Consider the following 121,313-nt stretch of genomic DNA (forward strand, 5'->3'; position numbering starts at 1 on the left):
GTCTAAGATGTTGGAGGTGGTACATAGATGGCATCCATTTTCATGGACTTAACTGCATTCACCTTGCAAACTACTGTATGGTTGTTTACCTTTTCCTACAATACTTTTAGACCACTGGGCTCTGGTCCCTGTTTTTAGCTGAACTGCTCCTTTTCCCTTTTCAGCCTGTGTTTAACATGCTGATCTGATCACTTATTTGTTCTGCCCTTCTTTTTTTTAAAAAAGTGCAACACTTTTCATATTAAAAATGCTCCTAAAAGACTGATACAATGACCAGCAGATCAGCACCATGCAAATCTATATTCTGTTGGGGGGGAGGGGGAGATAAACGGGTTCTTCTGAGCTCTCACTAGGGGAAGAGATTGCGTGTGTGCAGGCCCAGGCAGGCAGGCAGTGGTGGGCAGCCAGGTACACTTGTCTCAGGGCCCGGATGCCAGGGAACTGCTGGACTTAATGCTGTCATGCCAAGAACTCCCCATGCCTTCCTATCACTAATGCCTGGTGGCAGTGCTTCTCCCTTTAACAAGAGTTCTTATCAGGGCTGGGCAGTTGGATCAGGGAGACTCTATTTTAAGTTTCCCCAATGTCTCTTAGTGCAACTCCAGGCCACTGGTGGAAATTCTAACGGCTGCTTTCAGAACACTGCTGCTACCCACCTCTGTCACTCACTAAAACAGAGTGGTAGGCAACAATGTTAAAAAAAGACACATCGGAGGGCACCTTGCCAGCACCCCCTCTCAAATCTTGAACCAGACTTATTACTGTGATGCAAATAAAATGCACTGAACGAAGATGAGGTGGGAAAAATAACAAAAAGGGGCAGACACGCTTTAAATGGAGAGCCAGCAGTAGGATGACAAGAACATTATGATAACTAGTTATTTGTAGCCTCTCATAACTTCTGAAAGCTTTCCTTCCCATCTTGTCCCTGTTTTTATACACACACACACACACACACACACATTCCGTTTCTCTCTCTCTCTCAGCAGCTTCTGATAATGCTGCTTCTTTCTGGAAATGCTTCTTGTAATCCTGGTTTCTGACTGCTCATATATTTCTTTGCAAAAACTGCACATCAGACACAAGCTGGGATGAATGTATGGAAATTAGCTAGTCAAGGGAAATCTTGGCAAGGGCATTAACAAATCTGAAGTGGGGGTGGGACATCAAGGAGGGTGAAAGCTTGTCTCCAGGAGCTTGCTGAATATATATACAGTATGCAAATGAATCATTAATTAGAATGAGGTAACCAGGCAAGAGGGGGTGATTCAGCTTGTTAAATGTGGTGGTGTAATTTTTTGTGATGATGACAACATTCAGAATTACCTGTTTCAGAATACCAGTGCATCTTCCTTGCAATGCTTAGCTGTATGATGAACCAAGCTCTCCTTCCCCAAAAGTTGCTATCTAGCTCAAAATGGAAGATAAGTTTCAGTGCATGCTTGATCAGTATTCACAAGGACATGTGCAAAAGTGTTTTTTGACATTAAAGTCCATACTGCTGCTGAAATGTAGTTCATGGTAATCAATTAGCACTGACCAGGTTGCTCAGCCAAGCAACTTTTCTCTGGTTGATGTCCTTGGTTGTTTATTGCAAACGTAGTATTTGACTGTTGTCCCACCCTGACTCATCCAGGCCTAAAAACCTGCCATTCCCAGGTGTGTTTGGTTGAATTTCTCTAGGCTGGCTGAAGTTGGGAACAGCCATTCCCAGGGGGCAACAGAATAAGGTGCATGCCCATGACACCATTAATATGCATGTGCCAATCTTATGAAGAAGTAAAATACTCTTGGAGAAGAGCCAGGTTTCCCCAAACACTTACCAAGAAAGCTTGTAATTCCTAAACAGATTCAGAAATGAGAGGAGGGCAACTCACCATTTCTTTTTATTTTAAAGTGCCCTTGTTTATTTACAGCTCCATAATGCTGATCCATTTTGTGCTCTGAACCTTCCATTAATACAGTGGTTTTCAACCAGTGTGCCGTGGCACCCTGGAGTGCCTTGAATAATGGTCAGGGGTGCAGTGAGCAACACTGGTCTTGACACTGTCCTTCTCTCCTTTCCTCCTCCTCTGATGCCTTCTCACATCTCCCAAAGGCTTGTACACCTGTTAGTTGCAGCAGCAGTCGAATGGTGCCTCTGGGGCTGGTACCTGTATGGGACAGCTGCTTGCCATGAGCTGAGGTGGCCTCAGAATAAGCAAGCAAGCAGGTGATGGAACCCAGCCAGCCAGTCCGCCAAACCTTGCTGTTGGGAATGGACAGACAAATCCCAGGCCCCTGTGGGGCAGTGTGAGGAGGCACCTCGGGGGGGGCAGGTCAGAGACCAAGGGTGGCAGCAGCAGCTGCCTGGAGGACTCCCAAGGAGAGGGGAAAGGAGAGGAGGCTGAGGAAACACTCCACAAGGGAGGGCATTCAAAAAAGTGTGAGAGGCTGCTAGCTCTGCAAGCAAGGGATCCTAAGCCCCACAGGGGTGCCATAGAAAGAGAGAAAGGTCAAGGGAGCCTTGGGCTCAAAAAGGTTGAAAACCTCTGCATTAATATGCAGAGACAGAGGTGTGGAAGGAGGAAGGAGCTAATTTGGGGAGTGTGTATTTGAACAGATGCTTGAATAAAGGAAATGTAATCTCTTCCTCTTAGAGCTGTCAACTTTGTTTAGCTGGCTCTGCTCTTCTCCCTGCTGCTGTTAGCCTAACACTCAGAGCTGCTGGATCAAAGCAGAAATCCTGGCTTCTTTGCAAATAAAGGCTGTGATGATCCTACGCATTCACTAAAATTTACTGTTCAGAGAGAAATGGAACAATAGCTGACACCCAGCGGCATTTATTCTGCCTCTCAGGAGTGTTTGCTCTTGGCCTTCGCTTATGCTCTGCTTGTACATTTGATAATACTAAATCGAAAATTCTTTCTAGTAGCACCTTAGAGACCAACTGAGTTTGTTCCTGGTATGAGCTTTCGTGTGCATGCACACTTCTTCAGATACCAGGTACCCCTTCTTCAGATACCAGGTATTCTTCAGGTATCTGAAGAAGTGTGCATGCACACGAAAGCTCATACCAGGAACAAACTCAGTTGGTCTCTAAGGTGCTACTAGAAAGAATTTTCGATTTTGTTTTGACTATGGCAGACCAACACGGCTACCCACCTGTAATTTGATAATACTGTAAAGCAAATATTACAAGTCTCCAGTACTCTCTTCTCCAAATGATATTAAGGCTGCAATCTCACACCCACCTACGGGGGGGGGGGAGGGGATCCTATTGAACTCAGTGTTGCTTACTTCTAGGTAGATATAGAATTGTAAAATCATAGCATTGTAGAGTTGGAAGGGACCCCTGTTTATATTAAACTCACATTGTTTAAATAAAAGCCAACATAGTATTTTATTGTACGGTGTAGCATTTTAATCCAACTACTTATAAAAACTGGAACTGGCAAAACCTATCTTTAAACAACTGTTCTTCATTCCCACTCATGCAAGAGCAAGTGCTTCTTTATCCAAGCTGAAGATTTGCATCATCTACATATTTGCACAAACTTACAAAATCTAAAAAGCTCCAGAGAAAAAGGAGGGATATACCGGTGTATGTATGTATGTATATGTATGTGTGTGTGTGTGTGTGTGTGTGTATATATATATATATATATATATATATATATAGCAACAAACTTTTAAACTTTTTGACTTTTCCCCTTCATTTCTTTTGTTCTACTCATATGAAAATCTAATTAAGGGGAACACACCCAAACCTACTGCCCTGGTATGCATGCCTACTCTTGATTCATTGGGACTTACTCTCAGGTAACTGTGTCTATGATTGCAAGGATTTCTCATCGGAGTGAAAGTCCTCATCGGGAATTGACCTGTTCCCTATTAGCAGAGGTGTCGCCGCTATGGGAAGAAATCCTGCGGGCTGGCTCAAATTATGCCCTGATCTTTGAACCATTAATTGCACGCGTGTTTTCAAGTATATGCACTTCCACGAACACTGACGGAGCCTCCCACTGATCCAACCCCTCTCATTGGACATCGGCAGTTCCTCTCCTATCACAGCGCCAAGTATTTAACACGATCGAGCAGTGCGCTGTAAATCTCCTTAGATCCCTTGCTCGATCCCGCCTACAAACCAACCGGGATTTATTAATCTTCTCGACACCTTGCGCGGTGCGGGGAGAGAGAGCGGGTGGGAAGAAGAAAAGGAGAAAACTGGGATCCAAACAAAACGCAACTAGAGGGCAAGAAACCTCTGGATCGCTTTGCACCTTGCGTCAGGAGAGCCGGATCCTTGGGGGTTTTACGGAGGCCGAGCTGGGAGCGGGAGCGGAAGGCAGGGCTGCCATCCCTTCCCTTCTGGGGAACGGTAGGAAGGATTTCTTAGGATCTTCCCCTGCCGCTGCAGCGAGCGCCGCGCGAGTTCCCGCCTCCTGCCTTCGCTCATTCATTCCCGCCGCCAGCAGCTGCTGCTCCATTATGAGCGGCTCCTTCCTGGTTCCTCGTTGCCAGACGCGCGACTTGGACGGCGAGCCTGAGGCGGCAGGAGCCGGGAAGAGGAGGCGGCAGCAGGAGAAGCCCGGGGAGAAGCCCTCCTTTCCTGCGCCCGGCGCCTCTCGGGGCTCCTACGCCGCTTAAAGAAGGAAACACAAACAACCAGGGACGGGTAAGGACGGGTCGCCGCGAGGGGCTGCTGCTGGGCTCAAAGTTTCCGCCGCGGTCTGGGCGCTTTGGGTCTTCTTCTTTTTTTCTTTTCCCAACCTCAAACACCTCCCTCCCCTCACGGTCTGCCGTCGAGCTTATGCAATGGAGCCAGTCTTGTCCCAGGAGAAAATGGAAGCGCCTTCGGGGTTTGTCGCGCTTTTGGCGCGCCAGCAAAGGTTCGGCGCGTCTGGTTCGAGCCCAACCAGGGATGGTTTGTGGGCAGGATTCCTGCATTGCAGAGGGCTGGACTAGATGACCCTCTGGGGTCCTTTGCAACTCTACGATGCTTTGATTCTAAGCCCCGGACAGGAAGGGCTGGCTTGTTTTGCTCGTTTCCAGGGGGAACTCTCCTAAGTAATGGTTTGTGGGGAGGGGGGAATCTGTCTGTCGGGATGGGGGGGGAGTGGGAGGTATCGAACTTGCTTTTTCTTCTCAAAAGCGTGGGAGTTTGGTACAGGAGCAAATTGGGTGAGGGGCTGTCCCCGCTTTTGCTTCAAGCACATCCTGGTGCTGTTTGATACCTGCTCTTGAACGTCTCCTTTGACCAAGTTGTGCGCACGTGTGAGTGTTGGTGATTCGTGATAGGAAGTGGACAAGAGTTTGGGGTGTGTGTATGTGTATTCTAGCTAGTGGAGGTATTATAACTGCAGGTGTAAATATCAACAAGTGCCTCCCCTCCCCAGCCAGCAGGTGGGCAATTCAGGACAGCAGTCTTGTACACACTTACTCCTGAGTAAGTCCCGTTGAACTTGGAAGCGCCACAGAATCTGCCTTAACATGCAGGGAAGCTGCTGCCGCTCAGTGTAGACAATACTGAACTAGATGGACCAGTGGTCTGAGTCAGTATAAGGCAGCTTCCCATGTTCCTTCTGAGACATGCTTTGGATTGTGCCATCAGTAGCCCTCTTCCAATCCACTGCCCCTGTTCCTGTTCCTGCTTCTGGAGTTTAATAATAATAAAAAGCTTTACAATATATACTCGTAATGCTCCTGTGATAATTTGGCATGTTTCTGTGAGTCTTGTAGCTCTATTTCTGTAATAGGCATGTTCCATGTTCCTATTTATTTATTTATTTTATTTGCAAATGAGGAGTGTTGCTCAGTGTGGTTAGGTAGTCTTAAAGCACAGGTTCCCAAACTGTGGGCCACCCAAACTTCTTTGAGGTGGTTATGGTTTCTGCATTAAATATCCAGTATAGAGGTGATGATAGCTTTTTCCCTTGCAAGATCATCAACAAGGATTACCAAGTTGGGGCAATTAGGCCCTAAGGCAGGATGCTCTTGTGCTGCATTTCCCATCTTCTATATTCAGTCAATCCTATCCTAAACCCTGCTGGGACAGGCTGCTGGTTGTGGGGAGATACTGGCAATGCTGCAGCTAAGGGTAAGGGTCAAAACTTTGGCTGTTTCACAGCCCTCAATGGTTCATGCTTTTTAAAAGTATGTTCCGCACCCAATCTTTGACATCTCAGTCTTGTATATTTCACACCTGGTTGCACTGATGAGGTGGTCTTCCAGGTGACTTTCATGTGTGTCAGACAAAATGATGTATTTTTAAAGGTTGGTGGAGGTGTCATTTCTTGGAGGTGGGGCAGAGCTGTTGCAAACAAGCACTGATAAACCTGCTACTGGCACAGCCTCCCTTAGCCTAGAAGGCAAGTAGGTAGCTGATATGAAGACGTAATTATTTTGACATGCTGAGTTGCCAGCTGAACAGTGTGTGCATCTGGAGGGAAGAAGAGCTATTGCCATAAATACTAACAGGATGAGCTAAGCTGGTCCCCCAGTAGCTTAGGAACGAAAGCTTTGGTTTGTTCACAATACTCTCTAAAGCTGTGCATATAATTAGGAGAGATGCTGGTTGTGCATCACCTTCTGCTCTGGAAACTCTTAAACCTTATCCCAGACTGGAAGCTAGTTCTATTAATGAGTTGCAAAAAAGGGGGGGGGGAAGAGGCAGTTCATGATTGCTTAAGTGTTCCACTTCCTTCTTACTATACCATATTTCTCCTGTTCTGTTCCAAGATCTGGTGCCGAAATGGCCTAAGCTAATCATTGTATGAACTACCGGTAATAGTGAACCCCAAAAGAAGCACAGTGAGAACTGAGTGTGCTTGGTGGCCATGGAATGCTCATTGACTTTTTTTGGGGGGGGTGTTTGGAAACATGGGGGGAGGGCGGAATGGAATATCTTTTGAGAGGGCGTTGTTGGAACCCTGAACATTCCATGTGGCTACATTTTGTCGCAGGCCCCTTGTATGTGTGGATTATTTCTGCGGCCAATCAGAATGCGTTCTTCTTTAGGTAATTCATGAATTGCAAAAATATGAAATGGCAGGTTGAAACACAAATCCACCCTGATGGGTGCACACACAGAGAGATTAGTCTGCTTCTGCACACAGGCCTTCCTTGCTGTGTCTGGCAAATACATGCTCAGAAACTCCTTTCGAAAACAGCTCGGGAAGGTAAGAATTGTTTGCTCAGCAATGTATTGATCATAATTAGTGTCCCCCCCCATGAAAGTTGCAGTGATATCATAATTAACTACTGTACTAGATGTTTTATCAGTTGCAAGTCACGTATGTCTTCAGTTCTATGCACAGCAAAGGCAGCAAAAGTACATACAGTACTGTAACCTTCAGTGGTTTGTTGAATTACAGCAATAAAACAACACAGTGGATTTGCTCAAGCTCACTGGGTGCAACGTCCTTGGGCGGATCCCCGTAGGGCATAATGTAGCTCACTTTCCCCCTTTCCCCCCACTTATGGGCACTCAGTGCAGCCGACTATTTCAGGAAAGGAGGCTTCTAGCTCAAGTTCCATGACTGAGTGGGAGGAGGAAGAGCAGGAGGAGGAGGAGGGCTGGATGGGGATCTGGGAAGTGTGCAACACTTTTCCTCCATAAAACACAAGTCTAGAGTGAGACACTAGGGTGATGTCTGCTGTTTCCAGGAACTCTTCCCATTGTGAGACTTTTTTGGGTGAGCTGAGTTTGTTTGAATGCTGAGTGAGAACCCGAGACTGAGAGGAAGGGTGTGTTAGAAGGGAAATGAATTTACAGTATGTTGATTTGTATATTAGTAACTTTGTATAAATGTACCATTTTTATATGTAACTATGTATTTTCATACTGTTCTGTTTAAGTTTTCTGTTGTTGCTTCAGTTTTTTTGTACTCCGCTTAGAGATATTTTTATTATGTTAAGCGGTATGGAAATTCAATAATCAAAGGCCTGGCACAGTGCCTGTGTGCACACTGAAAAGGGTAGTGGGGAGGATGTAGGGCTGTTATTCACTGTAAGGAGCCTTTGCACCCGCAGCATGTAATCTTCAAAAACTGGATCCTGTTCATGGACAGTAATAAAGAGAGTGATTCATACTCTTCAAAAATAGATTTTATTGCGGCAATTCAAAACTGTTGTGGCTTACCCAGTGGGATTATTGAGTTGTAATCTCCAAAGTACAACAAGCTTGTCTTTCTCTTCTGGTTTACTGTATATACTTGAGTATAAGCCTAGTTTTTCAGCACATTTTTTGTGCTGAAAAAGCTGCCCTCGGCTTATACTTGAGTGAGGCGGACGGTGGGGTCAGCGAGAAAGAAGCCCCTTCTCTCCGCTCGTGCCGCCACCCGCTCTCCCCAGTTAACCATTCCTTAAGGAGCGTACAAGAACGGTGGTTCTTTACTCTCCCCAGGCAGCTTGTTCCATTCCTGAACTGCTCGCATAAATGCAAACTTGGCAAAGGAGGAAGAGGAAGGAGCAGCCCAAAGGGCTGCTTTCGGGCTGCTCGTTCCTCTTCCTCCTCCACAGCGGCAAAGGTGAACCGGCTTATACTCAAGTCAATAAGCTTTCCCAGGTTTTTGTAGGAAAATTAGGTGCCTCGGTTTATATTCGGGTCGGCTTATACTCGGGTATATACGGTAATAAATATCTCCACGTGGTGACTACGTTTGGCATTATTTTTTTACTGCCATGTGACCAGGCAGCAATTCAGGGGGTGCAGCTTCTCTTGCATTGAGTTACAGCAATGGGGAAATGTTTCTTTTGAATTTTTACTTGAAGTGCAGATATATGTACTTTTAAAAGGAGCTCCTGATACATCAGTGACAGAGGTTTGTCCTGACTTATTTAGGACTTGCTCACTTAACCCTGAAAAGGTTAAAACATTTATTAATTTGCCTGTCTTTGGGCACCAAGTGAAAACTTTTCTCTATAACCAAGCTTTTGGCTGATTAAACAATATATGGCCTTTTAAGTGTGTTTGTGGGGTAACTGGTTTGTTTGGTTTTTTTGTTACGTACTTTGTGTTCTCATTTTGTTTTTTTTATGTTGTAAACCACCCTGATATCATCAGATGAAGGGCAGTATACAAATTAAAAAAACTAAACCTGGGTTGTGTTTGTTACTTACTTACTTACTTACTTACTTACTTTTACTAATCTGTTGTTGTTATATTGTGTTTTTGTGTGGTACACAGTCTTGTTATTTTTTATGTAAGTGTGGTTTATAAATATTTAAATTAAAATGTCTAATATTTTGAGGAGAGGGTAGTTATTGGCTACCAAAAATGCAGAGGTTGCATAGTCTCCAGGGAGTTGCCACGAAACTCATTTTCTATGCGCTTTCTTCCAGTTTGCCTTGCAACCTGTGTGAACTGCTGTTCATTGTTCAATATGACAAAATTTTAAAGACTGAAAAGCACCAGAACCTTTCAAGTTCTTTTTCAGGCATTAGCTTCAGGGTACTAATAAGACTGAATATTTTCCTACCTGGCATACATTTGCACTTTGGTTTTCCTTTACTGGTTGGTTATCAGGTACAACATTTTTGCCTAAGAGCAAGTGCATATGATGTTAGAAATAATACCTAGCTTGTACAGTAAATAGTATCATGTTTATAAAACTCTTAATATATGTGGAACACAAAACAGTGGTTTAAAGAAAGGAACTTGCAAAGATAGTTACTGGTGTTCAGCTAAGTTCATTAATTTCAGTGGGTCTACTTTGAGTAAAACTTTGTTGACTATCACCCAATATCTTTTCAGGGGTTTGATTGATTATCCTTAATGTGGCAGGATGCATCCATGTCTGGTTATGTAATGGCATTCTCCTAAATGATTAGCTGTCATCTTAGAAACCTAGCAAAGTAGGTAATTTAAACCGATGTCAGGCAGCTTGCATACTTGGCAACTTATGGTTTGGAGGATTTTTCAATTCTATGTTGAACGTAACCTCCTTGCAATTTAAACCAATTACGGAAGGATTGAATTACCACCACGCGGGTTATAAACACATGGGCTATGTTTAGCTGGACCTGAAAGGCTAGGCAAGGTAATACTGTGATGGTGTCCTCCCTGCACCCTCATGATCCATCTGAATTCTTAAAACTATCATGAACAAGTTCACCTTCCTCTTTTCCTGGACATCAAAAACATTGGCTTTTTACCCTCCATAAGATGATCTGCTTAGCCCAGCACTACCCATTCCCTCAGTTTGTGCTACAGCAGAGTGTGTACTTGGAAACCACAAATCCTAAACCTAGGATGCCAGCCAATTGTTCTAGGGACTTAGGTAAAAGGTAAAGGACCCCTGACAGTTAAGTCCAGTCGCGAACGACTCTGGGGTTGCGGTGCTCATCTTGCTTTACTGGCCGAGGGAGCTGATGTTTGTCCACAGTCAGTTTTTTTCTGGGTCATGTGGCCAGCATGACTAAGCCACTTCTTGCAAAACCAGAGCAGTGCATGGAAATGCCGTTTACCTTCCCGCCGGAGTGGTACCTATTTATCTTGTGCTTTGACATGCTTTCGAACTGCTAGGTTGGCAGGAGCTGGGACCGAGCAACAGGAGCTCACCCTGCCGTGGGGATTCTAACCGCTGACCTTCCAGTCGGCAAGCCCTAGGCTCAGTGGTTTAGGCCACAGCGCCACCTGCTGTGACTTACTGACCCCCAAAGAGCCAGGCCACTAAGAAAGAGAAGTCTCTGCTTGATGCCTCACCAAAGACAACCTTAAACCTGTTGTTAACCTGCTTGATTGTCATAGCTCTCAAACAAGAAGTATTGAGACTTTTAGGACCATGAGGAAACTCGAACAAAACTTCTTCAGATCTTTCTAAGCAGCCTCAGAATCCCCAGAGTTCTTTGCATAACATCCATCACACTCCAGAATGACTCAGGTTTTCTTTTTATGTAGCAGTAACTTACAGAAACTCAAGGTTCAGAATTCCCACTTTACTTTTTCACTATAGCAGTGCATCCCCTTGTTCTTGTTCTCACCAGAACTGGCTGTTCATTGTGTACCTCTGAATACTAGGGAAACTCCTAACTAGAAAACTTTATTTCAAGCTACAGATAGAGAAATTTAAAATCGATCCCAGTGCCTTCTCTTGGAGTTCCTATTACAGTGATTGCCAAGCATTTCTAGGCACAAGTTTGGGCTTTCCAGGTCCAAGTGCTTTTTATTTTTATCTTTTTGCCCCACCATTTCCCCCACAAAAACCCGCTCTTTACTGCTGAATCAGAGCAAAGAGCAGTCCATGGAAAACCTGAATTGCCATTTGCTCTGATTCAGCATTAAAGATTAGACTTTCCTGCGGAAAATGTCAGGGGAAAAAAGAAGAAGAAGAAGAAGAAGAAGAAGTACTCAGATGCAGATTTGGACAGTGCGGACGTATGCCTAGAAAGCATGGCATTGGCACAAAAGATAAATGTGAATGGTGCAGGATTGTTTTTCATGCTTTATTAAATGCTCAAAGCCATTGCACTCAGGTAGTTCACTTCCATGTGATAATCTCATAAAATAATGCTTTTACATGTAGTGTACTTTAGACTCATTAGCCATTACCTTTTGAACTTCCACTCTTCTAATTTCCCTGTTTACCTCATGGTATCCATTTACCTCATGGTAATTCTCCAGAGCTTTTAATTCTGAAAGCTGTTACCTCTTATGACAGCACCCTGCCTCCTCTCACTTCTCACCATTCTCACTTCTGTGCCATTTGTAAATTTCCTCTTTTTGTCCTACCTGGGAAATGGAAAAAGAGAGAAGCATTTGTTCAACCTTAAGAGAGATTCCTGCATCCTATGACTCTGAAACTTTGCTCTGTGATCACAGCCCATCAGCCAGGTTACAGTCCATGTGACTGCGGTTTGTAGCCAAGCGGATTAGAATTAGCTTTAGAGAGTGGGTTTTATAAGGCACTGAATCAAAAGCTTAACTGAAAATACAATACAGTAACCACTTGCTCAGTTCATAATAATTTGATTATCTTGGGGAAATGTGTCAGTTTTGTCTGGGTGGATCGGTCATCCAAAAAACCATTTTGCTTATCTTGAGTGGTTTTGAAATTTCCTAGATATTTTGTGATTTTTCTTCCCTTGTGTTAAAGGCAAAGGGTTGGCATATCAAGATGGCCTAGGATGCTTTTGTGCCTTTTCCTTTTAAAAAAAATAATTCCTAAATATGTTCCAGTTACAGGTAGGTAGCCGTGTTGGTGTGCCATAGTCAAAACAAAATAAAAAAATCAAAAAAATCCTTCCGGTAGCACCTTAGAGACCAACTACGTTTGTTCTTGGTATCAGCTTTTGTGTGCATGCACACTTCTTCAGATACACTGAAACAGAAGTCACCAGACCCTCATATATATTGAGAGAGTGAAGAGGGGTATTACTCAGAAGGGTGGTGGGAATGGGTGATTGGCTGATGGGTGTGGAAAATCTGTTGATGACTGTTAACGACTACAATTAGTCCTAAAGGAAAAAGCAAGGGGTGAGATGGCTAAATATAGCTTTGTCATGTATAATGCGATAAGAATCCAATGTCTTTGTTCAGACCACGTCTCTCCGTGGTTTTGAGTTTGGTAATGAGTTGCAATTCAGCAACTTCTCTTTCCAGTCTATTTCTGAAATTCTGAAATTCCTTTGTATTAAGACAGCTACTTTGAGATCTTGTATAGAATGTCCTGGGAGATTGAAGTGTTCTCCTACTGGTTTCTCTGTCTTGTGATTCCTGATATCTGATTTATGTCCATTTATCCTTTGGCATAGGGTTTGGCCTGTTTGTCCAATATAGAGAGCTGAAGGGCACTGTTGGCATTTGATGGCATACACAATGTTAGAATATGAGCAATTAAACAGTCCTGAGATGGTATGTTTGATGTTGTTGGGGCCAGTAATGGTGTTGTCTGGGTTTATGTGGCAGCAAAGTTGGCATCTGGGTTTATTGCAGGCTCTGGTACCAGTGTCCATGTTTAGTCCTGTAATTGTTGTATTATTGTGGGTGAGGAGTTGTTTAAGATTGGGTGGCTGTCTGTAGGTGATGAAAGGTCTTCCTTTCTTTTCTCATTTTGTCATAATTCACTGACATCCCACTCCCAGTCTCTCTCCCAGTTCTTCTCTTCTCTAGACAAACCAGACATGCTGGTGGTGGTTGTCTTCTTCCCAAGAGGAAGCAGAAGTTGAATTTGTGGCCTGCTGATTTATACAAATGAAAGTACACATCAATATGCTGAATTGTGCAGACATTTGGTCCCTAATGTATTTTTGATACATCCATTAGGAATGGCTCTCTGATACTATTAATTGGCTGCCCCACCTCATCTGCCAAAGGAGAGCCTTACAAATACCAGTAATAAGACCAATCTTGCCCTCACGCTCATACATACAATCTAGAAGACATGATACGAATGGAAAAGTAATTGGTAGGGAGGAAGAAAAGCAAATGGGCTTGGACACTCAAACACTTTGTCATGTCCACTGGCTTCCAGTCCATTTCTGGGTCCAACTCAAGGTGCTTGTTTTAACCTTTAAAAACCCTAAGAGGCTGAGGGCTATTTTAGTTGAGGATAATTTCCTTCCACATAGTCCTGCCTGTGAGCCTCCTCGGTGCCTGACCTGGATGATGGTAGAACTGGTGTTAACCAATTTGGCCAGAAGAGCAAAAGTCATGAAGCTAGCCCAAGTTTTCCAATCTTTCACATGGATTAACTTGGAGAAGAAACAATAATATCCTTAAGTGGCTAGTTAGCAAATGCCTGAGAAATGAGAGCCTACCAAGTACCAGTCATGGTTCATTAGTTAATTGTTGCTATCTCCACTAAAGTGCTTTCCAGTGTTCAAGCCTATAAAACTAAAGCTTTGCACTCTTGAATTTTGCAGGCATAAGCATTGTGAACTTCAAATAATGTTATAAGCTCTTAAATTGTTAACAGTGTTCACTACTTGGCTCCAGTTTTCAAACTTTTCTTTATGCTTCATGGGACTGGAAACTTTGAGGAAAACTTAGAGTTTCAGTGTCCCAATGAGTGAACGTTTCTTCTTCTTATTGTTATTGAAATAGTTTGGATTCAACCTATTTTCTTTTAAATTAGAAAACGGGAAAGGGCAGGAATTTTTAATAATTGGGTTGTATCCAGTCAGAGTAGACCTACTGAAACGAAGACTTTCTCACTTAGGTCCAAATGGGTTTACTTTCAGTAGGATACAACCCATTGTCCTTTCTCCCTTGCTCCTTCTTACCCCGAGTCCTTGAAAATAAGAACTGCAAGTAGAGACTGTAATCAATGCAGTTCTTTCACGTACATCTAGAGACTTGGGCAGAACTTCGATGATTTTCTTCAACCACATTTTAGGCTATATCATGGACTCTGAAATTCCACCCCCTGCTATAGGGGCTGACTGGTGGCAGTGACCACTGCTGTTTTAAAAAAGGTCAAAATAACTTGCTGAGCATGTGGCATTGACAACACAATACTATTCTTGTTTACTTGGGAGTTCCACTGTGCTCAGTGCTTTAGAATTGGAGCTTCAGAGAACAAAACTTTTGAATAAACGTTAAGTGTCCCTCTGTGTTCAGTGCATTCACACACTTTCCAGGAGTAAGCCTCTTTGAACAAGTTTGTATACGTACAATTATCTAGAATAACACCATTAAACACAACTTTACTGTTGGGTAAACAGCCAGTCTTGCAGTTGTCTGGATTGGAGCCTTATTTCAGATTTGGAATTTAGTTCATATAGGTGGAAGAATTATAGGCAAATTTACCAGATTAGCGGCTCTGTGGTGGACTGTACAAAATATGAAACTGGCTTCCCAAATCTTTTCTGATACCATCTGTTCCTTTTGCATATTATCAATTATTTTGATCTTTGGAACTCATGTGTTGAAACCCTAGTTAATGAAAAGTGTTGACTTTTCTTTGTTTTGTGTGTGTCTCTTACCCTACTCCCCTTGTGTGATAAATGCAGAAATTACTTGAGACTCATGAGCTGAACAATCTAATTTAGCACAGTGGGCTATCATGAGTCATAATTAGGAAGATCACAGCCAATTTCAACGCATGTTAGGCACACTTTATTGCCACCAGCTGAAACTTTTCCCATTAAAATGTACCGGTACATGACTACCTAAAAGAGAGGTTTGTTCTCTGTGTGCTTCATAGTGGGTTTTCCTTTTATATTTGTACAGCAGCACTTGCCTTAAGTGGTATTTCTTCATAGTCAGGAATCAATTACTTCCGTGTAATTACTTCCGTGTTTCAAAGTACACTCCCACCAGTTGTGTCCCCTCCAAGATGGGAGAACAGAGAGTTCCAGCTTTACTATCAATGTTCAGAACTAATGAATCAGCCTCTTAAGCCATGAGCTAGCTTAGAAATAATTAGTTTTAAAATAATAAGTTTGGGCTTATCTGCCTTTTGGTTCCTTAGCGGAAATTATATTCTCGTCTTTATAATAATCAGGGTTGTGTTGTTGTTTTTAACTACCGGTAACTTAAAAAATAACAGAAAAGATGTGATTATCAAGGTTCTGGCCTAACTTGTCGCACCCAGTTCAGCAATAAAGCAAACTAGCATTGTTTGTATTTGTTGTAACCAGCGTGCTGCGGCTTTTGCAATCATATTGTCAAAAGTCCGTTCCTCATATTTGTCAGATTGTCAAAGAAAATTCTTCAAGAATACATAAAGGATTTTTGCCCTGTCTTTGCTTGCTTCTGTGCAGGCACAGTCAAAAATTTGCCCTTTGATTCAGAGATAGCCAGGACAAGCCTGATTGGCTTTGAGTAATATAATAGGTAAAGGTAAAAGGTAAAGGTACCCCTGACCGTTAAGTCCAGTCGCGGACAACTCTGGGGTTGCGGCGCTCATCACGCTTAATGGTATTTTATCTGTATATTCTGAGGAGACCTTTCTTTTCTGAGATAAGTGTTTCTTTAAAATATCAGCTAGCTGTTTTTGTGCCCTGAGAAGAGCAAATATAAAAAATTCAGCAGCAGCATTCTTGTCCTTTTTTGCTCTTAACACACAGTCTTTTAAATAGCTTTTCTGGAGTGGGAGAGTTCAGTAAAAGCTCATGCTAATGAAGTCTCCAGAGGAGATGGGAGTTCTTTGCTAATCTGCTATTAGGATTTATTTAAGGCTGCCTGGAGAAGGAGAAGGGGATGACAGAGGATGAGATGGTTGGACAGTGTTCTCAAAGTGACTGGCATGAGTTTGGCCAAACTGCGGGAGGCAATGGAGGATAGGGGTGCCTGGCGTGCTCTGGTCCATGGGGTCACGAAGAGTCGGACACGACTGAACGACGACAACAACAAAGGCTGCCTGAAAGATGGATTGTGTCTCTTGCTGATCTGGCCACACTTATGTAAACTGGTGGAATCTTGTTCCCTAAAGTTACAGGAAGCAGCCTGGTGCTTTTGTGTGTATGTTATGTATTCAATGGTCGGTGTTTGCCTGAGCTGGAGTCTGGATTCTGAGCCCCTGTGTTCTGATTCCAATCATGATATCCAATCACAGAACAATTCAGGATTTGGGCCTCTGCCATTGGCCTTTAAACTCTGAGTTATGATTCGCAGCTTGGAAGTCTAGACAGCCAATCACGTTGGGAGTGGGAGTGGCTCAGGCCTTCAGAAATGTATATAAGCAGTTGCTTTGCTCCTGTAGTCTACTTCTGTTAGTTCAATAAAGGTCCATGCTGCTATCATTGTGTCTTGCCTTCTGGGAACCCAACTACACTTCAGTGTACTCTGGGAAAGGTACAAAAACCCACATCTTAGAACACATGTTATATTTATATTTCTGTCTAATTAGTTAAGAAACTTCCCACCCTTAAGCTTGGAGTATGAAAGGTCAAAAAGATTTGGAGGCAGAAATGGGTGGGTATGGGTATGTGTATACATAACTTGAACAAATAGTGATTTCTCTCTGTAAGGTTCGTGTGAAGGTGCCTCACGAGTAACGGAGCAGGAGCCCAAACAGTCTTTTGCAGTTTTATTATGCAAACTATTTACAGTGCAGAGCTACAAAAAGCATGTCTGTCTCAGTCTCTGGCAGAATCTGGGAGTGGCCCCTTCTGGCTTCTCCCCCAGCATAAGAACTTCAGCACCCCAAGTCTCCTCCTACCCTCCTTGCGTTTCATCCCTCTGCGCAACTGGGGCACCGGAAATGGCATGCCTCCCTCCTGACCATCCGGGTGAGGTGTGCACAGGGTCTCAGCATCATCCCCAAACCCTCTCCCTGCCAGGTTCCCTGTTTGTGGCTCCTGGCTAGAAGAGGCGCTGGGGCTCTCAGTGGTATCCCTAAGCCCTCTCCCCGCCAGGCTGGTTCCTTCCCTCTCCTCCCCACTGGAGGTGTGGCGGCTTTCCCCACTGGAAAAGGTGCTGCTGCTCAATTGGCGTCGGGGCTCTCTATGCTAACGGACCCTCTGTTCCCCTCAGCGGGCCAGGTGGCAGTTCCCTGACATCTCTCTACCTTGCCCTGGTAAAATGTTGTAAATGATTATAATTATTTCGAAGAAACCTAGAACATTTCTGATCTACTCATTTCATTCTTTGTGATCCTGCTACAACAAGGTATATGAACAGCACACTAAGGAATATTTGTGACAGATTGTTTTGACTGTGAACAGATGACCTCTTTTATTCTCTCTCTTTTTAAAAATCTACATTAACATCTAATCCGGAAATAATGACTCATCCAAGTTTGATTTTCACTATAAATTAATGGCTTTCTGGATCCTAGCAATAAAAGGTATGAGAAATCACTCTGCATATGAAACATTTAGAGACTGGGCCATGTTAGGATCACCAGAAGAGCACTGGGCTATGGTGCCAAGAATCATGACATAGTGGTATTATATTTTCTGCACTAAGATTAGCCATTTGAACTAAGGTATATACCGGTAGTAAAAGAGAGTTCTGAAAAGTAGTGGAATGGGTGGGGGAGAAGTGCAACTGATTCATACTTCCTCTACCCCCTTTTTCATATCCAAAGTAGCTATGAAACTTCCTGACCAGAATAGAATATGTGGGGTGTGGGGTATACTCTATAAATAGTTGAAATGGAGAAATATTTTGCTCCTACCACATCATTATCTGTATTAGTAAAATGAGGTGTCCATATGCAGGTACTTCAGAATCCTAAATGAAATACAGTATAGAATTTACAGCTTTTGGTGGAAGGTATCCTACATTCCCGCAAACTACAAAAACCAATAACACACTTGTAGAAAAATCTTGTGCACAAGAACTTTCTTTGAATGTTGGGTGATTCTTGCTACTTGAGGAACAGGGATACCCAAAGGGAGTGAGCAGCCTCTAGGTCAATACAATACAATACAAAGTTAGATTGCTCTCTGCTTGAAGATACTTGGGTGCCTCATTCAGTGTCACTGTTGACACAGGTGGAATCTAAACACACGTAAAAAATGCTGTGAAAATGCTTTTTTAAGAAAACATTTTGAAAAAAAGCATTGAATTTTGCATAGCTCACTTTCGCCATCTAGTGTCACATTTGAATATTGCACTTTACAACACATTTAAAACGTTTTATTTGCAGCTGTGTAGATGAGTCCACAGGCTTAGCTTAGTTGCTCTTGGGTCAGACCCAATAAAAAGAGGCAAAAATAATAGCCAAGAGAACTTCAGCTCCATAACTCCCTTTAGTTCTGGACATGATCCACCCAAAGTGAAGCACGCTTAAACCCATTTCATTTTAATGAGAGAGATAAATGGGTATTAAACTCTTTCCATTGAAATGGGTGGGACTTAAATGACGGGTTGAACAGATTGCACTACATTTTTCCCCACACCATTTCCATATCTTACCATTTTCCTTCCTCCTTTCTACTACCATCTAAAACTACAAGTCAGTGTTCTCTTTGAAACTCATCCTGTGCTGCTTTTCCTTTCACTTTCTTCATCCTTTTTTCATCATAGTTGTCTTTAGCAGAAGGGCTTATGTAGGCTGATAGATTTAGGAATCTAGCGAGAGCATCCATCTTTCTTAAAACACAGTAGGTGTGGCAAGACAACTGTGAGCTTGATGATAAATCTGTCCATTATGTATCTAGATGGATGGTTGTTTGTGAAGCCTTTACTATTAAGTACTTTAATGAGGAGTTTTATACAGCAAGCGGGCAAGAGAATCACCTTTAGCCATATACTTGAGTGACTGACACTTCATGTATAAGTCATTTTTCTTTACCATTATGTATAAAAGTCAAGCATCCTTACATACTAGGCTACAGCACCATGGAGCCCACTTAAGGTGAGACATAATAGGCACTTGAACAAAAACATTTCCCTTGGAGAGGAGGCTCAATGTCTGCTTTCAAAAGCCATTGTGGTAAGCGGGAAGACCGTCAACAACAATAAGGAGGGCAAGAACTTTTTATGGGGATCTAATAAATAAATCCCCCTTTTCCTCTTTCTGCCCCACAGCCTGTGCCATCAAACCCCCCCCCCCCATTTATTTTGCCTCTTGTTGGCTAGATTGCAAATAGTTTTATCTTTAAAAAAAATATTAGTACACAACATTAGGTGCTTATAAATAATGTAAAACATTTTTTTTGGTCAAAGTGAAGACATTAACTGGGTCAACCCTTGTGTTTCTTAAGCTTGATTCACTAAAATAACAGCAAGAGAGGATATCTGACACCTATCTTAACCAAGCACTGCTCCCTTGGGAAAGACACGCTTGTGAAATAGAAATTGCTGCATTCAGCACATTTATAAAGATTTGGCCCTACGTCAGGGATTTGAGCCCACCCAGGAGAATCCAGACCAGTTTTGTGTGTGTTTGTTTTTTGTAGGTATATTCTGGAACATGTCAGTGATGCAGTAATAGTGCATTTGTGGTGGATGTATACTAGACCATCCAGACATAATTTTGCAATTTTTAATTGGATTTTATATGCCATTTGATTGTAGCAAGACCTCTAAGTGGTTTACAAGAAATATTAAACGTGTCAATAAAAACAGTTTAAAACATCTGAAAATAATCAAAGTGAATGAGGTAAAACACATCAACCTCAGGCTTGCCTAAACAAAAATGGTTTAAACAGGCACCGGAAAGAGTACTGATGTCAATTGGCTAAGTATCTTAAAGATGGATTTCTTGCAACTTCATCAGTTCTGTGATGCTTCCCAAAAGTTGTTGCGTTATTGCTGTCTGGTGGAGGGGCACTCTTGTGCTACAGTGGAATAAAAAGAATATATGAAGGGCTCTTCAGTTTCCAGTGGGGGGGGGGCAACATTGGAGAAGCCAGAATGGACCAGGTGAGTCTTATTAATTTGTTATTTTTAACCTTTGATCTTCAGTGGCAGGAACTTGGGAAACAATAATGCTTGCATATACAGAGGATTGCCCCACTCTGCCAGTGTTAACTGCTGTTTGACAGGCTCTCTGCTTATTTACAGTGGCTCTTGTGTCCCGGGAAGGACAAGGTCGGCTGCCATCTTTAAGAGGAGTGCTTGTGTTAGAGGTGGTGATACACCACAACATTTTGTTGCAGGTCCGGGTTGTACCACGTTATTGCTGAACAGTGACAAACCAAAGGTGATGTGAAACACAATTTGGGAAACGCAGAAGACAATCATGAAACAGAGAGCCAGTAAGGCATAGTTTTAAAAATCAAATATATTAATGAGTTGATGTGCGTGGATGGGTTTACTTTGGATGAGCAGCATCCCACCCACTCAACAATTTCCTGGATGAAAGCCTTGTGATTCAGATGAATTAGGCACTCTCACTACTAACTGTTTGCAAATTGAAGCTGTAGAGGCAAGGCTACAAGAAAAAAAAGAGTTTTTTTATCATAGCGAGCAAAGCCATTCATTAAATGGTAACTAAGGTAATCACTTATAGATCTGATCTGCAAGCAGAACAATTAAACAAGCAAATAAAATATGTTACCACTACTTGCCCCCCCTCCCAAAGATTGACTTAACAAAGTCAGGGATATTCCAATTAAGTGCCATATTTATAATTACATAATTAACCTTTTAATTGACATTCTTGAATCTACCTTTATGTGACTTTTTGAATTCCCTCTTTGTTTTTTGATAGTGTTTTAAACAGAAATGCATGTTTAAAATGCGACTTTTAACCTTTTCAGGAGGAAAACAGGGAAGGAAGCTGAGCGAATGCTTCATTTTGTGGTTAAGCATCAGTTTTGTGGAAAGTAGTGCAGATGCACTGTGTTCAAATATCCATATGAGGGGGGGGGGAAACCTCATTCTGTTGTTGGATGCTACTTTTCTGTGGTCTAGGTCTCCTTTGCTTCCTTTGCAGTGCAGAGGCTTTTTAATAAAGTTGCATTTAGGAAGGTTTTCTGAAGGTAACTTTGCATTGTACTGTGGCGTCTTTGGGTAAGGAAAAGGGTTTGACAACAGGCTGCTTATATAATAGAAAAGACGTAAAGCAAAAGGTCATGCTTGATGGGGGCTCCGGAAGCTTCCTGTGATGGACATCTTGTAGACTTGATTTGTCAGGACCTCACTACAATTGCTGTTGTGCTCAAATCCTACAAATACAGCTTGTAAGCTGGGGGCTAGTGTGACATTTTAACACTGTTTGTTCTATCTTTTTCAACCCAACCCATCAAGGGTTAACGCAGGCTCCAGGTTGAACTGACGGAACATTCCATGAGGGGCAGCACGGCTGGATGGTTAGAGAGAGAATGGGCAGCCGTTTTGTCAGTTGAGAGGGTGCTTGGGAGCGGGAGTGTGGGGTGGTTCAAAAGAAGGTCTGTGAGACTAGGTTTATGTTAGTTATTGGTAAGGTTATCTATTATATGATTAACAAAGATATTACCACTGAAACTAAGCTTGTACACAAGAAACCTTAATGCAACCATTACGATATTAAGCAGTTAAATTTCCATCTTTAAAGTGCCAACCAGAAAGTCGTCTGTGTTATTTTCCAGCAAAGGTACATGAAACTCATTTGTGTGGACACTCATTAAAAAAAACAAAATTTCCTTCCAGAGTGGAATGGTCAGGGTGCACTGAGAGGGCGAATTAGGCAGACAGACCCAGGGTGTCACAAAGTTACCTCAGGGAAGAGGCGAGCTTTTACAGTATGGGATTTCTAGTGGCTGAACCCCGTATACTGTGGACACAAGGGATATTCTCATATATAGCCTAGAGTTGAAAAGGGTACCTGGCCACGTTGGTGCTGGAAAGGGACTCTCTTTTATTTAAAAAATTAAAAAAAACCATGAGTGCTAGAGGGTTTACAGAAAGGCTAAAGGGATAAGTGGGAGGTTGGATTCACTTCAGAAATCCCTGTTAGTTCTTTTAATAATTGAGAGGACGAAGAAGTTATAAGACGAAAGGAAGGGTGATGGACATCTTGTACACTTGATTTGTCAGGACCTCACTACATTTGCTGTTGTGCTCAAATTCTACAAATACAGCTTGTAAGCTGGGGGCTAGTATGACAGTTTGTCGGGGTAGGAATGAAAAAGTTTTGTTGTCTCATGGAAATTATTGGAAGTATGCTGTGTATGCACTTAAAGGTTGGGGTTGTTGTGCAGATTGAAATGTCTGGGTACTCTGGGGAAGAACCAGTGTACTAACATCTGAATATCCATATAGGTTTATGCAATAATGGGTAGGGACCCTCCAAATGTTGCTGGACTGCAACCCCCATCAGCTCCAGCCAACTTGTCCAATGGTCAGGGATGATGGGAGTTGTAGTCCATCAGCATCTGGAAGGCCACAGGTTCCCCACTGCTGCTGTAAGCAATAAATCATGGCTTGGCATCGACAGCATACACTAGTGTACTCCTTATTTGATCACCCCCACTTCGCTCCACTCTGCCTGGAGCCAAGAAAAAGTGAGCCAAGAATAAACCATGGTTTCCTCATAACTTGAGAGAAACAAAGAGACCAGGCGGGGAGACAAACAAACCAGTTCCAGGCAGTGTTTGAAATTACTCAGGCACATTTTGCTACTGGCGTGGGTCCAGTTGCAACTACATAGAGGTTTCTGGGCACTGGGTTGGCGGCCACAGTTTAAAAACCTCTGCCATAGTCCATAATTAATACAAATCTCCATTTCCACTGTGTGTGTTTCTCTTTCTTGCACACTGGGACAAGTGAATTGTTGTAAGAGCAAGCTGCAGTCAAGCAATGTAGTTGAGATCATAGAATTGCAGCATTGGAAGGGATTCCGAGGGTCATCTAGTCCACCTGGCAAATAGGTGTTCTATTGTGTGTGGACCTGCACATGGTGTTAACAATTGTGTGGGTTGTTTGCATCTTCTATTTTACTTGCTAATCTTCTAACATACTAATATACTTGTTGATCTCCATGAGTCTGGGAGGAGGGGTAGCTCCAACACGAAATATGCGCGCGCACACACACACACACACATGTACATATTTCTGAGTATACTGTGACCCCCCATACAGACTATTCCACGAGCCATGTAGTGACTCCAGTGCACATGCACTTCCTCTTCCCCGCTTCATTCCACGTTTTTGTGTAATATGGATAAATGTATGCCAACACATGAGTAGCTCACAGAAGCTATTTGATATCTGACAGAATGTGGCGTATTCAATAAGCTGCCTTCTGTGTTGCATTATACTATGTATTCATAGTGTCAACCTTCTGAAATTCTTTCCAAGCCTTGCTATTGAGTCATTTGCCTCTGTCCCACATTTCTCTATCAAGACTGATTCTTTGTGTCATTCTTCAGCGCACACCCCAAAAATATATATACTGTATTCACATTTAATTTCCCTAAGTAACAATGGAATGACTATGCATGTTTGTAGGCTTATTTAGAGATTATGTAGATTCATGCTGAATAATGCCATAAACTTGGATATTGGTATTATCACTACCTGTTATCCTATTCAAGTGCTGACGTGGACGATTTGTACTAATGTTTGCACAGTTGATCTGAAATGGTGGTAGAGCCATTACACGCCTTATTTGCAATCCAAGCTCAATACAGTGGCAGCAATGTTCTCGTCACTCATATGAATTAGCCGTTTGGCTAATGCAGGTGTTACTTGAACAAGCTTGTTCTTGGGAATTCATGTGATTCTCTACCCGCATTCTGAAATGGCACCATTCCAAAAAGGATTGTTATCATGTTCCTTTTTGTCTTAATGAGATTGGGGGGGGGGGGCTGTGATCTAGCAGGTCTCTGTGCAGAGCTCAGTTTACTTAATTATTCCCAAAGAGGTATTATGCTGCTGACAGAAGAGTATTCTTCAAAGAAATGCCAAATGTATAAACAAGCCTGTTTTTTTTTGGGGGGGGGGGTCCATTGCAGCAGAAAGAATTGGGAAATTCAGCAAAATGATACCTTGTAGGGGGTACCACCACCAGTAGCAGCAGCCTGGAAATAGCTTTTCAGGAGGGAGAAGGGGGGGGAATGACATATATACATGTACATGCACATATACATGTACATGTGTACACACACACACACACACACACACACACACATTCATATTCTGCCCTACAAGGGCTGTTCTGTGTTTTCTACTCTTGAAGATGATTCAGAAACTTCAGCTGGTCCAAAAATCCAGTAGCCAGGTTACTGACTGGGATTCCATTTAGATCTCACATAGCCCCCATTTTAGAACAGCTGCACTGGTTCCCAGTTTGGTTCCAGACCCAATTCAAGGTGGTCACATTAGTGTTTGAAGACCTAAATGACTAAGGCCCCAAATACCTAAAAGACTACCTGCTACCCTGCAGACCTCTTTGGATGTTAAGATCAGTGGAGATCTCTTGGTTTCACCACCCTCAGAAGCTCATGGAACAGCAACTTGAGGGCATTTTCTGTGGCAACCCCTAAGTTGTAGAACTCCCTTCCCACAGAGGTGCATCTCGTACCTCTTTACCTTGGCTGTTGATAGCAGCAATGTATCTTTTTAGGACCCCCCCCCACCCTGCTTATTTCTGTGACCATAAGTTGTTTTAAACTGAGGAAGACAGGGGCTCTGAGCGTGTGTGGACTTGCTTCTTGAGACGTCGCTGCCTGACGCGACGCCATGTCCGAGGAGAAGCCCAAGGAAGGAGTAAAAACGGAGAATGACCATATCAATTTAAAAGTAGCTGGCCAATATGGATCAGTGGTCCAATTTAAAATAAAACTGCACACACCACTAAGTAAACTAATGAAGGCCTATTGTGAGAGACAGGGTTTGTCAATGAGACAGATTAGATTTAGATTTGATGGACAACCAATTAATGAAACAGACACACCTGAACAGCTGGAAATGGAAGATGAGGATACTATTGATGTGTTTCAACAGCAGACGGGTGGCATGTGCTAAATATCCTGTCCTTTTAGGAAGAAGAATGTATAATTTCAACTCACTTTATCATCTGTTCTTGGATTTGCTATTACGTAAATAGTAAACAAATGAACATGCTAATCATACAGGAATCTCCTCATGTTCTGAAGACATTTTTTAAATATTTTTTTCTTAAAAGAAACTTTATTGAAATTAAAATATACAAATCCATAAAACAAGTTAAGAAAAACATACATACTAATCAAAACAAGCAAATCTTACTCCCATAACCCCTCCCCCCTCTGACTCCCCTCCAGCAACATTTCTTCTTCTGTCATAAATCCTTTTCTCAATATGCATTCTGTATTATCATTCTTTATAATACATTTTCTTATCCTCTTAATCTCTTTATTTTCCCTTTATTAATCTCCATATCCCTTAATCTAGACATGCAAGCACATCGTCCCTTGAGTAATATTTGGCCATATATTCCTCATAACATCTCCATTCATTTTTAAATTTTTGCTTTGATGTATTCCTTATTACTGCTGTTAATTTTGCCATTAATAGATACTCATTCAATTTACAGATCCATTCCTCTTTCGATGGTGCCTTTTCATCCTTCCACTTAGCTGCTATAACTACCCTGGCTGCTGTACTAGCATATAAAAATACTTTTTCCTTCCCTTTTGGTATGTTTTCATCTATTAAACCTAACAAATTTGCCTCAGGCTTTTTCATTATTGACTTTTTCATCATTTTTTTCATTTCCTCATGAACCGCTAGCCAGAAAGATTTAATTTTCTCACACTACCACCACATATGCATCATAGTTCCTATTTCCTTATTACATTTGCAACACATGTTGCTTTTTGATTTATTTTACTTATTTGAAAATTTAATTTTGACTGGGCCCATTTTTATGATGCAGTAATTTTCCACAGATGCAGCTTCAACTTGCACACACAGTATATCAGGGACAGGAAAAGAATGTTTCCTGTCCCTGATATACTGTGTGTGCAAGTTGAAGCTGCATCTGTGGAAAATTACTGCATCATAAAAATGGGCCCAGTCAAAATTAAATTTTCAAATAAGTAAAATACCGGTTGTTGTCTGCTGTCACCTTGTTTTTATAAATTGGTGGCCTAAATACAAGCCTACTGTAAAAGAAGGATACTTAGTCCTGGCTTTCGTTGTTTCTGTTTTACTGCTTAATTATGTAATGTAAATATTGAAATATTTTTCCTTGCAATAGTAAGTTTCTCCTCAAAACAGGTGGGTTGAGAAGGAAAGGATTTTACCATTAAACATATGTATTACTTTAAAACTGTTAATGGCATATGCAGAAAGGACAGTACTTTCAGATACATGCTTAGTGACAGTTTAAGGCAGGGGTCTGCAACCTTTAAGACACAAAGAGCCACTTGGACCCGTTTCCAAAGGAAAAAAAAACCTGGGAGCCGCAAAACCATTGCGACATTTAAAACAAATATAACGCTGCATATATTGTTTCTTACCTTAATGCAATAATAATAAATAACGTATAGGAGCCAATGCAAAGTATAATTAGTAAAAACAACAAGAATAAGTTCTTACTTTTTTGCATTGACTCAGGGGCATACCCAGGATCAAAACTGGGGGGGGGGGGAGCCATGGTCGTTCAGGTTGTGACATTTCAGCACGGAAAGGCGAATGAAACCAAAATTTTAGGGAAATTATATATAATTATAGCAGTGCTTTATTACTGTAGTTATTACAACTATTTGCTTGGTTTTTTTAAATTTTTATTCTAGTTACATGTCTTATACCAGGGGTGGCCAACTCCCAAGAAACTGTGATCTACTTTCAGCAGTGATCTACCCCCGTTTTTGGGGGTTCAGCTCAAAGTTGTTTTGGAGGGGTGTGGTGGGTGGGAGAGAGGGCTTCCCCCTCTAAGATAGGTTGGCAAGCGAACTAATAAAGAAAGAAAAAGGGGGGTGGGAATGGAAAAGTGGGGTGGAAAAATATAAATTGGGGGTGGGGTGGGGAGAATATCTATTAAAAATATGTAGTAGTTTAAAAAATAAAAATAAAGGGGGGAAATCTTTTTCTTCTTTTTCCTTTTTTTGAAAACAAAAACAAAAGGGGAAGAGAAAAGAAAAAGGGGGGATAGAGGGAGAAAAGGGTAATAATAAAAATTCAAATAGAGTGGCTGCAGCAGCTGTGGGAGGTGTTTGTTTGTTTTTCGTTTGTTTGTTTGTTTTAAAAATGGGATTTCTCCCCTTGGATTAAAAAAGGAGGGGAGGAAGAAAAAGAGAGGGGGGTGGGAGAGCAAGGCAAAAAGCCAAAAAGCAAAAAACAGGTTTGGGGGGGGGGGAATCGCACCAGGCACTGCAGCGCACCGGCCTTGGGGCTCTGGGTCCCCGAGCCGCCCTTGGGGCCGTCGTTGAGCATGTACACCGCCCGCAGCGAGCGCTGGCGAAGCACCAGTTGGCGGAGGTTTCAGGAGCAGCCCGGACGTTTTCACCGCCGCCGCCCCAAAGCAGCTCTACTTCATCCTGTCGGCGACCATCACCGCCCTCCCGTCACGGCGACGCCTGGCCCGCCTGCTCCACCCTCCGCGCGGCCGCTTTGAAAAGGATTCCGCCCGACAGGGGCTGCTCAGAACAGGGGCTGCTCCAATCGCCGCCGCCACCTCCCGCTGCCTTTATTATCCCGACACTTTTCTCTCTCTCTCTCTCTCTCTCTCTCTCGATAACTCGCAAAGCCCAGCTCCTTCTTCTCCCCGCCCTAACACCACCCTCATTGGCACGTTCCCCTCAAACAGGAACAGGCATCCCGGCGGCTCATTGGCCGGACGAAGCGTCGCTCTCCCGTGCCCGCCTCCCGCCTTCATCCTCAGTGGCTACCTCGGCGGTAAGGCCCCGGCTCCGAGCCTATGCGCCAAGGCGGGCGATCTGTCCTGCCAATCGGCACGCCGAGGTGGTAAAAGCTCAGCCCTCCCCACATGCTTATTGGTGTGAAGAAGTCGCTTCCTCTCTCTGGGAGTGGTCAAGGTGGACATCAATCTTGGGTCTGTCCTCGGGAACCCCGAGAGGGCTGAGAAAGACCGCCCAGCTGTTCAACGTTGATGCGGATTATTCATGGTTTTTTTTGGCCCTTTTTTTGCCGATAACCATTTAATTATTCCCCTTCATGGATCACTGCCTTGTCGTGGCGAAGGGGCTTGAATTACTCAGGCAAGCTATGGACAGGTCAAGATGGACAGGTCATAGCGGAGAGTTTGGACCAAACGTGATCCACCTGGAGAAGGAACTGGCAAGCCGCTCCAGTATCCCTGCCAAGAAAACTCCATGGACAAAGACAACAGGCATATAAAAGATATGACGCTGGAAGATGAGCCCCTCAGGTCGGAAGGCGTCCAACTTGCTACTGGGCAAGAGCGGAGGACAAGTACAAGTAGATCCAGAGCTGATGAAGCGGCTGGGCCAAAGCCGAAAGGACGCTCAGTTGCGGATATGACTGGAAGCGAAAGGAAAGTCCAATGCTGTAAAGAAAAGTATTGCATAGGAACCTGGAATGTAAGAACCATGAACCTTGGTAAGCTGGATGTGGTAAAAAATGAGATGGCAAGAATAAACATTGACATCCTAGGCATCAGTGAACTAAAATGGACAGGAATGGGCGAATTCAGTTCGGATGACTATCATATCTACTACTGTGGGCAGGAATCCCGTAAAAGAAATGGAGTGGCCCTCATAGTCAACAAAAGAGTGGCGAAAGCTGTACTGGGATGCAACTTCAAAAATGATAGAATGATCTCGATACGAATCCAAGGCAGTCCTTTTAACATCACAGTAATCCAAGTTTATGCACCAACTACCAGTGCTGAAGAAACCGAAATTGATCAATTCTATGAAGACTTACAACACCTTATAGAAATGACACCAAAGAAGGATGTTCTTCTCATTATAGGGGATTGGAATGCTAAAGTAGGGAGTCAAGAGATAAAAGGAACAACTGGCAAGTTTGGCCTTGGAGATCAAAATGAAGCAGGGCAAAGGCTAATAGAGTTCTGTCAAGAGAACAAGCTGGTCATCACAAACACTCTTTTCCAACAACACAAGAGACGACTCTACACATGGACATCACCAGATGGGCAACATCGAAATCAGATTGATTATATTCTCTGCAGCCAAAGATGGAGAAGCTCTATACACTCAGCAAAAACAAGACCTGGAGCTGACTGTGGCTCAGATCATCAGCTTCTTATAGCAAAATTCCAGCTTAAACTGAAGAAAGTAGGAAAAACCACTGGGCCAGTAAGATACAATCTAAATCAAATTCCTTATGAATACACAGTTGAAGTGAAGAACAGGTTCAAGGATTTAGATTTGGTGGATAGAGTACCTGAAGAACTGTGGATGGAGGCTCGTAACATTATACAGGAGACAGCAACGAAAACCATCCCAATGAAAAAGAAATGCAAGAAAGCAAAGTGGCTGACCAATGAGGCCTTGCAAATAGCGGGGGAGAGAAGACAAGCAAAATGCGAAGGAGATCGTGAAAGATACAGGAAATTGAATGCAGATTTCCAAAGAATAGCAAGGAGAGACAAGAGGGCCTTTCTAAACGAGCAATGCAAAGAAATAGAGGAAAATAACAGAATGGGAAAAACCAGAGATTTATTCAAGAAAATTGGAGATATGAAAGGAACATTTCGTACAAAGATTACCACAATTAAGGACAAAAGTGGAAAGGACCTAACAGATGCAGAAGACATCAAGAAGAGGTGGCAAGAATACACAGAGGAATTATACCAGAAAGATATGGAGGTCTCATACACCCCAGGAAATGTGGTTGCTGACCTTGAGCCAGACATCCTGGAGAGTGAAGTTAAATGAGCCTTAGAAAGCCTTGCTAACAACAAGGCCAGTGGAAGTGATGATATTCCAGCTGAACTATTTAAAATTTTAAAAGAGGATGCTGTTAAGGTGCTGCACTCAATATGCCAGCAAGTTTGGAAAACTCAGCAGTGGCCAGAGGATTGGAGAAGATCAGTCTACATCCCAATCCCAAAGAAGGGCAGTGCCAAAGAATGCTCCAACTACCGCACAATTGCACTCATTTCACACGCTAGCAAGGTTATGCTTAAAATTCTACAAGGCAGGCTTAAGCAGTATGTGGACCGAGAACTCCCAGAAGTGCAAGCTGGATTTCGAAGGGGCAGAGGAACCAGAGACCAAATTGCAAACATGCGCTGGATTATGGAGAAAGCCAGAGAGTTCCAGAAAAACATCTACTTCTGCTTCATTGATTATGCAAAAGCATTTGACTGTGTCGACCACAGCAAACTATGGCAAGTTCTTAAAGAAATGGGAGTGCCGGATCACCTCATTTGCCTCCTGAGAAATCTCTATGTGGGACAAGAAGCTACAGTTAGAACTGGATATGGAACAACTGATTGGTTCAAAATTGGGAAAGGAGTACGACAAGGCTGTATATTGTCTCCCTGCTTATTTAACTTATATGCAGAATTCATCATGCGAAAGGCTGGACTGGATGAATCCCCAACCGGAATTAAGATTGCCGGAAAAAATATCAACAACCTCAGATATGCTGATGATACTACCTTGATGGCAGAAAGTGAGGAAGAATTGAAGAACCTTTTAATGAGGGTGAAAGAAGAGAGCGCAAAATATGGTCTGAAGCTCAACATCAAAAAAACTAAGATCATGGCCACTGGTCCCATCACCTCCTGGCAAATAGAAGGGGAAGAAATGGAGGCAGTGAGAGATTTCACTTTCTTGGGTTCCATGATCACTGCAGATGGTGACAGCAGTCACGAAATCAGAAGACGCCTGCTTCTTGGGAGAAAAGCAATGACAAACCTAGACAGCATCTTAAAAAGCAAAGACATCACCTTGCCGACAAAAGTCCGTATAGTTAAAGCTATGGTTTTCCCAGTAGTAATGTACGGAAGTGAGAGCTGGACCATAAAGAAGGCTGATCGCCGTAGAATTGATGCTTTTGAATTATGGTGCTGGAGGAGACTCTTGAGAGTCCCGTGGACTGCAAGAAGATCAAACCTATCCATTCTCAAAGAAATCAGCCCTGAGTACTCACTAGAAGGACAGATCCTGAAGTTGAGGCTCCAGTACTTTGGCCACCTCATGAGAAGAGAAGAATCCCTAGAAAAGACCCTGATGTTGGGAAAGATGGAGGGCACAAGGAGAAGGGGACGACAGAGGATGAGATGGTTGGACAGTGTTCTTGAAGCTACTAACATGAGTTTGGCCAAACTGCGAGAGGCAGTGAAGGATAGGCGTGCCTGGTGTACTCTGGTCCATGGGGTCACGAAGAGTCGGACACGACTGAACGACTGAACAACAACATTTAATTATTATTGAAAGGGCATTGAAAGGGGGCATGCCGGAGCCGCGGGAGACCTGTCAGAGAGCCGCATGCGGCTCCGGAGCCGCAGGTTGCTGACCCCCGGTTTAAGGTAATGCAAATGTACATGTGCTTTTTCATAATAAAATAGCATAGAATAAAACAATTTTTTTAAAGTAAAGGAATGTCTCTGAGTTTGTCAGCAGCTGTAGCATTTGCATAGGTTAACTTTCACACCTACTATCACATGTCCAAAGTTGAGAATCAGTGTCTTTGATAAAATGTTTAAAGAATGGACCAGAACCAGAATCCTCTTAGGAAGCTATGGTGTTCAACTAATTTTAATGGAATTTGTTTAGGAGAAATTCTGAACAGATTGTTCCCAGCGAGAACCACTCCTTATTGATGTATTAGGCAATAAATAAAGTTGTGTACCTTTTTCTGTCATCTCTCTTGAAAGCTGAACTTTTCACAATTTCCTTAGCCGCTACTTTGAAATCTATAGGTTGGGATATAAAGGACCATGTGCCATGTTCTAGGATTTCTGCAGTCTCTTCCTGCTATAACTCCTCATGTCACCTCCTATAGGAATACTGTGCAATACTGGAGGGCTGCAGGAGAGAAATGTGTCGGGTACCTGTTCCCCATGTACATGCAGAGTCTCCTGCTTGTGCATGGGGCTCTTTGGATAACCACCATCAATTCATAGATATTTTAGTTATAATGAGTAAATTAGGTGTAGCTTTTAAAAATATGGTATCAATATATTTGGGGTCAAGTGTGCAGGAAAATCTCAGTGTAACGATACATTCTTAAAGAGGCTTGCTGTGTCCTACGTCCTCAAATATTTTGAGCTTCAAAATAATGTTTGTAGTGACATCTGGCTTGATAAAATTTAATTTGCAGAGATCCAAAAATATAAGATTGTTCTGTTGACTTTTCAGGAGGCTGTTCATTGCTCCTTGAGAATGTCACTTCCTTCTTTTAATCTCTACCCATCATGTGTTAGATTATCGGCTTGCAATAAATCCTGTTGGAGAAAAGTCTTTTCTGTTTCAGCTATATGTTGTCTAAGGGGGATATTTTAAAATCTGTCATTGTTTATTTACAAATTTTTACATTTATTGTCCTTTACTACTGTACACAGTAAATATAGTTTGTTACTCTGAAAAAAAAAGTTGTTTTAAACTGATTTTCACATTGTGTTTTAATGGTCATAAGGTACCTTGCAATGGATAATAATAGTAATAGTAATAATAATAGTAATAATAATAATAATTAATGGTAACAAAGATGGGAGATGTGGTCCAGAACATCAGGACAGTCACTGTTTCCCCCTCTCCTGCTTTAAAGACTTTGGGATGCAAGCATGCCTGAAGGAGCGAAGTGCTCTAAATTCAACTGCCCCAGATTGGTGTTATTAAACATATCACACTTTAGTTTTTGGAGTGCATCAATAATACATTATACAGAAAGTAAACAGACTGCTAGGCAGGGCCTCTCTCGGCTTATTTGATGTAGAGCAAAGTATTGTCATCTCTCTTGATCTATTTCTTATCCTTCCTAATGAGCAAGCTGACATTACAAGCTCATAAATATCTCTCTCCCAGAGCACACGTTTCTTTTTGTTGGCTGATTCTCTGAGAAAGCAGTACCTTCTTCTTTGCCACCTAGTTACACTTTTTTCTTTGCTTTCTTTCTTGTGTATTGCATGTATATAATACCATCTAGTATTAGAGTTCACACTCACTAGTTAAAGCAATGTGGGTATATTTGTATTGTTCCTTGCAATATCTAACTTGATGGACAAACCAAGCACTATATTGCCAGATTTTAATTTCTCTACACCCTGGATGCCAGGCATTCTGTCTCTTACTAAATTTGCATAGGGCCTGGAAAAGATTATTGCTTGATAGGCTTTCTCCTGTTGGTAGGTAGCATGTTTCTAGGCAGAGCTTTTTTCTGGGGGGGATGCAGGGGTACATATACCCCTAAACACTTTGTGAATCTTTGTACTTTTGTCCATTTACTGTATTTATTTTCCCCGATTTGAACTATAAAATGGTGATTTTCTTGAGTAAAAATGAGAGTACCCCTAAACATTTTTTTTAAGAAAAAAGCACTGTTTCTAGGTAATAAGAAGTTATTTCACCAGGACAACTGTTTCTAAAAAGCAGCTCTCAAAGGATAGCATATTTCTCACCCATAATTCGATTTATAATTTTAATATCAATTTCAGTAGAAATATACTTTGAAAAAAGACCTACAGATAAATGTAAATTATTCCATCACATGTGTTAAATAATGTGACCAGCAGAACTGATTCTTACTATAATAAATGTCACAATTAGTATATTTTAAAATGCAGCACACATTAGTTGATTCAAATTCACCCCCTCTACTTAATACAGTAACAGTGCAATCCTACATAGGTCTTCTCAGAAATAAGTCTCATTGAACTCAATGGAGCTTTACCCCCCCCCCCCCCGGCAGGATTCCAGTCAAAGTTAATTTCAGTGAACCAGTTATTGGCTAGGACTTGTTTAACAACTGCAGGGCAATAAATATTCTGCCATTTTTCCCCCTGTGCTATCAGTAGATTAAACGAGCTCAACTTTGTCCTTTGATTTCTTGCAAATGACTCCATATTACAATTACACAGCAGTTCTGTCCACCAGCTCTTCTTGACTTCTCGTGTGCTGTGAAGACATCGTTCTATCTGTGGGTGAAAGTTGATTATATAGTTCTAGCTAATGCTTTTGTAGTGTAATTTCTGCTTTTTTTCTGATGTGATTTCGTTCTCTTTAGGTTGCTTGTTACTGTTCTCCTTTGGAAGCATGTTAATGTTCTCTTTTGGCTGACACTTTTAAAAATTGTATTACAGGCAACAACCAATTTATGCACGCTCAATTGATGTGTGACCGCACACATGTGCATCGCAGTGACCCGGAAGTGGCTGGAAAGGGGGTGGGGGTGGAGAAGGCTTATACACGCTCCATCACTGCTTGCAGTGACCCGAAACGCAACCCCATCACAAGTCGGGGGATTGCCTGTATTATGTTGTCTTGCTTTTGTTAGCCATCCTGAGAGGTCTTTCCTATGGAATCCGGGATTAATCTCTCAGTGGCAAAGAACAATACTGATGTGTGTGGAATATAGTTTTCCACCACCACATATAAATGGTGAAGAAGAGCCTCAATTGGGTTTCCTGAGATTAAAGGAGGCATTCACTTGTTAGTTTTGACAAATGTGTCTTCTCTTTGATCCAAGAGGTGTTGAGATGCTTTTTGCCATTCATCTCAATGTTATTTCTTCAGCAGATAATACAGATGACATAAGTTTCCAATTATATTCAGTAGAATGGTAAAATATACTTACCCTACACAAGCAAAACCACTGACATGGTTGGTTGTCTGTGTATAGTGTGAACGTTGGGAAGATTCCTCCATAAATATCAGTGGATGGGGCTAGTTTGTGTAGCCCCACTCAAGTGTTGTGGTTTCATCTGTGTAGATCAGTGTTTTTCAACCACTGTTCCGCGGCACACTAGTGTGCCGCGAGATGTTGCCTCGTGTGCCGTGGGAAAATTACTTTATATATAGTCAATATAGGCACAGAGTTAATTTTTTTAACATTTTCTAATGGTGGTGTGCCTCGTGATTTTTTTCATGAAACAAGTGTGCCTTTGCCCAAAAAAGGTTGAAAAACACTGGTGTAGATCTTGTCTTGGTTGGTTGGTGAACAAATATTGGCAGCAATCAAGGTTTTGTGCAATTTGACTGTGCCAGAATCACCTGCAGCCTGGCTCATTCATCCCATGCTAATTTTGATACCGGAGCCATTGTTTCGGGAATATAGTAAGTGGCAGACTTTAACAAATGTTAGTGGTTTGTTAGGAAAGTTGTTGGGCCAGTCACTAGCCCTCAGCCCAATCTACCCCACATGGATGCTGTGACGATAAAGGAGAAGCCCCTGTATGGGACTCTGAGCTTCTTGGAGAAGAGTAAGCGGCAAATACCGTCATTTGGCTGAGCTTTCAGTAGCGACAAGCATGGCTACAAGTTGATGGAAGTTTGCTTCTCATGATGCTGAATGAGAGGGTGAACAACCCAAATGCCAAGTTCACTTATGTAGCAGTCCTGAACTGTGGTGGATACAGAAGATAGGTTGCCTGGCTGGGTAGCGTCTATAGAGTTGACCTTGTAGATTTCTTTAGCATAAATGGATATTCTGATGTGAAGCAGGTGGTGTTTGTTTATATTCAAGATGGGCTTGATAGAAGGATTTTTATGTTTAATTGCACCAGCATTGGAACAGCACATCAGCCCTGGGCATTGGGATTGGAAATGATTTATTACCTTTTGATTCACAGGGGACTAAATATGCTAAATGTGATAGTTCACAAACAGAACGGAATGCTGAGCAAGTAACTATGCAGGTGTGGTTATTTGCAAAGGTCTTCCATTTTTGAGACAGAGGCACTCAGGGAAAGTATATTTGTGGGGTTTGAGCTTCTAAAGGAGACAGAGCCCCACAACTGTGACCTAATTTGCTGACGTATTACTCGGTTGTGCTGAGCGATAAGTATCCTGAAGTCATGTTCCTGAAGTTGGCACTAAAGGAGAACGAGGAAAACATGTACTGATGATTTAATGCTTGAAAGAGACAACCTTGGATTTATATCCCCGAAATGAGGGCATATTGGCAGTCCAACAGAAACTTTGATGCACTTTTTTACCAGTGGAAACTACAGGCCCAAACATGATGGGTATTTCATTTGCCACTGGGAAATACTATGTTGAAAAAATATTGTCAATTTTCAGACACAATTTTATCAGCACCAGAGAAGGAAATCTCTTATTTTCACTTCTCCCGCTTTCCCCCTTCCTTTCTCCTTTGCACTCATTCCCATGCCTCTTCTTCTCTCCTGTTCCGCATTCCCCTTTGCACACAAGTCCCCCATGATAACACATTACTGTATCTGAATCTGAAGAGGAAGCTTGTTAAGTTAGAGACTATTAAGTTCAGTTGGTGGATGCTATACACATATGTTTGCTTGTTAATGAAATATCTGTTCTACACTACTGCATGGAATCCGTAACTTCTTATAGAAGATAACCCTTGCTACCAGGAGTGAAATACACTGTGTGAAGTTACTATGAAATGGGTGAGGGCTCTGCATCCTTTATCTCTGATGAGGCAGCTGAAGAATGGAAGAGGGAGACATTTGAGTACAGCAAGAAGGGAGTAACACTGACATATTCCCCTTCGTTTCTACCATTGCCTGTTCTTACTCCATTGCACTGCAAATGCTCCTTTTAATCCTATCCACTTCCACATGCCTGCTCCCCAATTCTTCCTCCTCTCCAGCTTTCTTCCCTTCTGTCACCAGAGCCCTGAAACTGTCACACACTCGCATCTACCTTCCTATCTCTACACATTTATTCACCCCTCAATTTCACCTGCCCTTTTCCTACTTCCTCTCTCCTCTCTCCTCCCCGCATCACAAGAGAACTAAAACTGTTGCACACAGAGATGCCCTCCCCCATAGGCCCCCCCTATGTCATTTACTACAGACATGAGTCCCTACTTTTTCTTTCTGCCCCCTCCTTCCCCCGCCCCTGCCTCTAGAACAGCCTTTCTCAACCTTGGGTCCCCAGATGTTTTTGGCCTACAACTCCCATCATCCCTAGGTAGCAGGACCAGTGGTCAGGGATGATGGGAGTTGTAGGCCAAAAACATATGGGGACCCAAGGTTGAGAAAGGCTGCTCTAGAACCTGGGGAAGCAGCCAACGGGAACAGCACAATGATGGACTAGTGCAAATATTATATATCCACTTACTTTGGAGCCATTGCATTTTACGGAAGACCCCTGTTTGCTGCAAGTGTATGCATGCACACTTCTTCTCTCCCTCTCCCTCCTCTTAAGATGTTGTTAAGTCTGATTGGTATCTAGTGTAGAATACAAGGTGATTTAAGAAGTTGCTATGGTAACTTCTCTTTTAAATGGGATGATGAAGTATGTTTGTGCTAGAAAAGCATCAAAACCAGTTCTGGGAATAATAACCAGCAAGCAAACAAGTCCTCCATTTCCCTTCCTGCCGCTTTTAAGAAACTGCACTGTCTTTATTTAAAAGCCTTATGATACATTTGCGACTCCGGTCTCTGAAGCAGGTTGAAGGAGAAGTCTGTCCTCCTTGGCTCTTTCGCCCCCACCCCACAATAATCTGTACTGTATTGACACTTGACGGCCTTTTATCTGAGGGCAGAAACCAGCTTGGCATTACTGTACTGTATACTCAGAACACTCGTGCCTAACATCAGGGTTAGTGGAAGGAGATGCCTTATAAAATGGTAGCAAAGGTGGGACACTGTGTGAGATTGTTGCCTTCTTTTTATGAGTAAAGCCAAGACTGTGGCTAACTATAGTAAAGGAAGCTGTTTTATCCCACGTCAGACCATGGCCCATTAGCCAGCTCTTGTACTGCTCTATTCCACTCTGGTCAGACCTTTCCTGTTCTGGGTGTTGTTTACCATGTATGCTCCCAGCCAGCTGCCCCTTGAGGATAAAATATTTTTAAAAGTAAGAAAGAAGAGAAAGGTAAAGTGGACCTGAGAATGTGCTCAGTAAATGTAAGAACCAAGGGGAAAAGAGAAACTATTTTGACAGTGAGGGTAACACCAGCAAAGAGAATGGCCAAAGTCAGGATTATATCTTGGAATTGATTTTGGCCTTTAAATCGCTGCACTGTGATAAAGCTGACTCCTAAACTGGCTTCTCTGTCTATGGCGAAGACAAGCACTCAGGGTAAATTATTAAAAAGTGAAGATGCAGTTGTAGAAGCTGCAGTGACAAGTGAAGAAATCTTTCCTTTGGCTGAATGTTAATGGAAACCATATGCGTGCAAGGATTTTGCATAATGTATTTTTGAGAGCAAGCAGATTCCATGTGTGACGTAAAGCCTCGGAGTAGAGGGCAATAATCCAGCTTTTGATAATGCATCCCTGTCTAATTTTGGTTTTCAGCTTTTTTCTTTTTGCCCTAAAACAGGTATAGAAGTTCTTCTGTTGTGCTTATGGCAGTGAAAGGTTCCACACTGGCTGAGCTGGTGGAAAGAGTCCAAAAGCACAGGTGTCCCACCCACCACCCAAGAAAACAATGCTACTACCAGTGTTTTCAGAGGAGACATGGAACTGAGGCAGGAACAGATTGTGAAAAATCTCCTTGACCCTTTGGTTAGAAGCTGAATGTTATAAGAGTGGGGGAAAGCAGGAGTTCAAGCAAGTCTGGCTTAGCCAGGGGCCCATGTAGCAATCCAGTTCTGGTGAACGCAGATCAGTGTCTAAAGAACCAGAGGTAGATGACTAAGGCAAAGATGGACCTGTGCTTAGGATCCAGGGCGAGGTGAGCTGTCTGTTCAGCAACTTCTTCCAAGAGTTATTTCCTTAGACTGGAGATATGGGGAGGGGAGAATGTAGAGAGCAGAATCTATCAGTAGATCTCTGGGTGGTTTGCAGCAGATGACCACGGGTTTGACTCCAGTTGCTTTAACAGTAGAAACCACCTCCACCTTCCCTTCAAGTTAGGCTGCAGAAATGAAGAAAGCTTGGAGAGGAAACCAAGAATGTATGTTTGCGGGGTAGAATAGCATGCCCAGTTATGGTGCTGAAAGCATATTCAGGGGCTATGATGCCTGGTAGCACATGGGCAGGTTGTGCAAGCTTTTCAGCACCAGAACAGAGAGCTGCACTGAGGAAGACTTTTTGTGAATATATGGCTAATATTATCTGAGCCAAGAACCAAGCAGGGGTCTTAGAGTTAAACTCCACACACTAATTGAACAAATCAGTTCTGTGTCTGCTGGGCTTCTGAATTTCCCACTATGCAATAGAACGGTAAAGATAGCATAGACACGAACTGTCTCCTCCGTCTCCATTTTTTCCGCCAAGCTTTGGTTTTCCTGGTCCTTTCTGCATTTTGTATTTTAACTATACATTAAAAATAAATGAGGACTGTCTCCCAAACGGATCTAAAGATAGCTACTGGTGCAACAAAACCCGCACAAGAATATGCTAATTTATGAAAATAAATGAGGTTGCTTTGCTGACAGACTGTGAGGCAACGCTTGATTAAGGAAGTTATAGAAGTTGAGTTTTAGAAGCAGATAATTTGACAGTCTTAGCAATTAGTATATTTTATTCATTCATTCATTCTCCATTTTCAGAAGAGAAGCAAAACCTGTTCTTTGCCAGAATGCTAAGGTTGCCACTACGTCTTTGGCTGTTTTCATACTGCTGTTTGCTGTAGACTCAGTGCCTTTCCATTGCCCCCCCCCCTTTTTTGAGGTGGGGCAAATGGTCCAAAAAGGGCATTGTTATGATCTTGGCAAAAAGAGTGTAGATTTGTCTGTAACTTACTTTTCTCAGCAGATGTCCTTCAAGATGCACACTGCACAACTCCAGTCTGTATATCAAAGCAGCAGTGTTGGATTACCGCAGGATTTACTGATTATGCAGATCTCCCTTCCCACTTTTCCTTCCTGCTGTTATTAAAGGAAATAAAATGCCATGTAATGAAAACCAACCCATCTAAGCACAGCTGCATATTAGTAATATGAGAAATCAGTTTGGAGCACTCTGCAGTGGACCTGACAGAAAAGGTGTTAAAAGGTCACAGGTATCTAGGTGGAAAAAGCAACAGCTTAATATCCAGACACTAAGCAGTTACTGTGCCATTTGTTACCACAGATAGAGTTGGGTTGGTTATGCTTCATATTAGCAAGCCACGGTTTAGCTAGTCATGAAATAGTATTGTGGTTTGTTTCTTCCCAAGAAGCCTTCGTCTTCTGTTTGTGGTTTGTTTGGAAGAAATGAACTTTGAGCCTAGGCTGCTTGCCAAACTTTTGCTTGTTTCCTTCCCTGAGTGGCCCAGTCAGGAACAGGTGCAAGCCACACACTCATGCACATCAAGCCGTAGTTGAAAATAAACTATAATGCTGTGTGCAAATTGGGTCATTTTTGTTTTATCAGTAAGCTGTGCAGCCAGCATTTTCTGGAAAATGGAACGTATAAATAGGCTAGCAGGAAACCTGTAAGCATAATTAAGAGGGCTCTTATCTGCATTGTTAGAAGTGAAGTTATAGGGAAGGAAAACAACGTTGACAAGTTAATTTGAAAGAAATATAGGCACAATGCATGTGTAGCAACGGAGGTGCAATTCACTGCAAGTGCTAGGATATGATCTGAAGGGATACCCAAGCATGAAATAAAGGTTGAGAATGAAGGTGAAAAGCAGCACTATCAATTTAGCAGGAAGTGGGCAGGACTGCACTGGCCCTTTGCACCCAATTGTATGGCCCTGCTAAATGCCTAACACAAACCTTGCACCAGCCGTAACCCCCTTTTAGAGGTAAGCAGCTGCCTGGATCTGTCTTGTCTCTTGCGCACTGCACTGCTATAGTTTTCACTGGCTTCCCAAAATTATCCAGATGCCAGTATATGTGTGTGCATGTGTGTTCTAGCTATCTGGAGATTTTTAAACTTCAATTACCAGGTTCTGGATATACAAGAGAGTCAGAATGAGCTTCCTTTGAGGATGAGTTGCATTTCAAATCCAATTTTATGCTGAGTCACCCTTGTGCTAGTCAGATTTCTATTTGTAATTTCATTTAATTCATTAAAGCAGGAAAACATTATGGAGCTGACGCTTGGAGATTTATATTAGAAGAGTACATAAAGTGTTAACATTATAGCTACCATGCATTAAAAAAAGAAGAAAAAGACAACATTTAGTAGAGAGCTATGGACAGTGGCAACAGAAGCCAGTAAGGGAGTGAGGTCCACTCAGGGAAGGGCCCCATGAAGGCATCTCACCCAAAGACCCCCCCCCCCGAGCCTGGAGGTCACACTGACTTCAATCAGCCCATTATAAGATTTTTATTCCAGAGCCTGTGTGTGTGCTGCAGTGCCTATTAGTGAAATGGCTGCCTTGAATCACTTCTCTCTGTTTCTTTTTCCAGTATAAGTAGAGAGAATTCTGCTAGCATCTTAGGACAGGGCTGAGGAACCTCAGACCAGGGTCCAAATGTGTGTGTCCCAGGAAAAGACCTTTTTAATGTTACACCAGCTAACTAGAGTGCACAACTCTTTCCTTAGAAACTACTAGGGAGGGTAAGTGGGCCTATTTGTGTTTTAGTTATGTAATTAGTGATTACAGTTATATCTCACCCTTCCTCCAAGGAGCGAAAGGTGATGGACGCGGTTTTCCTTCTCCCCATTATATCCTGACAACAACCCTGTGAAGGAAGGTGAGGTTGGGAGACAGTGGCTAGCCCAGTGTTTCTCAGACTTGTAGTCTAACAACAGCTGGAGATCCAACTCCCAACATCTCTGGCCACTGTTCCCGCTAGCTAGGGAAGATGGGAGTTGTAATCCAACAACAGCTGGAGACCCGAGTCTGAAAAACACTGGCCCAGCCTGAGGTCACCCAGTGAGCTTCATGACTGAGTGGGAACTAGAACCCCAGTCTCCCAGGTCTCATGGAATTATGGAAATGTAGAGTTAGAAGAGTCTTGGCTAAATGCAGGAATTCCAGCTAAAGAATCACTGGCAAATGGCCATTTAGCCTATGTTCAAAAACCTCCAATGAAGGACAGTCCATCACCTTCTGAGGTAGCCCGTTCCAAACAGCTCTTGTCATCGAAAAATTCTTCCTAACATTTAGTCTGAATCTCTTTTATTGCAATTTGAATCCATTGGTCCGGATCCTACCTGCCACAGCAGAAGGAAACAAGCTTGTTCCATCTTCCTCGTGACAGCTCTTCATATCTTTGAAGGGGTTTCCTTTGTCAATCAGCCTTCCCCAACTTGAAGCCCCCCCAGTCATTAGAGGGAACCAGGCTAGGGACACTTGGCAGTTCAATACTGGCCACTATACCAGACTGTCTCTACTGTTTATAAATAGGAGTAGATAACCTGCAGGTGCTGGTTATTTTCCTATATTTATTATGAGCTATGGGATTTTAAATATATTACATTTATAAAGCGCTCTTATAAATTGTTCTTCTCAGATTTGATTTTGAATATATGCAAGAATGACCCTTTAAGCTATGCTGAGAAACCACCACCCCAACAAGAAATCTGAACCGTTGCCTCAATCCAGACCTTAGCACATGTCAGCATTGTCTTATCTTTAAGAGGACAGAATTTACGTCATCTTTGCAGCTGACTGAGAGTGTTTCAAAAGGGACAATCTAAAAACAGCAAGTAGCAATGTGTTTTTCCTTTTCCTTTCAGCACCCTGTGTGGAGTGGAGGCAATTGAGCTTTATAACAATTCCCAAGGAACTGTTTCCTTTCCTGGGTGAACTATTAAGTGTGCAGCACTCTGCACTTGTGTGTATGAGCCATGCATTCAGAGGGGAATAATAGCGGAGGAGAGGGAAACAAAGGACCACGTATGTCAGAACTTCCTCGTAACAGAGGGGGTGAGATGGGCACATACATTAAAATATTTCATGGACAAATTCTTCACTCCCATCCACTATGAACCATGTTTGAACCTAAGATGAACTATTGTGATGGTGCTTTGAGAGATCTGTGTTCTTTTTGTTACTTGCTTGAAGTGAATTCTGTGACTCATTTCCCAAAATTAAGCTGGCAGTGAAGATAAGCTGCTGACAAAGTCCAAACGAAGAATAAGCAATCTCGCTCCCTTTCTTGTATTTCTGCTACAAAATTTGAGCCACATCTGGGCGAACTGTGCTTGGATTTGGTTTAATGCTTTAGTTAATGACAGTCTCGGAATGAATCATTAGTGACAGTTGGAGCAAATACAGTAATATTGACGTGTTTATCTTGATCAGGTTTCAGAAGTTTTATTTTACATATTCCCTTGAGGGATAAACACCAGACAGGCAAGACCTGCTCATTTTTAAGCTCACACTGGGTCTGATACTTGGCAAAAGAGAAATGTCTTTATGACAACTGGAAGCTTCTGGAAAGACGGATAACTCCTTCAGCTGGAAGTGAATTCTTGAGCCATATTTTTATGGCTCAGAACTTGGCAGTGAAAATCTTAGTTTTTGTATTTTACTTGAAGGCCAGCTCTGATGTGTACCAAAGGTTTACAGTGCCAAAGACAATTAGAAAGCACTTATTTTTATGTGAATTAATTGGTTGATGGCTTTAAAGCACAATCCTATATATGTCTACTCAGAACTCAGTAGGGCTTACTCCTAGGTTAAGTGGGTACAAGGTCAGTAACTCAACTGACATGATTTTATAGACCAATTATGCTCAACATAATCCCCCCCCCAATAATAGTATGCAACAAAAACCACTAAATACCTATAGATGTCATACATTTATCTGAACCAAATAAGATAATAGTAAGACCCCTGTAGCTGCCTACAGGATTGCAGCCAGAGTCTGTAGTGTTTTGCACACAAACCTGGGATTAATCCCTGTTGAACACCGTGGGACTTGCACCTGAGTCAACATGCATAGGGGTGTAAACTAAGCAGAGCTTGAATTAAGTTGCTTTCATGTTTTCAGCTAGATGGAGTATTTTGTTGACATTGTTTTGAGTGCATGACCTCCACTGCCCTTATGAAGGCCAGATGACAAAAATATCTTTTTATAGCTGTGGAGTTCTTGTTGTGACTAGAGCAGTCCTGTGAAGTAATAGCCATGTGATCAGATACACTGTACAGCACCAACTACTGCTCCATCTTAAAATCTAGGTAATTCCATATGCAGCTGAGCCCTGTCGTATGTCCTGGTGTGGTCCATGTATCCCAATGTGAGTGAAAGTTTATTCAGTCTGTACGGTCATTTCTCATTTTAAATGAGCTTGAAGCCCAGCTTTTCAACTCACTGCTCTCCCCCCTCCCCCAGTACAATATTATTTCATACCAGGGATTCGATCTTAAAGGGTGGTACTTGTTGTGGACTGGGGTGGTTCAAAGAGGCCCACCAATGGAAACTCTGGGGAGGAAGAGAAAGAAAGAGAGCGAGAGAGCACTAATCTGAATTTATCACCTTATCCTTCCTGATCCTAACTCCTCTTATTATGGGTCTTCACATCCAATCTCCCTTCTACAGCTGCATTATTCCTGCTTCATGAGGTCAGATCTTCACAACTGCACCTCTACGCCTGAGCAACCACATCACTGGTTCTGTTATGGGGAAGAGCACTTTGCAAGTTCCCAGCAGCCCCAGGAAAGGCTCTAGAAATAATTGGGGGTGTTCTCCCTTGTAGTTCAGGGGTGTTGAACATCTGTGGCTCATCACTGAACCACTGTCCATGCTGGTTGGGGCTGGTAGGAGCTAAAGAGCTGCAGGTCCGTCCGTCCGTCCGTCCGTCCTTCTGTCCCCGCACTAGCGGAGGAAGAGGGGTGGGTGGGAGTGCACCGCCCGCAGCAGCATGATCCCGATGGGGTTCCATCGCGGCTGCCCCCTGCCCGCACTGGGCGCCACGCCCCAGAACACGCGCCACACCCCCAGGATGTGCGTCATGCCCCTTTGGGCAGTGCGCCCCATCCCCAGGATGCGCCCTGTCCCCGCCTGCTCTCCACCTCCAGTGCCGGAGCATGAAGCTCCACCACTGCCCACCGTCCCCCGTCCCCCACTTTAGTTACATGACAGCAGAGCAGTACTTCTTTCTAACTTCGAAAATGTGCTTCCTGGATTACAGAGAAAATACATGTTTTTAATGCTAATATTTAAAAAGCTTTTCATATGGTTGTGTAACCAGATCACATTACCATAAAACTGTACTATGAATCCCATTTGTATCCATTTCCTTCAGTCATAAGCCTGCAGCTAGCTCCCAGTCTGTGCCGTACATTTGAAACAAGAGTTTCCATTCTTTCTTTCTTTTTTCCATATCTTCCAGAATTGTTGGGAAGTTTTCTCTCCAACTTAAAACAGTGCACAAAATGCTCCTCTGAGATAGGACAATAACACAGATAGCTGGTCATCTTCTATTTGGCTGATCAAGCTACCCGCAAAATACACAAAACGAAATAGCCTATTCAAAGTTGTGAAAGTCTGCAGATGCTTTTTCTTAGTACTAGTCATGAATGTGGAGAGTTTTCTATTATGCCTTGCTCAGTACTGGTGGTTGAAGAACAAATGGGAAATGGAGAGAAAGAAAAAAGTGGATTCTTAGGAGAAAATTTCAGCATCGATGTGCTGAACCTCTGACATTTACTAAGGAACAACTGGTTCCGTGCTCCCTTCAGCCAGCTGACATTTGGGTTTTCAAAAGGCGAGCTACTTTCCTCTGTCAAATAGCAGGATTACCGGTACTTTGTGATCTGACACTAGACTCTTGAAGCTGACAGTCTTCTTTTTACTCTGTGTTTTTCAGTCAATGTTGCTATGAGGAAAGAAGTCAGAGATGACTGATGTGGAGCCTGTGGTCACAGATTTTGCAGCCTCTGGACGGGCCGGTCGCCGAAATGCCTTACCAGACATTCTGGGTTCTTCCGCTGGTGCTGGAACATCGGACCTACCACACAAATTAGCTGAGCTCACAATGTCTGAAGGTAATGCAGACAAAACGATTGAGAACAAGATGTTACCCCTCATTGATGGCCAAGGGTTGTACAGTTTCCTAGCTAGTGACTGCCAACTGTACAGGCCAACTGGTACATGCTTGGACTACTGCAATGTGCTCTACGTGGGGCTACCCTTGAAGGTGACTCGGAAACTACAACTAATCCAGAATGCAGCAGCTAGACTGGTGACTGGGAGTGGCCACCGGGACCATATAACACCGGTCCTAAAGGAGCTACACTGGTTCCCAGTACATTTCCAATCACAATTCAAAGTGATGGTGCTGACCTTTAAAGCCCTAAATGGCCTCAGCCCTGTGTACCTGAAGGAGCATCTCCACCCCTATCATTCAGCCCAGACATTGAGGTCCAGCTCCGAGGGCCTTATGGCAGTTTCCTCACTGCAAAAAGCGAAGTTACAGGGAACCAGGCAGAGGGCCTCCCATCAGATGTCAAGGAGATAAAGAACTATACAACTTTTAGAAGACATCTGAATGTGGTCCTGCATTGGGAAGGTTTTGATGTTTGATATTTTATTATCCTTTTATATTTGTTGGAAGCCGCCCAGAGTGGCTGGGAGAACCCAGCCAGATGGGCAGGGTATAAATAATAATAAATGTATTTATTTATTTTGGGTGCCAGAGAAACTCAAGAACTTCTGAAATGTATATCTACACACACACACACACACACACACACAACAGCAGCAGAAGGCTACCTTCCATGTAGTATGTAATATATACATGCTTTTTCCCTGCACAATGAAATTAGCATATCATTTCTATTATCCAAAGCTTTATTGTAGAACCTCCCAGATTCTCTGAATTCCATATGGTCCAATATTAACACAATCCATTTTTAACTTGGAATTCTCTTCACCAAACCTCCTAATGATCGGAATGTTTTGACCAAACTGTTCAGGATACATCTAACAGGTTGTTTCTCATATCCACCTCTCTTTAGATGAAGGAGCTGCTGGCGGGGAAACATCCTCTTCCAACACCACAACAGAAAATCAAGAAACAGAAGGGAAGAGCATGGATTCCTAATATTTGTGAAATGCTTGGTTTGTGGCGATCGCCAACTGATTCCTCTCCCAGCGTATGCAAGACTCTGAAATACACAATACTTAAAACAGCTGGCAGACATGAATAAGGAGCTGTTGAAGGTTTTCAGTGGTGTTACATAATCCATGAAATAACAAGTTATTTGTGTACTATAGCCCACAGCCAATATCTGCAGGATGCATGTCAAGGTTTTAGATTTGTTTTCAGTGCTGTAACAAAATCAGCTCCAGCATATCCTCTCGGATACAGTGTAAATAATCAAATACAACAACCACCCAAATACTTGTTGCTGTTAAGTTGATCTCTTGGGGGCTTTTCAGAGGATAAATCCAAAACATTTCTATTTGTGTTTAACGTGAAACATTCCTAGCCCTGATAGAGAGCCGGTGGCGCACTGTACTAATGTAAAAGATGTAGGGTTCACTGTGCTGCAGCAACGGAGCTCGACCGAGGCTTTAAAAAAGAAAGTAGAAAATGAATCCTGGGAGATGGGAGCTCCAGAGTGGAGCAGGAGAGCTCAAAGCCCAGAAATAACAATACATTTCTAAAAGCTATAAAATGGTAGGGCACTGAAGCAGGAGAGACAGCCTTGCAGGTCTAAGAGGTCCCTGAGAACTCTCCTCGCAGCACTTCTGTAGTCCAGCAAAAAGGAGCACTATCTAAAAATGTAAACAAATGAATAACACAGGAGCGGCCTTGTACCAGACCAGATTATTTCCCCATCTAACTCAGTTATTGTCTACATAGACTGGTAACAATGTTTATCAGTGTCTCAGGCAGAGATAGGGAGACAATAAATTGTACAACCCCACATTCACACAATGTTTCAGGAATGTTGGGCAGGAACCATGGGGACAATCTAGTAGGAGCCCATGGCTCTCATGCAAGCCCAATTCACACAACAACGGCCATTGGCTGATGGGAGCTGTGTTCCAGACAACCGTCACCATGGCAATAGGCTGCTCGGAGTACCACATTTTCCTGGCCAGAGAATTCAGAGTGTTCAGAACATGGAAGTATCTCTGAATCGTAGGAAAGTCTCTGGATCCCTTGTAACAATGGCACATGGCACATTTAGATTCTTCATATCTAAAGTAACCTTTTCTCTCTTCCCCCAGCCCTATCATTTTTTCATTTCTCCACAATCCGAGGCTATATTAAGCAGTTTATTTTTGACATAGTAGGCTGTCTAATCTTTTGAGGAAATGGAATGTCACCTGTCTAACCCCAAGAAACCCTTTTGAAGTTTGGACTCTGGAGATGTCCTGGTGTACAGAGGAAAATTAAAAACTCTCTTTCCTCACTCCTTCAAAATGTCACAAGGCACTGAGATCACTTAGGATTTTAAAATCCTTTTGAGAGCATTCTGCGCTGCCCTTTCTCAAATCTGACTTATTCAGTGATCTCAACCCTCTGTGTATCCATAAGTTTCTAAAGTGAACTAGTGGCATTTGTAATTGATTTAAACTTTTATTTCATTTCAGCATGAAAATTGACATTGGTTATTTCTTCATTTGGTCTTTGTCTTTTGTCACTCGTGTCTTCACAAGACACAAACTTTTCACTTGAGTTAGGATGTGGGTTTATTGGCTCATAACTGATCCTGTTAAAATCAACATTCAAAGCATTTTCTTTCAATGTATATTTTGCCTGTACCAAAGGATTGATTCATGTTTTATAATAAAGGTTGTATTTAAAATATACTGCATGTGTTATTTGTACAGCAATTCAAGAGCACACTTGTATGAATTCTTGCGCCCGTAGCATTATATTTTTGGATGCGGTACCATCCAACTTTGTTATTTGCTGTGGCATCAAAAGTTGTTGTTGTTGGCATCCATCTGTCTTGGGAGACAATGGAAGAGCGTACCATTAGGGGTAAAGTCAAACCATTGGAGAGTAACAGCACCTGCTGTGGCTGTAGAGACCAATATGGGAGAGACATGTTTTATTGCAGGTGGGGCAGATGAAGGCATTCGGTTCTGTTGCTACAGATGTTTCTTCTCTCTGCGCTCCTCCCAGCAGTCATTCCTCCTCTGGTCACTGTTGTGGATATACAACCTGACTATCTGTCTCCAGGCACTGCCAAAGATGCCTTGGGTAATGAGTTGCAAAATGTAGTGGGTTGTACAGTTGTGCCAATAATTGCCATCATTACCACATGCCACGCATCAGCATCATACAAAGCTATCATGTAATGCAGAAATTAGAAATGGGCAAGATGAGTCCCATCCTTCCTTGCCCAAGAATTGACCCAAGCGGACGTTTGGCTATCAGCTAGGGAAAAAAATGTATACATTGGATACCTAGCAGTTGCTTGTTGTTATAGTGACAAGTCAGCAAAGCAGAATTTTCTCACTTGTTAGGAACACAGGAAACGGCCTCAGGATTAGTCAGATCATTGGTTCATCTATCTTGGTATTGTTCATGGAGGCCTGTGACATCATTTGCCTGCACCCAGGCTGGGTTCTGCTAGCCAGTCTCTTGATAAGATTGCGTGCAGCTCCAGCATACCTTGGTCTCTGCTGCAAGCAACATTCTGTGATAGGGAAATGGGTTTCTCCTCCCCTCTATTTCACACCACAGATGCTGCATTCATCCCTCTATGCTCCACAACAAGTCTGTAGCAATTTGTACCAAATGTTGTGGCCTGCCTCTGGGCAGGGTTCAGCTGAGTTGTGTGCATGGAAAAAGGTTTGCTTGCACAATGAGACTTTCTCCCCCTCTTCCCTCCTGGGTGCCCCCTAAGTCCATTCTGGAGGGTTGAGGGGTAAACCAGAACAAGTTTAGGGGAAACTCAGGGAAGAGAGGAGGGGAAAGTCTCATTGTGCAAGAGAACCTCATTCCATGTGCACATACCCCACTTGGTACTACACTGTGTTCCATCCAGTGCTGGATTTACATAAAAGCTAAACAAGCTATAGCTTAGGGTCCCACTCTCTTGGGGGCCCCCAAAAAAATTAAAGTAAAAAAAACCCCTGGATGTACATTTCCAAAATATAAGATAAAAAAAACCTATAAAACCTACTTACAGCAACAGTGTTTTGTGTTGTGTTTGCTCCTATTTGTTATGTGCAAATGGCTTTAGATACCTACTAGGTCCATAAATTACCATATAGCATATATTCAACACAAAAAAACAGTGACAATTTGTTGTTGACAAAGGACATCTGGACATATAAAGGCCCCATTACCTTCAGTAGCTTAGGGCCTCATCAAACCTAAATCCAGCCCTGGTTCCACCCCACTGAGTCCCACATTTGGGGGAGGAGGGTAATTGAAATGTTTGATAGTGGTAGATACTACAGTATTCTGATAAATGCTTTCCTACAATTCACTCAGGTCACATTTCCTCATCACATGCAAGTCAATCATGTCCTGGATGTCAGTGATTCTGCATCTATTTACCAAAGCTAAATGTGATGAACTGGAGTGTAGGTATATGTTACCTTAATGTTGTAAAATATGAAAACCAGTCTGCAAAGTCTTTTACCCTTTTACTTTCTTGTTTCCACAGTTCTTTACAAGCTGTAAAGTTCCAATATAAGGTGAAGGGGCTGCAAAGAACAGACGAAGTTGGTATTGCTTGCTGCAAGCAGTAGATGGCACTCTGCACCCATTTGATGTGAAGCATGCTACCATTTATTGTCCTGCAGACTAAGCTGTTCCAGGCCTTCAGCTCAATCAGGCTTGTGCTAGCAGGACTTTTCCTCTCTGCACAGTACTTCCAAACACATAGAAACTCCTATGCAAACTACATTATTGTTTGGTGATAAAGTCGTAAACTAGCAATGCACATTATTGAGCTGTGGGGAACACATGCTACACAGCTAGAATATATAATACATTTTTATGACACCTCCCACATTGGTCTCAAGGGAGTGTACAAAAGTTTTAAAACAACATAACATTACAGCATAACATCACCTTGCCTACAAAGGTCCGTATAGTTAAAGCTATGGTTTTCCCAGTAGTAATGTACGGAAGTGAGAGCTGGACCATCAAGAAGGCTGATCGCCGAAGAATTGATGCTTTTGAATTATGGTGCTGGAGGAGACTCTTGAGAGTCCCATGGACTGCGAGAAGATCAAACCTATCCATTCTCAAGGAAATCGGCCCTGAGTGCTCACTAGAAGGACAGATCCTGAAGTTGAGGCTCCAGTACTTTGGCCACCTCATGAGAAGAGAAGACTCCCTGGAAAAGACCCTGATGTTGGGAAAGATGGAGGGCACAAGGAGAAGGGGACGACACAGGATGAGATGGTTGGACAGTGTTCTCGAAGCTACTAACATGAGTTTGGCCAAACTGCAGGAGGCAGTGAAGGATAGGCGTGCTTGGCGTGCTCTGGTCCATGGGGTCACGAAGAGTCGGACATGACTGAACGACTGAACAACAACATTACAGCTGCAATGCAATTTAAAACACAGCTCATAACAGCAAGAGTAAATGAAAAGCAATGTACTGAAATTATAACAATGTAACACAGCAAAGGCCGTGGGGGTGGGTGGGATATAAGTATGTTTTTAGAAGGCACTTAAACACCAAGGGTTGCTTGAGCTGGGAGAGAAGATGATCTCAAGAGAAATACCATCTCATGCCAGGACACTCTGGGAAGAAGAGGGTATGAGAAAAACTGGACTGAGGGAGCAAAAAGTGTGGGAAGGCAGTGATTTGGATAGAAACATATGGGCTTGCTATCCACATTAAATGGCAGTACGGATGAGCCAAATGATACTATTTAGCCTTCTGAGTCCTTGGAATTTCACCGGGTCCATGGAATTTCACCAAGTCAGATAGCTGTGCATACAGGATTTGATCATTTCTAAACAGTTTAGGAGACCTTATTGCAGCGGAAAGATTAAGGCAGATTCCTGAAACTATTTGTCTCTTGAGAAATTTCCATTACGGCCATGGTTCTATCAAAAAGGATGCTTTCAAATAGTGGGCGTGTTTAGATAGATAGTAAGGAGATACAGAGCCATGCCCCTTTTTGACCATTCAGTGGGTGGGGGAGAAATGAAACCAACCCCAAAGTTGGCCACCTAACCGTAAGGTCATAGGAGTGCTGTGAGCTCCTCCTGGGACTGTGTGCATCCCTTCCAACAATTCTCCGATGAAAATAGGGACGTCCTACGGAAAAGCGGGACATTCCTGGATCAAATCAGAAACCGTGACAGCTTCTGTAAATCTGAGACTGTCCCTGGAAAATAGGGACACTTGGAGGGTCTGTTGCATGTATGTGCAGGGGGAGGGGCTTAGTTATTTTTAAATACTTTTACATTGCCTTCCATTAAAAATAAATCTCTAGGCAATTCACAACAAAACAGTAAAAATACAGTAAAAGCAACAAATACCGCAGCAACAGAATCCCAGTAAATCCAGCATCCCAGACCGCAGCATCAACTAGCTTAAAATGTATCAAGTAACTCTGGGGCAGCTGCTCCTACGTAGCAAAAGTGTCGCTCTAGTTCTCTTGATTTCCTTTGGTGATTGGAAGAAGAGGCCATTGGATTTGTTATCCCTGAATGCCATGTTCGTATGTGCAAGGTGTGACAGTGGCGGGAAGCATATACTGTACCCCATACTGTGCCACAGTGGCTATCTACCTAGCAATTTGGGAATGTGCTTTATCCTTAGTCAGGCCATTAATCCATCCAGCTCAGTACAGTGACTGGCAGTGGCTTTCTAGGGTTGCAGACGAGAGACAGTTGTACTGGGGATTCCAGGGGTAAATTCTGGGAGCTTCTGCCTGCAAAGGAGATGCTCCGCCACTGAGCTAGGACCTCCCCCAAATTATTGCTATGAACAGAGGAAACTGCCTTATGGTCCTCCTAATTCAATATTGTCAGCGCTGACTTGCAGCAGTTTTCCAGGGTTTCAGGTGAGGTTCTCACCTAACCCTTCCTGGAGATACTAGGGACTGAAGCTGACACCTTTTGAAAGCATGTGCTCTATCACTGAACTGCAGATTTATTGCATGTTTTCTTGGTGACCCGTACCTCTGCACATAATTGGGGGGGGGGGAGCAGTCAATGTTAAATCACAAATCTTTAGGCCTGTTTCTATTCAGAGTCAGGAAAAAAAATTGTGTGCGCACTGCGTTATGTGACATTGTTGTAACATTTTATACTGTATCTCACTTCTTAAATACCCTCCATTTTCCTTGGGGAAACAATGTCGCCTTAGTCAGTGTATATTATCCCTCCTATTGATATATTTCATTCCTTTTTGGCATTGGTTGGGGGAAAGGAGGGGTGGGCAGATATGCTAATTCTATCTTTCATACTTTCCCCTTTTTTAGGGAACAAGGGGTTAATCCTTGGTTTTCTTTGCAAGACAAATAACAGCCCAGTGTCTTTTTAAAATCTTCACCAGCATATAGAGTTTCAGTGGAAACTAATCTGAATGTCTTATTGTGTGGCTCTCCCTTTTGAGGCCGCCACCTCCCTGTGCCAAGTTTTCAAACACAACTTAAAAGACCCTCAGACATTTTTACATTCCCCTCACTCACAGAAGAGCCTCTTCTTCTCCCTCCCCTGATTTCCAATCTGAATAGGATGGCTAGTCCAACCAGCTCTGTTGACCCAGTGGCCTGATCCAATCATCTAACAGACTGGAAACCTTCCTTCCCCCAACTCACCCCCTCCCCCTTTACTCTGCCTTAAAGGAGCAATGAGGAGGCCTGGGTGGAGCCTCCAATTTAAGTTATTTTCGAGTTTGCATGCCTCTTCCCCCAGTAAAGAAGGGGTTGAGCTGGAGTGAAGGTGCAAGATTCTAACACAGGAATAGTAACACCTGCTCTCGCACCAGCTGCTGTCTCTCCCTCTCATTCAATAGCTAAAATGGTCGAGGCATTCTGTGCTACCTGGAAGCTGATAGACAGCCAGAACTTTGATGAGTACATGAAGGCTCTGGGTAGGTAGAAGTAATTGCTTAAACCAGGTCATGCTAGGTAATCTACTCATGCGGTTTGTGACTGTTTCTTCTTTAGCACAGTTACAGAGTTTGGGATTTTGCAGTGTGCTGACTCATTACAGCGATGTAAGTCTTGTGATGTTGACTGAAAAATAATGATTTTAATATTTTAAATAAGCATGCATTGCCGCAGGGAAGATTGAACTTCCCTGTTCTGTAATTTAGATCGGTTTCGAGCTAATCAACAAATGCTTGAATTTAAGTAGATGCTGTTTGCAAGTCTAAATATGCTTGTGAAGAAGTAAGTCTGAATGAACTAAGGCTGAGATTCTAAGCATGTATGGTTGGAAGTGCACTTATATTTATTAAATCAAGTGGATTCGCTTCAAAGAAAATATAGTTAGGATTGGGGTGTAAATGTACATAGATGCTGCTAGCTTCATTTGAATGAATGTTACTCTCAAGTAAGTATTTTCAGGAATCTTAGCCTAACAATACGATACCCAAGCACACTTATTAAAAAGTTCCATTGGAACGTTCCATTGGAAATTAATGGACTAAAATGCTCATCGCAGTAAATATTTGAGCACAATAGAATTGGAAACAAAATTCTCTTTCAGCATAGCTGTTGTGGGAACTGTTTTGTGTGTGAATTCAAAAAGCGGCTGAGGGAGAATGAGGGTGCACTGGCTCAGCTCTGTAATGGATGGCCCATGCTTTGTGTCACTTTATTTTTTGTGGAAAATAAATGTCATCTGTTGCAGTAGCAAAGGCAAATATAAACCTGGTGCTGATTAGAGCAAAAATGTCACCTGTGTGAGCAAAATGTAGCAGTCAGTAGACAAGGTAATGATTTGCATCACTGATGATTCTATATCCTCATTATTGCTTTTCAGTGAGCTAGCTCAAGCAAGTATTGGAAGAGGGGGGGGGGAATCTACATGTGCATAGACAACTATGCAATGAGTTGCAAAGTAGATGACTGAACAGAAAAATAAAATTCATGAGATCTTCTCCTTTGCAGGTTTACTCTCATGTAAGTCCCATGTAACTGCACCTAGGTTGCAGATTTAACATTCACATCTTTATTACAATCACTTTATCTTGATTCGGTGTAATCTCTTGCACAGTGCTGATTTTGTGAGCAGTCTTGAACAGACCAATGGAATGGTGAGATGTAAATACAATAAATAAGCAGAAGGAGATCTAAGTACTTCACTGGGGTGTATTTAAGCCGAGGCTGGGTGGCTGGATGCCATGAGTGCTGTAGTTGCGTTCTGCACTGATTCTACATTGAGCAGGGAACTGGACTGAATGATTGTAAAAAAATAAATAAATGTTTCTAGGGGAAACATGATTTTCTGAATGGGGCGGCAAGACCTCCTCCCCTTTAAACTTCATAATCCAATATATAAAATAACCCAGTTTCATTATTTTCATTTTAAATTATTTTAAAAAATCTTAGGAGTTGGCTTTGCTACTCGCCAAGTTGGGAATGTGACCAAACCAACTGTGATCATCTGCCAGGAAGGAGGCAAGGTGGTGATCAGAACCCAGAGTACCTTCAAGAACACAGAAATCAGCTTCAACTTGGGAGAAGAATTTGATGAAACTACCGCAGATGACAGGAACTGCAAAGTAAGTAAGAAACAGCTTGTGCTGCACCAGAGACTGTTTTTTAAAGCTAATCTTTCAGAATTGACAGGAAGTAAAAGAATACAGATTTTTTTTGTCTGTTACTGATGGGAGCACTAAATAACTTTTATGCAGGGCTTTTTTTTTAGCCAGAACTCACCAGACCTCAGTTCCAGAACTTCTCAGGTAGGCCCCATTGCCATTATAAGAGAACAAGGAAAGTGTTCTTGGTGAGTTCTGGCACCTCTTTTTCAAGAAAAATAGCACAGGTTTTAAGGAAGGCCTGAAATAAAGAATGATCGATTTGAACTTATTCAGCACATTGAAACAATGAGGATATAGGGTTTATTAAATTTTTGGTCCACCTAAGTTATGACACAAAGCACACCTACTTGGAAGATCTGTTCAAACCAATGAGGTCTGGTACTAAATAAATGCATTCAGTATAGGGATGTGATCATATACTTGCCTTTCATCTTTTCCAAGGCCTCTGGGAGTGGCATCACCCCCTTAGCAGGGGCATGGAAGGTAGCCATAGTGTACAGTATCTGAAGAACATTCATGACTCCATTATGCATCATCCCATGACTATGTCTCAAATGGTCCAGAATCTGCTGGATAATAATGGGTCCTTGTTCTGTTCCATAAATGTTCTGTTCTGATCAGAACCTGTGTTCTTGACTTGAGATAAAACTCCATGTTAGTATTTAGCAATCTGACTTTTAGAGTGAAGGATTTCAACTAAACATTGAATCCATTTACTGGATGATGTTAATCATACCCAGAGAAGACCCACTGAAATCAATGAACTGAAATGTAAGTCCATTGATTTCAGTGAGCCTACACTGAGTATGACTTAGAATCATAGAGTTGGAAGAGACCACAAGGGCCATCCAGTCCAACCCCCTGCCAAGCAGGAAACACCATCAAAGCATTCCTGACAGATGGCTGTCAAGCCTCTGCTTAAAGACCTCCAAAGAGGTCTTTGGATGGATGACATGTTGGTTAGATGACATCTATTACAATTCACTGAAATGTGTGAATGGTCCCTACACCAGGTCAAATATGAATTCTGGTACAGCTTCATTTGAACCAACTACGCATATAAGAATCAAATTATTTCTATATATAGTATGCATTTTATTACCGAGCTGTTTTTAACTGTATTGTTACCAAGTTCATTGATTTGAAATAAATGCTTCAGACTAATAATTCAGAGATTTAAATATACGATTAATTTTTCCATGGATAATCAAGAGATTTTGAAAGTGCTTAACTGTGGCTGGATGGGCTCAGAATTATTTGGATAAACTTAATGACACTTGTCTCATTGTAAACGAAACATTCGGTTTGTGTTCTTTATACCCACAGTCCGTGGTGACCATGGCATGGTGATAAGTTAGTTCAGTACAGAAATGGGATGGCAAAGAGACAAACTTCGTTAGAGAAATTAAAGATGGTAAAATGGTCATGGTACGTAAATAAAGTTTATTGAGGCTATATATGCTCATGTGATAACACTATGAGGTACTACGTTTCAACTTTATGATAGTTTCCCCCCCCCCTTCTGACCACTATAAAGGAACATGTTTAGCAGAAGTAACACTTGAAGTTCCAATGTTAATAATAAACTAAATGATAATGAACATTTTAAAAAACAGTCAAGGTGTAGCCATCTTACTTCTGAGTAGACATGTTTTAGGATTGGCAGTAAGTCCTGCTTAATTCAATGGGGTTTACTTCCCCAGGTGAGTAAGATTAGGATTGCAACCTCAGATGGAAGTTAGTTGGAAATGTTCTAACAATTCCTCTTCCTGCCATCACATGTTGGCACAAAATCCACAACTTCTTCTTCGGACATCTAATGAGAATTTTCAACATATAATTATGTTGAAAATCCTTCCTCTTCTATTACTCTTCATTCCTTGGTTTCCCTTGAAATTGTATTTTGTTCCATATCTTCTTTCAAACCCTAATGGTTTTAAAAACCTGCAGTGGTACATTCTAATGTGAACATCTTTGTCCGTGGTAAAATGGTTCTTGACTAGAACCACATTGTGCAATATACTGATGAAATAAATCATAATGCAGTATATTGATAAGGTAATATACTATGCAGGAGGCCCCTCCTCCTTCCCTGTTTGCACAGTTTTTGAACATAAGAGCTGGCTGGATCAGGCCGGCCCATCTAGTGCACTATCCTGCTCTCACAGTGGCCAACCAGTTGCCTTTGGGAAGCCTGCAATCAGGCTAATTTTTGCAACAATGGCTTCTTGAAGAATCACAGGATCCACATGGTGCTTTGTGTTATGTCCAAATGGCACATACTCATCCTAATCACCCCATCTCTCCTTGAATTTGCAGACCCTCACCTTTGGTGATATTGTTGCTGTTCGTCAGTATGAAAAAGCATAGAAATGCTAATTTCTTGTTGGGGTTTGTATGAAGAACTGTCTTCAGACTATCATCTCTGAAATGAGCAATGCTGACATGGAAGGAAAACCAAGTGGTAGTTTGTTTTTTTACCTGTATATCATCAAATTGGCAAACTCTTGCTCTGTAAATTGCCAGCAGTAAAACTTTGCAATAAATTTCTGAAATTCTTGCTTGTCTACTTAAGGATTCCAATAATATTTGACACTTTATACAATTCAAACAAAACTGAAACCAAGAGAATCTCCGGGCTTCATACTAATGGTATGATTCAGTGAAACTAATTTTGGTGGGATAGCCATTTTATTCAATAGTTGATCACAGGGAGGAACAAACTACATGTTACTCACCCTACTCCATCTGTTTTTCAAACATATACATATTCTCTTACATGAACATCTATATCCTTTCTGTTACCCATACACATGCCAGGTGTGGGATACTTTTGGCCCTCCAGATGTTGCAGGATTGCATCTCCCATTATCCATGGCCTTTGGCCATGCTTGATGGGGCTGATGGGAACTGTAGTTCAGCAACATCTGGAGGATCAAAGGCTCTCAATCCCTGTGGCATATGCTTGAATCCCACCTGCAAAATACTGGGGACACACAATCCATATTATAAAATAAAAGAGATTAAATTCCAGTTTCTATTGCCAGTTTCTATATTTACAGGTAGTTATACATCCATATACACAGAGGCTACTGTGTTCAGGCCAATGCACATGGGGAACTTGCAGTCCTCTCCATGATTGTGGCTATTTCTAAAATGCTGCTGTGATTTTGAAAGGTGAGGTGGTCATGCACCACTGCAAGAAGTAATTTGATGGTGTATGAATTTATTGTTCACAACTTCATAAGCGGCAATGATTCTGGACGTTTATAGAATCCCAAAGCTTGTAGCACACACTCTAAGTGGCAGAATTGTAAAATCCAAAGTGTACTCAAGATTGGATAAATGCTTTATCATGGTGGTGTATATTAAGAGGTCCTTGTCTCTAAAGATCAAACAAGAATAAGAATGGTCCTCTCCAGCATTCTTGGCAGGCACCCAAGAGCTGTAGTTATTTCTGCTTAACTAAGGGAAGCTGAAATAGAGAAGCCACAAAACATACAAGAAAGGCACCATATCAATCAATTCATAGTTGTAAGGCATGAGAAAAAGCTAAGTTATGTAGTGCAGCATTTACATGTGTGGGGCGTGGGGAACACAGTTGAATATCCTTTGAGGTGGTAAGTTTAGTTCAGAGGAGGCCTATGCTCTCCAGATGTTGCAGGACTACAGCTTCCACCATTCCTTGCCATTGGCCATGCTGCTGAGGTTGATGGGAGTCGGAGTCCAACAACATCTGCAAGTCCACAGGCTCCACACATTGGTTTAATTGATGGTTCCCGCTACACATTATTAAAAGGTTGATGTCTGGAGAACATACATTACTTCTTCTGTAAGTACTGCAAGGATGCAGTAGTACATTTTCAATGCTTTGGGGAAACATTTTTGATTGGATGGGAAATTATATTCATAAAGCCAATGCTGAGAAGAAATGACCACCCAGACAGTCTAAACAACTCTAATTGGTATTGGTCCCATCATAAACAGCTTTGGAGACAACTGGACTAAATCTGCCTTGGTGGGGAGCGATGAAGGTGTTGAAGCCGAGCCTTTTCTTTGTCTTAGGTTTTTTTTTCAATTTTATAATTTTTATTGGTTAAAATCACAAAAACATATACATATACATCACATACATATTCATCACAAACAATTTACATCCTTTAGTAGAAATGTTTACAAACTTAATTACTATCCGCAGACTCACACACACACTTGAACAGCTTCCAATTATCCTCACTGCATTTTATATTATTATATTAATATAATGTACATTTCCATTTGTTGCTCAAATTTTTCTTCTTATCTCTTTTTGTTTATATGGAGGTTCAATCTACATCTGCCATTAGGATTCCGTTTATACCATTACTCACTAAATATTCTTTAAATATCCTCCATTCTTCCCACGCTGTCTTAGGGTTTTAAAATACTCCTGCATTCATCCAAGAATCTTCTGTGCCTGGGTGTTCAGCTTGCACTTTGGCTCCTTATTCATTAACTGCTACACATTTAAATGTATTTATTTATCCAATTTAACAAGCCAAAGATACTACAGTACACTGTTTGAGTGTAGTGCCCATTTTATATTTTCTTTGAAATACATGCAGGCTATTTCTTATTACAGCAGCACATGAGAACCAAAACGGCTTACACTGCTGACAACTCATGCCATCCTTTTATTTCATCATATACTTAGGACCATCCAATAAAGCAAAAGGTGTTGTGTCGGTAATGAGGTATGCATTCCTTGTTACATGCCATTAGTGCTATAACTGGATTACAGTGTTCCCTTATCATCAGTGAGGAAGGAAAAGGTTTTTTTTATTTTACTTAACACAAGAAACTTTAGCACCCCATGGGATGCAACAGGAAATAAAAAACTCACATTTAAATCAGGTAAGTGGTAACATTGCTTTCAGTTACAATGGTGAACATAACCTTCTTTCACAAGGCTGACTAGAGATATAGCAACATTTGACACTATTTCTTCCAAAGAACGCTGTGAGTGTTGAACACATATCTCTCCTTGCCTCATTTCATTGTTGCCTACAGCTGCCTTTACAAACCCTAGTTTTTCCTCACTGCTGTCATCAGCATCGCTGGAAGAGCAACCAGTACCACTTTCCTCACTCTTTTGTTATAGCAGCAACTTTCTTACATGCGCACAGTATGAGCGTATGAATGAGAGGCTACCTTACATTACTTGCTATAAGATTTGTCCTCAGTTCTGTAACAAAGTTCCCGGTGGTGAAGAACATGCATTTGGCAGGCAGGCCCACCTATGAGACAAGCTGAGGTGACTGCCTCAGACAGCAGGATCCACAGGGACCGCAGATCTTGATGTAGAACTTTATTCCCCTTCTTCCACCCCTTCTTCCCTGGTTGGGAGGGAGGGGCTATTTGGTGGTTCGCCTCAGGTGCCAAAATATCTTGGGCCAACCCTAACATTTGGACAAAAGTCTTGAAGGTGGACAGGTGGGAGAGACCTTTCAGCCAAAGGGCTGCATTCCCTCATGGGTAACCTTCCAGGAGCTGCATGCCAGAGGTGGACAGGGCCAGAGCCAAAAGTTAGTGAGTTAACAGATATGACTCTTAATTGTGTACAGTAGGAGTCAGAGGTTTCTACACAGAGAGAGAGTCAGACACACACCACATCCTCCATCTAGGCAAACAAGGGGTGTTATCACAGTTCCAGGCCACATTCTATCCATGCAAAAGCACTCAATGAGATTCAGAGCAGGGCTATTGGGGACCATTGCCATGGGATGTATGGTTGAGGAGGAGTCCTAAGGGCCATGTAGGGAGGCCTGGAAGGCCAAATCCAGATCTCAGGTCTGAGATTCCCCACTCCGGCCACAATGGAACACCTCTGAGGTCCAGACAGGCCTGGGTCACTTCCAGCTTTAGAGACCTCAAGTCACAACAACAACAACAACAACACACATACACAATATTCACACACACACAAATAACATTGTATGAGACTTAAGTTTTTTTAAAATTATTTAACAAAGGCCTTTCTATTTTTTAAAAATATAATCTTTATTAGTTTTCAAATTTCATACTTCAGATACATATTGTATTACATTGTACATTTACTATTTACTCCTACAAGTTGAGTTGAGTTGACTTCCTTCCTTCTTCTGGCTTCTTTTTTTCCATTCTAATTTTCTCGCATTTCCTTTGTCCATTCTAATGCACTAATTATTAAGGAAAAATCAGGATTCCAAGCAGTCAGAGTCCATATTAAGCATGGTGAGGCCTTTCAAATGCTTTTGTCCCACTTGTAAACAGTCATAGTTCTTTACTGCTTCAACACACTGAACGTAGTCATATGAAGCAAATGTGGTTTTTCTTTTCTTTGAGTAGTAATCTATTGTCTTTGAGAGGATTCAGTCTGTCACAAGAACCTGTTGCGCTCATAGCTTTCATGTTCTGTCTCTGTACTGTGGTTCCAGGAGTAACGCTGTGAACTGTTTATTATTATTATTATTATTATTATTATTATTATTATTACATTGTTGCCTCGCAAGACGAAATTAATTCATTCTGCGAGTGCTGTCGTATAGCGATTTTTTCGTCTTGCGAAGCATCAACGGGGGAATAGCGGTTTGACAGGGAAAAAAAATCAGAATTTTTTTCATCTTGCGAGGCAAGCCCATAGGAAAATTCATCTTGCGAGACAGCCTTTCGCTAGCGAATGCCTTTCGTCTAGCGAGGCATTCGTCTAGCGAGGTACCACTGTATTATTATTACAGTTGTGCCTCTGGTTACATACTTAATTCGTTCCGGAAGTCCGTTCTTAACCTGAGACTGTTCTTAACCTGAAGCACTTTAGCTAATGGGACCTCCCGCTGCCGCTGCACCACCAGAGCACGATTTCTGTTCTTATCCTGAAGCAAAGTTCTTAACCTGAAGCGTTATTTCTGGGTTAGCGGCGTATGTAACCTGAAGCGTATGTAACCCAAGGTACCTCTTTATTATTATCATCATTTTATATTGATTTATTGGTTTGTTTGTTGTCTGTATAAGACATTGTTTTTTAATGTTTGATATTATGTTTTTATATTTGCTGTAAGCCACCCAGAGTGGCTGGGGAAGCCAAGCCAGATGGGCGGGATATTATTATTATGCTGAGAGTGTGTCTGCTTTTCTTATATTTCACCTCCCCTGCAGGCCTGAGAAACTCTAGGATATAGCAGCTTCTACAATCCAGTATAATTGGTGCACACTAAGGTTGCTCTTAATTATCAGTTGAAATCATTCAATCCTACTGGCATGCAACATGTCTTTCTTCATGTACTTAGTAATTAAAACTGATTTATGACCCAGATGTTCAAGACCACAGTTTTATTATGCACACTTTGAGGCTTTAGGGAAACCACAGTCTCTCAGCTTCAGCCCTACAACTGTAATATAGGAATAATAGTGACCTACCTTTCAGGGTTGTTGTAAGGATTACTGAGACAATGTGAACTGTTGTCAAAATTCTATAATCTACATAGAATACTAGGTAAAAAGGTAAGTTAAAGGACCTGTGGACAGTTAAATCCAGTCAAAGGTGACTATGGGGTTGTGGTGCTCATCTCGCTTCAGGCCGAGGGAAGCTGGCGTTTGTCTATAGACAGCTTTCCGGGTCATGTGGCCAGCATGACTAAACCACTTCTGGTGCAACGGAACACTGTGACGGAAACCAGAGCGCATGGAAATGCCGTTTACCTTCCCACTTACCTTCCCTATTTACCTACTTGCACTGGTGTGCTTTCAAGTTGCAAGGTTGCACAGATTCGAACTGCCAACCTTTTGATCAGCAAGCCCAAGAGGCTCAGTGGTTTAGACCAGTGTTTTTCAACCTTTTTTGGGCAAAGGCACACTTGTTTCATGAAAAAAATCACGAGGCACACCACCATTAGAAAATGTTAAAAAATTTAACTCTGTGCCTATATTGACTATATATAAAGTAATTCTCTTGAATAGGAATCAAATAAACAAATTTTTCCCATGGCACACCAGGCAACATCTTGCGGCACACTAGTGTGCCGCGGAACAGTGGTTGAAAAACACTGGTTTAGACCACAGTGCCACCCGCTCCACTAAGCACCCAGGCACTACAGTAAACAACGAGGAAGCGTTCATGCCTGCGGAAAGACCTGTAGATAGAATTAAAAATATTTCCAGGCGACTCTCCTATCCAGCACTATTTGGCAGTGGGTCCTACACAGGAAGCTGCCGCTGCTAGTGTACTGGGACGGTCCAATGTATGGATGGAAGCAATGTGGAGTGTCCATGACAATAGCATTTAATCCGGAAACTGCATACAGTGCTGATGCAGGAAGTTCTGTCAGCACTAGTTTTCAGAAACTGCAACCCCAGTACAGATGTAGCCTATGTGTGTGAATCTATGCAAGACTGTAGCTTATTTGTGTAACCTCATAATACTCTTCTTCAGAGCTTGCAATGTTTTGCGACTGCAGTATGGTAATACACATTGTGTTTGTAATCCATTAATACAGCTCACATCACTGCTGTCTGGCTTGTGAGTTCAAAACAGATGACTGCCTTTCCCAGACCTCCCATTCCCAGGGATGAGAACAAGGTTGTTGACTTCATCTCCATGGAAAAAGCCATCATTCGAGTGGCGTTAATTTCCATGGCAACTGATTTATGGTGGTACCAAGCGAAAGACGATTAGGTTAAAGGTGGGGAGGAGAGGAAAAAATGGTTGGAAAGGATTGTGGCATATATATTATGTTTAAATGATAAATATTTGACAACGCAGTCTCTTTTGTTGTGTGGTTTTCTTCATACACATTACAAACGCACTTCAATTCTCCCTTCCTTTAACTACACACTGCATGTTTTTATGCATCACAACGATGCAATACTTTACTGACTTGCAACTTCATATGTAACCGGTAACTGTGAATAGCGAAGGACAATTAACATGTTGCTACTTGAGACATCTTTTGGAATGTTTCGGAGAGGTGCATGCTTGAAGATGCTAAACTCATTTAAAACACACACAAGGGAAACTATATATTTCGCGTGGAAAGTTTACACAACATGTGAGCCCCTGGAGACCAATTAATCAGCAGGCAAAACGAAAGGAGAAGTGTTCCTCCCGAGTTAGCACGAAGGTTACGATTCCTCAATCGAGGCAGGCAAAAAGTGAAGACGTGGATCATTGCCTTCCATGGAAATGCGGGCAAAAGACGCGGGTCGGGCAGCTACACCTGTTGGGCTCCTGCCGCCGCTGGAGCCCTTCTAGGAGCGGGGAAAGAGAAAGGTGGCTTTTGCCGACGCTTTGCATTTGCGCGACGCCGCTTCAGGATGCCTTTCCTCGCTTCCTGATTTACGAGGCGTCGGCTGGCTCCCTTCCAAGCTCCTCTGAGTAGGCCGCGCCGTCTCGAGAAGCAACCGCCTTTCCTGGAAACGGCTTGCGAAAAAGAAACCCCAGCGAAGGGAAGGGAGCGAGGCTTCAGCTTCTCCGCGTGCCTCGCCGAAGGGGAAAAGCCTGCTTGCGCTGCCGCAAAGCCCTCGCCTTCCTCCTTCCGCGGGGTTGCAGGAGAGCGAGCCCGCTGCAAGGCTGCGGAGAGGCCCAGCCGAGAATGGGAGGGCGGCGCGCCCCTCGCGGCCTGGCCCTGTGGGGACTTCTGCTGTGCGGCTCGCTGCGGGACCTGGCCAGCGCCGCCCCGGCCTGCGCGGCGCCCTCAGACGCGGGTGAGTCGGGCTGAAGCCGAGCGCGGCCTCGAGTCTGGGGCCTGTCAAGCTGGGAGCTGCCAGCCGTGTCGTAGGAGCGGCGACCAAACAAAGCGCCTCCCTCCTTCCCGCCGTAACAGAAAAGTAGGTCGAGGGGCCGCTCCAGTTGGAGACGAGACAGGGCTGGCCGGCTGGCTCTGGGGAGGCTGGCGCGAAAGCGGCGAGGGAGGAGCGCCTCTTCCCCCGGGGCGCTACAAGGCTTCGCCCCTCGCCATTTGCACCCACCTCGGGCAAAGAGTGCCCGCTTGCAACGGGGCCTCCTCGTAGCAGCGCGTTTTATTGTGCCTTGATACAGCATTGCGCAGAAGTCGTTAGCAAATTAATACTGGTGGTTATGGTTATGATTTGTTGCAATAATAATAATAATAATAATAATAATAATAATAATAATAATAATACTGGTGAAGGCGGGTGGTGATGATAGTTCTACTGGTTGAATTCAGTGGGTGTTGCTGACTGTGAGTAGATTGCAGCCATCCACCCAGTGCTGCAGAAGCCTGCTGCAAGTTGCAGGCATATGGAAACTGGCAACAGCAAGGAAATGCTGTCAAACAATCCGGATGAAGCTGGTGGAGAAAATATTCCTGTAACTTAGGGTGAAAGAGTGTCAGATAAAGCGTTGGCTGCATGAGGGAGATACCATTGCTGATTTCAGTATTTCACAGGTGTTGCATACGGAACCATAGGGCTGGGTTACATCAAAAGTCTTGCCTAGTTCAGCATTGTGGCTCTTAAAAGTGGCCAGTCAGATGCGCTTGTGGCATGCATAGGTGAGGGCACCTGCTTCTGCTGTTTGGGGCAATAGCTGCACCCTGTCTCATGGCCTGGCTCTGAGTGTTGCCATAGCGACAAATGAGTGGGCATTCCTCCCTCACCTGGCTGGATGTCATGTTGTCCTATGGGTGAGAAAATAACAGGCCAGGGGAGCTGCTCTTGATTCAGTGACTGAAGTTGTGATAGGAGCGACAGAGAAGCTTGACTTGCTCTGTATGCTGAATCCAAAGCTATGGCTTTGGGGGACCCCACTAGAAAACTTAAGATCTTCTGGAATATTAATGTTGCAAGCCCTTTCATCCTGTGCTCAGGTTGTATATACTTGTAAATAAAACCATATATCTTAAAGACACTACAGTTCCATGGAAACTGAACCTTCAGAAAGCACTGGAACCCTGGAGTCTCTGTTTCTTGGAGATTGGGGTGCACACAACAATACTTGGCAGTGAGTTTGGGAGCAGAGCTTGAGTTTGGGGAAACGGGAAAGAGGAAGAGAGGTAATTGATCTGCTCAAGCCACTGCCCTGGCAGCTTAAGGGAAGTATCATGAAAGAGGAATTAGAGTAGGGAGAATGCTTTCCCGCCTCTAGAACTTCATGCCCCACAATATTTGTTCTCAGTACAGGGACTTAGACTCAGTGACCTTTATGTCCCTTGCATCCCAATAATTCAATGGTTCTATTATTCCATGTCCTCAAGTAGCTTTTACCATCTGGGACTGTTGTTACTTATAGAACATAACACACACATGCCAAGCAAATAACTACCTGAAGTACAAAGTAAGTAAATGGATATCTTTTAATTAAATCAGTCTCCATTGTTGAGAGTATGCAAGCTTTTGAGTCTATTGAACTAAACAAGAATTCTGAACTTTTCTCAATATTACGTTCCCTTCTGTGATGTCATTCCCACAGAGCCGGGCAGTGTGCAACTGTTTCCTCTTTTTCCAACAGGTTTCATTACTTCTTATCCTTCTCTATTTTGAAAACAAATAAATCCCAATGTGTAGCAATAAGAGAGCTGGTTGTGTTCTATGCTGTATTGACGTCACCTTGGCTTGGATCCAAAACTGCAATAGCAAAATTCTGCTTGTAATGAGACTTTCCCAACGTCCATCCTCCTAAAAAGTTTCCCCCGATGATTGGCAAAACCTCAATAAAATGGTGTTTGACATGATGCATAGGAGAGAGTAATTGGTGGAAATTGGAAAGCCCTTTTACATGAGTAGAAGTGCCTTCTGCTAACAAGCACCTTTGGATCCTTTTTTTTTTGTCTCAAAGCACAGTCTAATCCTTAAACTGAGCAAAGGCAGTTCCTCATTTTCTATGTGATTTACTTTCCCCATTATTTCTAGAAGTGGCATGTTTGCGTGTTCTTCTGGCTCATGATCTCAGATCCGTACCGCTGAGACAGTATTGATAAAATGTCTTAAGATTGGCCTGAAAAGCCCAATTGCCCTGAAAAAAGAGTGATAACACTCAAAATGTATTGGACATCAATCTGGTTTGACTAACTGTTCCATTGCTCCTTTTGATATTTGTCACTTCAGCTTTTTATAATTACACAATGACTTCTGAGGAAGAAATTTAGTTTTCAGAGATTTGCTGCTGCTGTTGCTTCTTCTTCTTCTTTTTAAAAAAGTTCATAAAGTTAGGACTCTAATCCAGTGTTGTTGCCAGTTTGTCCCAGACAGTGTTTAACTCCATGTAAATCACTTCACCATCTGTATGCCATTTTCAGAACTAAAATTTGTTTTGTTGCACTTAAGAGACTTTCCTCTTTAAAAAATGAGTACCATCTGAAAGGTACCAACCGAAAGTATTGCTTAGTGTTAGAATAAACATTTATTAAATTCCATATTTTTTTCAGATCTATGTTTTGCTTAGTCCACTGCCTATGCACAAGTGTTTGTGGTATGTTTCAATTTGTCTACTCCGTCACTGTCTTGACCTTTGCCTGATCCGAGTGGCTCTCTGGGCAGGAAATTGTTGTCAACAATTGCCATTCCTGGTCAGTTATTTCATAGTCATTGATGGAGAAAATAAACCTTAGTTGCAGTCACCTTTTAAATCTTCTTTTTTTAAAAAAACAAAAACAAAAAACAGTTGTGTAGCTGCACAGCTGTGCTTCATGGAGTACCACAGATTACTTTCCATTTTTTATCTCCCCCTGCCCTGGAAGTTATGGGATGCAACCCCCCCCCCCCAAACCCTGCCAACTATGAATTTGTTGTACAGTCGTGTCCGACTCTTCGTGACCCCATGGACCAGAGCATGCCAGGCACTCCTGTCTTCCAATGCCTCCCACAGTTTGGTCAGACTCATGTTGGTAGCTTCGAGAACACTGTCCAACCATCTCATCCTCTGTCGTCCCCTTCTCCTTGTGCCCTCCATCTTTACCAACATCAGGGTCTTTTCCAGGGAGTCTTCTCTTCTCATGAGGTGGCCAAAGTATTGGAGCTTCAGCTTCAGGATCTGTCCTTCCAGTGAGCACTCAGGGCTGATTTCCTTCAGAATGGATAGGTTTGATCTTCTTGTGGTCCACAGGACTCTCAAGAGCACCATAATTCAAAAGCATCAATTCTTCGGCGACCAGCCTTCTTTATGGTCCAGCTCTACATCACTACAGGGAAAACCATGGCTTTAACTATACGGACCTTTGTTGGCAAGGTGATGTCTCTGCTTTTTAAGATGCTGTCTAGGTTTGTCATTGCTTTTCTCCCAAGAAGCAGACATCTTTTAATTTTGTGACTGCTGTCATCATCTGCAGTGATCATGGAGTAGCCTTCCATTGTAATCACTGCCATGTGGCAAGGAGTTCTTTGATTAATTTAAGAGGAAGAAACACACTATAGTACAGTGTGTAAAACCACCAAGCAGCACTCCCATTTATAAAAACAAAGTAGCACAACAATGCCTCAGCAGTGTAAAGCTGACTGGTGGAGATTTGCCCCAAGTCTGGAGAAACAACATAGGTAAACCTAGGATTGCTTTCAGAATTGTTGTGATACAATAGTTTATATCTTTCATTCAGAAAGTTTTGTAAATCCAGACACGAGTTACAAGAAAAAAGCCTAATGTTTATAGTGAAAGCTTAAAATTCTGCAGGAGTTGATGATTCAGACCTTGTACTTACCAGGGAAAAGCTTTCTGGTCAAATGAATAAATAATTTCTAGTCACTGACCAAGGTGACGAACAGTGACCCTTAATGGGAACATGGAGTCTTAATGGGAGTTTCAGGATTTTTCAGTAGCAGTATTTTTTTTTACATTTTGCTAAGAAAATGTACATCTAATTCTCAGTTTTTTTCTTCTATTTTGTCTGGAAACAGGCCAGTTCTGGCACATCTCCGATTTACACTTGGACCCCACCTACCACATTACAAGTAATCGCACTCAGGTTTGTGCCTCTTCCAAAGGAGTGAATGCCTCAAACCCTGGCCCTTTTGGAGATTTCATGTGTGATTCACCATATCGGCTTATTTTATCAGCTTTTCAGCACATCAAGGATTCTGGTCAACAGGCATCCTTCATGATATGGACAGGGTAAGTAAGAAAGACACTAGTATTTCTGATGTAAAGCTACTGAAAGGTTAGAGCAAATGTATTTGGCCATTTCATAGCCTTATTATAACTTGTGGAATTAACTTTAAGGGCCAAGTTACACATTTTATTTGACTTTATCTTCTGAAGCCTTGTTTGACTTGTCCCTGGGCTCAGCTTGCAGGCAACTGGAATGGAGGAGGGGGAGCCCAAATTAGATCCTTTTTTTTGGGACCCGGGATTTCAGTCTGGGTGACAGGAGATGTTGTATGCTACATCCTGGTTTTTTTTTTTTTACATATTGGCAGATTCTCCAGTACACACAAATGGGAGGGATAGTAATATTGCTTCCTGTAGGTTAGACAGATTGCAGGTAACAAGGACTGAAGATTGTGTGCATTGAAGCCCAAAATGTCTTTCGAAGGGCCTGCAGTTTCTTTTAACTCTGGTTAGTCATAAAGCAATTTATGTAACACATGAAAACATTTCATGCTTAATTAATTTCTTTGAAACTGTTTGAGTACTTTAATTATAACTTTAATCACTCTCAATATGCAGTACTGAAGTACTTTTAGAGTACTACAGAGAAACTAATGTTTGATTTCAAAAATAATTACACAACTACCAAGTTGAGTTTTTTCTTTTTCTTTGGTTTTCTTAAAGAGACAGCCCTCCGCATGTTCCTGTAAAACAACTCTCCACAAAAATTGTCATTGACATTATTGGTAACATGACTTCTACCATAAGAAGTTTCTTTCCAGATCTCCAAGTTTTCCCTGCATTGGGAAATCATGACTATTGGCCACAGGTAAGACAAATTATTCAAGAGAGTGAATAATTTGGCAACCTGATCCTATGTTTCTATACTCCTTGGAGGTTGTGGGTGCAAGTATAACTTAGCTGGGCACTATCTGCCTTTGATTAGTAGTCAGCATTATAAAAGATGGCTTAAGAATACAACAATACACATTTGCTTTGAAGAAAGCGCTGCTGAGTTCAGTGAGACATACTTTCAAGTAAGTGTAAGTAGGATTGCAGCCTAATGTTTGCACATCTCTTAAATTAGGAAAATCCTCTTGCCCCAGAATGAACTGCCCATAGAAACACAGTGTGTTTCAGTGCTAAAGTACAGAGGAGCAAGCACTTGGATAAAGTGTGTTGTAACGACATGGAGTTAACTGCTTATGGTTGAATTCTTACCTGTTTCAAACACATTTGTCACTATTTGAGGATCCAGATGTTTAGGGTTTTGGTTTTTAAAAGCATCTCATGCACCTATATGAGAATGTGACCTGATCTACCTGTAGTGCAAAATGAGGTGTGGTAATTCTGAGATGATAAAATCAACAATGCTATTTCAGAATGTAGGTGGGGGGTATAGAATGATACTCTCCTTTCATCCAATGTAGAGTTTGGGGCACATTCTTGGCACATAGCCAATCTGAAAAGCTAATATTTGGACACATAATGGTTAGTGAAGCATAGCCTTAAAGGGATGTCTGTATTTTAAAGGATCAGCTGCCTACATCTGTCAGTGAAGTTTACAATGCTGTAGCAGATTTCTGGAAACCTTGGCTTACGGATGAAGCAGTCAGCACCTTGAGAAGAGGTAGGGTGGATAGTAAAACAGCACACATTTGCTATGTCCGCTTGTCTTTATTTGGCTATGCTGGATATGGGTGAAATTGACATGGTAAAATTTCTAATATTGGGTTCTTATTGTAAGTGAAAATGTTTCATATTTCGGGCACTTTCTGTCCCTGAATCGCCAAGGCCTAATTATTCTACTGATTTACTAAACATTATAGTTATATGTGACAACACCCACGGTGTCGTATATTTTGTACTGTATATCCTTGATAGTTTGCATAGGCGTTTCTCAGTGTTTAAAGTGTTTCTGAGTGTTTAAAGTCAATGTTAAGGATGTTGTTGACAGGAACAGAATGGTGTGATACAAGATATAACCCTCCTCTTTACAAATGACCAAACAATAGTTTATTACATAAATATTCAAGCAGTGATCATAGTATCATAGAATTGTAGAGTTGAAAAGGACCCCAAGGCTCATCTAGTCCAGTGCCTTGCAATGCATTGTAACTAAGCCAAATAATTGAAGTCATCATCTATTTTTCCCTTGGTTAACAGTTTGCAAATAGTTAGCATGATATCTATAATTAAACTGTTCTATTTTTGCTCTGAGGTAAGCAGGAGCTTACAACCTGCTTATATAATCGGCAAGCAAATAAATTTCCAAATCTATTGTAGCCTCTTAAGAATTTGAAAACAGAAAAAGGGGTTTTTTCTTGAATTTGATCCTTACTTTGCACATTAAAATTCAGGAAGTAAAATTGAGACCTGCAAATCAAATTTTAGGTTACATGTTTTTTTCTAGCAAATGTACAAAATATTAGAAATACGCAGAATTCTTAAATGTTAAAGATGCAGAAGTTACCGGTATATTCCATTACTCCTATTTACCCTTTATTAATTATCCCATTGGAATTATATCCATGGAACATCTTGAAGAATGGTATTACCCAGCAGGAATATGTATGTTAGATTTAGGCCCATAGAAAGGATATTGCATTTAATTTGCAAGTCAATTCTCAGATAATTCTGTCCTATTCTATTCTACCTGACTTGACACTGGAGAAGACAACCAAAAATCAGTGGAACTTATCCATAGTAAATTAAAGACATACATCTTCTCTCCACCCTCCCCTAGGTGGTTTTTATACACAAACAATTCAGTCCAACATGACTACACAATCTCTTAGGATAATTAGTTTAAATACCATCTTATACTACCCTCCCAACACTATGACTCTGAATATGACTGATCCAGCAAACCAGTTTGCATGGCTGGAACGTGTATTAGAGACAGCACATCAAAACAAGGAAAAGGTAAGGATCTTTTTAAAAAAAGTAATAAGAATGTGAAAAGGGTAACTATTTGTTTCAAGAAAGTTTGCAGTTGGTGGGACCTTTGAGCAAGGTAGGTATTTCTCCTGAACTTCCACTGCTCTGAGTAGAAAACATGCTAAACTTGTATCAGTTAATCCAGGGGAACTCCTCACTTTGGTAATAAGGGAGCACCCCAAAGGTCACCCATACACAATGCTAAATTATGGGGGCACTCTTACTCAGTCTGGTATGCTGCCAGAAGTATTCAGAGTGCCAAATACCAGGTCCCACCAAATAGTTTGGTGCTGCCAAATGCCAAGAGTAAGTGTGAATGGGTTGAAAGCATGTGAGCTTTTCTGTGTGTGCTTGAGCCTGGAGCCAGCTCCTGAGTTTCCAGCAGGTATAGTCTTGAAGTTTGAAGTTTCATCTTAACTCTTCATGGTGCTTATGTCTATACTGCAATCATTAGTTCAAGGCTTCTGACTCCTAAATACATCAGTTGTTGTGGCCAAAAAACGAAGAGACTAATTAAGATAACTCCTACCTGAAATACTAAAAATGCTGCTTGAGTGCAAGACTTCTTGTAACAAGGGTTTGTGCATTTAATAGGAAATAAGTTGTGATGCTTGCCTCCAGTCAACGGCATTGAAGAACTTTGGTTTATTCGACCTGTAATCTATATCCTTCAAGCTTGTAAGCCTTTATGCCTGCTTCACAAACGCTATAACTTCATTCTTAGTAGGGGGGAAAGTGTTTACCTTTCAGAAAGCAACAAATGGAAAAGTGAGATTGTAAGCAATTTCTTTCACGTCAGCATTATAGTATACACCTAACGTATTTGATTTAATATTAAAATGCCCTTTCTGATATTTATATTCTTATCCCTTAGGTTTATGTGATAGGACATGTGCCAGTAGGTTATCTGCCTTATTCTCGAAATACAACTGCCATAAGAGAACATTACAATGAGAGGTTGATAGAAATCTTTCGCCGTCATAGCAGCGTGATTGCTGGGCAGTTTTTTGGACACACTCACAGAGACAGCATCATGGTTCTTCTGGATGAAAAGGGTAATGATGTTTGCAGATGACAGCTTTCTTGGCTGGTGACACAGATTACACAGTAACGGGATATCTTTTTTATGGTGCTTTGGGGATAGGCAAAGGCCATATTCTCTAATGGGATAATTCAGAGTTAACCCATATGATGCCTTTCATATGTTGTCAGGTTGCAACTCCCATCAGCCGCAGCTAGTGTAGTCAGGGAGGATGGTAGCTGCAGTTCAGTAACATATGGAAGGCACCACATAATTTAGCCCTGCAGTTGCCAACTTGAATCCTCCTCCTCCTTCATACCCTTGCTGCATGATTATGGTGCATTCTTACCATTCCTAAATCTATCAGTTCTATTTAAAATGATCACAAATAATCAACATCACAGAAACTAATTCCACTTTGAAGAAATAGATGGTTAAAAATGAAGGGGCAAAACCAACCACGTTGAGTAAATGCATCCCAACAACTTTAAAATTCACACTGGTATTATTACAATCAGTACTTTTCCAAGTACTCTGTACTGAATCATGTTTTGCAAATGGTTTGGCTTGTGCTTTATTTTCAAATAAGAGCCACAACTGCTCTTTCGTTAGGTTTGCACTTCATCATAAGACAATAGCAGATCCTATACAAGAATCTTTCCTTCCCGTTTCTTCAGTGACAGTTGCAAATTACACTGGCCAGTTCCTACCCATTGTAGAATGTGTCAAAAGGGAATGTTCTCAAGCTTGTTAGATATACTCAGTTTTTCCGTGTTTTTCCTGCATCATTACTAGGTCTCTGTCTGTATTGGGCTCCCTGCTGCTTCAGAGTTAATTAAAACAGGAACAGAGACTAAAGATAGAAGGAGAGAGGAGTCTTCTAACCCATAATATTCTGCAAAATGTAGCCAACATGCATCTTTCAAGATTGTATGCAGTATTATATATTCTTCTCTAAAGTTGTTTCAGATTGAACAATAAAATTTGCAGCAGCAGGAAGCATTAAAATCTAAGAGACACCACCTAAATATTTGTATCCTTTAAACATCATGGCCTAAACAAACTATAAGCATATTGGCTTAGTGTTGTATTTGCTAGTTCGGACATCATGCTAAACCAAGGCACATTGTGGTTTAAATGAACAAATCACACAGTGTTATTTGCAAAGGCAGTTATTATCTCAATAAGGCACTATATTGAGTTTCCAACAGTGATATAATCATTTGATCAATTGATTAAAAAGCAGGTGCTTAACCAACTGGATGTTCTTTAATTTGATGTCAATCCTAATAGTAACATCCCAGAATGACATAAAAAATAAGCAACTTCAGTGTCTGTATTGTAGAAGATCCACATTTGAGACATGCTGACATTCATTCCAACTGATGACAGTCTGCTTCAGTTGCCTATGGCTTAGAAGGGAAAGCAAAATCGTTTCACCCAGAAAAGCAGAGCATGTACTGATTTTTTATATACATAGTGATAACCTATCCTCTTCATTTAATCTGGTATCCGTAGATGTAAACCAGTATGCTTGTGTAACCTGAACAACAGCAGGTTTATGAAGCATCCAAAATCCTTTTGCTTGTTGATAATTGGTGAGCAATTAAATCTTTAGTGCTGGAATCTGGAACTGGAGAGCCTCTGGTTGTTCAACTACAACTCCCATTATCCCTGAGCACTAACCGTGCTGGTTGGGACTGATGCAAGTTGGACTCCAACAGCATCCCTTCTTTAGCTGATTAATTCTGTTAATTGATATGCAGCCAAATCCTACCCATGTTTATTTGGAAGTAAGCCTGACTAGTTCCCATGGAACATACTGCCAAGTAAGTATGTGACGGGTTCCAGAAGCTTTGAACTAGTCTAGTTAATATTCCCACATGTTTAGTAGAAATACAAGTAATTTAATGATGTGAATGCTGATGCAATTTGACTTTTTTTTTTTTTAAAGCGGTCCGTGTATTCTTTATGGACAAACTCAGTGTAAATAATTATTTAAAACCCTAAGTAGTCAAATTGAGTTGTGTTTTTCTTTTTGGACAACTGTGCAGTACAAATCTGTGTATGTTTACTTAGAAGTAAGTCCCACATGTGACTGACTCCGTAGTAAACGTGTTTAGGTTTTCAGCCTAAATTCATCTGAAGATGTGTAAAAATCTAGTCTTGTTTTTACAAAGCTTTCTTAAACATGGCTTTCGTAGAGATACCTTGACTGCCTTTCAGAGGATTACCCAGAGTCAGATCAAGACAAGGTTCATAAAAGATGCTTAGGTGCGCACAAGGGGCTTTCAGTGACTTTTAAAGTCTTTTTTACTCTGAACTGTAGACACCCCTCCCAATTTCAAAACTGTGTTCATTGTTGTTTAAATCTATCCATTGCCCAAAAATGTGAAATCTCCAAAATAAGTTTTTCTTCAGGGAGTTGGCATAACTTTAATGATTGGCGAGCATTGATGGTTGCATCAGAAATTGTAGCGAGGGGTTCCCATGTTTGGCTATTGTATAAAGATTTTTTAATAATGTGCAGGACACAAAGTACATGTCTAATGTAGTGAACATATGTGTAAGTTTAAACATTGCCGCTTATTTAAACCCTTCTCCATTCCCCCAAACCCTTTGTTTTGTAATCGTTCAGAAAAGCCAGTAAACTCCTTGTTTGTGGCACCTGCTGTGACGCCAGTGAAGAACGTATTGGAGGTAGACTCAAACAATCCTGGAGTGAGATTATATCAATATGACCCTCTTTCTTATAATCTACTGGTAAAAAAAAAAAAGCAGGTCTCCTGGAAAGTAAAAATTTAATGTGATGGGTTTTGTGATTAGTTCTTCAGCTAACATTAACTTCTGTGGTTAGCAGTAAAGCCATTCATGCTTCCTAAATAGTCATTTTCCATGTTTACATAATTGTGTATCAATGTTTAACGTATATGAACTGAATTGAAGCCAGTAGCTAGAAATGTATGAAGAAGTATGGGGAAACTTCTGTACATTTTGTATCCTTATCTGTCTCCCAAGTTTCACATGCTTTAGAATTCCCTTGTTCCTCCCTTCTTCCCCAGTGATTGCACTGTTATTCATTCATTCATTCATTCATTCATTCATTGCACCTTTTTCTCCAAAGAGTTCAGTTGCTCCTCTCCCCACTCTCATTGTTAACTTCACAACAACTTTGTTGAGGTAGGCTGAGGGATTGTGGTTGCTTAAAGGTCACTCAATGAGCTTTGTTGCCAAGTAGGGATATAAACCCAGATCTCTCCAGCCCTAGTCTGGCACCCTAACCTCTACGCCACACTTATTAGAAGTAAGCTACTGCTCTCGTTGCTAATCCTACAAATGGTCTTCTCCTCTTTCATTCAGTGGTGCAGTTTAGACTCTGGACTTAACGGTCTTATGCCCCCTGCTCCCTCTTTAAATGGCAGTGCAAATTACTCCACTTACATTAAAACTTGGTAATCCATCTCTGCTGTGTTTGTGGGTCCTCCTGCTCATTCTGCTGAGTGTGGCCCTGGACTCCTGCCCTGATGGTTCCACTGCTTTTATCTTCGTTCTGCCTTGGTTTCTCAAACTGTTTCATTTGCAGGAAGGGAAGAGCAGCAACCAACATGAGGCAGCTCTGCAAGGAGGAGGAGGAGGGGTTGGGGAGAACACGCCTTGTTCAAACGTTATTTGTAGTAATTTATTGAGGGAGGGGTAAATCACAGTTCTGCCGGAAGCATTACCCAAAGCGGCATACATTAATGAACCCTATTATCGCTAAAAACACTGGGATAAAACAAGCCACAAACCAGGATGGGGATGCAAGCTGTAATTAAAGCAGGCAATAAATCTGTAGGCCGTGCTTGTTAGCAGGCATTTACCAGTTGCTGAAAGACCCATAATGCAAGGACCGCCAGACAAGCATTTCCATAGTTTGGAATGTGTCGCCAGAGAGACTGGGAGAATTTGGTTCCACACCTTAAGTTTTAAAAAGGAGGACACAGAGCAGGCCTGCCCCAGTGGATCTGAGAACATGGAAATAGATGTATGGAAGGAAGAGACCCTCCCTAAGGTGTGCAGGCCTAGAGCATTTGGAGTTTTAAAGGTCAGCAACTGGGCCTGGAAACAAACATGCCATTGAGCTAGAACTAGAAAAGTAAATGACATGTTCCCATCTGGTGTTGCACATTTTTCACTAGCTGTTGCTGCAGAATCCTCTTCAAAGGCAGGCCCATGTAGACCACATTGCAGTAACCCAAACAGAAGATTGCTGAAGCATAGATAACTGAGGCCCACTTTCTGTTTGAGAGAAGGGGTTGGAGTCAGCTCCTCAGCCTAAGCTGGGGAAAGCAGCACTCCTGATCACTGACACCACATACGAACCTAATACTAAAGTGAGCTCCATGGGCATACCAAACTCTCAGCCAGCCTTTGCCAACCTAGTGCCCTCCCATCAGAATGTGCTGGTTGGGGCTGATGGAAATAGTAGCCCAGAACAAGAAGATGCAAGTTTGACAAAGACTGCTCTAAGCATTGTCGTTCACGGGAAGTCTATAACTTCATATTGAAATGCCACATTCCCTTCCTGTTTTGAGCTGCCACAAGGTCATGATGCTTGTTCTGTCTGGATTCAGTTTCAGTTTGTTAGCCATCTTCCAGCACATAAATACAACAGGGCAATTGTTCAGGAAATCCATGGTTGTTCCTGGATTTGCTGGGAAAGGAAAGCTCATGCTGGATGCTGAATGACACAGCACTCCATGCTGTCAAAGAGCTCTCTCAGAAGTTGCCTATAGATGTTAAAAGTGTTGGGGCCAAGATGCAACCCTTTGGTATCTCTGGTTCTGTTGGGTTTATCAACAGTCACCCAACAGCAGTTGCCTGTCAGGTGGGTGTGAAGCTACTGCAGAGCAGCGTCCTTAACTCCCAGCAGTCTCAAGTAGCACAGAGTTATCTGATTATATAGTATCAAATGCCACTGAAAGGTTTAGGAGACCGAACAAAGGTATAACTCTTTCTGGTTCTATTCCAGACACAGGTAGTAGACTGGAGCAGCTAAGGTGCTTTCAGTTGCAAACCATTCTCTGAACCTCTATAATATGGGTCTAGAAAATATTTATCATTCAAGAGGTTTTGTTGGTCCTGTACCTTCTGGTCCAGGAAGGCAAATTTATATTGTTCTATATCTGTTTAGATCAACTATCTCAAATGAAGATTTTTTTTTTAATCACAAGAAGGTGGATTGCAGCATCTCTTAAGCATATTGGCACCATCCTCTCCTCTACTAGTATGCGAGAAGCCAGCACCATGAGCAACTGGGTTCTGAGACCTTTATCAACCATGCACATTTGCATAGTTTCACTTCTTTTGTCCAGAATATTCTACAATAATGGAGAGAGAAAAAGAGTCCTGAAATCCTACTACACCTACTAAAAATCTACTTGGCCAACAGGCATTGCCTTGCACACATTCAGATATAATTTTGCACTAATGTAGTGCAAAAAGTTTGAAGCTTTTGTTCTCAAGGGGCTATTCTGTACTTAATTCCACACTCACGGGACACAGAGTAATGGGTTATGTTGGTGAATTTTCCTTGAGCTGGATATATTGTTTGTCTTATCTGCAGGCCATTCCAAGAGTGTTGTTTTTGTCTCTTTTCTTCCCATCCGTTCCCTTCCCCCAGTATTAGCATATGACAGAAACTGAGCTATATATGAGTCCACGTCTTGTGGTGGGACATGACCTTTCTCTTCAGTTGTGAATAATAGGCAGTGACGGCTTCTTAATCAATACATCACTCTAGAAGTTTAATGAAGCAGTGGATACAATTGTGCACTTTTTGTTTCTGTTTAATTCCAGGATCTTTGGCAGTTCTACTTGAACCTCACAGAAGCCAACGTGAAAAATGAATCAGTCTGGAAACTTGAGTATGTTATGACCAAAGCTTATGGAATCAAGGACTTAACACCAGAAAGCTTGTACGAAATGGCAAATCAACTTAGTGTACCTCACAGCAAATTGTTCCAAAAATATTACAGCCGCTACTATGTGAGTTATGATGATCCAAACTTGTTCTGTGAAGAGCACTGTAGGATCACCCAGCTCTGTGCAATTCAATATTTAGACCTCACCACTTACACAGATTGTATCGAACATAAAGGCAAATTACATAGGTAAAAAGTAGCACTCATGCTAAATAATTGTGTCCTCTAAGGCCTGGTTCTGATGTAGCAACTTTAACTGTTGTTTCTTCAGCTAGTGTGGTGCCTACCCACTTCTCTCTTCATTAGTTTTCCATTACAAATGAACTGCTCTTGGTTTTATATCCTGGTTACAAAGCCATGATTAAAGCACAGTTTCCCAGTTGAAATGTAGCAGGTTTCAACTAAATTAGAGTTGAAACACTGAAGCTAACATGCATTGGGGGGAACGCACAGGCACAACATTGTTTTTGGTGCAGTAAACCATGGTTTATATAAGTAGAGGTCATTACTGCTATATCGAGCCTAAACAAAGTTCAAATAATATTTTGCCAAATTAGAGGCCTGCAAATTAATCAAATGTTGTAGAGAGAAACAGATCCTATGTGTGTTAGTGTTGTTGCAAGATGTACCTCTAAGCGTCTGTAAAGAAAATTTCCCCTGAATTTCTTGCTGCTGCTAAGCATCCAAAGCAGGTATTTAATCAACTGGAAGGGGTGGGATGGGGGTGCTTCCCTTATTTTTAAAGCTTAGCTATTTCTTCAATCGACTCCTACAGCCTATGCACACACAAAAAATATATCATTCAGGTGACTGTAAGTGTATATAGCTGCATCTTGCAAGCCTTTTAGAGAACTTTTCTTGATTCATTTTAAAGTATTTTTAGAGATACTTGTATGGAAATTGTACAATTTGTATGGTAAAATTATCATAAGTTGAATCATGGAAAGTATCTGTATATATACAAAGTTATGGTTTGTTTCTCTAAGTTTTAAGAACTTGTGATTTTGCTCAAGGGCAGGCAAGAATTCATATGGCCATAAAATAATTATTTTTCTGACACAACTGTGTCTATCATCCATATCCACTGGGGAATGGGGTGAAAGTAAAACAATGAGAGGAGGGAGCAGTCTAGTTTCTTACCAAAAATAAAAAATGAAAATAAGAAGGACACAGGCTGTACAATTTGCTTCATATCTCAGGTTCTACAAATGCTGGAGTTGAACTTAGTTTCATACATGTTGTGATTTTTCACATTTGCTTCCAAATGAAGATTTTGGGTTATATATTTGCTTTTCTTGCTGATTTATATGAATGGCTTTGTCTAGCTGTAATTGTACAATATAGGCTTGGATCCTAAGTTGCTTCTCAAATCATGTAAAGGGCAGATTTTTGACCATTTCCTCTTTGTCTGTAGCCCTTCCAAGAATCCTACAACCCCCAGGAGCAAAAGTTCAGGGGCTGCAGGTGGATGGGGTGAGGCCTGAAATCCCTGTTTGTGAATGTGAACTCTGTCCTACTTATGGAAAGAAAGTTAGGATCCAGGTCATGGTGTTTAAGAAAGCTTTGGTTTTTGAATCTTTTAGGTGTGGGTTCCCCTTCACCCTGGAATAAATAATATGGCTTGATCCTAAGCATAATTTACTTCTATTGCACACAAGCTTGCAGAAATTAATTGGCGGTGTACTAGCTCAGGGACTTTCACAATCTTATTTTTTATTGTGTTAAAATAAAACTTGCTCATTCCAAGTAGATCTGCTAAAAATGTGTATGTGTAAATGCTTGGGTGTTTATACAAGAAGATCTATAAGAAAAGCTCCAGTGGGGAAGATGGGGACAAGTTACATATTTTTGTTAGCTGATCAGCAATTTCACTTTTGAATTATTTGGGAACTTTCTGGTAGATGCCATCTGTCAGTTTTTGTTTTGTCAATAAGGTCTAGTACTTATCACCACTATTTGTCTCAGTTCCTCAGGCTCCCTGTGAAAAGTTGGTTAAAGCACATGGTCTACCTTATATCTTCCCCAGTGAAGACAGGTGGAAAACATTTATTCAGTTTGTTTGCAATCTCTGTTAGCACATCTTTGACTCTTTTGTCATCCAAAAGCCCAACTGCCTCTCTAGTCCTGTTCCTGCTACTAATGTATTTAAATATATTTTGGATCTTGGTCTTCATGTTTTTAGCAATGTGTTCTTCAAATTCTTTTGTTTAGCATCTCTTTTTGCCTACTTGCATTTCTTTTGTCAAAGCTCCTTTCCCCTCCTTATTTAGACTAAGAATTCCATTTAGCCTCTGGTCTTTGACTATGCTGGCATCCTCTTGGCCTTGTTGGTACCTGCCTTGCTCTGCGGTATATATTCCAGCTGAGCTTCTAATATTGTGGCATTAAACAACTCCTAAGCCATCTGGAAAGATTTGAGCCTCTTGCTTTTTTTTGCCTTTGGAGACTCCAGTTGTCATTCCAGAACACACACAACGTTCTGCTGCGGCTGGATGTTTCAAGAGAAGATGGATAGCAATGGGCAAGTTGTCTTTTAGAGAATGTTTGTGCAATTACCAGTTTTCCCGCTGCAGAATCTCAGGCTTCCAAGAAATTGAGGAGTCTTTGGAAACAGCTGAAGCTCAGTGGGAGAGCGCATGCTTTGCACACACAAGGTCCTAGCCTTAATCTTGGCATCTCCAGATAGGGCTGGTGGGAAATACCCCTAGCAGGTTGTTTAAAGGTTGTTTTCTGCTGCTCCAGAGAAGCGGACACGGGGCAATGGATTCAAACTACAAGAAAGAAGATTCCACCTAAACATTAGGAAGAACTTCCTGACAGTAAGAGCTGTTCGACAGTGGAATTTGCTACCAAGGAGTGTGGTGGAGTCTCTTTCTTTGGAGGTCTTTAAGCGGAGGCTTGACAGCCATCTGTCAGGAATGCTTTGATGGTGTTTCCTGCTTGGCAGGGGGTTGGACTGGATGGCCCTTGTGGTCTCTTCCAACTCTATGATTCTATGATAGGAGAGTTGCTCCCAATCACTGGAAATAACTATACAGATCAATGATGACAACTCAGGATAAAGCAGCAGCTTCCTTTGGGTCTCTTTGCACTATGAAGAAATTAGCTTCCTACATGCCTGGGAACACACATTTCTGTACTGTAAGGCACATTAGAAAAGTAACTAGTGCTGGATGTCCCAGCATTATTGAAACCACAACTGAATAGGAATCTGTTCCATTTATTTTTATTCAAAAGGAAAAATTAAAAAACCACGTTTTTTAAAAAAATCTCAACACTGAGAAAGAGTGGATGCTGTAATGCCTGAGTAGTTACATCACTAACATAGTTGTAGCATTGGCATAGATTTAATTTGCCACCAGGGCTTCTTAGGAACGCTACGCTAATCCTTCAAATGGCCATGCAAGAATGCAGTGAATTAGAAGAATCTTTAAGCAGGCTGTTGTATTCATTCTATGCTCTTAAGATTCAAATCACTTCCACAGCAGAATGCTCTCATTCATTGGAAACTGATGCAGATTTCCTATGTGGATGGACTTTAAGATATCTGCATTTTTCATCAAACATAAATACAGCCTAGGTTCCTGGAGAATGGCCTAGAAAGCAGAGAGAGTCGAAAGATGCCCTTTAGTTACCTATACTATTGCTGCAATCAAGAAAATGAAACTTCTAAGGATCATAAATGTGTATATATGGGTGAACAACTTAAAATAGGCTAAATTCACTCATTCCTGTGCTTGATTTGTACCTGCTCAAGATTATGTTTCTTATTTTTCTTCTACCAGTGATCTATCCACATGTAGCTTCAGCAAAGTGATGGCCTCATGTGCTTTTAAATTATTCTGTGATCCAATCTATATTTATTTTAAGGCGTTGTATATAGTTTTTCAGACATAACAGTCTCCCACAGTGGGTTGAAAAATGCAACAGAATTAGTAAAGATTCCAAAGGCACAAGGAGATCATGGCAGATGAGCCAGAAAAACTCATCACTAAAAAACTGGAGATTCTGAAAAGGCTATGTGAATAATAATTTTGGATGGAATTCAAGATCATGCAAATGTTAGTAGTCCACCAGCTCAAGCATTTCTGCTTGCCAGATGGAACAATAACTTCCCCCCTTCCCCTGCTCACTGTTCTGGGTATTCTCCCAGCCCTTGGGGAATTCATGTTACATTTGCAAGAGTCGTTGCATTTTAGAGCAACGGGTTAGTTGAATCTGGCCCAAAATGTTTTTACCTAACATGGAAAGCTCCAGGGATGTAGCACCACAACAGAAAGTGAAACTGAAACTCCACCTTCATTCATTGCTCGTGCAATGGATTATAGCACATAAATATCCTTTAAAAGACAATATTCTCTAGTGCAAAAGTAGGACATGTTGTCGGACTACAACTGCCATCAGCCCCAACCATTGGCCCTGCTGTCTGGGCCAGTTGGGAACTGAAATTCAACAACATCAAGAGGGCCACGTTCCCCATCCCTGTCCAGTGATACTTGAAACACCAGCATCCCAATTCATTGATTACCAGACAAAGGAGATCTGTCATGCACACATACACCTTTTCCATTTAAGAAGGCCTCCATTTCCTTGAGCAGAAGAAAAATGCTCCTAATATAAGCAAGGACACGTGTGCAGCCTCCACCCCCTCCAGTCCAATGAGGTATCACTGTGTTCTGGGCTGGACTGGTGCAAATGGGGCCAGGGTGGCAGATAGCAAATCTATATATCCATATCGGCCTGAATATAAGCCTCACTTTTTTCCCAAATTCTGACCATGAAAAGTTAGTGTGGCTTAAATTCGCGAAAAATTAGCTTTTAGGATATCGCTGCTGAAACAGACATATAGTAAAATGGAACAGGTGTTCATGCCTGCAGAATTTTAAGGGAGTGGCTTATATTCGGGTATTGTCTTTTCTTCTTTTCTCCCCCCCCCCCGAATTTTAAAGGTGTGGCTTATATTCAGGCCAATACGGTACATAGTACAAAAACGAATTAACTAAATTTTGTAGGTGAACAGCTGACATAAAATATGCATAACGGTGATATGCTCTTAAGTAATATCTATGCTCAGATATTCCAAAGGCCACAGTAAATGTGGCACTATTGTCTTCTGTGCACATCTCCATCTTTGAATATGAGAAAATACCAAAGCTGTATTAAAAGCCACAACATTTCCTTAGAACTGTAAGATGATGATGATGATGATGATTTTATTTTGCAGAAAAGCTACTTCATCACATACAGATGTGGTACAATTTTTAGCTAAGAGCTTTAAAAGTTCCAAAATCACACTGGCAGAAATCAATGTGATTAATGGATCCTTCTACTGTGGAACAAAAACTACACAGGGTTGTCACTAGATAGTTGCTATGGTTTCTTGAGGCCTCCTGGCAGCAATTTGCTAGCTTAGCAGGGAGGAAAAGTGACACAATAGAAGAGAAAAGTGTTCCATCGACTGTTCACAGTCATTGCAAACATGTCCCTCTGCATACGTCCTTGAAGGTATGGTTTCATTTTTTTAAAAGAAGAAGAAAACATTGTTAATGACCAATCTATTTTGAAGTAGGTCACACAAGCAAAATGTTTTTGTTGAAAAGCAATCCCAAATATTCCATCTGGTAAATAATGGACTAACCATATATTCTCTATTTTCTTAGAAACATGTCAGAATATACATTTGTGACTATCACATCTTCAGTAACTGCAGGAGTTGGCAGTTCCCCAAAGCTACAAAGACAGGAGTGAAGCGCAGGAAAAAGTTTTCAAACCACTCTCAAGGCCTGGCTGCTCTGGCTAGTGCTTCCCATGAATTTATGATGTAATAAACCAAGATTTAAGTGATTGCTAGATGCCTCCACTTTAATGATGCTTAACAAAGATTAACATTTAAAATTGGTTTAGAATTATGTGCAAAGGCTTTTAAATAAATAACTCATTATAACACATAATAGATTATTTAATTGATACATAGAGCAGCACTTCCAATCCTTAATCAGTCCAGCCTGTCCAGAAAGTTCCGTGATTGATGGTCTTTAAAGCTGCTGAACAATCCAGAAGAATCAGCAACACAGAAAATTTGACCATAAGAGAAGTTTGAACCAAATGCCAATAAGGGCTTTGGGAATTTCCTCTCTGGAGGTATTTGAGCAAAGACTTGATGAGTCATTTCCTGGGGATGACTTGGCGCTAGATGGTTTGCATCAAGGAGAGGCTGGTCAGGATAGCCTACAAGAGTCTTTCAACTCTATGATTCCCCCTGTCTCTCTTCAAGCATAGGCCATCTGTCAGAGTGACCCAAGCAGTTTCAAAGCCAAACCCAGGCATGAAATCTAACTGAAATGGAACTAGGAACTCCGGCTCATCCAGATAATGTAGGCTCTATGGTAGGCATGAAGCCAGAGTTAGTTAGGTGTGTCATTTTTCATTATTCCTATTAAGAAATAATTACTGTTGCTAATGATCAATTTTGGCTTGGCTTCACTGGTGAGAGAAAGGGAAGAAGCCACACCAAACACAACACATTTGCAAGTTACATAACACATAAGCACAGAAAAGCATTCAAGTTACATTCACAACCCAGTGATTTGAAGACTGATGTGGATTATTGGGAGAATTAGTTGTCATTTTATGCCATTAGCTATTTACTTATCCCCTTCATGGATCACTGCCTTGTCGTGGCGAAGGGGCTTGAATTACTCAGGGAAGCTATGGACAGGTCAAGATGGACAGGTCATAGTGGAGAGTTGGGACCAAACGTGATCCATCTGGAGAAGGAACTGACAAGCCACTCCAGTATCCCTGCCAAGAAAACTCCATGGACAAAGACAACAGGCATATAAAAGTTATGACGCTGGAAGATGAGCCCCTCAGGTCGGAAGGCGTCCATGCTAACCCTGATGTTGGGAAAGATGGAGGGCACAAGGAGAAGGGGACGACAGAGGATGAGATGGTTGGACAGTGTTCTCGAAGCTACTAACATGAGTTTGGCCAAACTGCGAGAGGCAGTGAAGGATAGGCGTGCCTGGCGTGCTCTGGTCCATGGGGTCATGAAGAGTCGGACACGACTGAACGACTGAACAACAACAACAATTTACTTATAGCTTCATAAGCTTCCACTGTGATGTTCATGTACACTGAGGAAAATTGTAACAAAATTGGTACCTTCACACTCCTCCCTCCACCATAAAGACCAAAACAACTTGATCCCACGGAGCTATGAGCCATGTTACAAGAACACAAGGAAACCGTATGTGTATGTTTATTGTACTTAATGGTTTATAGTGATGTACATTTAACAGTGTTGAACAGAAGGTTGGTCAGGACCTCTTAGTAGATCTGATATACTATTGCACTAGATTAACCAGAGAGTTTACAGTAACAAAACACTCACTCTTGTGCCTCCTAGCAATTAATATTAAGAGACGTGCTTTTCTCTAACAGGGGAGGCATAACGTAGCCATTTTGGCTAGTAGCCATTGATAACTTACCCTCCATGAATTTCTCTAATCTTTTAAAGCCATTCAAGTTGGTGCCTCCTATGAGAACAGAAACCATAATTTAGCTAAGCACTGTGTGTAGAAGCCCCTTTGTCTGTATATTTATCTACTGCCATTAATATGCAAAATGAGCCATGCGTTTTGAAGCTATTTGGGATTTGTGGGTCACACTTCAGAAATTATAGAGAAGGAAGAAATGGGAAGCACAGTGTTCTGCTCTTTTTCCTGAAACAGAAAATTGGGAGGGTGGGAGGTGGGTGTGAATAGAGCTAGTTCAAAGGTTAGAAAGAAGAATCTCTCTCTCTCTGAAACATTCATGTTTTATTATCCAATGTGTCTATATGAGAAAGAGAGAGCCATAGTTCATTGGGTCATATACTGTACAATATTCCCTTTTAAAATATATTTGGCACTACGTTTCAAGGCTTTTTCCCACCCTGGCAGAAATCACTCCTCAAACAATACAACCCTTTGTTAGGTAGGAGCTTAGTAACAATTGGATTGTGTAGAATAGGCTTTCAGGCTCCTTTTCATTGAATCCGCGTCCATCCATTCTCAACACGTTTGGCACTGCCTTTAATGAGCCTGCCTGAACTGCAGTAACCCCTCTGGCAATTTGTAAGGAAGAGAAATTAGATGGATCGCTCTCCTCTGTGTTGGGGATGAGGCACTCAGCTTTCATTACAGGATTTTCATTTTTGGGAGCAAATCTCACCCAGAAGTTCCAGCACTGTCTATGGGCGTATGGAGTATTCTGCCATTCCAGAGGGTCAAATAAATGATCTCGTGTGGCTCATAGCTGTCAAGTCTCCCTTTTTTTGCGGGAAACTCCCTTATTCCAAGCCGTTTCCCGCAGGTATCCCTTATTGTTGATATCCCTTAAATTTCCCTTATTTCCGGGAAGGAGAGTTGGAGTCTGGGGACTCCTTGGCTCCCTGCCTTTCTCAGCCCTGCCTGCCTGCCTGCCTACCTCACAGGACTGTTGTGGGGATTAAATGAGGACTAGGACCAGGGAGCTCCTTTGAGAAAAATGTGGAATATAAATACCTAATAACAAACAGACAGACATAAAGAAATATAAAGAAGAAGATAAAATAGACGAATGTTTCTCGGCAACAGGTGCTCAGATTAAGCATTGCTGCCCCTAACTGGAGGCAGAGCAGAGCCAACCTGGCCAGAAGCCATCAGTGGTCCTCTCCTCCTGCATGAATTTGCCCAATCCTTTTCTAAAGCCATCCAAGTTGGTGACCATCGCTGCTCCCTGTGGCAGGGAGTTCCAGAGGTTAACTGTGCTGCGTGAATAAGTGCTTTCTTTTCTCTGCCCTGATTTCTCTTTCCTCGGAGCTCCTTCCTGGTGTAAATTAATTTGTTGCCTGGGGGGGATTACCGCGGCGTGGATTGTCCCTGAGAACTGTAGACTGCCCCCAGGACAGGTGATCCCTTATTTTCAAATCCGAAACTTGACAGCTATGGTGTGGCTACAGCAGGCCTCCCACTCTACACTCTGCACAGCCAAATTCAACCTTGGCCATTTTCACTATCTTGCAAGTAATCTGGTACCCTTTGAATTTATAGCATTTAATAATCTTGTTTCATGTTAATGAAGTTAATTTACCCAGCATGGTGAAACCGTGTATTAGGAATATATTGATAGCTGCTAAAACAGTATGGAACAAGCACTAGAAGAAAAGAAAAAAAAACCTCTTAACCAGGACCAGCCTATGCATGAGGCAAAGTGAGGCAACAACTTTAGCTGGCAGGATTCACAGGGGCCGCAGATCCTGATTCCCCCCACCTTGTTTCTGATTTAGTTCTTCACTCCCTCCTTCCTCACCAGTGGGGAGGGAGGTGCCATTTTGTGGTTTGCCTCAGGTGCCAAAATGTATTGGGGCAGCCCTGCTTATAATCTAGCTCCACCGTTTCGAAATGGATAAATTATCAGAAATAATTGATGAGAAAGAAGGACTGCTCTTCCAGTCCATTCATGTTGCAGATAAATTGATGGATTTTGTAGCTTAGCAAAATGTGCCCTGACATCAGACCAAGTTAGACAGTGTTTTGCTTCTGGAACTTTTCTTATATTTGATGTGTTTCATTTTGTTTTCCAATGATATTTGTATTTTTTTTTAAAGGGAGTGTCAGGGATCTGCCCTCTGCGGCCAGGCAAGGTCGCGGTGGGTACATGCAGCCCCAGCCACTCCTATCTAGTGATATGTCTCCCAGCGGTTCGTTCAGCACTTCCCCTGGGGAGGAGGTGTTATCCTCAGGCAGTCAGGTGGAGCACGGGCTCCAGGATGTTGCTCAGAGACCCAGCACTGTCTGGCAGACCCGCTCTGAGGGGGAAACGCCACTTCTGTTGCCTGAGCTGCACAGAGGGGTCAAGAGATCGGGGAGGCGACACTTTAGGGTGCCGAAATTCCTATGTTGGGGTCGTAGCAGAAAGCAGGCACTTCCGGATTCTTTGAGTGACTAGGCAGTCATGTTTTTAGGTAGCTCCACACTGTAAATAGATTTACACAATAAAACTGTTAAAAGACAAGACGGACTTTGTCGTTACTTGTGACCAACCCCCTTGAGGACCTGACAGGGAGATATCTGTTTATTTGTTGCATTGATATCCCACCGTTTTCTCCAAGGGGCTCAAGGTGGCATGCATGGCACACCGCTCTTCATTTGATCCCCACAACAACCCTGTGAGGTAGGTTAGGCTGAGGGGCAGTGAGTGATTAGCCTAAGGCCACCCAAGGAGCTTCTTGGCCAAGTGGGGATTTGAACCCTGGTCTCCCAGATCCTAGTCCAACACTCAAACCACTACGCCACACTGATGTGCATGTTTCTTCACATGACCTTATTCTCCTTCCAAAAAGGGCCATGGTAGAAGGCCTGGCTGTGCCTTTCTTAAAATAAAACCCAAACTTAGAATGAAAGCACATGGCCGACTGGGCCAAAGCAAGTGAGAACAAAGGAGCAGATTGTGTAGATTAGACCTTGTGGATTTTTTTTTTTTTTTTTTTTTTACTTTTTTATTGAATTTTTACTTTGACATACAAACATAGAACTCGTCAATTATATTTACATTGTTATTCCATAGTTTATATTTCATTCCATATCTTTGTGTCGTATATCCTCCTTATATTCTTTTTTACCTCCTATGAGTTCCATTCTTCTTACAATGCAAATCTGTCATTATTGAACCCCTCCCTATTCCTCCCCCTTTCTTTCCCCTCCGGCTTCCCCCCTTCTTCCTCTGTTTTATTCTTTCTTTTGTTCAGTTCTTGCGGTTTCAAACCTCTTTATTGTTTTTATCCTATGTTCTTAATTATTTTCATCTTTGTCCTCATCTTTTCCTCTCTATATTCTTATATATTTCCAACTCAATAAAGTGTTCTAGATCAAGCAATGAGATTCTAATTACTATTTCAAATTCCACATATTCTATTCAAGTATAATAGAAATTTTCCCCATTCTTTTTCATATGTTCCACTTCCTGTTTGCCGAATTTTCACTGTCAATTTTGCTGTTTCCATATAGCTCACCATTTTTGTCTCCATTCATTTACAGTTGGGATTTGTTGTTGCTTCCAAACTTGTGCCAATAAGATTCTCGCACCTGTTGTTGCGTACATAAATAGAGTCACATCCTCTTTTTCTACATCCTCTCCTACCATACCCAACAAGAATGCTTCGGGCAGTTTTTTAAATGAATATCTATAGATCTTTTTTAGTTCATTGTAAATTTCTTCCCAATATTGTTTCACTTTAGTACAATTCCACCACATGTGGATGAAGTTTCCCTCCTTCAACCCACATTTCCAGCATTTTTTATTTCCTGATTTATACATTTTGTACAGTTTAGTTGGGGTGATGTACCATCTGTATATCATCTTGTATATATTTTCTTTCAACTGTACTGATGCTGTAAATTTCAATCTTATATTCCACAGTTTATACCACTTTTCAAATTCAATATTGTGGCCTAGGTCCATTGCCCATCTAATCATGACGCTTTTTATCTCTTCATCCTTGGTATTCCACTCTAATAAAAATTCATATATTTTAGACAAGATCTTGGAGTCATTTCCCGTCACTATTTTGTCTAACAGTGTCTCCTCCTGATCAAATCCTCTTTCTTTCTTATCTTTTTGGAAGACACTATGCAGTTGACAGTATTCCAACCATCCTTGCAGCCTGTCTTTAATCTCTTCATACGGTCTTATATTGAGTTCTTTCTTATCACCTATTAATATGTCTCTATATGTGATCCATTTTCCCTCAGTATTAGTTTTTTTTATTGTAAAGGCTTCTTGAGGTGACAACCATCTTGGTGTTTTTCTCTCAAACCATTCTTTATATTTGTTCCAAACTAAAAATAATGATTTCCTTATTGTATGGTTTAAGAAACCTTTGTGAGCTTTAATTTTATCATACCATAAGTATGCGTGCCACCCGAATCTATTTGAGAAGCCTTCCAGATCTAATAAATCTGAGTTTTCTAGCTTAAGCCATTCTCTTATCCATACAAGACAGGCTGATTCATAATAGATCTTGAGATCTGGCAGTGCAAAGCCCCCTCTTTCTTTTTTATCTGTCATAATTTTAAATTTTATTCTGGGTTTTTTGCACTGCCATATGAATCTGGAGATTGTTTTCTGCCATTCTTTAAACTGATTTTGACCCATCACAATTGGTATAGTTTGAAAGAGGAAAAGCATTTTAGGCAGGATCCTCATTTTAACTGTGGCTATCCTCCCCAACCATGACAATTTAAGTTTTTCCCAAATTTCCAAGTTTTTGGTGATCTCCTTCCACGTCGTTAAATAATTATCTTTATATAAATCACGATTTCTTGCTGTCAGCCAAATGCCTAGATATTTCACTTTCTTCACCGCTTTTATTCCTGTTTGTTTTTCCAGTTGGTCTCTTTGTTCTTCATTCATATTCTTCACTATCATGTTTGTCTTTGTTTTATTTAATTTCAACCCTGCCAGGGCCCCGAACTCTTCAACTTCTTTTAACGCTTCCTTTAATGAGTATTGCGGATCTTGTAATGTTAAGACAATATCGTCTGCATAAGCCTTAAGCTTGTATTCTCTATAGCCTTGTCTGATGCCTATTATGGCTTCATTTTTCCTTATTTTTTGAAGCAAGACTTCTACAGTTGTTATAAATAATAAAGGTGATAATGGGCAGCCCTGCCTTGTTCCTTTCGTTATTTTAAAATTTTGAGTAGTTTCATCGTTTACAATAATTTTAGCGTTTTGATCTCTATATATCGCCTCTATACACTTCATGAAGTTCTTTCCAATACCCATCATCTTCAGATTTTCCTTCATAAAACTCCATGAGACGTTATCAAACGCTTTCTCCGCGTCTAGAAATATCAGGGCTGCCTGTTTGTCTATTTTTTCATCTAAATATTCAATTATATTGAGAATATTCCTCATATTATCTCTTAGCTGTCGACCCGGTAGGAAGCCTCTTTGGTCCATCTGTATTTGATCTTTCAGCACCAGTTTCAATCTTTGTGCTAATATATTTGTAAATATTTTATAGTCGCAATTTAATAAGGATATCGGCCTATAATTTTTGACGTTTGTTTGTTCCGATCCTTGTTTATGAATCAAAGTAATATGGGCTTCTTCCCATGTCTTAGGTATCCGACCTGTGGATTTAATAATGCTCTCAGTTGTCACTTGCAGGCACAAGACCTTTGGCTATGTATACAATAGTGGTTTAAAATACAGCTGATGATGTTCCTCCATATCTCCATCCCCCGTGTTTCTAGTTGTTTACTTATGTTGCTGTACGCACCGGGGTGGTGGTGGTGAGGATGTGCAGTTCAGTGAAACCATCTTCTGTGCATGTACAATAGCTGTCTCCACCTTAACTGCAGCTTCCATTTCCTAATGATGGAAGCTGGTTTGAAGCAAACAGCACCAAACAGGAATATTTCTCAAAAAGTGACAGATGGGTCGTCTACACCCCTTCAAACACTAGTGGTGGGTATACACCAGACCTGGTGTAAATGGCAATGTAGCCTTTGCTTTCTCTGATTGGAATTAGGGTTGTTGTTTTTAGCCGGAACTCACCAGAACTCAGTTCTGGCCCCTCTCAGGTGGGCACCATTGCCATTATAAGAGAACAAGGGAGGCATTCATGGTGGGTTCTGGCACCTCTTTTTCTAGAAAAATAGCACTGATAGGAGTATATGGTTTGTGCAAATGTTTCCATGATCCAAAGACATGCTAAAACAGGCTTTGGAAACATTTGAGATATTCATTTCTGCCATTGCTTTCTGCTTTCTACTCCTATTCAGTAATCGGCAAAAGCTGGCAGAGTGGGGCAGCTGGCAGAGTGGGGCATCAGAGTGGGGCAGCTGGCAGAGTGGGGCATCAGGAAATTCTGAGGGGCAAAAAGTGGATGCACGGTATGTTATTCTGAGCTCTTTGAAGAAAGACTGGAATAAGTAAAGCAAGTGAGTAGAACTGGCTATTATAGCCAGGGCCGTCTCGTCCATTTGGGCTGGTGGCGTGGCGCACCAGGGCGCCGGGCCCCCAGGGGCCCCCCCGCGAGCCCGTTGGCATACCAGGCACCCCCTCCCCAACCCGACCCCACGGGCGGGTGGGCAGACGCTCACGCACCGGTGGCACAGCCCCGTCTTCGAGCGCAGCGAGCAGGGTGGAGTAGCGCAACCCCGCCGGTGGCCTCCCCCCCCCCCCCCCCATGGGCGGACGGGTGCTTGCGCTGCCAGCGCCCTCCCCCGGACCCCCCGGGTGCATGGGGGCACCGGAAGGTCGAGCCCCACCGGCATACCGGTCGCCCCCTCCCCACCCGCCCCCGCCCCCACAGAGGCAGGCTGTTGGCCGGTGCTCTCGCGCCGGCGGCACAGCTTCTGCCACCCATGCCGGTCCCGGGCGGCTGAGAGCCGGCCACCTTGCCTCCCGCCCCGCGCCTCCTGTCCCGCTCCAGCGCCACGCCCTCATCCCCTGCCCCCACCCCCCCCCCTCCCAGGGGCGGCAAGCGCGAGAGGGAGGCAGCAGAGAGGCGGTACGCGGGGCGCCAGAGGGATCACTGCACCACGGCGGCCGATCTCCTTAAGACTGCCCTGATTATAGCTATGTTCTTAAAGCCAATAGCCAATGCTGTTCTTGTGCAAGCAATTTGTGGAATGGCACTACCACCTAATTTCCTTCTGCGCTTGTTCTTTGGATCCAACCCACAGTGCTCTGCTTTTGAAAAAGCAGTATTTTTCTGAGGTCTTCAGCAGCCAAGTCCCTAAAAACAACGTATCACAGAAGTGTTCCCTCAGCTACCTTTGTCTGTCTCCCACCTGAAGATCCAGCTTGCATATCACAAGGAGCAGGAAAAAATTGGCGCCTCCTGTTACTACACGGCATCATCGCCAGCCTTTAACTGAAAGAGCTGGCAACTGTCTCTCTACTGAATGCAAGATTTCCTTTGCTTTCATGCTCGGCTGGTGCTTTGTTAGGCTGTGAATGGTTTTCCTTTAGCCGTCTTTTGTAAGGACAGATTTAGCTTCAGTGTGACAGTGTTGTAAACCGACTGCTGTGCCATGTGTGGACAAAACATGACCAGTTTGGCTGCAGCCAGTCATCGTGGATCTTCTCCATTACATCACCATCAGACGATGGCTTGGCCTAACAACACAACACAGACTTCAGCTTGTGGGAGGTGGGTTTTTTGTTTTGGTTTTTAAGTTAAGAAGAAAGCCGGGGGGGGGGGGGAGAACTGTTCCCCAGACTTCTTTTTTGGTAAGGGGAAGAATAGTTGAATATCGTCTGCATGATAATAAAGAAAACCAAGTTGGAAACATTATATTCTAGATTTACACAAGAAGGCTTCAGAGTGGGGAAACGGGACAGAGAAATGTTGGAAGCAATGTTTTCACAATTCCACAACATAATTTATTGGAAGAGAATCCAAGGGACGAATAAGGGATATTGGTTTCATTACTCTCTTAATAAACTTTTCTGTAGGAATACCATGAGCATAGCACCAGAAAATAAAAAGTGAGCAAATGGAATAATTTGTAAACTAGTACATTGGTGTTAACCAATATATAATTAACACCCGTTTCCTAAGTCCTGCTATAGCTCCAAATCGAATAAGGCTTCCCCTGAAAACATTTTGCTGCCATATCTCCACATAAATATGACACATTTTTCTCCACATTTCCTGAGCCATGGTAGGTTCTGCGTTCTTTGAAAGAGAGATTTTTTGTTGTTTTGGTTTTTAATTTTTTACAATTTGTGCATTTAGGAATGAACAGGTTGAGAGGAGTAAGGGGAACAAAACAGCAAATACACCCAAACCTTTCTTAAGCCAGGGGTAGACAACACATTGCCCTCTAGACATTGTGGACTACGTCCAATCATCCCTTACTATTGGCCATGCTCACTGGCCAATTATCTGAATGATAATAATTTCCTGTTCATCCTCCCAAAGGAGCCCAGTGGAATAAGTAGAATCACTAGAATCCCACAAGTCCTGCATAAATCCAACACTTGTGCACTATTATTGCAACATACCTTTGGTATTTTCTTTAAATCTGAGACAATTCTTCGATTAAACCATAGCAGTGATTTCCCATAGTTTTTTCTATCCATTCTTTAATAGGCAGAGTACAAGTTGATTTCCACATTTTTGCAAAAAGAATTCTGACTGCGGCCAGCAGGTTTGTGCTAAGTCAGTCTGCTGTGGCTGTGGTCAGTGGTGGATCTTGGGGTCTCAAATTTCAGCAGTGCCCTGTATGATACAAAAATTCAGTGACCCCTTGCCTCTTGTCTTCCATTGTAAATCATAGTTTATATATATATTTAAAAAGAAACCACATACCCATATTTAAGATAATATCTACTTTGGTACTGGGAGACCACTATTATATACTGAGTTTATAATATGGCAAGGCAAGCAACCTGGTGCAGGATCAGCTGAAGCTTCTGGACAGAGAGCCAGTGTGATGGTGGTTAAGAGCGGTAGACTCGTAATCTGGTGAACTGGGTTCGCGTCCCCGCTCCTCCACATGCATCTGCTGGGTGACCTTGGGCTAGTCACACTTCTTTGAAGTCTCTCAGCCTCACTCACCTCACAGTGTTTGTTGTGGGGGAGGAAGGGAAAGGAGAATGTTAGCCGCTTTGAGACTCCTTTGGGTAGTGATAAAGTGGGTTATCAAATCCAAACTCTTCTTCTTCTTCAAGGGGCGTCTCACATAGTGCAGATTACAGTAGTCAACTCAAGTGAGGACTGTGGCAAACACCAGCTCTGAGGGAGTGTGGCTTTTCCCTCATCCCAATCTAGAACAGCCAATCCCATATTCCATACATCAAACAGCTCACCCATCACCACCACCCATTCATTATAGTGTAGAGATGGAAGTTCACGGCCAATACCATTGCCCTTAGATAAACAGATGATGGAAAAAGCACTATCATCAGCACACAGATGACACGGTCCCCGTGCCCCCAATTTCACTCAGAGATTTCATATAGATTCTTGAAATTGCTGGGGAAGTTCTTGAAGAGCTGAGATATCCGCACATTTCACTTCTTGTAACTTTCTTTCAGGTCAAATCTGATGTAATGACAGGTGATAGCAGGAACCATTTAAAAGCAGAAATGAGCAAGTGACCTCTAAAAGTACTCTGTGACACAAACAGAATATCCTCTTTCTCTGCTTCTAATAGCTTATTGGAGGTCTAGTAACTGTTAACTGGCCTTTAATGACAGACAGACTCCCTCGATATGCAGGGGAAGGCTGTAGTAGCTGATAGAGAATATGTGCAATGGATCCAGCATTTAAAGCAGATAGGGCATGATCTGAGCAGTTAAATGAGCACCATCTGGTGGAAAGGCAAGATACCGGTACAAATTTTACAAATATACAAGAGATTTATGCATCCCATTGATTCCAACAGATAACAGTCAAACATTTGCTTAACTTCAATTAGGATCAATGGGATTTTCAAATTTACCATGATTGGACAGGGCCCATAAGGATATTTTAGAGCAGTGTTCTTTTTTTCCTTCTAAAAAAATGTTTAGGGGTACTCTAATTTTCCTACTCATATTAAAATACTGCTCCTCAATGAGGCCAAACTTAGATTCACAAAATGTTTAGGGGTATGTGTACCCCTGCTTCCCCCCAGAAAAAAGCACTGCTTTAGAGTATGCTTCATTAAACAAGTTGGGACTTGCTTCTGAATGAAAGGTTTGCAGTTGTCATGTATACATGATAAGGCCAATAAAATGATTCCAGCTCCAAAATCTATTTTAACAGCTTTTTCCAGATGAGAAATCATTGTGCAGCTCTTTAGTGCCCTCCTCTGGGCCATTTTAGAAGTGCTACATTCTGGTGTGGGATCTTAATTTTCCGGAAAGAAGCATCTACTCTACTCTCCTCAAAAGAAATTTTGTGAGCTATGTGTTATGCAAAAAGTAGCCTTTCCTATATCCAAATATAAGCATATCAACTTTTCTAAGATTAAAATCTGGTTGCAGTGAGATTGCAGCACCCAAGTGGAGAACATTTATTTCAGTGATACACCAGTTCTTATACTTTCCAGAGTGTCTTAGGTATATACTGTGAAATCCAAACTTTGGTCAGGTCCCGGCAGGGCCAGGGTTATATCCACAGTCCTGTCATTCACATCAGCCAGGGTGGAGGAGACAAAAGTGATGGGGCCAATATTGGGTTTGATTGTGTCATGTGATGGTAGTGGGATCCACTTGGTCTGCACCTCGGCCAGTTTTAGAACTTATATGAAGGATGAAAGGAAGCCATGTGGTCCTGTTTGTTGTACCGTCTGGCTACAAGTCCAAACCTTGGGCTCCAAGTGCTCTGACACCATTTCAGTGAAGTATCAGATGTGTCAATCTTGAATGTTTTGGGCAACGGAAGTGAAGTTATAGTTTCTTAAGTTCTGTCATTTTATTCACTCCAGCCAACCTATCAAATAACACACATGCTTATTAATCTTTTAATTACGTTAAGGTGGGTACTTAATTCACCATACTGTACTTATAATTGTATATTATCTGCTTCAGATCACAGATCAACCCAGAACATGAATGATGTAATGATACGGTTTCCTGGAAGGACATCCTAGAGGAAATAAGATAGGTGACATATCCATAGCTGTCAATTTTTCCCTTTTGTTGCGAGGAATCCTATTCGGAATAAGGGAATTTCCCTTAAAAAAAAGGGAAAAGTTGACAGCTATGGACATATCTAACTCTGATGTTATGACTGAGAAATCTGATATCCCTCCTCCGCAATCCTGCCCCAACCAACACCAGAGCTCCAGGTCGGAGGAGCTCAAAGGGGAATGATTTGGGAAGCAGCTTGGATCCAAGATTCCAAATTCTCCTGGTTTCCAGGTAGCTATTTAGTTATACTCTAGTGCATGACTAAATCTCTCCCTCCCCATTCCTTCCCACTGCTTTCAATGGGAGAGAGAAGTGTTGTTGTCTTTTAAAGCAGAAAAATGTACAGTATATAGAAATGTAGGGTTTTCCCCTTTCTCTCACTTCTGCCTTGCAAATTCAAGCCCAGAGTTGAATATGACAGTGGAATCATCTCCACATTCCCCCCAACTTAGTCACTGTTATTGAACATAAAGTAATACAATTCCTACTTTTCAAAATACGGAAATATACTGATCAAGCTTTATTTTAAGAATACTTTATAAATTATACATGTGTTCCTGCAGTTTCCTTCATAAATAAGTTTCTAATTCACTACATTACAAACTTGACAGAGACATCATAGCCATATGCTAAAACAATATATTCATTATGTTTGCCAAACTACGGTGATTGTGCATGCAGTGATAAGCACATGTGCTCAGCTGAAATAAATGGGACTAGTGTAAATTGTTGACTGTGCAGATTGCAGGCAACTTCTTAGGTTATTTAACTATAAAAATAGTATTTCTTTAGATAATAAAGTATTGGAATACTGTTTCTTTAAATATGATCCTATTCTTGATGTATGATGAACTGCTACATACTTTGAAATGAAGTATATGCCATTAACCATTCACAAACTGTAAACTCCATACTTTGTGGACACTTCAGATATTCATTGTAAAATATAATTTTACAAAAAATCATAATTAGTTACAAGAATACTCAGTTCAAAGTGCCTAGCAGTAAACCAAGGCCGCATCCCATAAAGAGTAGCACAGGGCCAAAGTTCAATTCTTTCTCTTCACGATCAAATCACAAATGCAAGTGATAGATTTTTAGTATAAACTGTAAATGTCTGTAAACCAAACACTTATGAGTCAAACAGTAATTAAGGCTCAAATCACTTTAGTGTACAGCAATGCAGAGCGAACGCATTACAACCATCTTTTTTTGACACAACACAGTCTGGAATGTTTCCTTAAACTTCATTACAGGCCTCTAAGGAGGCTTGCATTACGTTGCGCATCTAAAGCCATCTGGTCGAATGAATTGCGATTTATCAGGTCTCTCACTTTTTCTCTAAGGTCATAAGATGCTTTGGCTATTCTCCTAGACTCGTCGATAGCTGCGTCCTTGTGCCTTAGAATCTGATTGCTTTTCTGAGCTTTCCTTCTTAAAGCTTCTTGCATTTCCCGTAGGTGACATTTTTCGTCATAATCAAGCTTCTGTTTGCGAAAATGGTGGTTCCGTTCTTTCATACAGTTCAGTTCTCTCACGCGCTGAGATCTGTCTCGGATATTTTTGGACATGATTTCTCTGGCCTGCTGGATCTTCATCTCGGCTATCTGCAGCAACATCTCCTTGCGCCTCCTCTTCTCTTCCTCCGTCTCTTTGGCCCTTACCTTGGCTATCAAGCCCTGCTCTTCTTCCTTTAAGGTCTTCTCCTTCAGTTCCCTGTTCCTTTCTTCAAGCAGCTGCTCCAGGATTTCCTGGGACCTCTGAAGCTTTTGTTCAATACACAGCCTCTTGTACAGCTCGTCGGCTTTGACCCGATCTTCCACCTGGTCCTTAGCGCTCATGTGCTTGGCCTGCTTGTAGTCGTTCATATCTATTTTCCTCCTCTTCCTCTCCATATCCTTTATCAGCCTCTTCTCCAGGGCCTGCAGCATCCTTTCCTTGTACAAAGCGGAGTTCTGCTCTTTGGTACGCCTATCGCTTAACCTTTTGTCCCAGAGCTGCTTTTCCTGGCACCGTTTCCGATACTCGGCTTGAAGCCGAGCGCTCTCCTGCTTCTCCCTCCGCCTGCACTCCTGCTCTTTGGCCAGCTTCTTCCACTTCTTGTCGCGAAGCATCACATCCCTCTCCCTGGCTGCCAACAGCTGCTGCTCCTCTAGCCTGAGCTTGGCTTTCCGTTGATCGCGGTCCCTCTGCCACTGGTCCAGGCTGTCGACCAACTGGTACTGCCTCTCCTTCTCTGCCCTGGCTTTGTGCTGCTTCTCCTTCCTCCTCATCTTATCCCAGGCGTCGGAAACGTGCAGCTGTCGGTCCTTCATCTCTTCCTCCTCCTGGTGCCTGGCGAGCATGAGGGCCGCAATCTTTTTGTCCCTTTCGGGGATCAGGTCCTCGTACCTTTTGTCGGTCAGGTCCTGCAGGCTGACCTGCGGGTCTCCCTTGCGGGGCTTGCGGCGGGGCTTGCGGCCCAGGAGGTGCTGGTGCAGGTGGGCGCTGGGGTCGCGGGGCAGGTAGGCCTGAGGCTCCTCCTCCTCATACGGCCTCGCCAAACTGTGTATGAGGTCTGCCAGGCTGTGGCTGCTGTCACAGGGCTCCTGCCAGTCCCTCCTGGGGAGCTCCTTCTTCTCCAGGCGAGGGGAGGCCTTGCTGTCAAACTGGGCGAAGGAGAAGGATGAGGGGCAGATGGAGGGAGGCTTGCTGGCGTCGGTGGGGAGATCCGTGCCATACTCCAAGGGCCGAGGCACCGGGCTGGCCCACTGGTCGTCGCGGAGCAGTTCCTCCACGCGGGTGCACCTGCCCACCGGGGAGCGCGCGGGGAGATCGGGGTGCGCCGGGAAGTCCCCGCCGTAGAGCGTGGTGCACGAGGTGGTACACGGTGTGGCGCAGCCTTCTCCCGCCGGCGCCAGGTGCTGCTGTTGCCAAGCGGACAGGCGCAGAGGGGACGCGCAAGAGGCAGACGCGGCGGGCCGCTTGCCGCGCGGCGCCGTCGAGCAGCCCTTGCCCTTGCGCGGCGGCGGCGGCGGGGGCAGCAGCAGGCCTCCCTCGTCGCGGTACGCTTGCGCCAGGAGTTGTCGCCGCAGGCCGCCCTCGCCGCCCGCCGCCTCGGGCTCCGAGCTGTAGGCGTCCGGGAAGGGCCGCGGCGGGGAGAAGCGGCCGGGGCTGCTGCGTCGCCGCGCCATCCTGCGCGGGCTCTCGGCGCCCGACAAGCTGCAGCACGACGTGGCGGGCGCCTTCTTGCGGCCCTTGTTGGCGCTGGGCGCGCCTCGGTCACTCCGGGAGACGCGCCACCCGGGCTCCGCCCCGAGGTACTGGCCCGACCCGCGCCGCGGCCGACGCCGCTGCTGGTGCTGCCTCATGGCCGATGTGGCCCTGGCGCACGCCGCCCCCGGATGCGCAGCAGCACAGTCGGCGCCCGCGCGCGTCACAATGCCCGGCCAAGGAGGGCCTGGGCCGCAGCTGCCTTGGGCCCGCCGGCGCCCTCCGCGCAACACCGCCCGCCCGCACCATCCTCGGCCGCCCAGGGACCCTGGCGCGGGCTTGTTCCGCACCCGGCCTCGCAGTTGCCCCCACCGCCATCTCCTCCCTCTCTTCCTTGGCGCTATCTTCAGACGCGCCCTTGTTCTCGCTGAAACCAATGGGGTGAATGAAGTCATTCCACCCCACGTTTACATTCAACCCACTGTTTCTTTGGCGGCCTTCAGTTCGGTCCTGGTGGGCACCAAACACGTGAAGGGCACCTTGGCTAGTCCTGCTGCCCCTAGGTGCCCATGCACGTGTAGTTTACAGAGCTACACTTCCCAGGATTTTTTTAGGGGAAGCCGTCTGCCTTCAGGCAGATGTGGTCTGACACGTTATAATACAGCTTTTTAACATGAACTTTTGTAGGCAAGAGTGAGAAAACTCATAGTACACTGTACAGTAAAGCAGTTTGGATAATCCGGGATGCTTTCCTGAGTAAACCCAAGTGGTATTAGAGGGAGACTTAAATTTTGCACAGCGACTTAATGGGATGCATAATGCTATGCTAAATATAGCTATAATGCTAAATATATGAATTTTTCAGTGACCTACATCTTGGTTAACACCATGTTCATATGCAAGTCCCATTAAGTTCAAGGTGCTTTCTAAGTAAATGTGCATTGGATTGCAGCCAGGATTATTGAAGTAACAGGATTACAGTGTTTTAGGGTGCAATCCTCATGAGAGTAAGCCTTATTGAATGCAGTGGGTTTTAACTCTCAGACATAGCAAGTGTGCATTTTTAAATACTGTTGGCAGCCCTTTGCAGACAAAAGATCAAGTGTGGTGTAGTAGCGGATAAAGTCTTGGACTTGGATCAGGAAGGAAAATCTGGGTGTATGGCAACCCATGTTGGCAAACCAAAAACTTCTTTTTTAAAAGCTCAACAACTTTGGGCAAATCTTTAAAATGTCACAGTTTAGTAGCTGAAGTCATCTCAGTTTATCTGGAAAGTGTTGGTGGAGTTTCCAAAGATAAGGCTACAGGTATGTCTGCATGAGCTTGTGCAACGAAGCTTCTGCAGTTCACATTGCATTGCAACTGACTTGTATGCAAGGTGCTTTCACCCTGACTTACGCTAAAACTGTGTTCTGTGCTGTTAGAAGCCACACTGATTTTTGAGATATGTGTTACTGCATCACCAGTCCATTTGCACCTGCTCTGGAGTAGCAGCACCAAGCGGCACTGATTCAGCCTCAGCATACTCTGAAGGAGGCTTCTAAGCACTTTCAGATGAAGGTATCTGTGGGAGAAGGATGTTGGAGGCCAGGCTTGCATGCATGACACTGCTGCCCTCTTCACTGGCTGTGAATGCTTGAAGAGGACTTTATTTACAACTAAATTACAGCACCTGCTATTTACGCAGTAAGTTAAAATATGCAAACTACTGCTTTTTAATTTTTAATGTATTGCTGGGACTTATTTTGACCTTTAATTAAAAATTATTAGTGCTGACAAGCTATTTTGAGAAGATATAATTCCTCATACCATCAAACCTAGATAACTGAACTAGGGGATGTAAACTCATTAAGGTTGCGTGAAAGGGCTTTCTGTCTTCTTGAGAAGATGATAAATATACCAAGTATTGCCACATGTGCAGGAATCAGGCTGTTTCAAAAGCGAATAAGCATCCTATAGGAAGTTGGTTTGGATTTAAGGGGTTAATTTGTTTCCTTTTATCAAGCCTTGCCTCTCAAGTAATCAAATTGGAAGGTATTATAATTTAATTAGCAAAGTTTCGTACAGATCCTATGGCAGAGCTTTCCCAACTTTTCCTGTTGGTGACACACTTTTTAGACATGCATCATTTCGCAACACAGTAATTCAATTTTACGAGCATTGGTGTGACACACCTACACAATGCAGGTAACACACTAATGTGTCGCGACACACAGTTTGGAAAGCTCTGTCCTATGGTTTGGTGCCATAGGATCAGTACAACTGTATTTTCTTCAATGTTCTGAAATATTTGGGGATTTAAATGTAAATCAAAGCTTATTCCAGGCTATAACTAGCTGGTTTATTGCACTGGCATTTAGGTCAGGAAGGCTCTCACAGAGGGCTTTAAAAAGTTGACCTAACAAGATTCTGCCAAGTCTTTAAATGTTAGGGACTGTCTGATTATGGGCTAACCAGATGTGTTTATACCTACGTTGATTTATGTATTTCCGCTCCCTTTGGGAATTGCTTTGTATGCACATAACCACTCACCTGCTTAAGCCTCCCCCCTTCTAAGAACAACTTACTGTTTTAGTAAACATTTAACCATGATTCATAAAACCTTGTGGTCTCCATTATTTTAAGCCACCCTGCATTTACGAGCCAAGAAACACCATTCTAGCTAAAGAGAAGGAAGGTTAAGGCAGCCAGAGAAAAGCAGATTTTTGACCTGGTGGCTGTGGACAGCTCATTGTAAGGGAAGGCATAGTAGAGAAGAACACATTATTTTGGCCAGATCTCCCTTCCCTTCATGGTCCTGGGTGCAGGGTGCAGCTGGGATGCCATGACACCACAGTATGTGAGAAAGTTTAAACAATGGATCTTTATGCCTCTGAAGAAGTGGGAGTTAGGTTAGATGCATAATCTTATTCCAAATGATTACAAGAGCAACAGAAGAGAACGAATAAAAGACCTAAGAGCTAGAAAGATCAGACACCTCTGACTGTTGCATATATTTTTTTGTGCAGCTATGGGTGGATAAGATAGTAAATTGCCATGGTGTGCGTGCAATTATTGGATACTGATAAGCCTTTCGCCACACAATCTCACACATTTTACCATGTTTTGTGCACCTTCATACTATCTCATGTTGCAGTGGGTAGGCTGATCAATTGAATGGGCTATTTTCATGTAATCCATACTGTGGGGTGTGGGTGTGGGTGTCAGAATTTCAACTTTCCATTTGGTAGGGTAATACATTTGATGGGCACGTTTGCTAGGACAAACTGAAATTCTTCCCCTTACTAAAAGAAAGAAAGAAAAGAAAAGAAAATGTGTCTACATAGTGCCAGTACATTATCCTGGCTGCTTCAAATATTTGTTTCAGTAACAACTGGAAATTCAGCAAGCTGCAGAAAGAGCCATATGCCGCAGGAAGCCATTTACCAGGAACATAATTGTAATTGAATTTAAAGTTTAATTTTCTGCCTTAGTAACATATCATAGGATTAGCCGTTTTGACCAGACATTTCCTAACAAAATTTCTCTGTGGTACCTGAGGACCCATCTAATTGTGTGATTGCACTCCATTATAAAGACTCCACTATTGCATTCAGATCTCTGTGTCTTTTTTGCTCACTGCATTTCAGGCAAAGTGACAGTGAACTGATGTGCTAAGGATTCGCCAATAGAAAATAAATGATAGGCAAAAATTTGGCACCTATTCTTTAAGGGGAAAGATTAGGAGAACTGCAAAACTTACTGGTTGTTTGCCTTTGGGCATTTCCAGACTGTCACTATTGTCATGCGGGCTTCAGTCACATCCCAACAAGTTTAGGCTGGGCAATTAAAGCTGACCTGGAGCCCTTATGAAACAAACCTGCTTCCCCAAAATGATCATTTCGGGATAAGGAAAGTGATGAACAAATGCACTGGAAAGTGTGGGATAAAACTTGCTTGGTGTAACATCGTTTAATATCCCCCAAACAAATTGGGATGAATTCGTTTTAAATAGCCAGTGTTGCCTAAACTCCATAAACCAATATAGTTGAATGATCATTATAACAGGTTGCCTGGAAACAACCTTTGTTACTTCTGTGAATAGGGTGCTTGCATTCCTAAATACAGTTTCATAAAGGCATGGATGGAGAAACTGGCCTTCCAGATATTGCTGGATTAAAGTGCTTATTGCCCCTGAGCATGGGCCATGGCGACTGGGGATGATGGGGGTTGCAATCTGACAATGCCTGGAGGACCACAGGGTCCCTGTCCCTGCATTAAGGGAACTTCCTGTGCCATGTGTCAGTGACTCCATTGCCAGGTATTGCTGTATTGGGAGCCATGGTTTGATTTAAGTCCGCCTTCTCCCTCCACCCCCTTTCTTATTTTTCCCCCCTAATGTCCGTTATCTATTTATTCATTTTGCCCCTGAAGTTTAGTTTTCATGCAGTTATAATCACTCCCTCTTTTATGTTTTGCTCGTACGATTCTGTAATGAATATTCTAAATAAAAAATGGGGAGGGGTGGGATTCTGTGTGTAAGAAATATTCCACAAAGAGTCCAGTAGAGAGCACTAAGGGGCCATTGGAAGTGCACCAATCTGGGAATTAACACTGAGGGAAATAACTTAATTCTCCCCATTTCTCTGGAAACCTAAATCCAAATACAGTATGGCAGTATTTTTAATGGTATAATATGTTTTGTAATAACCTTTATCACATCTGAGCTGTTACTTACAACTGCCTTTTTTTAACTGTTCTTCTTCTGGCGGAATTTCATTCTGACACGAATTCTTCCCACATGTTACGTCATTAGGCATGTCTGAATGGACACAGTTTAGAAGACACTTCTTTTGAGGCACTCCAGTGACAGCAATGGGGCACTAGTTATGCAGGCTTCAGAAAGCATGTGTTAGTTTCACAGTTTCCCTCATCAACCATTTGGCTTCACGGCATCATCACTGCAAAGACAGATAATGGTTTTCAAGGTGAAGAATCCAGAAGAAGAAGAAGAAGAAGAAGAAGAAGAAGAAGAAGAAGAGTTTGGATTTGATATCCCGCTTTATCACTACCCAAAGGAGTCTCAACTGGCGCTAAAACTTCATTGACATTTCCCATTTTTCTTTTTCAAAAGTATTGACCTTTATGCCTCAGGACTAAAGCAACCTAGAAGGAAGGAAGGAAGGAAGGAAGGAAGGAAGGAAGGAAGGAAGGAAGGAAGGAAGGAAGGAGAAAGTAAAAAAGAGAATCAGCAATATACAGCTCCTACTATCTAAATGTCACTTTGCTATGTGGAATCTATTTTACACAATAATCAGAATTCGTTGGTGTTTTTGTAATTTTCTAGCCACAACTTACATGGTTTTTCTGTTGAGTTAAAAATCAGAAGTCTTTTTAAAATAATAATAATAAAAACATAGATTCAGGTAGGTAGCCATGTTGGTCTGACACAGTTGAAATATATATATATAAAAATAAAATCCAGTAGCACCTTAGAGACCAGCTAAGTTTGTTCTTGGCATAGGCTTTCGTGTGCATGCCAAGAACAAACTTAGTTGATCTCTAAGGTGCTATTTGACAATTTTTTTTGAAAAAAATTTGTAATAAAAACATATTAAAGTAGCCCACAAAAGAGTATGCCACAATGAATCTATTAGTCTTTAAGGAACAACAAGACTTGTTTTTGCTGCAAGAGATTAACATGCCTACACCTGTGGAAATGGTTACATTTTGATAATGAAAGATCATTGTTAGCCTATATAACTGTAGACTGTTAGAACTGTATGTACTACTTAGGACAGAACCCCACCATACATTTAAAGTAGCTCTAATACACATTTAAAGCATGTGGCTTCCCCCAAAGAATCCTGGGAGCTATAGTTTCCCCCTCATGGAGCTCCTTTTCTCAGCATACTTAAAACTACAGTTCTTAGAATTCTTTGGGGGAAGTCACATGCTTCAAATGTGTGTTGCATGAGCTTTAAATGTATGGTGTGGATACATGCAACCCCCCCAAAACACAACCAGATTTTCCCATAGAAACACAGAAATATAAAAGCACCATGTTACTGTTTTCAATCACTTTGCATTGCAAGTGATCCCCAATATGTAGTTCACCTTTTTCACAGTAGCCACATACTGGATCAAAAGTTTCATTGAGCTATCCTCCACGCCTTTAAGATTCCATCCCTGGTCATTCACTGTCAGCTCAGACGTCATCAGTGTATATGCGAAGTTGATATTCTTTTGCTGTGCTGTGCATAAGTTTACACTTGCTTCCACTTAACTGCATTACAATTTACTGCTCATTTGGAGATATCCCTTTTGAGCTCTTTCCTATCCCTTCTTGTTATAACCACCCTAAACAACCGGGTTCCATCAGCAAACTGGACACCTCACTGCTTACCCCAACTCTAGATCATTTATGAAAAAGTTACAAAGCACCAGCCCCAATGCAGATCCATAGGGTACGCTACTATTCACATTCCTCCATAGCAAGAGCTGTTCATTTATTGGCACTCTCTGATTCTTAAGAACATAAGAAGAGTCCTGATGGATTGGACCAAAGGCTTATCCAGTCCAAAATCCTGTTCTATTGGTAGCCAACCAGATGCCTATGGAAGTCCAGAAGTAGGGCATGAGCACAATAGATCTGCTTCATTATTTAGTTTTGTTATTGTTAAGATGACCTCTCTCTATGACTGGATGGCCAAGTTCAGGAGTCCTTGGCAAGTGACTTTGCCAAATGTCTTCTGAAAATTCAGGTAAACTCCCTATCCATAAGGTTGTTGACACTCCCAAAGAACTCTGAAAGGAAAGGAGACAGGACTTACTTTTGCAAAAGCCATATTGATTCTTCTTCAGCAATATTTGTACTTCATATACTTGATAGTTTTATCTTTAATAAGGCTTTATACCAATTTACCCAGAATAGACATTAAGCTAACTGGTCTTTAATTTCCTGGATCCTCACCCCCATCCCTCTTAAAACAAACCTGGACGCTCAAGTAAGTCCAACTGGACCATCAATGAAGGCAGAAAAAAGATCTAATTATGTTACTGCACTGAGGATGATTGGGCAAGACACATATACTCAAGCCACCCCCTTCAGTACAGTATAGCAGTTCTTCTAAATCCAGCTTGGCAGACAGTATGTTTAATGATTGGTACATGATTGACAAGGCAGCATGTTAACACGGGCTAGGACTAATTCTCTGGTCTGATGCCTCCTTCTCCTCTGAATGCTAATGATGTCTGTCCCAGTGAAATGAATGAAAAGTACATCAATCCCTTGTGGCTTTGTGCAGATGCTCAGTTGTGACAGCTGAATTTGCCCAGGAGAAAACTCACAGCTATAGGGCCATCTGGTTATATAGCATAAACTTTTATCTGTCCAGCCAAATGTTTGGCAAATCAGCAGCTGATAGAAAAGGATTTATTGTTTTCATGCTAGATAGCGCCAAAACCTCACAGGGAAGAAACAGCTATAGATATGTTACGGGAAATGTGTAGGCTAGGTATAATGAAATTAAGAATCATTTCTGGACTTGAACAAATAGATATGATTATACCTAGTAAGAAAAGCTGAGAAGTAGTCGCCATATAATGAGAATACAAAATAACTGTGTGTTTCTGGTTATTCTGGATAAACTAAGCATTTGCTCTGTTGCAGGCTCCTTAATCATCCTATTATATCCAGCTCCTGTTATAAAACCCATGACATCCCATATTGTATCAATAAATCAAAACTTTTTTCCTATTTTTTTAGGTAGCATTCTCACAGAATATTATTTCTGAGCTGCATAGTCTATCTTTGAGTATGACTTTTAATATTGATGATGGATTCACACTACTCAGTGCTTATGAAAGGTAGCTGTTACATCTACCGAGGCAAGGAGACGCAATGCGCCATCAAGGACTGAGGCATCTGGGTGGCTAGGAACATTCAAGAAAGACCAGAATACTGGTGACATCCATACCATACATCTAAAGACCTTTTGGTGCCACTTTTGCAGTCATGGCTGGCCCGAAGAATCCTGGGAACTGTAGCTTGAACTAGGCACCGTTAGCTATGGAAAGCTCCTGTCTGTGTGCTTCCCACAGATCTCAAGTTGGCCCCTGTGGGAAACAGGATAGTGGTAGTCCTTAGACTGACCTGACTCATCTGAGCTCCTCTTATGTCCCTGTGACATATTTTGTTTGGCATAATGTAAACTCGTAATTTAACAATGCTGCTCTTCCAGCAACAGGCGATTCTGTTTCTGGAACCAGGCAGCCAGTTTGGTAATTGCTGTAATTCTCCCTCAATCTCAGCAATAAAGTTATCATTCTATTTGGTATCCATTTTGGCCGGGTTTCTGCCAAGGCATGACCTCACACGAGCTGTAGCAAAAGGGGCTGATGGGAGTTTCAAGGGGTTTAAAGTAGGAGGTATATCTTGCCTTGTGAATCTGTCATCTTAGTGCATTTTTAGGGGTGTTTCCAAAGAGGCATGGAATTGTGCTTAGAAAGGTGGGATCCCTTCAGCTGTGAATATGGCTTATAAGGTATCATATCTTCATTAGCAGGCTGTTTTGCTTGCTGCGGAAATAATGCACATGGTGGAAGCATATATATTTAAACTGACTGTGCTATGCTACTCAGTTTCAGTTTTCCTTCCAATATTTCTTTCATGCCCACATTTTATTTCCCTTTGTTTGATAAATGTAAGCACAGTTTTATTGATCTCCTTTTATCATTCTTGCTTTATGGTGCAAGAACCAGAGTGTCGTCTAAATCAGTTTGATATTGCAACTGTCATCAAACATGTAATGATTCCCCCCCCCAATCCTCCTATCTTGAAGTAATATCAAGGGAAGATTTATACATCCATCAGTGCAATATTATTTGCCCAGTGGCAAAGGCAAATTTTACATAACGGAGAGAGCAGCAAAACCAAAGAATTCAGTACCGGTAGCTTCATATGCTGGCTTACAAGGCCATTTAATTTTTATAGAGTCCTGTTTATTTTCTTCTTCCTTTTCTTATTTGATCCTGATGACCTTTTTTCATTTCACTCCTCCAGCACCAAACACATGCACGCAAGAGAGAGAGATTTCCTTCTTACTGCAGTTTGCAATCATTACCGAAGGATGAAATTTCAGTTTATGTTCAGTGCGGGAGCATTTCAGTCTTATCTTATGTTTCTAATGCTCCCTAATATTTTCCAAAAAAGTCTAACAGCAATAACAAAGCAGGAAGGCCTCCCTGTTGTAGAGCAGTTTATGTTACATAAAGCTGATATTAAGTGTAACTTTATAGTATCCCAGTTCCCAAGATACTTGATATCTCCAGCTGATCATTTATCATTCCATTTCCAGTAGCCAGGCTGTGAGTGGTTATACATAAACACCATACATCTAAAAGTGCAGGACTTCCCCCAAAGTATCCTGGGACCTGTCGTTTGTTAAGGGTGCTGGGAATCGACGTTCGGTGAGAGATAAATTACTGCTCCCAGGATTCTTTGCAGGAAGCCACATGCTTTAAGCAAACTATAAGCGTAGGGTGTTGGCAAAGGATGCTGCTGCTGCTGCTTGCTCACTCACAGAGGAAGCTGAAGAGATGTGCTTTTGAGAAGAGTAGCTCTGCTCCTCCAATGCTGGGGACAGGGCACAGAGCAGATGTGTGGTTTGGGGAAAATGGCTTCACAGGCCAAATTGGACCTTCTGGTATGCCCACAGCTATAGATGCCTCACCCCTAGTGCAGATTCTGCGCTAGATGGACCAATGGTTTCACTCAATATAGGAAGGTTCCTATATATCCGCATCTTACTTTCATTTTAAATATATATATCTCCCATATTTTTTCCATCTATAAGACGCCCACATGTATAAGACACCCCCTATTTGGGGGGACTTCAGTTTAAGAAAATGGGGGGGGGGGAGATCTATCCATGTATAAGATGCCCCCAAATTTTGGACTTATTTTTTAGGGGAAAAACCTAGTCTTATATATGGAAAAATACAGTAATTCTTTTCTACAACTACATTAAGGTCATCCCCAAGTACATGTGCTTAATATCAAGACACCAGAATCAAACTCTATTATGGTTTAAGTGTGGCTAAAATTCAAAACTGCACACGCATAGAGTATTATTCTTAAAATTCATTGTTGGCAAACTGTTTTCTTTGTGTTCCACTCTAAGAATCAGGAATGCAGCAGCAGTTGTAAACTATGGAATGGTTGCGGGATTATGGGGAGAGAAGAGAAATATTAACTGAGTGCTTCACAACCTAAGTAAAACACATGACCACCTAAAAGGAAGCATTAAGACCAAAGTCTAAAATTACCTTGCTCTATCACTGATCAAGGCAGTAAGTCGTTTTCAAGGGAATACTTAAATTGTGTTGGTTTAAGCAAACTGACTGATGTTTTCACGTTCTAAAATACAGGGCTTATCTAGGCTGCCACCTTGCGGAACACATTAATCTCTTTTACGTGTGGCTTTAATGTGTGTCTCATTTGTAAGATCTGCACAGGGCACAGCTGGTTAGAAGTGTAGTCCCAATATGAGTGTAGCCATGGCTCAGTGGGAGAGCATCTGCACTGCATGCAAAGTCCCAGGTTAAATCCCTGGCACAGCCAGGCAAGGCTGGGAAATATTCTTGCCTGAAATTCTAGAATGCCGCTGTCAGTCAATGCAGACAAAACTGATTAGGTGTGATTCCTTTCGGACCCTTCCAACTCTATGATTCTGTGAGCTAGATTGGAGGATTGGCGGCCAATTTCTAATCCATTATGTGCAAAAAACGGAAGAAATAATAATGTGTGTACTTGCCACTCTGTTTCCGTGAGTACTCAGCTGACGCACAAGTGATGAGCTCTGACAATGCCTATAGACAACACATTTATCGATAAGTTATCCTTATTTTACTTGCACAAAGCTTATTTTGAAGTTAGACCATACCTGAGCTTTATTGAGCATTCACTCTGATTTGTTTGAGGGGAGGTTATATGACCGTGAGCATTCATCTTGATTTGCTTGCATGGTGTTTATACGTTCGTTCGTTCGTTTCACACTCTTCAATGAATTTTCAATGTACTTCCCAGTCAGTTTCCTCACAGCAAAAATAATTGTTGCACTAGGGCAACAGAGAGCTTTAATTCACTCCAGTTGTGCAAACCTATACATCCTGGTTTGTTCTCAAATTCCTCCCGCAAAATACTGAGTCTGGTGATGCCCTTAAGGATGTTGTGAATTTTATTAAACTGCTGCATGCTACCCCAATCTCTGAGCAGCACAAGATTCCAGGGCTACCAGACACTGACCCAGGATTCCAGCAGAAACCAGCCTTGGCTCACTCTCTCTGCCTTTCCAGCCTGCAGCTTTTGCATCCAGCTTCTAGATCAGACCACTCAACTCCGGCCTTTTGTCTTTCTAAGTAACAAGAAAATTGAGGGATGGAGGCTCACCCATTTGCCCACAGAGCCACTCCCTTTGTTCCCTTAAATACTTATCTTTACCAGGCTGGCCTGGCTATTCTGGCAATGGAATCCATGCTGGATCCAGGAATTAAAAGTGGGGCTCAGGCATACAGCCCCCCCACTCATAACAATACATTTTGTGGGTTCTATTTTCACCTTGCAGTAATTATTATTTTATGGTGAGCTGCTTACTTACATTTTAAAGTGCAAATACACCCCCCCCCCTTTCCCCTAGAAAATGAATAGGTGATGGGGGGGGGGGATAAGAAATCACCAGTCCTTGGACCACTGCATTTTCAGTCGTGATTCCTGAGACAGCTTCTGAACTGACTTTACAAGAACAAAGTCATGTAGAGAACAGCACGGCAGAAACAGTGGCTTGGTTTTATTCTCCTGTATATTGTTTAATTTTATTTCTGGCTTGCATGCGTGATGACATATTGCTTCTCCCCCCCCCCCTTTTAATGCTCCAAACACGGGAAAGAATAATCAGTACTTTTAATTGCTGAATTTAAAAACATCCAGATAACAAATGTCCCCTACTTATATAACATTTTGCAACTTCAAAGTGGTACGCAGATCTTAACTCATTAATCTCAAAATATCAGTGCGAGGAAGTTAATTAAATATTACTGTGCATATTTTAGAGATAGGGAAATGGATTTCAGGAGACTGGTAAGAGCCTCCAGCAAGGTCACAAGGCTATAATTCACAAAACTGCTTCAACCGGAGTCCTTAAATTTGAGGTGTTGGGCAGCGAAAGCGCTTGTTCAGCTTCAACAGAGCTGAAAGAGGTTTGTATTGCAATCAGCAGAGACTAGTCCATTAAGGCAAATGAGGCACTACCCAACCAGTCTTAGTCTGCCCTCAATCAGCCTCCACCTGCCCACTTTCTTATTTATTACATCCAGTCCAGGGAGTGGCCTTGGATTCTTCCTCCTTAGTCTCACTGTTGCCCATGTAGGGAGGAGGGCAGGGACAAAACCAGAATTAGTTGGCTTTGCCTGTCATTGGCTCTGGCGCCACCTACTGTTGGCCTCCCAGCCTCCCACCGCACCAGTCCCAATGGCACTAGCCACCACTGATTGTACCATCCAAAGCAATAGTGAATAGGCTTTGCTTAGCAAATTGGGCTGAGGAAAAGGCAGCAATCTCCTTGCAGTCAAAGAACTGTCACTGAATTTCTTGAAATACTTGTTTTTTTTTTTTTAAAAAAAAAGACATCCAGAATTGTGCTTGTTGCGGAGATCTGGACTTCCAGAGTTTCGTGGGACACAATCTAACTGGCCGTGGGTAGTGAAAAAGATAACTGTGGGCCAGATAGCACACTGAAGGTGACCCAAGTGAGGTCATAACATGAAGTCCCCCTGAGACCATGCATTTCTGAATACACAAGATAACACAATTTCCTTTCAATGGAAAAGATGTGTCTAAGCATATGAAAACATGCTGACAATGTTCAAATTTCCTGTCTTGCATTGCAAGAAGATGGCTTTACTGAAAGTAATGTCAAATTGAAGAAAAGCATGTGAGTATGGGATTATCCTAGATATTTCCAGAAATTGTTCATAAAATGGAATGCTAAATCTAATACTGCAGAAAACTAGAATTGGATCAAAGGGAGGAGGGATTTAGGCTATGCTTGCAACAACAGATGAAAATGTGGACAATATTGTTCGAGCTAAAATAATAGTTTGGGGCAACTCATTGCTAACAAAGGTAGAAACTGAATTTAGACTTAAGAGTCTCTCTCTCTCTCTCTCTCTCTCTCTCTCTCTCTCTCTCTCTCTCTCATGTTCTTTAGATCCTTCAGAACTACAAGTATCATTTGGAATGCATTGTCATTCTAATACTTTTTTTGAGCTACCTTCTGTGTGCTAAGCATGGATAAATCCCTCAGTTGTGACTGAGGAACCAAACTACTTAATTCCAAAACTATGAGTGCAATTATATGTGCTAGATATGACAACAAAGGAGATTAGGATTTGTCCTAAGTCCTAGGCCACCACCAGTGTAACATTACACCAGCCAACAAAAGATGTGGTAAGTCATAACTCTCTGGCACACAGAGACACAGGAGGCTGCCTCATACTGAGTCAGACCATTGGCCCAGCTAGCTCAGTATTGTCTACACTGACAGGAAGCACCTCTTTGGGGTTTCAGACTGGGGTCTCAGTCCTCCTTGAGGTGCTGGGGATTGAACCTGGGAATTTCTGCATGCAAAACAGATACACTACCACTGAGCCTCAGCCCTCCCCTACTCAATGGAGAACCACCACCTGGTGTTCTGCAACACCCCCCCCCCCAAGCCAGGAACATCTTTGCAAAGCCAGGCTTTCCCCAATACCATTGCACAACCCCAAGATGTCTAGACCTGTCAGCATAACTGAGCATCCTCTCAAACAATATTTTAGAACAGCGGCTATTTTTCCATGTGTTTGCTGGTGATGCGTTGCAATGAATAATAGAGAAGCCAGCAGGCAGAGGGGCACCTCTGGTGCACTTTCCTCACCACCAGCGCAAAACATAAATCAAATATTGATAGAGATTTAGTTTTCAGTTTCACTTTCCACAACTCCAAAGTTCAATAGTTTCTCATTGTGCCTTTCAGCAAGATGTCAATACAGTATTACTGGGGGGGGGGGGGAGGGAATTCCCAATTAACCTCTCTGAAAGCCTCTTCTACCCTAGAGCAGCCTCCATTCCCATAGCAAACTAGTCTAGATGTTGCTGAGCCCCACCAGCTGCAGCTAAAGGTTGACTGCGGTGGGATTTGTAGAGCATTCATTTCCAAGCTAACTGCCTGAGAGCATTCATTTCCAAGCTAACTGCAATGAACGTTTCCTTTTTTGTTTAACACACACTGTTTTCATTCCCGCTTTCCTTGTGTACTGTAACATTTGGATTGTAACATTTGCAGTGGAAACTTCACCAACTTTGTTAATATGGAATTAGGCCCATGGTTAATATGGAATTGGGATGTGGGTGGCGCTGTGGGTTAAACTGCAGAGCCTAGGGCTTGCTGATCAGAAGGTCGGCGGTTCGAATCCCCGCAACGGGGTGGACTCCCGTTGCTTGGTCTCTGCTCCTGCCCACCTAGCAGTTCAAAAGCATGTCATAGTGCAAGTAGATAAATAGGTACTGCTCCGGCGGGAAAGTAAACGGCGTTTCCGTGCGCTGCTCTGGTTCACCAGAAGCGGCTTAGTCATGCTGGCCACATGACCCAGAAGCTGTATGCTGGCTCCCTCGGCCATTAACACAAGATGAGTGCCGCAACCCCAGAGTCGGACACGACTGGACCTAATGGTCAGGGGTCCCTTTACCTTTACCTTTTAATGTGGAATTAGGCTCATGGATTTTTCATTTTGAAAAACAGATCTAGGGCAGGAGGATAACCAGATTATAGGCTAGTTAGCCTAATATCAGACCCAATAAGGATTTTAAAGCTAAAATCACCAAATTTATAGAATGGCATTTGCCAACCTGGTAGTGTCATAGCCATGCAGAGGGGATTTTTTTTTTGGGGGGGGGAATGGATAACCACCCTCTCCTCATGTGCTGCAGTCCCAATAACAATCCCTCTTCCCACACCTGTAATTAAGTAAAGATGAAAACCAGCTGCATGGTGTACACTTATACTTTAGCTTAAGAGGAGTTATCACAGAGGTGTACAAAATTATGCATGGTAGAGATAATTTTTCTTTCTCATAATAGAAGAGCTTGCTGTTTATAATTTTATAAAGTTTAGAGACAAAACTGTCGTGCAATTCTTAAACTAGATGTTTAACTTGATCAGTTGATTTTCATATTTCTGGGTGGTTAGAGAACTGCAGGAGATGATTCTGACTCCAAAACAACCAAGTTATTAGTGTCATAGCACCACTGCTCGGGGTGAAGAGATGCAGCAGCAAATATAATTCTGAGTGGAAACATAGCCAAACAAATTGTACAAATCAGCTAGTCAGACTGAGTCATCACATGCAGCCAACTTACTCTTGAGGTTCAGAATAACATAATAAGAATGTTTGCATATATAAAAGAATCAACCTTAAGAAATCAGATTCTGAATGTGTGTGTGTGTGTGTGTGTGTGTGTGTGTGTGTGTGTAGGAGTCTTGCAAACAGAAATTAAAATTATATATCACTTTTATTCCTCCCTTTTTTGCCATGCATGCCAAATCAGCAAATCAAGTAATGTTTACAGTGCTTCAGTTCTATAATTTAATGAAAGTCCTTGAGAATATCACGTAAAGACTGGCATATTCTTTGGTTTCTTAATCCCATCTAGACCTTTTCTATGCACATACAGTGCATTTGGAGGAGCTTTGGGAACTGTCTTAGAGGGGGGAAAGGAATAAATATTCCATAAGTGAATTTTTGCTATGAAACTCATCCAAGTGATTAATCAAAATGATATGCCGAGACTCCCTATTTATGGCTTCATATTTCAAGGGACAGAGTTAAATATCATGAAACAGTTTAGCATCTTGGCCACCAGACACAGAAATGACAGGCAGCTGCATCTGAATTTATAATGCAAATGCACATGTAAAGGTCAGAGCAAGCTGGTGACATTTGCAGATACATATTTACTGGAGACTATTTCCTTTGATACAGAACTAACATGTGTCCAGATTGAAAAACCTATTTATTGTCTTATCCCACGACACAGGGATTTCAGAAGGTCCACATTCATCACACACACACACACACACACACACACACACACACACTTCTTATTTGTAGGCAATATAGCATTTCTATAGATACCATGAACAGGTTGTTAGCAAAAGGTATTCTTCAAGTTATTGGATTTTTTCCTGTAAAGTGTATATCTGCAATAAAAGGGGAAAAACCTGTTGGTACTAACAATCCCACATGGATGCTTTGAAAAATTTGCATGTGTGAAGAGCACCCACCCCACAATAAACATCTGCCTGGAAACATCCTCCTGCGACAAGCCCCCCCCATCTTCTTTGTGTACCACAAAGTCTTGGTTTAGTAGCCGTATATCCATGTAAGAGAAGAACTGTATGTTGGGTATATACAGTATACAATCACAGGGATTTATGGAGTAGAAAGATGTGAATACTGTGAAGAACTCCTTAGGTGAGATGCATCTCCTATGCACAGATGCACTTTCCGGTACCTTCTCAGGTGTACCTCACTGGAGGCTGGGGAACTATTGCCAAGGATGGGCAGATATTGACCCTACAATGAGTGCCCTGGAGTGCGATACTTCCCCCCCCATAAGAGTTATTGGCAGATAACTAAAATGGGATAAATGAGTGAAATCCGGAACAACCATGCTAATATTGTTGTAAGAAAGCAAGAAGAGCCTTGCTGCATCAGGCCAATAGCCCATCTGGTCCAGCATCCTGTTCTCACAAAGGTCAACCAGATGTCATTGGGAAGCCTGCCAGCAGGAACTGAGTTCAACAGCAATCTCCCCACTCGCAAATCACAACAACTGGTATTCAGAGGCACACGATGGTGTTTCCTGCTTGGCAGGGGGTTGGACTGGATGGCCCTTGTGGTCTCTTCCAACTCTATGATTCTGTTATTCAGCTGTGGCAGCAGAACACAGCCATTGTGACTAGTAGCCACTGGTGTCCACCAGCTTTGAGTGTGCAATTTCAAAAGATGTCTTTTTGCTGCCAAAAAATTATGACATGGCAAGAATGATTCAAGGAATATGGATGAGAGTCGCATCATCTGCTGTCAACCGCCGCTCACCTTTTTATGATCGAACAGATAGCCTGATCCCCCCTTACCATTTATCACATATTACTGGAAGTTACTGAAGCAAAACCTTATTTAATAAGATGGAAGCACTACTGAAAACATTTTCTTATAGGGAAGATAAATCCATGGGAGAATACACACCACTTTAGGTCAATTTCCATTTATTGGTTTGGCTATGGCAGTCATGTTTATAGGATATAAAGCTACTTTTTCAGTATACAAAGATCTATGCAACGATCATCACACACAGTCAAGGGCGACTATAACATCATCTAGATTTTTTCCCCAAGTGGAGATTAATCTGCACCTGTCAATCTATGATCGTCATATGACTGGACATTTAGCTGTGATTTGACACTTTGTAAGCAACCCCCCCCCCCCAGTCCCGTTATGTGATGTGGTGGGTGATGTTGTCACACCCCTGGCATCGCATGTGTGAACATTGTGCCTCCCTCCTTAAGCTGGACAGAAGCTTCCTGGCCTTTGGGAAGGAGGTGCCATACTTTAATACTCTAATTGACCAGAAACATTTAGGGGACTAAATATGTGCTTGGCCTAGAGAACCCAATAAACACTTCCAGGCACTTTCCACTACAGTACTTCCTATATTGAGCCTATTTTCCTGCCCTCGCCCATGGGGTCGTGTCCTTTGGCCTACATAGCAACTAATAACCTATCCAATATTGGAGGCTGTCATTGACCGGCTAGCCATGAATAGCTTTCGGCAGCTCCATACATAGCTTTCAGAAGGAGTCACGAAATTAAAAGACGCCTGCTTCTTGGGAGGAAAGCAATGACAAACCTAGACAGCATCTTAAAAAGCAGAGACATCACCTTGCCGACAAAGGTCCGTATAGTTAAAGCTATGGTTTTTCCAGTAGTAGTGTATGGAAGTGAGAGCTGGACCATAAAGAAGGCTTGATGCTTTTGAATTATGGTGCTGGAGGAGAGTCCCATGGACTGCAAAAAGATCAAACTTATCTATCCTTAAAGAAATCAGCCCTGAGTGCTCCCTGGAAGGACAGATCCTGAAGTTTAGGCTCCAGTATTTTGGCCACCTAATGAGAAGAGTCGGACACGACTGAACGACTGAACAACAAAATGCCTTGCCTTTAGCCCCAATACTGCAAGGCCTCGGGCCCCAGGGAGCGCCCCAAAGCATCCGCCCTAAGCAACTCATCCGACGCCACTTTGCGCACAGAAGCGCAGCCATGGCGCATTGGGGCGCATTGGGCTGTGTTTTTCGGGTGCGTGTGTTTGTGATCTGGCTTTTACGTTCCCGATTCCGAGCGTAGATCGGGGAGGGTTGGCCGAGCAGGTGCCGAGAGCGAGGCATGATGCGGGGCGGCTGGTGGGGCTGGGCCCTTCTTGGGAAAACGCCCCTCCTACCCGCGCCCTTCCTTCAGCTTCCTCCTCCCGGCCAACAAAACCGAAGACTAGCGAGCTAGAGGAAGGGTCGTGCTGGGTAATAACAATGCGCGCGCGGGGGGCGGGGGCTGCATCGGGAGCCACTTGCCGCGGCGACAGCAGCAGCAGCAGCAGCGACGGCTGCCGCCCAGGGAGCTTTGATTGACGTCGACCTGCTCTCGAAGCGGCGCATCGAGCGCCAGGCAGAGCCAAACAGCCGCCGAAGCCACCGGCTGGCAAGCGCCGGAGGAGCACAAAGAGGCGGCAGCTCCATCTTTCGCAGCGGCAGCGGCAGCGGATCGGCCCCTCCGAAAAGGAGCTCGGCGAGGATCGCCGCCCGCCTCCGCGCCCTGTCTGCGGCCAGACGGCGCCGGCATCTGGGCATAAGGGCGAGGAGGAGGAGGAGGCAGGGAGAGGTTCGCCGGGGACCCACATGGGCATGTCCTTGGCTCGTCTGACCGCGCTCCTCGCCGCTGCTTCCCATCGCAAGGAGCTGCCGTAGCTGATGGATGCCGGAAGGTGCCGCATTGCCTTGTGTGGCTTTGCAGCCTGCTTTGCTGGTGCGGATTACTTGGCTGTTCCTTTTTCGCCCCGGATGCCTTTCTCCAGGCGGATGGCTGTTTTGTTGCGAGGCGACTGAATCCTCTCTTGTCCTGCGAGTCTGTCTGTCCTCGCGGGGAGCGGGGCGGGTGGTGGGGAGGAAAGGACCTGGAGGATATTTTTACCCCCTGCCTGAGAAGACCTGGGAGCGAACGAGAGGGACATGCGACAGTCTTGCTGGTAGTGGATGAGATCACTGTGTACGTAGGAGGGGAACTAGGGTGGGTGAGGGGGAGGGCGAGTCCATCCCGAGCTCCATGGGCTAAAAGGGGTGGGGTGGGGGTGCAAATAAAAACATCGGGGTTTTAATTTTAATTTTTTTTTTTAAAAAAAATCACCCTTCAGCAGACCAGTTGCATGCCCTTAGCACCCTGTCACGCACTGACTTCTAAATCCACGAGGATCTGAGTTTCTTATTTTGCGGGAGGGTGGAAGTCCCTGGTGGAAACGTTGCATTGACACC

General features: G+C 42.5%; 5 protein-coding genes across 6 annotated transcripts; 4 read left to right on the plus strand and 1 right to left on the minus strand.

The window, feature by feature from the left end:
- Nucleotides 1-24,952: 24,952 nt before the first annotated feature.
- On the plus strand, nucleotides 24,953-25,337 carry LOC117043725 (small ubiquitin-related modifier 3-like). The gene has a single exon (XM_033143713.1). It carries the CDS (start codon nucleotides 24,986-24,988, stop codon nucleotides 25,268-25,270), a length of 285 nt encoding a protein of 94 aa, XP_032999604.1. The 5' UTR covers nucleotides 24,953-24,985; the 3' UTR covers nucleotides 25,271-25,337.
- Nucleotides 25,338-45,977: 20,640 nt separating this feature from the next.
- On the plus strand, nucleotides 45,978-48,932 carry PKIB (cAMP-dependent protein kinase inhibitor beta). The gene is made up of 2 exons (XM_033143714.1): nucleotides 45,978-46,155; nucleotides 47,128-48,932. The coding sequence occupies exons 1-2, from the start codon at nucleotides 46,008-46,010 to the stop codon at nucleotides 47,211-47,213; spliced, it is 234 nt and encodes a 77-aa protein (XP_032999605.1). The 5' UTR covers nucleotides 45,978-46,007; the 3' UTR covers nucleotides 47,214-48,932.
- Nucleotides 48,933-53,922: 4,990 nt separating this feature from the next.
- Nucleotides 53,923-58,396, plus strand: FABP7 (fatty acid binding protein 7). Its single transcript, XM_033143715.1, is given in 4 exon segments — nucleotides 53,923-54,147; nucleotides 55,613-55,785; nucleotides 57,154-57,255; nucleotides 58,147-58,396. Coding segments are annotated over 4 exon segments (399 nt in total). The 5' UTR covers nucleotides 53,923-54,074; the 3' UTR covers nucleotides 58,198-58,396.
- Nucleotides 58,397-65,383: 6,987 nt separating this feature from the next.
- SMPDL3A (sphingomyelin phosphodiesterase acid like 3A) lies at nucleotides 65,384-82,206 on the plus strand. Of its 2 annotated transcripts, none has more exons than XM_033143716.1 (8): nucleotides 65,384-65,544; nucleotides 69,688-69,901; nucleotides 70,562-70,706; nucleotides 71,411-71,507; nucleotides 72,624-72,802; nucleotides 73,692-73,872; nucleotides 76,477-76,601; nucleotides 79,677-82,206. In XM_033143716.1, the coding sequence occupies exons 1-8, from the start codon at nucleotides 65,433-65,435 to the stop codon at nucleotides 79,992-79,994; spliced, it is 1,371 nt and encodes a 456-aa protein (XP_032999607.1). In that variant the 5' UTR covers nucleotides 65,384-65,432; the 3' UTR covers nucleotides 79,995-82,206. The 2 variants fall into 2 exon arrangements, with proteins under 2 accessions (XP_032999607.1, XP_032999608.1); XM_033143717.1 differs by lacking the exon at nucleotides 65,384-65,544 and having other exon boundaries at nucleotides 69,688-69,755; nucleotides 69,847-69,901.
- A 17,408-nt stretch (nucleotides 82,207-99,614) lies between these two features.
- Nucleotides 99,615-101,652, minus strand: CCDC185 (coiled-coil domain containing 185). The gene has a single exon (XM_033143718.1). It carries the CDS (start codon nucleotides 101,635-101,637, stop codon nucleotides 99,715-99,717), a length of 1,923 nt encoding a protein of 640 aa, XP_032999609.1. The 5' UTR covers nucleotides 101,638-101,652; the 3' UTR covers nucleotides 99,615-99,714.
- Between the last annotated feature and the right edge of the window lie 19,661 nt (nucleotides 101,653-121,313).

This window comes from Lacerta agilis, chromosome 3 (assembly GCF_009819535.1).
Source record: "Lacerta agilis isolate rLacAgi1 chromosome 3, rLacAgi1.pri, whole genome shotgun sequence".
Taxonomy (NCBI): Eukaryota; Metazoa; Chordata; class Lepidosauria; order Squamata; family Lacertidae; genus Lacerta; species Lacerta agilis.

Bases quoted from the DNA above. Each gene is read 5' to 3' on its own strand.
- SMPDL3A (XM_033143716.1), top strand. From the start codon at position 65,433: ATGGGAGGGCGGCGCGCCCCTCGCGGCCTGGCCCTGTGGGGACTTCTG. The intron at 71,508-72,623 runs GTAGGGTGGATA...ACCCTCCCCTAG, and splicing joins AGTCAGCACCTTGAGAAGAG to GTGGTTTTTATACACAAACA. The intron at 76,602-79,676 runs GTAAAAAAAAAA...GTTTAATTCCAG, and splicing joins CTCTTTCTTATAATCTACTG to GATCTTTGGCAGTTCTACTT.
- CCDC185 (XM_033143718.1), bottom strand. From the start codon at position 101,637: ATGGCGCGGCGACGCAGCAGCCCCGGCCGCTTCTCCCCGCCGCGGCCC.
- LOC117043725 (XM_033143713.1), top strand. From the start codon at position 24,986: ATGTCCGAGGAGAAGCCCAAGGAAGGAGTAAAAACGGAGAATGACCAT.
- PKIB (XM_033143714.1), top strand. From the start codon at position 46,008: ATGACTGATGTGGAGCCTGTGGTCACAGATTTTGCAGCCTCTGGACGG. The intron at 46,156-47,127 runs GTAATGCAGACA...ACCTCTCTTTAG, and splicing joins TGAGCTCACAATGTCTGAAG to ATGAAGGAGCTGCTGGCGGG.